Here is a 117,750-nt window from a genome sequence, read left to right as displayed (position 1 = left end):
GGAGCTCCGGCGCTTCCCCTCCGGGTCGCAGAACCGGCCTTTGAAAATTCCCCCGGCCCCGGTCCTCTCCGAGATCTCCGGCAATCCCTAGTCCCACGGGGCGGGCAACGGCAGCTGGGAGATCTCCGTGCCCTCCGTGTCTCTCTCTGGGACCCTCCGGGCGCCCCGAGCACCAGGCTGGGCTTCCCCGCCAATGGCGGGGAGAGACTCTCCCCGCGGGCTCAGGTGTGCAACTCCCAAGTTTCCCTCTGCGTCTAGAAGTAATTGCAGGGGGTTTAGGTAGGGTTCTGGTCACCTGTTTCCACCGTCGCTCCTCTGTTGTGTTCTCGCTCCTGCCCTAGATGTGTGTGGATCCTCTGGGGGCGTCCGTTGGAAGAAAGCCGCCTGCGGGTACCAGGCTGCCCGTCGGGGTCGGAGAGTTTTCACCTATTTCCACATCCTCCCGGAGGAAAGTCCATCCGCCTTCCGATGTATAGTCGCGTGGGTGTCCCAGACGTCCTGAGATGCTGTCTGGATATCCTTTGTCAAGCGATAAGTGTCCAAATAATTGTAGACTCGAAGGGCGAGAGACAAAGAGGACCACTCACGGCGCCATCTTGGCTCTTCCCCCTATGTGCTTATTTTTTGAGGAAGATTATCCCTGAGCTCACATCCGTGCCCGTCCTCCTCTGCTTTATATGTGGGACGCCTGCCACAGCATGGCTTCATAAGCAGTATGCAGGTCTGTGCCAAGCAATCCAAACCTGCGAACCCCGGGCTGCAGAAGGGGAGAATGTCAACTTAACCGCTATGCCAACGGGCTGGCCCCGGCCTATTTGCTTTCGAAATGGGATCTTATTCCACCAGTCCAGACACTTTCTCCCTTCTTTTCTGTTTTCTGGGCGAGTCTGGAGGCAGGCTAGGTGGTCCCACCTCTTTATTCTGCCCCTCCTGGGTGCCTTGCCCACCCTAGCTCCTTGGGTCTAGGTTTCCAACTGAAAAAACTGGAGTGGAGGTAGCCCAGAGTGGAGCTCACAGGCCAGAAAGTTCTACTGGGGAGACGGGCTCAGTGCAGCTGAGGAGGATCTTGCCTCTTGCTCGCAGTGGCCAACTCACACCCCTCCTCCCAGAGCCTGGCCTGGCCTGTGTTCTAGGCACAAAGCCAATGTTTACTGAACCAAGGAAGCATGCCGTCAGAAGCCTCAGGGTGAAGAAGGCCGATGTCCTGCTTAGCTGGCCAGGGCTGGTGGCTTTGTCCCTCTTATACTCTGGACTTTGCTTCCAGACACACTGTGGGGCTCAGTCACACTCTGGATACACCCCTTGGTACCTCTCCCATCTGTGGGCAGATCCTGGGAAGGGGGACCCTACATGGTCCAGTTTCTGGAGCCCCCGTGTCCCTTCCCAGATGCTCCCCCTCAGGCTGGGTCCAGATGGATAACAGGTTAGCAGTGGCTGCGTATGGCTGTCTCTGCTCTTTGTTCCTGAGTTGTTACTTTCTGCCCAACCTGAGCTATGAGCTAAGTTCCGGAGGCCTTGCTCACAGATCCCACTGTTCAGATGGGCTCATAAGACTCATCCTCCAGTGTGCCCTGGTGTGCAGAAAACAGTACACACAGCAGGCTTGAGACTGCTATTCGTAGAAACGCCTGCCTGCAGGTTGAGCCTTGGTTGGCATTAAGGAATTTGAATTCCAGGAAGGTTCCCACCATCCCCAGAATTGACAGGAGTGGATCTCTGGCCTAAACTGTTTGTATGAGCAACATGGTTTATGCTGAACACCTGGGAGCCTGTGATTTTGGTATGTGCTATGCAGCAGGTACCTATGATAAAAACCCTGGAATCTTAGGCTCAGGCGAGCTTCCCTGGTAGACAGCATTTCACCACCCCTCGCCGGAGGAATTTAGTGCATCCCATGTGACCCCACTGGGAGACGACCCTTGGCAGCTTGCACCTGGTTTTCTCTGGACCTCATGTATGCGCCTTTTCTCTGGCCTGATTTTGCTGTCTCCTTTTGCTGTAACACATCTTAGCCATGAGAATGACTCTATGCTGCGTCCAGTGAGTGCTCCGAGCACATCATCAAACCTGGGGGTGGGCTTGGGAAGCCCTGACACAGGGGGCACAGCATGGAGATTTGCTCAGTGGACCCTGACTCATCGAAGGTGGTAGAAGGGTTGTTTTCGAAAAGGAAGGATGAAGGGGCAGGGAATGTCCTTCCTAAGACATGAGATTCCTAGCTGTATAAACACTGGCCGTCTTCTTCCTTATGACCATGACCAAGGTGGCCTTGGCCCTGAGCTCCTTTCTGAAGACCTTGCTGAGCATCGGGTACCTGCCCAGGGGCCATGGGGCAGTCTGCACGGTCTCCTGGAATGAATGACGAATCTTAGATGCCTGGGTGGCTATGGAGTTGCCTGTGGTGTGAGACAGCAGCTTTAGCTGTAGCTGAATCTCTTGTGAGAGGTCAAAATCATCTCTTGGATTTACCACTGAGGGATGGACACCAGGAGTGATGACTGGCTGGGTCCCTTGGCCTCTTGTAACCGTTGTGGATGAAACGAAGGGAGAAAGCCCAATGTGGGTGGCGCCTTTGGTTTTTGTTCTCTCAAGGTGGGAGGTGAAAGGGTCCAAACATCCCCAAAGGTGAACTTTGGGTGTACCAAAAATGTCAAAAGTTTGTATTGTTCTCTTCTCCAAGTGCAGGAAAAAAGTTTTAAATCAGTTCCCAGGGCCGGAGCAAAGCTGTAGAGAAACCAGAGGGGGGGGGGGGGGTGCTCCGGCTGCTGCCGCAGCCCCCTCACCCTGTAAATGCTGAACTTACTGCAAGGGATTTAAGTAAGTTTGCAATGAAAATAAAGGGGGAAGAATTTTCTTTAATGGCTTTGTATTTTATAGCGATTACATCCGGATGTATGATTAAAATTGGTGTAAAATATCATACGCTACAATTTCATAAGTGCTAGAGGGACCGTCACGATCAGGGTGAGCTGCAGGAAAAAGTGTCATTGGGACACACATTCTTGCCTTGAACGTGGGTGGCTTGAATTTGAATTCTTTGTGCCTCGAAAACAGAACAAGTCTTCCTAACCGAGAATTTTTACTATGATTTTTGCTTATTGGACGCTTCTGGAAAAAAAAGGGAGACAGTCTGAAAAAGAGAGGCAATCTCCAAATGGAGATACACTTTTGAGGTTTGAAAAAGCAGTTTTTGGTTGCTAATGGGCTCCCGTGAAATCGCGTGTCCAGCCTTTAGAGACGATTTTCCAGCTGATGTGCGTACTTTTGTGGGGCTCAACTTGGGCTCGCAGACCAACACGATGAAGAGGGCTCAGGAGAAGCTTGCTCGTCTCTTGAACTTGGGACGCGGCTGTTTGGCTTGGCTGCAGCATCTCAGCTTGGCTGCAGCCAAAGAAAAGCTGCTGGCTCTTTTTTTCCCCCAGCTTTATCAAGGAATAATTGACAAATAAAAATTGTCTATGTTTAAGGCCTACAGGGTGATCTTTTGATATATGTATGATTATGAAATGTTTACTGCAATCAAGCTCATGAACATACCCATCACCTCACATAGTTACCTCTTTTTTTTGCCGCTTCTTTGGGATCCTGAATTCACAAATCCCAAATCTAAGCGGAAACCGGCTGCTGTCTGCTGTGAGCGGTTTCAGGCTCAGCACGAGCTAAAATTGGGCGAAATCGCTCCACTCAGTGAACAGGACTGGGATGTAGGACTGTGGCAGATTTGGGACAGCCCTCTGTGGGACCATATGCTGTGAGAACATCCTGGATGGTGCTGTATCATTTAGGTTCTTATAGAAGTCCACGATGAAGTGTTTGCTTCTTGACAGGAGCATTTAAATCCAGCTGCTGATTGGCTCTCCATTTCTGATGCAGACTGATTGCATTCCTAACCGTGATCCCTGCCCAAAGCAGCAAGTTGGGCGAGGACACGTCACAGAGACTGTGACCTTCCCACCCACTCCTGACAGGTGGGGGATGTGTCACTGCTATTGATCGCTGTATTTGACTTTGCGATTAGTTGCATTTCCATCAATGGACTGATAGCTTACCTCTCACTCCCTCACTTTCTCCTGGTACACGCATCTTAGTGAGGCAGTCCATTCAATGCAACTGTCTCCACAAAAGACATTATCTTTTCTGGGCTGCTCACTAGATCGATGATCAGGATGAAAGGGGCCAGGAATTACATAAATCCATTTTGAACATTTTTGAAAATGCAGGATTTCGCCGTGACCACATTCTGAATCTCACGAGTCTTTCTGGATAAGTTGCCTAAAAATGTTTTTCTGTGACAATGTTTTTGTCCCTCTTGTGTACAACCCTTCCAGACAAAGGTCTGGCAGAGGGGAGGAGATGATTGAAAAAGAATAAAGTTTTACTTACTGAATAGGACACAGTGATTTCTTAACAACGGAGAAAAGCAAAACCCAGGACCTGGGAGGCTCAGGCGAGGGGAGGAGAGTGTGTTACCGATCTTGATTTTTCAGACCTGGTCCGGCAGCTTTCCTCTCTTCCTGAAGGGACACTCCCCTTGCTGCCTTCCCAAGCCAGCTGTGAGCTTGCAGCTCAGATGCTGAGTCTAAGATCTCACCTGACAGCAGCGCACGGCTCAGCTCCAGCACTCTCCATGAAGAACACCCCAAGCTGTCCACACGAGTCACGGATAAGCAAAATGGTTTGGAATTGACTGCCTCAAGCAGTCCTTCTGAAACCAAGGACGCTACGGAATTATTTGAACTGGAGCAAGAATGCTAGGATGGGAAGTCACGTGACAGGGGGCCGTATGGGGACCCTGACACCTTGACCTTCAGATTAATGCATGTCCTGCTTGAGATGCCTTAATGTTGTAAAGTCTGTGTTTCTAGGGGACCCTCGTGCACCCTCTGGGATTGGACTTCTTGTGTGAGTCTGCTCAGTATCATGATCTTCGTTGCCTCTGTCCTGGAAGGCGTTCAGGTCAGCTCTAACTCACTGGCCACAGTTGTGCCGTGCCTGAGTTGATGCCTCGGCTCAGGCAAAGAAAGGCTCATACAAAAACTTAAGGAGGAATCCACCTCTCTTTCTAAGATAAACCTTTCTGATTCTTGGGATTCATTTTGTCTAGCTGAGTCCAGGATCTCCGAAGAGCATAAGTGAGTTCAATGCAACACGCTGGTCTTACCTTGCTATGTGTGTCCTATTGATCATAATTTTTCTGTAAAGATGCCTTGGCCAAGGGCAAAGGGCCAGTACAGAAAAGAGTTGACCTAGCAGTTTGAGAAAGGCATCTTAAAAGCTTGGCTGGCATCTAGAAACGTGGATTTCGGGAGGGTTCCCAGAAGTCTCTGACAAGAGGGGCTCACCATGCCTAAATTGGATAATGTCCCGTATAGTGACCACCTGCTTGCCTCCAGGAGTCTGGGATTTTCGTACATCGTACCAGACAGAGGCTTCACAAGACTTCCAAACGTGTCGTGGCACCAAAAAACCCTGAAAGGTTCAGAACTCCTGCTGGAGATAACAGCCACGTGAATGCCCATCCTCATTTATAAGGTGGTTCATTTGCCTTGGTTCATCTACCATGGTTTATGGTAGAAAATATTGTAAACAGCTTAAATATCCATCAACAGGAGATTGGTTAAATACAAGGAAACATTAAGTAACTATTTAAAAAGAATGAAGAGGGGCCAGCCCAGTGGCATAGTGGTTAAGTTTGCATGCTCCGCTTCTGCGGCCTGGGGTTCACCCATTTGGATCCCGGGTGTGGACCTAGGCACCGCTTGTCAAACCATGCTGTGGCAGGCATCCTACATATAAAGCAAAGGAAGATGGGCACCGATGTCAGCTCAGGGCCAATCTTCCTCAGGAAAAAGGGGAGGATTGGCAGCGGGCGTTAGCTCAGGGATAATTTTCCTCAAAAAAAAAAGAATGAAGAAACTTTCTACATAGTGATGGGGAAAGAGCTCCAAGATAGGTTGTTAAGTTTAAAAAAAGGCAAGGTACAGAACACTGTGTATGAGAAGTTACCGTTTGTATAAAAAACCATTGTTTAGGGATGTTTTTCATTTTGTTCTTACAGTTTACTTGAATTCTCCACAGCGCAAAACGTGCCAGTGATTCTCAGCCACTGGGTGGAGTTTAAATAGAGAGAACCAGTTCAGCCTTGCCATTTGGAAGCTTCCGCTTTTGAGACCGCACCAGGCTTAGTGACCGAAGAATTTATTTCCTTCTCTCCATGTCTAATTGTCTTTCCTGGTTCTACAGCAAATAATATTTACATAATTTACATCATGATTTTGTTACCTCAGGGCGAGTCTTCCTCAGCAAAAAGAGGAGGACTGGCAGATGTTAGCTCAGAGCTAATCTTCCTAAAAAAAAAAAAAATTGTAAATATGGCTTTTTGAGAGTGTGAAACTGAATAAAGGGAACCTCATTTAAAATGGGGTTGAGAGACCAGAAGTGGGAGCTGCTCAAGCAGCCACTCCATGTCAATTACAGGAAGGATCATCAATTACAAGCCCCAACAGAAGGATATGTACATTGTATCCTCAACAAGAAATCAACCACCCCAGCAACTCAGCCACTGAGAAATCATCACCACTCTGAACTCTTGCCTTCCACCAATGGACCTTTGTTTAAAACAACCCCTGTCAACTTCTTCCTTTTTCTCTATAAAATAATGTTCATCTCCTTTGCTTGCTGGGCTTGCCTATGGCTTTTGCTATAACTTGCTTGTTATACTGCAATTCCTCTGCTATTCCTGAATAAACCCATTTTGCTGCTAAGAAATTTTCACATATTGAGGTATATGAGGAAGCTATTCTGGTTTAAACCTGATTCAGCCTGAATTGTATTTGAACTAAAGAGCCTGACTTATGGCCTATCAAACATACACAGTACATCTTTAACCATTAAAGTAAGGATGGGGCGGGCCCGGTGGTGCAGTGGTTAAGTGTGCATGTTCCACTTCTCGGTGGCCTGGCGTTCGCCGGTTCGGATCCCGGGTGCAGACATGGCACTGCTTGGCCAAAGCCGTGCTGTGGTAGGCGTCCCATGTATAAAGTAGAGGAAGATGGGCATGGATGTTAGCTCAGGGCCAGTCTTCCTTAGCAAAAAGAGGAGGATTGGCAGTAGTTAGCTCAGGGCTAATCTTGCTCAAAAAAAAAAAAAAAGTAAGGATGCATTAAACATTATCCCAAAGTGGAGAAGGCACTCTTTGAAGGTGGAGATGCATGCTTCTTTTCCTATGACACCGTTTGGGTACTCCTTTGTAGATAAGTTTCCTTTCCCAAACATTGGACCTGCTTAACTGTGACTAAACATCTTTTTGAAACTTTGAGGAATAGGTGTCCTTGACATGTTTGATGTATGTTCTTTGTTCTAAAAAGGTCTAAAACCGTCCTGAAAATCATGCTTCTCCAGAACGCTCTCTTCCTTTGTGGAGACTGAATTCCTGGGCTAGTCCTCAGCTTGACTCTAGTAAAACTCACCTTATCTTTCCTATTTATAGAATGGATATTGGTTATTTGTGTCGACCTTGGTAAAATACTGGCTGTTTCATTTTTTCTTAGGACGACATCATTTGGCGTCAGAGAAGTGGGATCCAGTGAAGACCTCCGACCCTTCGAGGCTGGTGAGCAAAAATGGGCACTGATCCCACAGAGCCCGTTGAGCTCACTGCTTTCTTGCTGACCCTGGAGTTTGGGTGTGAGTTTTCTCCTGGATTTGACCTCCACTCTCTTTTCGCCTTTTGAGCTCTCCAAGCTTTATTCAGGATCTGGTTTTTTGTTTGTATAAAGGCTTCATCCCTTCTGTTGTAAAAGTTTTGTCATTTAGGCTTTGGCCTGACTCCTTTGGAACCGGCCGGTCCTCTCGGCACTGGGCTGGTGCTTGGCACGCAGGCTGTTGAGGAATTGTTCTCTTGCCCTGGGGAGAACCCTCAGAGAAACGAGATCCCAGTTATCTAAATGCTTTGAGGGCACTCCCCCTTCGGGGACCCCCGGCCGGTTTTACATAAAAAATTTCAGTCCACCCTCATGCACATTTCTAACTTAAATGGACCAACTTAACCAAAAGTAGTTTAGAACACCCATGGCCATTATGGGGAACTTTGGACCTCCCCAAACTTACTTTTCTCAAAACTGAATAGGATAGCCAGGGCTCAGCACTGTCGCAGCTGAGTGGGGTGCCTGTTTTGATTGGTATCTCAAGGCTTCCAAACATTTTCAGGAGTCTAAAATTGCCTCTCTGCAAAGTACAATTTCTGAGGCAAACCAACAGTTAAAGAAAGACAAAATGGCTTCTGAGGCCTCTCTTTCCCCTCCCCTGTTTTCTTTATCTCTGGACACATGGCAGCCACCTTATGCTTAGGCCTGCCTCCGGTGCCATCTTCTTCTTTCCCTTCTGCAACTCCCCCCGCCCCCATATCCTCAGTTTCCCTGCTCTTTTTGTGTGTTTGTTTTGTTTGAGGAAGATTAGCCCTGAGCTAACATCTGCTGCCAATCCTCCTCTTTTTGCTGAGGAAGGCTGGCCCTGAGCTAACATCCATGCCCATCTTCCTCTACTTTATATGTGGGACACCTACCACAGCATGGCTTGACAGGCAGTGCCATGTCCGCACCCGGGATCCGAACCGGTGAACCCTGGGTGGCCGAAGTGGAACATACGCACTTAGCTGCTGCGCCACCGGGCCGGCCCGCCCAGTCCTTATTGACATGAGCTACACTCTTGGTGCTCATCCTCACTGCTATCAAGCAGCCCCTTCCTCGGGGTACTAAAACGATTCATATGGTGGGGGCTCTCATATACCTCAACAGGTTTCTGTCTCAGAAGCTGTTCCCTGTTGTTTAGGCCCTTTGAGAGACACACACCCTTTTCTCATTGGTTCCTCTGCCCCTATTCATTTATTAGGCCGAGACTTCTTAGAAAAGTATCATGCTGGAATTTCTTTCTGTCAAAAGGGGAAAATAATTCTAGAATTTGACAGTAGCAATCAAAATAGCCAACCAGGTGAATTAAATGACGCTTCAACATCTTTTATTTGCTCTGTGTCTACAATATAGCTGAGTCTGGGGACGCTGAGCATTTGTCCCTATTGGATGAACTACCATCCTCTTTATGGGCAAAATCTTCAACTGATGTTGGCAGAATCCACAGTGCACTTCCCATTAGGATTCAAATAGATCCCTCAAAACCTCTCCCCAGAACTAGTCAATACCCTATAAATAAAGAAGCCCTTTATGGCACCAAGCCCATAATAGAAGATTACCAGGCTCGGGGCCTCATTATCCCCTATACTAGTTCCTGTAATACCCTGATTTTACCTCTGAGAAAATCCAATGGTCAGGAATGGAGGTTTGTCCAGGACCTCTGAGCAATAAATAACATTGTCACCCCTTGCCACCCTGTTGTTCCCTAACCCCCATGTGCTACTGCCATCCATTCCCACTGGGAGCATATTTTTCACTGTAATTGATGTATGCAGTGCATTTTTTAGTATTCCATTTGATAAGGCTAGCCAATATCTTTTTGGCTTCACCTGGGAAGAATGGCATCACACCTGGACAGTAACGCCCGGGGTTTCACAGAAAGTCCCTCTTACTTTTCACAAACTTTAAGGGCTGATTTAGATGATAGAGTTTTCTGCAGGCTCTATTTTGTTACAATACGCAGAGATTTCCTTCTCTACTCCCCTTCTCAAACCTCTTCACAGGAAGACAGCATCCATCTCTTAAAACTGTTAGCCTTAAAGGGACATAAAATCTTCAAAGAAAAATTGCAGTTTGCTCAAACTCAGGTTCAGTATTAGGGCACCTGATCTTGGAACAAGGACTATGTTTGAATCCAGGTGAGTCTCATGGCATCTTGAACTTCCTCAAATCGAAAACTAAGCGCCAGTTATAAGGTTTTCCCAGGGTGGTTGGCTACTGTGGAAATTGGATTTCAAATTCTCTCTTATGGCCCAGCCCCTATATGTTTTACTAAAAATCAACAAACTTGATGCTATTATTTGGGGAGATCAAGAGGATATACCTTTGGGGTCTTGAAGAGAAGCTTAATAAAGTCCCTTGCCTGTGGACATCCAAATTATCAGCTCCCCTTTTTCCCTTTGTATGTGAGGAGGAAGGGAATAGCCTTGGAGGACTCACCCCAAAACATGGGCCCATCATCAACCCACGGGGTATTCTAGCCAACAACTCGACCCTGGGGCACAAGGACACCCCCCCTTGTTTCAGGGCCATTCCTGCCACTGCCTTTCTGGTCAAGGCCATGGAAGAAATAGTCCTGGGATCCCCTTCAACCATCGTTGTGCGCCACGAAGCAGAAGTAGAGGCCTTTCCAAATTCCCATTGCGCTCAACATCTTTTAGTCCGTCATCTCACCTCCTATGAAATCCTTTTGCTAACTGCTCCTCACATAACTCCCCACTCTTCTTCTCCCTTCTTTCACTGATGAAATCTCCCATGACTGCTTAATGCTGACAGATCACCTCTTGACTTCCTGTAATAATTTACAAAGAAATTCCTTTAACGGGTGCAGATTCTACATGATTTATGGATAGTTCCTATTTAAAAGATGACAATGGGAGCAGCCCCGGTGGCCTAGCGGTTAAGTTTGGCGCACTCCTCTTTGGCGGCCTGGGTTTGGTTCCCAGGCACAGACCTACACCACTTGTCAGTGGCCATGCTGTGGCAGGGGCTCACATGCAAAAAGAAGGTTATCAACAGATGTTAGCTCAGGGCAAATCTTCCTCAGCAAAAAAAATAATAATAAAAAATAAAAGATTACAGTGGTAAATATTGTGCTGGGTGTGCTGTTACCTCTTGAAGTCATTGAGGCAGCACCTTTACCTTTGGCTACTTTGGTCCAACAGGGCTGAATTATGTGCTCTTACTAGGGGTGGTACTTTAGTCAAGGGTAAAACAGCAAACATTTATACCAATAGTCCATATGCCTTTGGAGTAGCCCGTGACTTTGGGATGCTGTGGACACTGCAGGGTTTCCTTCCCTCTAATGGGGAAAAGGTTAAAAATGTCTCTTACGTCCAAAATCTATTAGATGCCATACTCTTGCCAGCCACCTTGGCTATAAATAAGATCCCTGGGCATTCCAAACTTGACTCTCTAGAGGCTGAAGGAAACCATCTCGCTGATATTGCTGCCAAAAACGCTGCTCTCAAGGAAACCAATAGCCAAGCCTCTGTCATGGTGCAAAAGGATGTTTCCCCAGGTGATAAATTGGAAAAATTAACTAAAGATGCCCAACAGTTGAAAGGAAAAGCAGTATTGGAAATCTAAAAACTGTTGGCTCAATAAAAAAAGAGAATTCTGGTTTGGGCCAAACAACAATATTGTCTTACCAGAAACTTAAAAATTCCCAGTACTTACCACTGTCCATGCATTAAACCATTGGTCTACCAACAAAATGGTAGCATTCATGAACCAAAATGGGTGGAGAAGTATTCATAAGGCTGCAAAAAGTGCCTACCTCGTTTGCCCCACCTGTCCAAAATACGATCCAGGAAAACCTGTTCCCACTGCTCCCGCACACTTTGCCCTGCCCCATGGACCATTCAAGGTTTGACAGATGGATTTCATACAGTTTCCCCATCTCATGGATGTTAACATGTTTTAGTCATGGTTTGTACGTTTTCTCACTGGAGCAAAGCTTTCCCTCATAGACAGGCCACTGCTTCTTCTGTGGCTAAAATTCGGTTAGAAAAGATTAGCCCTACCTGGGGAACTCCTCTCGAACTTTCTAGTTATGGCGGGATCCATTTTACCAGTGAGATACTTCAACAAGTCTGTGCTGTTTGGCCCGCATTATAAGACTTTCACTGTGCTTACCATCCTCAATCCTCAAGATTGATGGAACACACTAATGGCTTTATTAGGACTCAATCAGCAAAATTTGTAGAGACCCTCTGAATACCTTGGCCAAAAGCATTGCTATTGGTTCTTCTAAATCTCAGGTCCACCCCCGCTGGAACTCAAACTCTCACCCTTTGAGATAGTCACAGGATGTCCATGCACCTGGCCCCTGCCTCTTTTGATGCACAGCTAATAAAAGGAGATATTCTTCAGTACTGTAAAGGCCTAATTGCTTGTATTAAAAATAATCATACTTTGGTGGAGCAGTTTTTTCACAGTGTGCTCCCAGGAGACGAAGACCTTAAGCCTTACACCTTGCAACCTAGAGATTTTGTCTCCCGGAAAAGATACCTCCAGAAAGACTCTCTTCAGCCTCGCCGGAAAGGCTCCTCTCAGGTACTGCTCACCAGTCCTCGTGCTGCCAGACTCCAGGGAATAGACTCTTGGACTCATGTGACACATCCAAAGAAAGCACAAACCCTGAGTGGACCTGCACACCATCTGGTGACCTGAAAGTAAAGATTTCCCAGAATTGACGCCAATGACGTCTGACGAGACAGCTTTCCCAAGATGTCCAGACCAGGCCCGTATACCCTTTCTCACTGTTGCTTCTTACTTTAGTCTCTCCCTTTCTTCCTTGGAAGGACAATACTTGAGTGGGTCTTTTCCAGTCCCTTGCAAAAGGGGGAACCTACTTCCGGTTACCGTCTTTCAGAAACAGCCTCGTCATGATCCCCTGACAAATTAATCTTTTCACTTGCTTTTTCACGGGGTTGGAAGGTTCAGAATTCACAGAAATCGTTCTTTCTTCTGGACTTGAATCGTTCTTTCTCTGTGTTCTTATCCAAATTCATGGTCTCTAAATTTGCAGCCTTACAGGCTGTATTATTGGGTAACACATTTGCTGCCCAAACAGTTCTTTTGAGATAACAACACTGTTTGAATACGTGTTTGAAGTTTTGCTATTTTTGCCAAGAATTTATCAGCTGTTGCTTCAGGATCATTCCTGCGCTGGCTCTTCCCAACGCTCTCCATCAGTTCTTTCGGTTTGAATGTGCTCCTGCTCTATTCACTGTGCTGGGATAATAGACTTCAGATGGGAAATGCCTAAGAGTTCTCACTTCTTCCCACCCTTGTTCCTTGATTGTGACCTCAATAAGTTTCCAGTCTATGGACTTTCCCTCTGATGCGGGACACGACACCCAGGAAATGTCCTTCCTGGCACCAGGGGACAACGGCCGCTGAATTCAGAAAATCTAACCGTTGTATGTATACACCACATTTTATTTACCCATTTTCATCCATCAGTTGGTGGGTTATTTTCCACTTTTTCACTATTGTACTACGAATGTTTGTGTACAAGTTTTTGTGTGGACATATGTTCTCATCTTTCTTGGGTCTATACCTAGGAGTGGAATTGCTGGGTCATATGGTAACTGTATATCTAACATTTTGAGAGACTGCCGGACTGTTTCCCACAGGGGTTGCACCATTTTACATTCCCACCAGCAAGTCCCGAGCGTCTTAATTTCTCCATATCCTCGCTAACGTTTGTTTCTGTCTTTTTTATTCTGGCTATCCTGCCTCTTGTTGAAGTGATATCTCATTGTGGTTTTGACTTGCATTTCCCTCATGGCTAGCGATGTTGATTTTCACATGCTTATTGTCGATTTGCATATCTTCCTTGGTGAAAAATCTATTCATATTCTTTGCCTATTTTTAAATTGTATTATTTGTCTTTTTATTATTAAGTCGTAAATGTTCTTTGTAGATTCTGGAATCCAATCCCTTGTTAGATGTATGATTTGCAAGTATTTTTTCCCATTCTGTGGGTTGTCTTTTCACTTTCTTGATGGTTTCATGTGCAGCACAAAAGTTTTTAATTTTGATGAAGTCCAACTTATCTATTTTTTCTTTTGTCACTCGTGCTTTGGGATTAACCTAAAAGATCTTCAGCTGAAAGAGTGTGATCTGTCTCCAGTTGTCACCTCTGGAGGCAGAGCACTTTTTCTACATAATAACGATAGTAGTAACAAGCACTCTCATTTTCTGGTTACGTTGTTTTATGTGCCAGGCACCATGCTAAGCACAGAAGATGCTATGCCCCTTACTCACTAAATCCCCAGACACTCCCTGTGAGATAGGTGCTAGCATCAGCCCCATTTTACAGATTAGAAAACGGAGGCTCAGAGAGGTGTTTGGACACACAGCCAAAAAGTGACAGAACTGAGAATCGAACCCAGGCCTCTCTCCAAAGACTATACGCCACCCAAGTCCAGCCACGCTATTGCTGCTCAGATATTTGGGAAAATGCTTTGTGAATCAACTTTGAGCCCATTTTCAAGCAGCAAGAGAAAACCAGCCTCCTGACGTTACTCACTAAGACCCTGGAGAAGGGTCCTCTTCAATTGGCCTGTGGACAAGCAAAGGGCAAGCTTGGCAGGGGGACTAGAGTGGGCAAAGGAGGGAGGCAGGAGCACAGCAGGCACGCAAGGGAGCTCTGTGGACAGGCTAGAGAGGAGCAGAGCCCTTCTGTAGGCAGTGGTGAGTGCTCCTGGTTCCCTCACTGACTGGCTGAGCAACCCTGAGCAAGTCACTTCACCTCTCTGAGCCTCAGTTTCCTCATCTGTAATGAAATGGGAATTATAATGGTACCTCCCTTGTAGGGTTGTTATGAGGATCATCTGATCTAATGCACGTAGACTGCTTTGCTTGATGCCTGGTAGACTCAATTAACAGTTACTGATTACATTTATTGTTACAAGGAATGTGGAAGGGTCTCGAATGTCAGGTTAGGGAGTTTGAGCTTTATCTTTGAGGCAGTGGGGAGCTATTAAAGATTTTATAGCAAGATTGCAACATCATCAGAACTTTAAAGGCTCCTCTGCTCAAGGCCAGCATAGAGAGGAGAGCTGAGCAGGAAACCCAGCTATCCATGGCTGCTGTGCTTGGACTGGAGTGGCTCAGTGGCCTTTTTGTGATTCTTTATTATATTTGGAGAACATAAATAAACCGAGAGACTTTAGTTACATTTTAAAATTGGACCTAAAAACAGCCAAATAGCCCTGTGCTCTGTTTCTTAGAATCTGCAACTACCGCCCCCAAAACAGACAGAACTAACGAAGATGCAGAGGTGCAAGCCCATGGATGGAACTTCCCTATCCCCCGCCGGGCCCCCCAGCCCTCCTAAGCAAGGGCTGAGATAGTGCTTGGGGCCAGAGGGGATGACGGCTGCCCAGGGTGCCCAGCTGTTATCAAGCCTAGTGTAGCTGGGCAAGGCCAGCTGGGTGTGGCTGGTCCTTATCTTCTGGGGCACAGAGCCCACTTGCCTGAGCTTTGGGGTGACAGGCAGCTGTATCACCAGGCATTGCTGATGGCCTGGATGGTCCAGAGAGTTGATGGCATGGGATATGGGATCCCTGGACTCTGGAGACTGTGTGTTCTTGGGCCACTCCCTGGGTCTCAGTATCCCAGACTGTGAAGCAGTGGGTGCCCTGGATCTGATGTGGTCTAAAGGATGTCCTGTGTGTTTGGCACTGGAAGCATTGAGGAGTGTCCTGGATATTTTCTGTTGTTGCCTCACCAGCATCCATTCCTACTCTGTTGTTACAGCATCTCACTTTTCCTTTGGGAAACCACCCCTTCCCCTTCTCTGTCCATGTGGTTTGGGGGCATGTGAGCCAGGACTGGCCAGTGAGAATCCCTGTGATTGGTTCAGGGATGGACACCTGACCAGAGCTGGCCAATGTGGGTTTGCCTTGAGACTTTAGCTTGAGAAAGAGTGTCTCTCTGAGCTTTGCGTTTGCTGAACTGATTGAATGGCGCTGCAGTGGTCACGTCTGACTCCACGGAGGAAAACGTGCCTGTGTCTGAAGCCAGCACAGAGAAAGCAGGGTCAAGAGAAGGAGACAGGCAGACTCCTGATATCTGAGCAACTTGTTCCAGGCATGCTTCTGGGTGAGCCAAAATTTTCCATCTTTTGCTTAAGCCAGTTTGAGTTGGGTTTCTGGTGTTTATCACCACTAATCCTGACTAACACAAGGAGAATGATAATAATAATTGCAACAACAGCACAATCTATGGGCACTTATTCAGCATCAGGCACTGGGTGGGGGGCAGTGGGAGTTGACTGTTCAGCAACTGGCAGTGACATTGTTTAGATTTGCTGGCACAAAATGATAAAAGTCAACAGACTTTCAGCAGTTTTCATTATCATTTTTAAATTCTCTACCCCTGTGGTAGGCACAGAGCATGCTCTTCCACCTCCCTTCAAGAAAGGACTTGCTGCCCAGGTGCAGGGAGAGTGGCTGGCTGTGGCTCCTATAGGATCTGCTGTAGCTGCAGAGACTTTGACTGAGGCTGTCCCCTCCCAGGGCAGCCCACGTTTGGGGACTGAACATGGCAGGGTAGAAAGGTCAGGCCATTTCAGCCCAATGGGGGAAACTTTGATCAGCAAGTTTGGCTGGTCGGGATAGGGTTGGCCAAGGCCTTACTGGGCCTCTACCACTGACTGCTCCTTTTCCCCAGTCTGGCTCCCCCTTTCCCTTCCCTGATGTGGATCCCTAAAAACATCTTGCACCCTAAACTCTGTCCCAGCCTCTGCTTCTGGAGAACCATCCCGTGACAACTCCTGCTGACCTGCACCCGGGGTGGACAGCACCCCTGCCTCTGTGCCGCTCACAAGCACTGTGCCCACTTTATCCTCTCAACGTACTATTTCCCGCATTTTACAGGGAAGGAAACTGAGACTCAGGAAGATGAAGATTTGCCCAAATAACTTGTCCGCTGTGGTTAGAAAATGCTGAGCCAGAGCTTGGATCCAGACCACATTTATATCACTGTTTTTGCTGCTGTTCAAACATAAAACCAATCCCGTCTTTCAAGGTTTCAAGGAGCTTAGCATCCACTGGGGGAACATGTATCTGAAGTCTGTGATCCGAACTTTATCACTTTTCAAAGTCTACAACAGGTGCTGGCAAACATTTTCGGTAAAGAGATGGCAAATATCTCAGGCTTTGAGGGCCATATGGCCTCTGCTGCAGCTAGTCAGCTGTGCTGTGGTGGGGTGAAAGCAGCCAGGGGCAGTATGTAAATGAATTGGTGTAGCTGTGTGCCAATAAAACTTTATTTATAAAAACAGGTGGTGAGAAAAAAAGAGACAGTTATCCAGATTTGGACCAAGAGCCCGTAATTTGTCCATCCCTGCCCTAGACAATCAATAAAACAATAAATTAAGCCTTGATTTGTAGCACTTGCTGAATTCTGTAGTTTAAATACTCCCTACGGCCAGTTTCAGGCTACTGATGTGAGGTCATTGAACTTGGAGTTGAGACAGGCACGTGCAGTAACATATCACACAGATGTAAGAGATAAAAGCATGGGCAATACTAAAATGTAGTACAATAATTAAGAAGTGATGAGGTTTGAGCACTTATTACCTTCATTTTTAACACAGTGTATTTAGTTGTAAGTTTATATTATTTAACCTTTTGCTGCTTTTTAATTTAATTTTTACTATAATTTAATTTTAAGCAATGCTGTGGTTTTAAAAAAAAAAAACTGGTTTGCAAACTTCCTGAAGAATCAGCAGTGGGTTCTTCTGAGCCCGTAGGAGCTGCTCCGCGGCTCTGGATGCCTGGGGTTTGGGGGATGGGAGGCTCCCGTGACTGGGGAATGGGCAGAGGAGAGCAGTGACGGTGGAGGCTGAGCAGCCGCTATGGCATCGAGGCCCAGGGCACATCAAAAGGGTTTTCTCTTTCCTCTCAGGCCAAACTACCATGACGTCAGTAGATCCATCGCTTTCATAAGCCGAGGGTGAAATTAAATTACTCAAGATCAACCATTGATCCCTTCCAGACTGAATCTGTGTCCTCACCATCCAAAGTCCCCAAGGTTTTGAACATCTCCCACCCTTCAGTTCAGAACACTGACTTTCATCCTTTACAGAGTAATAGGGGAGGCTTCCAATTTGCTGAGCTGCCTTCAAGACGTTGTTTAACCTCTCTGAACCTCCTTTTCCCGTTTCTCAATATTGGGGAGAGCAGTTATGAGTCTCTTTTGCCCACGGGGATGGGAGTAACTGTGTGTCCAATGCTTTGCATTTAACATAACACCCCTGTGAGGAGGCTGTTATTATAATGCCCATTTTACAGTGCAGGTAACTGAGGCTCGGAAAAGCTGAGTGGTTCATACCAGTAAGTGGTGAAGTCGAGATTCATTCCCCCTTGTTCTCAGTCCAAGTTTCTCATTTTTTTCTGGTGTGTCCCACTGCCTCTGGAGATCTTCATGATTTTTACAAATGAAAAGGATCTGAGAAATCATTCATCCAGGGACTTGAATCCCAAATGCCCAGGAGCCAGGAGTGTGACAGAAGAGAGAAGAGCTGGGTGGGATTATGGGGGTTGTATGCTCATGTTTTGTCAACAAGGGCAATGATGACTCAGCTTCAGCCAGTTGTCACCTGTGGGGATGTGGGCCTAGTTTGGCCAGATTTTGTTCCAAAGAAGGTGGAAATTTGAATTTTTATGTGAAATCCACTGATTTGAAAACTCTGTGGTTTTTAATTATATTTATGTGAAATATCCAGAATAAGGAAATCCACAGAGACAGAACACAGATTGGTGGGTGCCAGGGGTGAGAGGAGAGAGGAATGAGGAGTGACCACCTAATGGATACAGGGTTTCTTTTAGGGGGATGAAAATGTTTTGGGACTAAAGGTGGTGGTTGCACCACACTGTGAATGTGCTAAATGCCACTAAATCATTTACTTTAAAATGGTTAATTTTATGTTATGTGAATCTCATCTCAATAAAAAAATTGGGGCCGGCCCTGTGGCCAAGTGGTTAAAGTTCCACACACTCCACTTCGGCAGCCCAGGTTCATGGGTTCAAATCCCGAGCGTGGACCTACTCCACTCATTAGCAGCCACGCTGTGGCAGCATCCCACATACAAAGTAGAAGAAGACTGGCACAGATGTTAGTTCAGGGCTAATCTTCCTCGGGCAAAAAAAGAGCAAGACTGGCAACAAATGTCAGCTCAGAGTGAATCGTTCTCACACAAAAATAAAAATAATAATAATTGTACTGGTTCTAAAATTTTCTTTATGATTTTAGGCATTTTTTGATATTGGGAAATAGTATTTTCATTGAAGATTAATATACTTGGAAAAGTGAAAAAAAGTATACAGTTCTCTGAATTTTCACAAACTAAATATACCTGTTTAACCAGCTTAGATATGTATTTTATTTTATTCTTTATAACAGAAGTAATACAAATTAATTTAGGGAAAAAAAGAGAAAATACAGGTAATTAAAAGTAAAAAAAAAAAAAGGAAAAAGAAAATACAGAAAACAGACCCACCCATAATCCTTCATCTACAACCACCATGGACGATTTGGTCATATTAACCCAAGCTACCTTCTAAAAATGTATAAACATACCTAGATATGATATTTTTCTGTACCATAATTTTTTTCCTTATGTTTTGTAAATATTTTTCATGGTAATAAAAACCTATGTTCATCATATGTGTGTTGGTACGTATGTGTTTCATTGAAAGGCTATATCATAGTTACTTTAACTGACCTCTAGAACCAGACAAAATCTTACCATTAGAAACAGCATCTACAATGATCTGTCTCCATTGAATGTACAATTTCATGGTGGGTTTTTTGTTGTTGTTGTTGTTTGTTTGTTTTCGTTGAGGAAGATTGTCCCTGAGCTAACATCTGTGCCAATCTCCCTCTATTTTGTATGTGAGATGCTGCCCCGGTGTGGCTTTACAAGCATTGGGTAGGTCCACACCTGGATGTGAACCCACAAAACCTGGGCCACTGAAGGGGAGCAGGTGAACTTAGCTACTGTGCCACAGGGCTGGCCCCTGTCTCACATTCTTTGACGGTTATTTTCTTTGTTCGATTATTCTGGATTGATAATTAATTATTAATGAATAAATAGCCTATTTTTTTCAATCGCTTTCCCCTCTGCCCCACACTCCGCCCAGATGCTACATATTGACAATCTCACGGGTGTAATCCCCCACCTTTCTCCATTTTCCTGCCATCATATACAAGCATACTATAGGCACATACATGGTGGAGTTGACTTTGTTGTGGAAAAATAGGATTCTATACTTTGTGGATCTCTGCATCTGCTTTCCCAAATGTTTACATATCGGCAACTGTGCTGGATATTCTTTTTGCCCCTCCAAAATCTCTTCTCTCCCTGCCCTACTCTACGCCCTAGGCCCCTTAGCTCTCACCAATCAGAGGCTCCAGCAGGAGATGGGAGGGGAGGGAGAAGGGGTATTTACCCCCCAGCTCCCTCTCTGCCAGATGTTGTTTCAGCCACAGCTGCGTTCCTCAACTGAAGGCTACACTCCTGTTGGGTGGCTACACCCTCTCTAGGTTCTGAAACTCTCCCCCCGCATGCCGTTTAGGTCTGGGGGTGGTCACCAATCCCAGACAACTTTATCCTCCCTTATTTGCTTGCCCATGACTCTGAAAATAGCCCTTTCATTAAATACCCTTTAAATCTCTTTCTGAGTGTGCCAGCTATTTCGTGATGGGGCCCCGAACTGATTCAGCAACTAATTTAAAATTCTTAAAAACTCTTAGTGAGCCAATTCACACAAACCTGCCATCAATTTGGACCTTGGAGTTCAGCTCCTTGGTTTATAGATGCAGGAACTGAGGGTAACTAACTTGCCTGTTTGCCTGGACTCTAGGCCAGGGCAGAGGGAAAATACAGAAAGTTTGCTGAGCCCTGAAGGCAGGCGGTACGAATTATGACCCCCCAGGTCTTGCTGGGCAGCTCTAGCTTCCTGGCTCTATTTCCCAGTTCTGTATTTCTCAGCCTCCCTCTCGTTCTGAAATGAAAACGAGAAAGACAGATGTCTGGAACAGGCAAACAATTTAAGTTCTCCTACATCTTGGCAGTTTTCTAAAACAAAGGCATTGTTGGCTGTCTGTGGCCCCTACAGGTAAGAAGAGCCAGAACAAGTGGAATGGGGAAGGAGCAAAGATCTCTCAGGCTGTCCCTTCATAATCTTCTATGAAACAGTCAAATATTGAAAGATAAACGAGCCTCAGTCCACATCCTCTGATCTCAGCGTGTGGGACGCACAGGTCAACATGCATTACCATACAAGGTGGAAGGTGCAGTAAACAGCCCAGCTTTGGGGTGGGTCAGAGAACGATTCTCAGAGCAGGTAATGTTTGAGCTGGATTTTTTTTTTTTTTTTTTTCAGGAAGATCAGCCCTGAGCTAACCACTGCCAATCCTCCTCTTTTTGCTGGGGAAGACCGGCCCTGAGCTAACATCCATGCCCGTCTTCCTCTACTTTATACATGGGACGCCTACCACAGCATGGTGTTTTGCCAAGCGGTGCCATGTCTGCACTCAGGATGCAAACCAGCGAACCCCAGGCAGCCGAGAAGCAGAACGTGTAACGGCTGCGCCACTAGGCCGGCCCCATGAGCTGGATCTTGAAGGAGGAGCTGAAGTCCCCCTAGCCTGAGATGGTGTTCTAGAAAAGGGATGAGCTGGTACAAAGACCCAGTGCTAAGAAAGACTGAGCAATAAATGTGCCAGAAACTGCTAGAAGTTCCATGTGGCTGGAACACAAGTTGTGTGTGTGTTTTGGGGGACGTGCGTGGGCAGGGGTCAAAAGGCAAGCAGGCATCAGAAGGGTTGTGAAAGATAAGAGAGGAGCATTGGAAAGCCATTGAAAGCTTTTAAGCAGCCGAGTGACAATGTTACCCTTTGGGTACGTTATTCTGGCTGCTGAGTGGAGAATGGATGAAACGGGCAACCTAGAAGCTAAGACAAATACAGAGGGGCTGCATTCTGGAAAAAGATTGGAGTGGTGGAATGGGAGTAGAGGAGGAGGTAACAGACGGCTTTGAAAGCTATGAAGGCAGTAGAAGGGAGAGGATCTGGGTTTTATAATAATAAAAATACTGACAATAATAACATAACATAGTGACTCAAACAATAGCTCTGGTTGCAGACTGTGTAAGTGAGAATCTTCTCCCCGCCCTTTTTACTTGGAAAAATTTCAGACCTCAGAAGAATTGCAAGATGGTTTCCATGAACATCAATACATCCTTCACCAAGACTTACCTATTGTTACATTTTACCTCTCTCTCTCTCTCCCCCATCCCCTCTCTCTCTCTGTCTCCCTTCATATATGCGTGTGCGCATATGTATAGCTTTTTTCCTGAACCATTTGCAAATTTGTTGCAGAAATCATGGCACCACACCTCTAATACTCCAGCATTGATCTCTTTTGAATAAGGAGATTCTCTTATATAATCACAATACCATTATCTTACTGACAAAATTTAACATCGATACTCTATAATCTAATATAAAATTCATATTCAAATTTTACCAATTGTCCCAATAATGTCTTATAAAGCGGGTGCTTTTTATTTAAAAAAATCTAAAATCCAATCAAGGACTGTGCGTTGCATTTAGTTATCACGTCTCTCTTTTTTCTTTTCCATTTTTGGGGACAATGTTAGAAATGTCAGTTTATTTACAAGATAATTGAACAAAATATAGGAGGTCTAACACAATAGGTTCTAGGATTTCCTGTATGAAGATTATTTTTTTAACTTTTTATTTTGAAATAATTTCAAACTGACAGAAAAGCTGCAAAGATAGTACAAAGAATGCTCGCATGTGTTTCACCCAGAGTCACCAGTTGTTTATACTTCGCCACATTCCCTCTATCCTTCTCTGGTCTACAAATACACATTCGTATTTTTTTTATGAATCATTTGAAAGTAAGCTGCCTCGCGTGCTCCTAAATACTACAGGGTACTTTTACTCTTATATAAGTATCAAAATCAGGAAATGTAACATCGATACTATACAATCCATATTCAAATTTCCCCAAATGTCTCAAGAATGTCCTTTACAGCTTTTTTTTTTTGGAGGGGAACCAGGATCCAATCAAGGAGCACACGTTGTATTTAATTGTTGCATCTCTTTAGTCTTCTTTAATCTAGGCAATTACCTACCTTGTGTATATGTGTGTGTGTGTTTATTTCACAACGCTGACCTTTTTGAAGAGTTTAGGCCCGTTGTTTTTTGGGGTTTTTTTGAGGAAGATTAGCCCTGAGCTAACATCTACTGCCAATCCTCCTCTTTTTGCTGAGGAAGATTGGCCCTCAGCTAACATCCATGCCCATCTTGCTCTACTTTATATGTGGGATGTCTGCCACAGCATGGCTTGCCAAGCGGTGCCATGTCCGCACTCGGGATTCAAACTGGTGAACCCCGGGCTGCCCAAGCGGAACGTACAAACTTAACTGCTGAGCCACTGGGCCAGACCCAAGGCCAGCTGTTTTGAAGAATGTCCCTCAGTTTGGATTTGTCTGTTTGTTTTCTGTGATTGGATTCAGGGCAACATGTTTGAATACTGTATAGGTGATGGTGTGTCCTTTTCAGTTCAAAATATTAGGGGGCACATGTTAGGACGTTAAGTTTCATAGTTTGGTTAAGCTAGGTTGAAATCTGGGCTGCTTATTCTGCTAGTTGGGCAAGTTGGTTATTGAGATGCTTTTCTCAGCTGTCAAATGAGGGTAATAATAATCCTGGTCTCATGAAAACACTTAGAACAGTGTCTGGCACATTGTAAGTACCCAATAAATTATTACTATTATTGTTATCATTAATACTATTTTTACCAAAATTTATGGAGAACTTAGTATGTGGCAGGCACTGAGTCTTTACCCCTGCAGCACCTAGGATAGTGTATGCCACAAAAGAGGTAATCAATAAATACTTGTTGGCAAAATGTCAGCTTTGTGATTGCTAGCGATATCCAACCAATTTACAGACAAGGAAACTGAGGCTCAGAGAAGTGAAATAATTTCCCTAAGGGAACTACACTGCACTAAGTGGCAAGAGCTGGGATTCGAACCCAGGCTTGTGGGGTTTGTAAAATGAGGGATAACGAAGCTGAAAGTGTTCTGTAAACTCGCACAGGCTGTGTAGACATAAAGAGCTGAATCGGAGCGCCGCGCAAAGTGCTCTCGCACGTACATACAGTAGGCGCTCAATAAATGTTAGCTGAATGAATGAGTTAAGAAAACGAGTCATCTAGGGAGAGATCATCCTGCCCTGCTTGGGGACAGCGCCTGGTGGGGAACCGGAACCCGTTTCCCCACACGCTACCCCACGCCGAGTCACCGCAAGACCGCGTGTTCCAGCAGGGTGGGGCTTCCGGTGGCCCCGCCCCACCGACCGAGCCCCGCCCCTCGCGCCTGCGTATGGCCGTGGTGTTTTGGCCCGCGGGCGGAGCCGTAGCCACGGTCTTCTTGGGCGTCCGCAGCCGGGAACCCGGGTGTCCGGGATCCGGAGCCGAGGTCCATGATGTCGGAGAAGGAAGCTGGGCAGAGCGGAGGCTCCCCGCAGGTCGGCGGGGCGACTGTCAGCGACATCCAGGAGCTAATACGGCGCAAGGAGGAGATCGAGGCGCAGATCAAGGCCAATTATGAAGTGCTGGAGAGCGTGAGTGTGGGCTCGGGGCTCGGGGCTCGGGCGGGGGTGGGGCCCTGAGGCCTCCGCTTGAGCTCGCCGCTGTGGATCTCCCCCTCCCTGGGAGGCCCGCGGCGCCGCAGCTGCGGCCTCTGTCGGCAGCCGGCAGTGAGGCAAATAACGTTAATAAAGAACAATTCGAGTTGACATTCTAGCAAGCGTTTATGGAGTGCTTGCTGTGGGCTGGCGCGGTTTTCAGTGCTTTACGTTAGTTAGCTCATTTAATTCTCGCAGCGACCTTTGAGGTGAGTTCTGATACTTGCCCCATTTTGGGGATGGGGAAAGAGAGGCATCACTTAACTTTAAACCTGCTTCAGGTGACAGCTGATTTTGCGGTGCCAGGGGGAGAATCACCACCATCTTCACTCCTTGTTGAATGTTGATCAGATGGTCTGTGCTTTGCTACCCACTTTATGTCGGAGTTTCTTAAACTTTAATGTGTACGCGAGTCACCTGGGGATCTTGTTAGAATTCAGATTCTGATGGGAGGCGGGGCGTGCGGGAGCAGATGCTGCCTTGCTAGCAAATTCCCAACGATGCTGATGCTACTGGTCTAAGGATCGAGCTTTGAGTGACAAGTCACGCTCGTTATCCTTATTGTATAGGGAGCAAACCGAGGCCCAGAGTGGCACAAACCCTTGCCTAGGGTCGTGTAGGTAGGAGATGGCAGTCGTCAGGCTGGTTCCCAGGTCTGTCTGGCTCCAAAAGTGATACACTTTTTCTTAAGCCACCTAGTGTAAAACCGCAAATCAATTTGCAGAGGAAAAGCAAGTTAATTACATCCTATATAGGGCGGATGGAATGCAGTTTAGGTGATGGGAGTAGGATGAGTATCATGGAGGCCAGGGTACCATTTTACTAGGTGCTGACCGTATGCCTGAGGGGTGCTGGTTTATGTGTGTTGTATCCTGACAAGCTCACCACTACCCTGTGAAATTGCTGTGTCACCCTGAAGCCCAGAAAGGGAAGTCACAAAGTGGGATTCACATCTCAGGCCTGTTGAATCCAGAACCTGTGCTGTCAAGCATTGTGCCAGCAGTTCATCAAACTGTAGTTGTTTTCTACCACAAGCAGGGTGCTGTCTCCATATACCTCCTGTACTGTTATTCCCTTGATAGTTTTCTTTAAGTTGACCCATTTTTTTACTTAAGTAAATTTGTTTTGAAGGGAAATTTTATTCCACAGCATGTGAAAAAGTGAGAATCTCTTCCCTTAAATATAAGGTCAAAATGCCTGTCAAAGTGATCCATCCAAATTTCCATCAACTGCTGAATGGCTAAATACAATGTGGTTTATCCATCCAGTGGAATATTATTCAATAAAAAGGAATGAAGTACTGACGTGCTACAATGTGCATGAACCTTGAAAGCACGGTGCTAAGTGAAAGAAATTAATCACAAAAGACCACGTATTTTATGATTCCATTTATATGAAATGTCCAGAATAGGCAAATCCATAAACAGAAAGTAGATTAAGGTTCCTAGGGCCTGAGGGAGGGGGAATGAGAGTGACTGCAAGTGGCTCCGGGGTTTCTTTCGGGAGGGTGGTGAAAATGTTCTAAAGTCAATTGTGGTTGCACAACTCTGAGGATTTTCTAAAAACCATTAAATTGTACACTTTAAATGGCTGGATTATATAGTATGTGCATTATGTTTCCAATCTGTTAAAAACAAAATGGGAGGGGTCGGACTTGTGGCTGAGTGGTTAAGTTCCTGTGCTTTGCCTCGGCGGCCCTGGGTTTCACTGGTTTGGATCCTGGGCGCAGACATGGCACCACTCATCACGCCATGTTAAGGTGGTGTCCCACATAGCACAACCAGAAGGACCTACAACCAGAATATACAACTGTGTTCTGGGGGGCTTTGAGGAGAAGAAGAAGGAAAAAGAAGATAGGCAACAGATGTTAGCTCAGGTCCCAATCTTTAAAGAGAACAAAATGGGAGGACCCAGAGATAGCAGGTGATCTGGAGGTGTGATATAAAGACTAGCACCAGATAGACTTTCTCCTTGGTTATTGAAGGATTGAAGATAGGTAGAAATGGAAGAAGTATTTTAGATTCACGGTGGTTTGATGCCCTGTGTGTGAGCTGCCAGCGGTGTGGGTCCTAACTTGGGAAAGCAGTGTCTTAGGTGGTATTGATTCGAAAAGGCCACTTAACTCTTCGTGCTTGTGGAGAGGCAGGAGGCAGATACAGATGTTTAGCCCCTGGCACATTTGTGCAGTATATGCAGCGAGTCCTGTGTTAAGGGAGTATATGCGACCCTTTCCCGCTAGCAAGAAACAGTAGTATAACCCAGAGGCTTCCGGAGAGAAAGGGAGAGAAGTGAATGGAATCGTTCCTCCCGATGCCTGTGTACACTAGGCACCTTGTCTCTGTGCTGACTTATAATTACAACCATCATTTATGACTTTCTCTGTGTGTTAATTTCTGGGGCTGCTGGAACAGATTGCTGCAAACCAGGTAGCTTAAAACAGCAGAACTTTCTTCTCACAGTTGTGGAGGGAACAAGTCCGAAATCCAGGAGTTGGCAGGATTGCTTCCTTCTGGAGGCTCTGAAGGAGAATCCCTTCCCTGCCTTTCTCCTAGTTTCTGGTGGCTGCCAGCCATCCTTGGCTTCAGCTCCATAACTCCAGACTCTGTCTCTGTCTTCACATGGCCGCCTTCTCTCTGTCCCAAAGCTCCCTCTCCCTTCTGGTATAAGGATATCGGTCATTGGATTTAGGACTCAGCTTAAATCCAGAATGATCTCATCTTCAGATCCTTAACTTAATTACATCTGCAAAGAGCCTTTTTCCAAATAAGGTCACATTCACAGGTTCTGGGGGTTAGGACTTGGACATATCTTTTGCGGCCCACTGTTTGCTCCCCTGTGAATCTGCCTGGCACTGTGCTAGGCACTCTACATGGGTCAACTCATTAATGCTTGAAATAGGTGTGAAGGGAGCTGAGTGCCATTATTCCCATGTTGTAATTGAGGAAGTTGAGGCGGAGAGGTGAAGGTCTTAACCAAGGGCGCCCAGAACGTGCACGGCAGAACTGAGGTTCACGTCCTAGTCTGACTGCAGAATCCCTCCTCTGCGTCGTATGACGTGTTTTGTGCACCGTGCCCTGACTTATGTGGGAGAAGACTTCAAAATGTTACAACAAATGTACTGTTTTGAACAGGGAATACATTCCCGTGGTCAAGAGTCAAAGTCTGCAGAAGGATATAAAATGGAAAGGCTCTCTCCCTCCCCTGTCCCCTAGCCACCCCACTCCTCTCCCTGGAAGCAACTGATGATATGAGTGTATCCTGCCTGGGAGGAAAAGCTTCTTTGAAAGCCCTTAGAGATCTCCTTTTATTTTCAGAAGAACCACAGTCCTGCCACAGCTGGCTGCTCTTTGCGGCTTTCACTCCCCTCCAGCTTCCAAGGCCACCAGCTAGGTGTCAGCTGCCTGTAGGAAGGAGAGTTTGGAGGAGTCGAGGAAGAGGCTGGCCTTGGGGTTGACCCTCAAAGGAGTTCTTAGGTTTATCTGCATTGTTCTAACTTCAAAAAAGAAGAATGATTCATGTTGGGGCTGGCCTGGTGGCATAGTGGTTAAGTTCGCGCACTGTACTTCAGCAGCCCAGGGTTTGCAGGTTTGGATCCTGGGCGTGGACTTACACACTGCTCATCAGGCCATGCTGTGGTGGCATCCCACAAGCAAAAAATAAAGGGAGATTGACACAGCTGTTAACTCAGGGTGAATTTTCCTCAAGCAAAAAGAGGGAGATTGGCAACAGATTTTAGCTCAGGGCCAATCTTCCTCAACAAAAAAAAAGAAAGATGAATGAATCATGTATTACTTGTGTTATTAAAAATTAGTTAAAAAAATAATGCCCACCTCAGAAGGTAGTTGTGAGAGGATGTGGGTAAAGTACCTGGTCTATGCTAAGTGGTGAACATGCAGTAGTTTTCCTTACTTTCGCCTTTATTAGGACTGTGAAGAAAGATAGTCTGAGGAAAAAGGTCTTGAGGACTTCACACCTGTGGAAGCTTTTTAACCATGTTTCTCCCCTCCAGCAAAAAGGCATTGGGATGAACGAGCCGCTGGTGGACTGCGAGGGCTACCCCCGGTCAGACGTGGACCTGTACCAAGTCCGAACTGCAAGGCACAACATTGTCTGTGAGTGACCTCGTTGGGAACGTTCCCTGCCTTATAGCAGGAGATAGTAAAGGCACGCAGATGAAATCGCCAATACTCTGTATTATCTGCTTCCCTCTCTGCTGCCTTGCTGGGAGTATCTCATTGTCCCCATTGGTGGACAGAGAATGAAGGGAATGTGTTAGACTCTAGGGTTCTATATGTATGGTTTCATTTTGTTTTTAAGAACTTTACTTCACTGTAGAAACTTTATTGTGATAACAACAGAAACCCAAATAAAATATTGCTTAAATCCTAATCAAATCAGTTATGTGTTAGGAAATTTATTTAGCTGTTAATGATAGTGACCTGACTATGGTCACTCAAACATAAAAGAGCTCAGTCCCTCAGGAAAGACATTTCAGGAAGGCAGTGCGGGGCTGGCCATCAGAAACCCAGGCTCTGCCATCCTTAGGACATGTCATCCATCTTCAGGGTCCCCACGTCCATGTGCCAGGCAGGAAGAAAGAAGGAAGAAGACAGGAAGGACAAGAGATCTTATGCCACCAGCACCCCTGCATTTGAGGATCTGTCCTTCAAGTCCCACCCCCGCCCCCTGCATCAATTTCTGCTTCCCCCTCATAGGCTCTTCTGCCTTTAAGAAACATTGGGAATGTCTTCCATGATGGGGTGATGGACATGTTACTATCCTAACTAAAATCTCTTATTTGTGTCTGTACATATGTATGTATTTATTAATCATCAAGGAACAGAGAGAGAGCAAAGGTTGAGGAGTGTATTAGTTTTCTGTTTCTCCTGTAACCAGTCACCACATACTTAGTGGCTTAAAACATCACAAATTTATTTACAGTTCTGGAGATGACATGTCCAAGTGGGTCTCACTGGGCTAAGATCAAGGTGTCAGCAGGGTGGTGTTCCTTCTGGAGGCTCTGGGGAAGAACCCATTTCCTTGTTTTTTCCAGTTTCTAGAGGCTGCCCACATTCCTTAGCTTGTGGCCCCTTCCATCTTCAAAGCCAGCAGTTGTGTCTCTCCAACTTCTGATTCTGTCCTCCTACCTCTTTCTCTCCTGCCTCCCTCTTTCACTTATAAGCACCCTTGTGATTACATTGGGCCCACCATTTGGATAATTCAGGATAATCTCCCCGTCTCAGGGTCCTTAATTTAATCACGTCTGCAAACTCCCTTTTGCCATGTAAAGTCACATATTCACAGGTTCTGGGTATTAGGACATGAACATCTTTGGGGACCATTATTCACCCTGCCACAGGTGTGCAACAAGCGCTCTCTACCCAAAATCATATTAGAAGGGAATTTATCGGCCCATTGTTCACTGAACGACTTCTGTTTTGCCTATTTGAATCTTGAGTCCACCTGCAGCGTGTTTTGGGTTAAGCCCCTGTTTCTCAGTGGAGGTACAAGTAACCCTCGGGTGGGATACAGCTTCAGATGCCAAAGGTTCCTCAGAGCCACAATATGATCATAGAACTTCTTAGAGCATCATTTTTCCCGGGGGGTTTTGGGGAAAGAAGCATGCCATTTTTATGTTAATAGGAAGATCAGGGGTAGGGAAAAACCATGTTAAGATGATCAGACTGGAGGGAAATTTGGGGCTTTTGGCTAAACTCTTCAACTCCCCAGGGATGTAGCCCACTTGCTTCCCCAGTTAAGAGAATTCTGGGGGAAATTTGAGGAGCCCTAACCCACAGTGTGAGGGAAGGCATTGACTTTATTTTTTTCAAGTGGTTAGCCCGATGTTCTAACAACATTTATTAAATAGTCTATTCTTTCTCCGTTAATTCGAAATGCTAGCAGTATTACATATTAAATCTGGAGACATGCTTAAGTCTCTTTCTGGGCCTTTTGCCCTGTTCTGTTGGTCTGTCCCTGTGGGTGCTAATATCATACTGTCTTAATGACCGTAATGTACTTAAGAATCTGGTTGACCAGTTCCTTCTTATTGGTCTTCTTTTGAAAAACTATTCTTGCAAGTTTATTTTATTATTGAAAACTAATTGGGACCGGCCCAGTAGCACAGCAGTTAAGTTCGCACGTTCTACTTCAGTGGCCCAGGGTTTGCCGGTTTGGATCCCCGGTACAGACGTAAGCACTGCTCATCAAGCCATGCTGTGGTAGGCGTCCCACATATAAAGTAGAGGAAGATGGGCACAGATGTTAGCTCAGGGCCGGTCTTCCTCAGCAAAAAGTGGAGGATTGGTGGCAGATGTTGGCTTAGGGCCAATCTTCCTCAAAAAAACCCCCAAAAACCTGACTTTATTTTTTAGAACAGTTTTACATTAACAGAAAAATTGGGAAACTAACACTAGTGGTCCCACATACTCTGTACCCAGTTTCCCCTGTTAGTAACACCTTACGTTAGTGTGGTGTATTTGTTACAATTGCAAGTTTGTTTTTTGGGCTGTACTTTGGAAATGTTTTGTCAAGGAAAAAAAATTTTAAATTCTGATTAGAATTGCAATATATTGTAAATAAAGTCATTCATTCATTTACTCAACAGCTGTAGCTAGAGAACTTACTGGGTGCCACGCGTCACCGAAGGTTCTGGATCCTCTGGGAGCGTTTCGCCTGGGGCTCTTTTCTAGTCAGAGGGCGGCAGTATGTTATACGCTGCCGTCATTTTAAGTCTTCCTGCCCAGCTGTCCGTCTCCACGTATTCAAATCTGGGTTCTTTTCTCTTGTCTGCTCCCTGGGTTGAGTACTGGCTGCCGGAATGCCTGAGGGCCTCGCCTTCGCTCCAAATGGGCGGGGCGGAGGATCCAAGTCAGAAAGCCGTGCGCGCCCATAGTCCCACGGCCAGAGGCCCCTGGGAAGTCTGAAAGTCTGTGACCCGCAGACGCTAGATGTGGGCTGGCTGGCAGTGCTGGTCTGCTCAGGCCTCAGGAACTCCTCAAAGGGAGCTGTGTGTTAGTGACCTGGCTTGAATAAGGTGCGGAATCCAGGGCAGTACAGGAGGTGGTTTTTAGGTTAAAAAAAGTCTCAAAATGCTAGCCACTATGCTGGACTGGCCTGCGGTGGTGACTTATTGGACTGGCACAGTGCATCACAACAGTTTGAAGTAGCCATCAGTACTGAAAACATCAGAGGGTTTCATCCCGAAACTCCTCATTTCCAGCTTTTCTCCCTGTTACCTCTCCCACACTGAACATCCCCAGCTCATTTGTTCTGGAGGCAGTGAGGGAAAAGTGACACCGTCCTCAAACCCAGCCCGCCTCACTGATCTGCATGGACGCCACGCTTGCTCCTTCTGTGCATTTGAGTTTGTGGCTGTGGATTCAGCGGGACGATTCCTTACTTGTGCTCACCTTTCGGGTCTCAGCTGAAACCGTGCTGCCTTTGGGAAGCCTTCCCTGATCGCCTAGACTAGCAAGGTCAGGGCCCCTGGCTGGGCAGGCCTTCATCGCAGTCATCAGATGTTATGGGACCTGCTTGTTCTGTAGCTGTTTTCCTTGCTAGACTGTCAGCTTCAGGAGGCTCGCTTCTCCCTCTTGTTCGCAGATTAGTCCTCGGCCTCTAGCTCAATGTCTGGAATGTAATAAGTGCTCATTAAATACTTGTGAATGAATGTGGGAGGCTTGTGTCCTCAGCTGTCTTCCTTCTCCCCTGATATGGTGTTTTCCCCCTAGGCTTGCAGAATGATCACAAGGCGGTGATGAAGCAGGTGGAGGAGGCCCTGCATCAGCTACACGCTCGCGACAAGGAGAAGCAGGCCCGGGACATGGCTGAGGCCCAAAAAGAGGCCATGAACTGCAGCCTGGGCCAGAATGAGGGCCTCAGCCCCCTTCAGGCCTTTGCCAAAGTGAACAGCATCAGCCCTGGCTCCCCTGCCAGCATTGCAGTAAGCCAGGGCCCAGCCACCTAGATCCGCACCCAGATGGCGCCGTGGGTCTGGTAGCCTTGTGGGGCGTAGGTGGAGGGGGACTGTGCAAAGACAGACCCGCTCTGTCTCTGGGCTGCAGGTTGATTTCACTTACTCGTTCCTCAAACACTGATTGAAGCCTGCAGGGGGCCCAGCCTGTGCTGGGGCCGAGGCTTCGGAGAGCAGTCAGCCCCTGCTGCCCTCTGAACTGGTTGAGGAGAGACCTGGGACACGAGGTAGAAGGTGATCAATGTCCCAGGAGAGCAGAAGAGGATTCCTTGTTGGGGCTCATTTAGCTGGGCACTGAATAATAGACATGAGAGTGACAGCAGTAGCTGCCACTTATGAGCCCTTGCTTTGCACCAGGTATGTTGCCCAGTGAGTAATGTATCTTCCCTGGTGTGTTTTAAAAAGCTTTAAACAGCTTTATTGAGAGAGAATTCACATAACATAAAATTTACCCTTTTAAGGTGTCTTAATTCCATGGCTTTTAGTGTATTTACAGAGTCATGTGTTCATCACCACAATCGATTTTAGAATCTTTTCATTATGCTAAAAAGAAACCCTATATGGCTTAGCCTATACCCCCTAACCCCCCCATCTCCCCCAGCCCCTGGCAACCACCAATCTGCTTTCTGTCTCCCTGAATTTGCTTATTTTGGACATTTCATATAAATGGAATAATACAATATGTGGTCATTTATGACCAGCTTCTTCCACTTAGTATCATGTTTTCAAGGTTCATCCATGTTGGAGCATGTATCTTTAGTTCATTCCTTTTTATGGCTGAGTAGTACTCCATTGCATGGATGTACCACATTCATTTTATCCCTTCATCAGTCAGTGGACATCTTGGTTTCCATTTTTTGGCTGTTATGAGTAATGCTACTCTGAACATCATGTACAAGTTTTTAGGTGGTCATGTATTTAATATTTAATCACACAGCCACCTTCTGGGGTAGGTACTAATCTTTATCCCATTTCACCCGTGGGGAAAAGCCTCAAAGACCTGAAGGAACTTGTGCCAGGACACGTAGCTCCTAAGCTATGGAACTGGGTCCTGAATCCAGATCTTACCAGTTGTCTGTAATAATCACAGGACTGTAAGTTACACATAAGCTCCGTTTTATTCACCACTGTACCCACGGCAGCTGGCCCAGTGCTGTATGTGGCATGACGAATATTTGTTGAAGGAATGAATGAATCATGGTCTGTGTTCTTAGAATGAAAGGGTCACACCAGTCCTGGGTCAGCCTTATGCCTGTGGCTGCTTGTTTGGGGGCTTCTAAGGCAAACTTGTCTTCTGACCCCTAAACGAAGCTGGCCCAGCCTGCTCTGCCTCTTGCCCCTGAACCTGGGTCAGGACTACCCCGAGAGCAGCGTTTGGCTTTTCCCTGGATTCCTCAAGGCCTCTACAACCACCTATTTTTATCAGACATCAGGCAGACTTGACAACCTTCTACTAGATCTACCCTAGAAGGAACCCCCAAAGGGAAATGGCCCAGTTGTCCACCATGCCTTCCTGCATGAGGTTATCTAAACCCCTGACCTCTTTGCTTTGTGCCTGCCACTCCCCCCTGTAGAAAACAAACTCTTGGCCTTGACGTGAAATTGGGTATGGAAGGGTAAGGAACACCAGAAGCAAATTTAACCTCTAGCCTGGTTTTCCATTTTCTTTTCTCTCTTTAGGGTCTGCAAGTGGATGACGAAATTGTGGAGTTTGGCTCTGTAAACACCCAAAACTTCCAGTCACTGCAAAACATTGGCAGCGTGGTGCAGCACAGTGAGGGGGTGAGTTGAAGGTCACGTGGCATCTGGCCAGGAAATGTTGCTGGGGCCTTTGACTTTCTGCCTTCAGAGTGCTATTACTCAGGCCTCGTCCCGGCTCAGGGCCTTTGCGCTTGCTGTTCACTCTGCCTGGAATGTTTTTCCTTCCTTTTTTCCCTCTTCTTCCCTCCTTACCTCATACAGATGACACCTTCTCAAGGAGGCCCTTCCAGCCACCCTATCTAAAATACCCTCTCTTACTTCCTGTCCCTGTTTTCATTTAACACTGTTTCTTGGAGATCTTTTCATTTTGGCACACACCTTGCTCTTTTTTACTGCTGCAGAGTACTCCAGTGGATGAATGGACTGCAGTTTGTCCATCCACAGATATCCGTAGACATTTTGCTTATTTCTGGTTTTATGCCAGCATGAATAGTCGCGTGGACTTGTTTGCAACTGTGCTCTACTTGAGGTAGATACCAGAAAGTAGAATTACGTGCTCTTAGTGTATGCACACTTAAAATTTTAATAGCTAATTTGAAAAAGTTTTACTAATTTATACCCTGGCCAACAGTTCGTGAGTATACCATATTATTGATGGTACCCTGTATTATTACTATTATCATTATTATTTATTCTTCTCCCTAAAACCCCCCAGAACATAGTTGTACATTCCAGTTGTGAGTGCCCCTGGCTGTGCTATGTGGGATGCTGCCCCAACATGGCCCAATGAGTGGAGCCATGTCTGTGCCCAGGATCCCAACCAGCGAAACCCCGGATTGCAGAAGTGGAGTGCTCAAACCCAACCACTGGGCCACGGGGTCGGCCCCTACTCTGTATTATTGATCTTTCAACTTTTTTGCTAAAATGGCATTTTGTTTTTATTTGTATTTTTTTGATTACCAGTGAGATTATCTTTTTTTGTGTGTTCATTAATGTTTGTATTTTCGTTTCTCTGAGTTGATTGTTAGTATTTTTTCCCAGTTTTTTTTCCTGTAAGGAAGATTGTCACTGAGCTAACATCTGTGCCAATCTTCCTCTATTTTATGTGGGATGCCGCCACAGCATGGCTTGATGAGTGGTACTAGGTCCATGCCTGGGATCCGAACCTTCGAACCCCAGGCCAGCCCCTTAGAAAGTTTTTTTAAATTCACTTAGATATTTATTGAATTTTTTTTTTCTCTGAGGAAGGTTTGCCCTGAGCTAACATCCACTGCCAGAATTTCTCTTTTTTGTATGTGAGCCACCACCACAGCATAGTCACTAACAGACAAGTGGTGTAGGTCTGTGCCTGGGAAGCGAACCCAGGCTGCTGAAGTAGGGCACACTGAACTTAACTATTAAGGCCTCCAGGGCTGCCCCTATTGAATTTATTGATATTACAGGGCTCTTCACTGCCAAAACCAAACCTGAGAATTTCAATAAAGAAATATGGTGCAATGCACAGTAGTGTAGTACTATTCAAACAGTAGTATATTAGAACTTGATTCTTTTTGCATTTTGATAATTTCAGTTGTTAAAAATATAGGAGTTGAGATTCAAAATCAGCTGCAGTCGTCCGGCTTCTGGTATAGTACATCATTAAATGACATTTCCACCTAATCAACTCAGCTCATTTCTTTTTTTTTTTCCTTTTTTTTTCCTTTTTCCTTCCCAAAGCCCCCCCGAGTACATAGTTGTGTATTTTTAGTTGTGGGTCCTTCTAGTTGTGGCATGTGGGATGCTGCCTCAGCATGGCCTGATGAGCAGTGCCATGTCCGCGCCCAGGATTCGAACCAGCGAAACCCTGGGCTGCCGAAGTGGAGCACACGAACTTAACCACTCGGCCACGGGGCCAGCCCCCGTCAGCTCATTTCTCAATAATGTAACCCCAACAAAAGAGTTCCTTTTTTGGCAAAAGTCCATACTTTGCAAGGGAAATATGGGGCTCAAAATTCAGAGAAATTATTTACTAAAGTTTTGGTTCCCAAATGAAATCTTCAGGTTAACCCACAATTCTTGGTTTGTCTTGTGTCCATTCAACTCCTGCTTGTCTGTGCTGCTCATCCATGTGTAACTCATCAGAAGACAGGCATTGAGCCAAAAGACAGTTGGCCAGTGCCCATGTCCCTGCTAGAGGGCAGGCCTTCGTTTCTGCACTGACGCCTCATCAAATCTGTGCTTGGATGGAAGTTTAAAATTTTGGTTTTGTCACATTCATCAGTTTCTTGCCTTGTGGCTTTTGCATTTTGTGTCTGCTTAAAGAAGTTCTTCTAGTGCTTTTATTGTTTTGTTTTTAGTTTTTCTTTAATCCATCTGCAATTTATCTTTATTATTATTTTTAGAACAGTTTTATTGAGGTATAATTCACATACCATATAGTTCACCCATTTAAAGTACATACATAATTCAGTGGGTTTTAGTATATTCGTAGAGTTGTGCATCCATCACCACAGTCAATTTTAGAACATTCTCATCACCTCTAAAAGAAACCTTGTACCCATTAGCAATCACTCCCCGTCCCCCCCACATCCACCAACCTCTGGCAACCACTAACTTACTTTCTGTCTCTATGGAATGGCTTATTCTGGACATTTTGTATAAACGGGATCATGAATATGTGAAATTTTGTGACTTGTTTTACTTGGCGTAATATTTTCAAGGTCCATCCATGTTACAGCATGTGTCAGTGCTTCATTCCTTTGTTGTGGCCCAATAATATCCCATTGTATGGCTATGCCACATTTTATCGATCCATTCATCAGTTCATGAATATTTGGGTTGTGTACACGTTTTGGCTATTATGAATATTACTTCTATGAACATTTATCTACAAGTGTTTGGATATTTGTTTTCATTTCTCTTGAGTATATACCTCATCTGGAATTAAGTTTTGTGGATAGTGTGAAGTAGGGCACCAAACTTTTTTTCCCCCAGTTAGATAGTAGTTGTCCCAGTACCATTTGGTGACGTTAATGCTTTACCCACTCATTATATTGCCACCTCTGTTATATAATTCTTATTTGTGAGATTCTTTATTCTGTTACATTGGTCTGTTTGTTCTGAGCCTTTCTGAGGTTCCCTGGAACAAATCCATTTGTTCTTGGTCAGCTTCCTTTTAACCTCTTGCCATAAAGAGTGTATTAGTTGTCTGTTGGTGAGTAAAATACCCCCAAAACTTAGGAGCTTGAAACAACAAACAGTATTTCTCAAAATTTCTGAGGGTTGGGCCTCCAGGCTGGGTGTTTCTGGCTTAGGGTCTCTCATGAGGTTGTACTCAGGATGTTGGCAGAGGGTACAGTCATGTGAGGGACTTGACAGAGGTTATAAAATCTGCTTCCGAGACGCCCCGCTCACATGTGTGTTGGCAGGAAGCTTCAGTTCCTCATCATGTGGGCGCTTGAGTGCCCTCACAGCATGGCGGCTGGCCTTCCCCAGAGTCAGCCATCTGAGAGAGCAGAGAGGAGGCAGCAGCGCCTTCCTTGACCCAGTCCCTGAAGATGCATACTGTCACTTCTACTTTATTCTGTTCCTTAGAAGTGATTCACTAAGTCCATCCCACGCTCAGAGGGAAGGGAATTAGGCTTTACTTCTTTTTTTTTTAAATTTTTTATTGAGTTAATGATAGGTTACAATCTTGCGAAATTTCAGTTGTACATTGTTGTCTGTCAGTCGTGTTGTAGGTGCAACCCTTCCCCCCTTTGTGCCCCCCCCCCACCCCCCCCTTTCCCCTCGTAGCCACTAATCTGTTCTCTTGTCCACATGTTTAAATTCCTCATATGAGTGGAGTCATACAGAGATTGTCCTTCTCTATCTGGCTTATTTCACTTAGCATAATTCCTTCAAGGTCCATCCATGTTGTTACAAATGGAATGATTTTGTTCTTTTTTATGGCTGAGTAGTATTACATTGTGTATATATACCACATCTTTATCCACTCATCTGTTGATGGGCACTTAGGTTGCTTCCACGTCTTGGCTATTGTAAATAATGCTGCAATGAACATTGGGGTGCATAGGACTTTTGGGATTGCTGACCTCAAGCTCTTTGGATAGATACCCAGTAGTGGGATGGCTGGATCGTATGGTAGTTCTATTTTTAGTTTTTTGAGGAATCTCCATGCTGTTTTCCATAGTGGCTGCACCAGTTTGCATTCCCACCAGCAGTATATGAGGGTTCCTTTTTCTCCACAACCTCTCCAACATTTGTTACTATTTGTTTTAGTTATTTTTGTCATTCTAATGGGTGTAAGGTGATATCTTAGTGTAGTTTTGATTTGCATTTCCCTGTTGATCAGCGATGATGAACATCTTTTCGTGTGCCTATTGGCCATCCATATATCTTCTTTGGAGAAATGTCTGTTCATGTCTCCTGCCCATTTTTTTTTTTTTTAAAGATTTTATTTTTTTCCTTCTTCTCCCCAAAGCCCCCCGGTATATAGTTGTATATTCTTCGTTGTGGGTCCTTCTAGTTGTGGCATGTGGGACGCTGCCTCAGCGTGGTTTGATGAGCAGTGCCACGTCCGTGCCCAGGATTTGAACCAACGAAACACTGGGCCGCCTGCAGCGGAGCAAGCAAACTTAACCACTCGGCCACGGGGCCAGCCCCCTCTCCTGCCCATTTTTTGATCAAGTTGTTTAATTTTTTGTTGTTGAGTTGTGTGAGTTCTTTATATATTATGGATATTAAGCCTTTGTCAGATGTATTACTCGCAAATATTTTTTCCCAGTTAGTGGGTTGTTCTTTTGTTTCAATCCTGTTTTCCCTTGCCTTGAAGAAGCTCTTTAGTCTGATGAAGTCCCATTTGTTTATTCTTTCTATTGTTTCCCTTGTCTGAGAAGACATGGTGTCCGAAAAGATCCTTTTAATACTGATGTCAGAGTGTACTTAGGCTTTACCTCTTGAAGGAAGGAATATCAAAGAATTTATGGACATATTCTAAAACCACCACACAGAGTTTCTATTTTCTCTGCTTCAGTTTCTTTAAGCTTTTCGTTTTGCTTATCTCTCATTGCTCATCTGCAGTCTCCTTTCCCATTTTATTTCTTTGTCCTTGGGTGTTGTACCTTTGTTATCACTTTACTGTTCCAACATCATTTTCTTGAGTCTTCTAAAGGTGGTGCAGATGTAGCTTCATTCTCTTCTGTTTATCCAAAGTCTGTTTTCACTCCTTCCCGCCCACCCCCCCCCAGCTTTCTAGTGTATTATGGTTTACTCATGTCTCTTGTGTACCTTGATGCATGTACTTTTAAATATTATAATTGTCTGGGCTCATTGTTAGTGGTTTGTTTTGTAAATGTATCTTTTTTCTCCTGGAAGAGGTAAAACATACACATGGTAAAAACAGAACCAGAGAACATATAATGACACCTCCCTCTCCTCTCCTTCAAGTCTATTTCCTCTCCTCCAGAGGCAGCCGCTTTCCAGCCGTGTGTCTTTCCAGGGACAGTCTGTTCAAATACCAGCATACTACATAGCTACTGGTTGTTTTATTAAGGTGTAATTTACCCACATCGAAATTCACCCGTTTCAGTGTACACTCCTGTGAATTTTGACAAATGTATATATAGTCAGGTAACCAGCCCCATAACGAAGATACAGAGCAGTTCCATCATCCCCCCCCAAAATGGCCTCATATCATTTTGTAGTTAACCTCTTCTCCCACCCCCACCCCCACCCCAGACAGCCTCTGATCTGTGCTCCATCACTATAGTCTTACGTTTGCCAGAATGTCGTACAAATGGAACCGCCCAGTACATAGCCCTTTAAGTCTGGCTTCTTTCACTGAGCATCATACATCTGAGGTTCCTCTGTGTGCCGGAGTTCATTCCTTTTATTGCTGAGTAGTGCTCCACTGGGTAGACGAACCCCAGATTCTTTATCCATTTGCCAGGGAGGGACATTTAGGTTATTTCCAGTTTTTGGTGATTACTGATAATAACTACTGGGTTTTAATCTGCCTTTTCTAGTTTAATATATTTGTAGGCTCTTTATAGGTCTATAAATCCTTCTTTACAAAAATAGTTGTTCAACATTTTTTAGCAACAGAACCTTTTCTTCAAATGAAATTTCATGGGGAGTTCCAATATATCAGATACCAGCTGAGCTGGGAGCGGGCTGGAGGGTGTGGGAGGACTCACCCCTCAGGGCCCTGGGTCCTTCTGGAACCAGAGCCCAGCGTGAGAATTAAGGATCCAGGTTTCCATTGTTCTGTGAATTTAAAAAACCCCACAGCATTCTGTTGTTAGATATTTAGGTAGTTTCCAATTTTATGGAAACCTGGAGATTAGCACTCTTGTAAATAAGTATTTTTTTAAATAACTTTTTAAAGGTGAGTTTCTGAATCAAATGCTTATACTTTCAAAGGAAAAAAACCCTAAATTTTAAAAAACTGTCTTTATTATAAAAATAATGCATAGTTTATTCAGCCATAAAAAGGAATGGTGTACTGATATGCTGTAACATGGACAGACCTTGAAAGGATTTGTGCTAAGTGAAAGAAGTCAGACACAAAGGGCCACATATTTTAGAATTCCTTTTATGTGAGATGTCCAGATAGGCAGATCCATAAAGGTAGAAAGAAGATGGGTGGGTGCTGGGTGCTAGGGGGAGGAGGGAATGGGGAGTGACTCCTAATGGATATGGGATTTCTTTTGGGGTGATGAAATGTTCTGGAATTAGGGGTGATGGTTGTAAAAATCTTTGAATATACTAAAACCCACTGAATTGTATACTTTGGTGAATTTTATCGTATGTGAATTCTATCTCAGTAATGCAAACAATGCATGTTTAGTGTAAAAAAATCATACAGTGCAAAAGTATTTAAGAATAAAAGTCCTGGGTCTCTCCCTCCCTTAGGACCCTCCCTGCTGTGTTTGAGTGTGGGGCTGGATGCTGGCACTGTAGTGCGCAGCAAGACAGAGGGAAGGCCCTTGCCTTGGGAGCACTTTGGGGAGGAAGTCAAGCATTAATCAAATAATCAGAGATACGTAATTATACACTCTGAGGAACTCTGAGGAATGTTCTGAAGGAAAAGTTCAAGGAGGCTAGGAGAGCAAATCATGGGGTCCTGATTTAGTTTGGGGTTGAAGGAGAATGTTCCTGAGGGCACAACCCAACCCGTAAGTGTATAGAAGTTTATCAAGGCGGGGGAGACTGGCAGGGAGTGGAGCCATCCAGCACGGTCATGGCCCTGAGATGGGAGGACCGGAGAAGGCTGGTTGGAGCCCAGAGCAAGGAAGAGTGGGGAGAGGGGAGGAGGCTAGGCCGAGAGCTTGGCATGGGCGAGACCACCCAAGGCCTTGTGGTCCCTAGTGAGGATTTTGTTCTTTTTTCCTGAGGAGCAGTAGGGAGCCATGTCCACTTTCAAGCCTGAGAGTAACAGATGTAAGCAGCTTTGTGTCTTGAAAAGATTTCTCTGGATGCTAGGTAGAGAACTATTTGGAGGGCTGACAGAGTTTTAGCAGCCTGGTCAAGAGATGATAGTGGATTTGACGAATGGGCAAATCAGAGAGACATATAGGACGTAAAATAGACAGGCTTTAATATGACGGACTGTGTCAAAGATGGCCCCTGGGTTTCTAGCTTGCCCAGAGGTATCATTTCCAGAACTGGAAACACATCAGTGTATCCCTCATATGTTTCCTCGGTGTGGGTGTGTGTGTCTATAGTAGTTGCTTTTTGAAAAAGAAGACCTACTCTATATACTGTTCTGGATTTTTCCCCTTTTGAAGGGATTTTTTTTTTTTAAGATTTTTAAAATTTTTCCTTTTTCTCCCCAACACCCCCCCATATATAGTTGCATACTTTTTAGTTGTGGGTCCTTCTAGTTGTGGCATGTGGGATGCCGTCTCAGCATGGCTTGATGAGCAGTGCCATGTCTGTGCCCAGGATCCAAACTGGCAAAACCCTGGGCCGCCGAAGCCGAGCGTGTGAACTTAACCACTTGGCCATGAGGCCGGCCCTCCCGTTCGAAGAGATTTTGATGTCAGGACACATATATTGTCATCATGTCCATGCTTGGTTTGTCCTCTTTTACTTAACCAGCCCCCCACTCTGGACATGTAGGCCGTTTCCAGTCTTTGGCCATCACAAACAATGGTGTAGTGAATACTTTTGTCTTGTGTGAGGGTTTCTGTCCGAGGGATATCTAGAAGTGGAATTACTGGCTCAAAGTCATTGCACACGGACAGATTTAATAGATGTCGTCAAGGTGTCCTCCAAAAAGCTTGCATCAGTTCACATTCTCTCAAGTAGTGTATGTGAGTGCTGATTTCTTGACTCCTCCCCGACTGTGTTATTGTCCATCTTTTATTCTTTGACAGTCTAGGTGAAAAATGGCATCTTCTTTGTTTTTTCTTCAAGTTTTATTTTATTTTTTCAGATTCAGAGATTACATTGATAATCTGCCATAATTTTTTTTAATTGTGGTAAATATACATAAAATTGACTGTTTTAACCATTTTTAAGTGTACAATTTTGTGGCATTAAGTACATTCACATTGTTCTGTCAGCTTCCCCACCATCCATCTCCAGAACTTTTTCATCTTCTCGAACTGAAAGTCTTTACCCACTAAACACTAACCCATTCCCATTCTCCTAAGCCTCTGGCAAGCACTGCTCTACTTTGTGTTTCTATGAATTTGACTGCTCTAGATAGCCCTTATAAGTGGAATAATACAATGTTTGTCTTTTTGTGACTGGTGCATTTCGCTTAGCACAAGGTCTTCGTGGTCCTTCCATGTTATCACGTGTGTTAGAATATCCTTCCTTGTTAAGGCTGAATAATATTCCAGTGTATTTATATACCATATTTTGTTTATCTGTGAATCCGTTGATGGCCACTTGGGTTGCTTCCACCTTTTGGCTATCGTGAATAATGCTGTTGTGAACATGGGTGTGCAAATATCTGTTCGAGTCCCTACTTTCAATTCTTGGGGTATGTGCCCAGATGCTTAATCCAGGTTTATGTGGTAGTTCTATTTTCAGTTTTTTGAGGAATAGCCATATGGTTTGGCACAGCAGCTGCACCATTTTACAATGCCACCAGCAGTGCACATAGGTTACAATTTCTCCACATCCTCACCAACTCGTTATTTTTTGTTTTTTGATAGTAGCCATCCTAATGGGTGTGAGGTGATATCTAATTGTGGTTTTGATTTGTATTTCTCTAGTGATTAGTGATGTGGAGCATCTTTTCATGTGCTTTTTGGCCATTTGTTTATCTTTTTTTGAGAAACGTCTATTCATGTTCTTTGCTCATTTCTCAATCAGGTTGGTTTTTTGTTGTTGAGTTGTAGGAGTTCTTTATATATTCTGGATATTAGTCCCTTATCAGATACATGATTTGCAGATATTTTCTCCCATTTTGTGGGTTGCTTTTTCACTGTGTTGATAGTGCCCTTTGATGCACAAAAGTTTTAAACTTTGATGCATGTTGTTTTAATTTGTAATTTTCTTTGGTATGTATTCTACCTACTTTAATTTTTTTAAAGTAATACATACACTTAGTAAAAAAAAATTAATAGTACAGAAAGATATAAAAGTTAATGTCTTCTTCTCTTCCCCAAACTACTAGTGCCTCTCTCTAGAAGTAATCACTCACTGTTAACAGTTTTTTTGTATATCTTCCAGAAAACTTTGTAGGCACCAAGCAACACATATGTCCTTTTAGAACATATATTCAAATAGGTTCATACTTTGCTGTTTTTTTTTTTTTTTTTTACTAAAACTGCTTCATGCACTAGATTATATTTGAACAATACTTTATTCAGGGATATTTTGGGTGTTTTCAGTTTTTGAATTTATAAACACTCCTTGAATGAACACTTTGTTTGTATATCACCTTGTACTTTTGAATAATGTATCTTGTATGCACCTATTAAAGATTTTTTTCTTGGGGGTGGGAGACAGATGTGTTTCTCCACATATGGTACTGATTTGCAGCCCCAGTCGCTGCCCCGAGTGCCATGTCCCCCACACTCTCACCAACTGCAGGATTATGCTTAAGATAAGCATCCTAAGGGGCTGGCCCCATAGCCGAGTGGTTAAGTTCATGCACTCCGCCTTGGCAGCCCAGGGTTTCACTGGTTCAGATCCTGGGTGAGGACATGACACCACTCATCAGGCCGTGCTGAGGTAGCATCCCACATGCCACAACTAGAAGGACCCACAACGAAAAATACACAACTATGTACTGGGGGCTTTGGGAGAAAATAAATAAATAAGCATCCTTACCAATCTGTTGGGCAAAAAACAGTATCTCAGCATTTTAGCCTGAATCTCTGAGTACTAAGGGGGTTGAAGATATGAGCTTATTTTCCTTTCAGAAGCCCCTGACTGTGACAGTGATCCGCAGAGGAGAGAAACACCAGCTTAGACTTGTCCCCACACGCTGGGCGGGAAAAGGACTGCTCGGGTAAAGTATCTGTTTCATTCACACGGCAATGGTACTTGAGTGTTCGTTAGTCATAAGCTGCGGGGATGAGGGGAACGAGGAGGTGGATCATTGGGAAATGATGGGAATCCCCAGATTGCCTGTAGAAACTCACGATAAATACTCGTGGTGGGAATGAGGTTGCAGGGATGGAGGTGGATGGAGCCCTCACTTCTCTGGTTCTTTCATTAACTGGGCATTTGCTTTAAAAGCATTAAAGAATGTAGAAGAAAAGCTTGGAAGGGCTCACCTGATCTTCCTGAAAGAAGCCACCAAACTTACACTTTCCCATTTCTTTTTTTCTTCCAGCTGCAACATTATTCCTTTGCAAAGATGATTGTCCCTGGGGAACAGTAACAGGAAAGCATCTTCTCTTGCCCTGGACTTGGGTCTGGAGGGATTTCCTCCTCTTCTCTCCCTGAAGCTTAAGGATCTGGAAGAGGCTGGAAGCCTGAACTTCTAGGTGGTGGAAACACTGTGGCCTCCCAGTGTAATCTCTTGGGATTAAGGCATTGTTAAAAACTTGATTTGTGCTCAGCATCTTTTGCAAATTTGGCCGTGGCCCCAAATGGGAATCCTCTGGCCTAAATGTGGGCAGTGGGCTGGAGTTATTCTGGCAGGTGCTGATACGACTTTCTTCTTTTAGGAATTTTTTTTCCCAAATAAACACAGTTTTAAAGTACCAATATGACCATGTTATCACTCCAGCTGAATTTCTTATGAACCTTTCAAATCAAAGCTCAGATTGGAGTTAGAACATCCTCATAGAAAGTTGGGCAAAACAAACCAACAATTGTGCTGAAGTCAAGATTTGACCAACAATATCTCAGAAACGCCATCCCGTAGTAAATGGGATTTCCATACACTCAGGCTACACTATATGCATTGCTGCCCTGGAGACGGAAATTGTTAAACAGTTCCAGGCATCCTCAGCTGTGGAACCGCCAGGGCCACAATTGCTCTCTTTAGGAATAGGGAAAGCCAGTAGATTCCCCAGGTAGCCCAGAGCTGCATCGGCTTCCTCTGCCATAACCCACTAGAGGGCAGCACACTCCTTCACTTCTGGAGTAAAAAAGCCTGCTAATTAGCTTCTAATTTGACTTTTTATCATTGAACCTCCTGGCCATGCCTTCACGTCAACACTGTTCTGTAAATTGCTAAGATGTGCTTGACACGGCTGATGGGAACAAGCAGTGTGTGCAGATCGACCTCTTGAGAATGCTGATTCCTTTTTCCTTCCTTTTATTTTCTCTTTAACATGGCAAAATGGGTCTCAGTGATTCCTGGTGACTCTGTGTGTGTCTTACGTTCTGCCGAGGCGTGCCCCGTCTTCCTTGGGACTGGATTTGCTTGAGTTGGATACAGGTATCAGCTACCCTGATGGGAGTCAGCATTGGGGTGTGCTTCCAGCCACGGGTTCTCATGCGCAACAGGAAAGCCTTCCTGTTGAACATCTTCCCCTAGAGATGTGTACTCCAGCCGTACATCCACAGGCGTTCCCCCTTGTAGCCACTGATATGCTGCATTTACCAGTGTATGCTGTTTAAATTGTGTTCCAATTCCAAGTGTTTTCCAATCTCTTTTTATAAGCCCTAGACTATAATAAACACAGCTTGTCCCATCCAGTTTACTCTTCCCCACTTTTTTTTGAGATGTATGCTTATCAACCAACCTGCATTGGGGCATGGGCGTCGGGGGTAGGGAGAATCATCTACATTTTTTTAAAATGATAGCTGCAGAGACTTCTGCATCAGCGCCTTTGGCTGGTTTCCTGCAGGTCTCCCTTGTGAAACCTGAGAATGGCCACATGTGAGATTTTAGCCCAGAGTCATTTTGAGGTGGAATGATCTTAAGAGGTTTAACCAAACTGGTTTTGCGATAAACATTTTGTGATAAGAACTGCGAGATAATGTAACTTATATAATGTTTAATCCCAGCTAGCTAAAATTCTCTACAGACATGTAGTGCCCCGCTGCGAAAGTGTGGAGGACAGATGAGTGCAGTATCTGTGAGACCAGGAAATTCAGTTTGCTTTTGGCAAACAGAATTTTATCAAACGTTTCGTACTTCACTTAATCTTGTCAAGCCTTTAGAAAGTCAAAATTACTAGTACTGGCTGCTGCAGCGTTCAAAGGATGGCGCCGTGGGAAAAGCAGGGGCGAGTCGAGAGGAAGGTGAAACGAGGAACGCCAACTTCGCAGCTCGAGTCGCGGCGGCGCCTCTCCCTCGGGACCGGCAGGGGGCGTGTCGTCCCCGCTCCTGGGCGCGTGACCACCGTCCACCCCTCTCGCTTTACGGCCCGTCGCCCGCGGCGGCGGTTACCATGGGGATGGGGCTTGGGTGGCAACCGTAACTAGGGAGCCGGTGGAGGTGAAAGCGGCGGCCGACTGCTGGAGGCTCGGAGGTGGCGGAGGGGTCCAGGAGGCGGAACGACCCCGGCCTTTGAGGACGGGGTGGGCACGCTCTGTGAGTCAGGGGTGGGGCCGGCATGGCGGGACCTTGGTGCCACGCGGGGCCGCTCCCCGCTCCCCGTTCCCCGCTCCCCGCTGGCGGGCCGGGCCTGGGCTGCCCCAGGGAGACCGGAGCTGGAGGGAGGCGCAGCGCCCCGGCTCCTGCCGCCCTCCGCTAACCCCCCGCATCCAGGTTGCCTGGCCCAGTCTGGCGGTCGCAAGAGGCTCTGCGCTAAGCCCTGGGCTTGAAATCATAGCCATCGTTTTCCAGGTGGAGGAACTGAGCGTCAGAGAGGTCTGCTTCTGAACTAGCCGTGTGATCTTGAATAAGTCACTTCAACTCTCAGAGCCTCAAACTCGTAGGTTAGTCGTAAGGAATAAATGAGAGAATGTTAGAAGGCCTTTAAACTTTTTAAACAATTGTTACCATTTCTCAGGCGCTCTGGGCTTCAACTGTGTTGAGCATTCTACATATGTCATCTCATCTAATCTTCATAACCACCCCAGAGTTTAAGGTTATCGTTTTTATTTTTCCTGTCAGCAAATTTAGACTCTGAGGAGTCAGTGACTTGCCCAGGGTCACAGAGCGAGTTCATGGTGGAGCTGGGATGCAATGCTAGGAGGGGCTGACTGCAAAACCTGTGCTTTTAACCACCAAGCTACACTGCTTCTTCCCTTATTCACGTTATTACAATTGTAGCAAATGCCTGTGGGAATATGAATATATTTAAAGTGAGTTAGAGATTTCTGAAGTTATTCCTAGAAAGATGAGAGGTCCCAGGATCAATATTTTTAAGATTTGGGACAGGTTTTCCCAGGAGTATGACATTCCTTTTATTCTTGTGGAAAGGAACTAGAGCTGGTATTGCACATTTCATTGATAGGTTAGTGCACCAGGCAATCAAAATGGGAAACAGAGGGCCCTGCTGATTATTATGGTCAAAATTTCTCTAGAGGAAACTCCACAGAGAAGAATGTCAGATGCAGAGGAAAACCCACTAGAAGAAACAGAAGATGGAGAAACAGAAATGGAAGAAGAAGAAGAAGAAGCAGAAGGAGAAGAAGAGAAGCCAAATTATAAAGAAGTAGAAAATATGCAACAGGAATCAAAAGAAGATGACACATTAGCATGGAGAGAGTCTCAGGAGGAGGTGGGGGAGGAGGAGGAGGAAGGGATTGAGGAGGAGGGGGAGGAGGAGGAGGAAGAAGGAGAGGAGGAAGGAGAGGAGGAAGGGGAGGAGGAAGGGGAGGAGGAGGAGGAAGAAGTGGAGGAAGATGAGGAAGAAGGGGAGGAAGGAGTGGAGGAGGAGAAAGAAGTGGAGGAGAAAGAGGAGGAAGAATGGGAGGAGGAAGAGGAGGAGGAGGAAGAGGAGGAGGAGGAGGAGGCTGTCAGAGAAGAAACGGAGGAAAAGGCTGGAGCAGCACAGGAGGAGGTGGCTGCAGGAGTAGAGGAAGAAACCACAGTGAAGCCCCAGGAAATCGCCAAGTCCGTGATCAGTTTGGAGAGACTTAGACCGACTGCTTCCCAGTCAGTCCTGTCAGGAACTTTCTCAGTAAGTAGTAATTGTAATTCATTCATCTGTTCATTCATTCATTCATTCAGAACCATTAATTGAATACTTACTATATGCCAGGCTATGGGGATACCAAACCAAATAAGACACAATCCATTCTCTTAAGGAGCTCTGGGGTGTGTAGGGAGGCAGATTCATAATGGAACATTATGAAACAATATGCTAATTGAGAGATGCAAAGGAAAAAAAAGGACAACTTAACCCAGCTTGGAGGATGGTCAGGGAATGCTTCCTGGAGGAGGTGTGTACCAGAGCTGACTTAAAGGGCTGATGGGGGATAACTGGAGTATGCTTGTCTTAGAACAGAGTCAGTGTGATAATAGGAACATAGGCTTCCCGCAAACTCTCCCTGTAGGGGAACTCGGCTCTGGTCCAAGGAGAAGTGACCCTCTGTAACTAGTCAGGCTTTTGGAGACCACCAGTGCCACTTAGAAGAATGATTTTGCTGTTGTGGGTCTGCCAATAGGCCAAGAATAAACCTGACACACCCATGATTCATGTTATTTAAGTACAAAATGTCCCAGGCTCCTTTTTGTGACACTTTGTAATTCCAGTGTGAGGCTAACAATCAGACTGGCTGATTAGGAATAGAAAAGGAAAATATGTGAAGGAATGTAGCTGCATGGACTGCATTTGGAATCACAATCTCCTTTTTTTTCTTTTTTAAGAAAACCCATAGTGGTAGCGAGTCAAAGCATTCTTTACAAGCAGAGCGTTCGGAAACAAATGAGCTTTCAGGCATCACAAGCTCACAATTAAAATTTCTTGATTTGGATCAAATCAGTTCAGAGGAACAACTCATCAGTTACCCTGAAGGGCAGCCCTCAAGCGAACTTGGGGAGAAGACCGACCAGATACCCCAAGTTGAATGGGGACAAGAAAGGAGAGACTCGCAACCGGAAATGGGAGACTTGGAGGTGGAAAAGGGAGGAAAGATACAAGAAGAAAGAGTATCGCACGCAAATGAAGGAAAAGAAGAAAAGTCCCCTCCCAAAGCAGGGAGCCCAAAGGATTCACTGGTGGCCACCACCACCGAGGACATCTTGTTTCAACAGGGTGACAGTGCCAATGTGTATCCCTTGGTAAGTGTAACATGCTTTTTAATTTCCCCCAGTGCTTTCAGATATTGTGAAATAGGAGAATTTTATGCATATGGGAAAAAATACCACCAGCAAGATCCTTTTTAAACTAATAATAGACTTGTGTCTTTTCCAGTTCAGTTCAGAGCTCTGGCTGGACATGTGTGGCAGAATATGGACGCGAACGCTGCATCTGGGTTGAATAGTGTTGCTCAGCAGGCAGGAAATTCCAGGCGTAGTTTGTTGTGTTAGGATGCTGTTTTTTGTGGGAGACTCAAAGTCTCCCCTCTCTCCTCTCCCCCTCTGTTCTCCTCTTCTCTTTCCCTCCCCTCCCCTCCGCTCTGCTCTCCTTTCTCTCTCTCACGTTGCAATACTTCTCCATCCTACCAATTCCTTCCCTTTCCCTCCTCTCCTCACCTCTTCACACCTGTACAAGCTCCTACAACCATTACAGGCTCCTAAAACTATCCATTCCAAGATGGACCAGAGAGTGAAAGATAGGGAGAAGGGAAAAGCACTGCGAAAAGCACCAGGCAGTCCAAAGGAACACGCCTTTGCTGCCGCTGACGACGTTCCCGGGAGGCTCCATCTGCAAGGAGTAAAAATATTATCATTTACGAAGAGAAGGAAGAGGAGGGTTTTTTTTCTTTCTTTCTCCATCTGCTGCTTTCTGAAGTCTGTTTCCTAAGATTCGTCTCCTTTGTAAAAAATTTTTCCCCGTAGATTCAGGCCTCTGGAAGATTTGTAAGTGATTGAGTGCATATAAAGTGTTTAATGTCCTTCCTAACACACTGTGAGCACTTGACAAGTGTTAACAACTACATGATGATGATGATGATGGTGGTGGTGGTGGAAAAATGCCTAGCAGGGAGTGCAGACAACCGACAGCCTCCTTTCTGTAGATCTGGCTCACTTTGAGCAGTGGCGTTAAAGGTTAAAGCTTGCAGTTGCTCAGTCTGGAAGAAAGGATAACTGAGTTTCAGAGTCCAGGAAGACTTCTATCTTGTTCAGCTAGCTAATAGGAGACCAGGTAACCTCACTGATGAGAGCAGGTGGTCTTTGTGTCCGGGCCCCCGCTCTCGGGACTCAACAAAAGCCACTGCCCAGGTTTGGGTCCCTCGCTAGCCTTGGGCTTTCCTGGAGAACCAGACTTCCCTGGGCCGTCTGTCTCCCTCTGCAGATGTGTTTAGCTCTTTGGGTACACCTCCTTTCTTTTCCCTTTCCTTTCACCTTTATTGTTTTTTTCTTTTTGTTAAAGTTAATAGGTGCTCTTTATAAGAAAATTGAAGACAAAGATTCTTCTTCTCGCACATACTCCCACCCCGATCCCTTTTCCCTGAGGTGACTGCTGTTACAGTTTGGTATAACTGCCTATCTTTCCAGGATTTTTTCTGTGCGTATATAAACATGTTATCTGTGTGCTCATATATGGGGGTGCACACACACAGATACAGGACACACATTTAGTTTTGGGTTTTTTTTTGTTTTTGTTTTCTAACCGTTGAGATATTCTGCATTTCTGCAAAATGTTTTTCCACTTAATATGTCTTAGAGGGCTTTTTATGTCAGTGCATGTAGGTCCACTTCCTCGTTTTAAATTCAACTGTTGCGCAACTGATGGCCATTTATGTTGCTTCTCATTTCTTGCTCTTACCAAAAGTGCCTCAGAGAGCATGCTCCTCCGTCTCTCTTTGTGCCTACAGCATCCTCTTTTTCCTTTGGGGTCCCCTGCTTTATCCTAAAGGCCTGTAATAATTCACAATGCTCATGGTAAATAGGCATAACCATGGGTACCATCTCCAGCCAAGAAACAAGGTATCTTACATTTATGAGAAGGAATCTTATGACTATCAAGTGTAGTGAAATTTTGTTTTTGACAATAGAGTTTTGTTTTCTAGATCACCATGTTTTGGAAAAAGATTGATGTGAGAGGTGGCTATCTCCATGATCATTCACCTTGAATGTTAAAACTGGTGCAAAATGCAAAGATTAATACTGTGTGACTTCAGTCAATTGAGTGCTGCTTGAGTAAGGAAGTTCTGTTACTACTGAGTGAAGTCAGCCTAGTTTTGACCTTGGAAGAGTTGTTTTACCTGGAGACAGGAGTCTAGTTAGGGCTGTTTTCTTTTTATAACTAATTTGTTAAATAGCAAAAGAAATTTACAGGATGAATAAAATGCCGTCTGGGATTAGCCAGTTTCCAAAAGAACAATCTCATTTGAAGAAGTTGGCTTTTAAGAACAAGCCAAATATTAAATTGTTCTCTTCCTAGAAGTTGCAACTTGAGGCACTTATGATTCCGTAATTCTACCACTCACACCCACACAATAAAAGACCTAAATATATATAAGTTACAGGGAATGAGCAGATGGAAACAGGAGAGGATGGGGAATGAACAATGTGGGAGAGAGAAATTGGCCATATTGCCCACTAGGTCTGTCTTGGGAGAAATATATGTACCTCAATTTAACCTAATAAGTATTGTTCAAAGATAAGAAAGGAGACTCAGCAGATTGCATTTCTATACTCCAATATAATTCACTAATTTTTAATAACTAATCACTTAGCCATCATTTTAAACATTCTGCCACATTTGATAAATTGGCCTTAGTTAATTTTTTAAATAGACTTAATTTTTTTGAGCAGTTTTAGCTTTATAGACGAATTGAGGGAAGAGTACAGAGAGCTCCTGTATACTCCTTTATACCTCCTCTACCCCTAGTTTCTCCTTTTATTAATATCTTGCGTTAGTGTGGTGCATTTGTTACAATTGATGAGCCAATGTTGATACATTGTTACTAACTGAAGTCCATTGTTTACCTTAGGGTTTGCTCTTGGTGCTGTATATTCTCTGGGCTTTGAGACCTGTATAATGACATGTACTCACTACGCTGGTAGTAGTTTCACTGCCCTAAAAATCCCCTGTGCCCCACCTATTCATCCCTCAATTCCCCCTCCCCTCAGCCCCTGGCAACCCCTATCTTTTTATTGTCTCCATAATTTTGACTTTTCCAGACTGTCATGTAGTTGGAATCATACAGTATGTAACCTTTTCAGGCTGGCTTCTTTCACTTAGCAATATGCATTTAAGGTTTCTCCATGTCTTTTCATGGCTTGCTAGCTCATTTCTTTTTAGTGCTGTATTATATTCCATTGTATGAATGTACCACAGTTTGTTTATCCTTAATTTTGTAAAAGACTTTGAATGCAAAAAAATACATCAATAAACTACTATTGAATTAAAAGCATTAGTCAGATTTATAGTATCTATGATTTTTCATTTAATAAAATTTTTCTTTTGGATTTATTCTTGGCAGTATGGAACTTTTAATCCTGCTCAAGGGATTTTGTCTCTTTATAATTTATCCTTCCAGGGAAAATGGTGTATAAGGACCAAATACCCAGGCTGAATAATTGTCTTTCTTATGAAGTTACGTAGTGGCTTTATTACACTTTGTCCATTCTACATATTTCTTGAAGTAAATTGAATTTCACAACATTAAGTGCTAACTGTGTGTCTGGTGCTAAGCTGGCTCTAGGTCCTGGGGAGTGGGAAAATAAGAGTTTGTTTCTATTTACTGTTAAAGACTTTCTTTTCTGTTTTAACGGAGAGAGAATTCACATACCATAGAATTCACCCTCTTAGATTTTTTTCAATTGTAGTAAAATACACATAAAATAAAATTTAGCGTCTTAACCATTTTTAAGTGTACAGTTCAGTGCTCGTAAGTCTGTTCCCATCGTCATGCAACAAACCCCCAGAACTCACCTTGCAAAACTGAAACTCTGTCCCCATTAAACAACAAATCGCCGTTTCCTCCACCCCAGCCCCTGGCGTCCACCGTGCTGCTTTCTGTCTCTATGAATTTAACTCCTCTAGGTACCTCAGATATGTGCATCATATAGTGTTTGTCTTTTTCTGACTGGTGTATTTCACTTACATCCATGTTGTAGCATGTTTCAAAAATTCTTCCTTTTGAAGGCTGAATAATGTTTCCATTTTGTCTACTCATTCATCCACTGATGGACACTTGGGTTGCGTCTACCTTTTGGCTATTGTGAAATATGCTGCTGTGAACATGGGTGTGCAAACATCTCTTTGAGAGCCTGCTTTGAGTTCTTTTGAGTGTATACCCTGAAGTGCAATTGCTCAAATATATGGTAGTTCTATTTCCAATTTTTTGAGGAACCACCATACTGTTTTCCATAGCAGCTGCATCATTTCACATTCCTACCAAGAGTGCACAAGGGTTCCATTTTCTCCTCATCCTCGTAAAATTTACCTGTTTAAAGTATACAGTTCATTGGTTTTTATTACATTCACAAAGTTGTGCAACCATTGCCACGATCTAATTCCACAACATTTTCATGACCTCAAAGAGAAACTAGTACCGTTATAAGCAGTCACTCCCCATTCTCTCCCCCCAGCCCCTGGAAACCACCCATCTGCCTTCTGTCCTTGTGGATTTGCCTCTTCTGGATATTTCGTGTAGATGGGATCATACAACATGTGGTCCTTTGTGTCTGGCTCCGTTCACTTAGCATTGTGTTTTCAAGGGTCATTCACACTGCAGCATGCCGTTGAGGACTTTCTTAAAGTGATTTCTCTTCATTGGATTGATAGTATGAAATCCTTCTTCAAGAACTTGTGCCCCAAGCTTCTGGCGTCACCGCTCTGGGCTTGGCACACCGTCATGTCTTGCTGGGTTTACCTTTGTCTTCCAGACCATGACTTGGTCATTTGGATGGAACAGTTCTCTTCCTGTTTACTATATTCGAGATGAAAACCAGAGAGTTCTTCTGTATGTCTGTGCTCACACTGCGATCATCTACAACGTTTCCAAGAATGATCAGCACCACCTTCAGGTATGAGGTTTTTCTGACTACAAGTGGAAGAGCTTGCCTCTAACTTGAGTACAGTGTTTTGTTTGTTATTTCAAGGGCTGGCTTCATTCCATCACTGTCATATTTTCCTATCTCTTTTCTGAACTATAGCAATTCCCGTCTTTAGAAACACATTTTATTGTTCATTATCCCTCTGATTCTAATCAGAATCAATTTACAAACAGCAGTTGATTTCTATTTTATAGTAACAAGGATTTAAAACGTCTATATTTTTTACATTTTTGTAAAAATGTGGTCAGGATTGATCATGTCGCCTCCACAGAGCTGTGGTGAAACATGAAGGGCAGTGTGCATCAGGGATTCGGACCTAATTCACGCTCAGACTCCTTCCCAGGTTTCAAAGGGCTTTGATCCTCATCATCGTACTGAGAAGTGGGTGTTAATATCCTCATTTTACAGAAGAAGAAACTGAGGCTCAGAGCGATTTAACTGAACGTGCCCGAGACGGCAGTAGTAAATGGTGAAGCCAGGTCTTAAACCCAGGGCTCCTGACTTGAAAGTATTAAGTAGGTCAGTTGTCTTCCCCTCCCTCCCGCCCTTCAGCACCTTTCTTCATCTGCACCTCCCTCAGTATCCTACTTGCCTGCCCTCCCTACACCACTCTGCTTCCTCCATTCCTGACATTTTTGATACCTTTCATTTCCATCATTTAACTATTCAAATGTCGTGGTTTTTTTTGGTGTCTGACTTTCCACGAGTTAACTTGGTGAATAGTTCCATGTTACCTTTTTCAATTATCGTACATTTTAGTAAGGACCTTCCTTAGTCAATGTCTAAATCAAAAACATCACAAAGTATTTTCCAAGAGCTCAGTCAATACTCAGCATTGTGCCAGGGATCCGAGACGTGTGGGTGCAACTTAAGGAATTTGCTTTCTAGAAGTCCAGAAATACACAAACACAATCAGCAAGCAGCCCCTCTCAGAACTTGTTGATTGTGCAGCACTGAGCACAGGGCAAGGGAGGGTTGTGTAGGCAGGTCAGAGAGTCAGGGAGTGGGCAGGTGGGCTGAGAAGTAGGGAGCAAGCCAGGCAGGAGTTCAGCCCCCAGAGTCAGGGGGCTGGGAATGGCCTTGATTGTTCATTCATTCATTCCACAAATATTTATCATAACCACTGTGTTTCAGATTTTGGGTCTGTCGTCATGAACAAAACAGGTCTCATTCCCCCATCATGGAGCTCATAGTCTAGTGGACAGACGCTAAACAAGTGAACACATAAATATATAATCATAAATTATAACAGATGCTCAAAAAGAAATGTGAAAATGCTGTAAGAGAATGAGACTCTTAGAGGGTGAGAGGAGACGTACTCAAGGGTAAGGGTCTTGAGTAAGGGTGAGAGGGGACTGACTTTAGGCTGGGTGGGGAGAGAACGAAAAAGGGCTGTTTGTGCTGAGACCTGAAAGATAAGAATGAGCCAACCAGGGATGGTTTAGGGAAGAGCATTCCAGACAGACAGAGCTCCAAGTGTCCCGCCTCATGTGTAAGGCCCAGAAAGGAGGCCAGTGTGCTGGTGCGGAGTCAGTGAGGTGAGACAAGGAAGGAGGGAAACGGGCTACTTCCTGGCCAGGAGTGCTACCATCTTGTTTGTGTTTCCAGAAGATTCCCCTGTTACGTGGGGAAAGGATGGTAGCAGGATAAGAGTGAAAGCAGACCAGCCAGATGCTCCTGGAGAGGGAGCTCAGTTCTCTCGTTGGCGCCCAGGCTGGGCCACACCATTGATGTTTTGGAGCATTTTCTCTCCGTTTCTGTAGGGCCACCCTAACGTGATCTCCTGCCTCTGCATCAGCGAAGACAGGCGGTGGATCGCCACAGCGGACAAAGGGCCCGAATGCCTGGTAATCATCTGGGACTCCTTCACAGGGTAGGCTTGGTGCTCTGTTTTCCTAATTTTTGTAGAGTATCTACCACTATGACCAGCAAAAAATGATAATGCCAGTCAGGGGATGCAGAAGCCGGTGATGGGCTGCAGGTGAGGGGTGAGGTTGCCAGGGAAGGCTGGTTGTCTGGTTGCCTTGTGGCCTGATGGCCTGACGTTATGGCTCTTGGCTCTTTAGGCCCAGAAACCTGGTTTGTCGGTGTCCCAGACTAGCCTGGGCTGAGGGAGGCCAGCTCACACGAACCCAGCTCGGAGGCCCAGAGAAGTGAAGTGACTTTCCCATCTGTGAAGAAAAGAGGCTAATCACACCCACTGTTTAGTTTCCTAGGATTGCCATAAGAAATTACCACAGACTGGGTGGCTTAAAATAATAAAATTTATTCTCTCAGTTCATGAGGCCAGAAGTCTGAATGTCTGCAGGGTTGGTTCCTTCTGGGGCTCTGAGAGAGAATCTGTTCCATGCTCCTCTCCTGGCTTCTGGGAGTTGCTGGCCATCCTTGGTGTTCCTTGACTAGTAGACTAGTCACTCCAGTCTCTGCTTCCATCTTCACATGGCATGTTTTTCCATATGTGCCTCTCTGTGTCTTCTCTTCTATAAGGATACCAGTCATTGGATTTAAGGTCCATCCTAATCCAGTATGACCTCGTCTTAACTAACTACGTACGCAAAGACCCTATTTCTATATAAGGTCACATTCTGAGGTTCTGGGTGGACGTGAATTTTGAGGGGGCACTATTCAACCTTACAGGATTGTTATGAAGATCAGTAGAGCACACCACCTGGCCTGTGACAGATGCTCATAGATGAGTTTTCTTTCTTAATTCCTGGTCCTAGGGGCAGAGAGCAGTGCTGGGATTCATTGACAAGACTGTAAGTCTCTGGTTGGGTATGTGTGGAGGTGGAGGGTGGACAAGTTTGGTTGGACAAGAAGATCAGGAAGAAGTTATGTTTAATGTTCTTGAGTGTTCTAGATAGTTATGTTTATCTGGGACACAGGAACTATTCTCCCCCAGGTGACTGGTGACCTCTGTAGAATTATGTTACCTAATCTTGGTCCTCATCTTACTTGACCTCTCAGTGGCATTTGACATTCTTTTCGCTTGGCTTCTCTAATACCATGGCCGCCTGGTTCTCATCCTGCTTCCTATCTGTTCCTTCTCAGACTCTTCTCAGACTCATCTTCCTCTGGCCATTCCTTAACTGGCCTAAAATGATGAGGATGCTCTTGGTATTGTTCTCCAGCCAGGAAGGAGCAGATCCAGGATTTGAAACCACACCATCTTAATATCAGTAACAATCTGAATGTTTCCTCTTTTTATAGATGAGGAAGTTGCTGGAGGACATTCCACCTGTATGTCCTACGGCCATCTCCTACTAAAATGTCCAGAAGTCCTGTTGCATCTCCCTCCCAAGTGGCTTCTGAACTCATCCCCACTGCCTCTGTCTATCCTCTCAGGCCTGGGCCATTGCAACAGCGTCCTAACCGATCTCGCTCCCTGCACTTTCGCTCTTCTACCAGCCTCCATGACAGTGAACCATTTTTAAATGTACAATTCAGTGGCATTAATTACATTCACAGTGTTGTACAACCATCACCACTATTTCCAGAACGTTTTCGCCACCCCAGACAGAATCTCTGTACTGATAAACTCCCATTCTCCCTCCCCTCAGCCCTCGGTAGCTCTAATCTACTTTCTCTCTCTGTCAGTTTGGCTATTCTGGACGTTTCATGTCAATGAAATCATACAATATGTGCCTTCTTTTGTCTGGTTTCTTTCACTTAGCATAATATTTACAAAGTTCTTCCATGTTGTAGCATGAATCGATACTTCATTCCTTTTTTATAGCTGTTTAAGATTCCATTGCACGGATATAGCAATTTTATTTATCCATTCATCTTGTTGATTTTTAAAAATCATTTTAATACGTTTTAACTGAAAGCTGAAGTCTCCTTTGGCTGCCATCTCCAATCCTAGTCCTCTTCCTAGAGGTAGGCACTTTGGTGTGTTTCCTTCCCGAACATTTGCTGTTGTTTTAAATACATCTATATGGTCATTGTCATGTATCATCATCTGATTTTTCTCCACAACATTTTGAGCGTGACCTTTTCCCAAACACAAAATCCATTTGTGTTGCTCCCCTGGTTAAAGCCCTTCAGAGACTGCCCTTGCCAACCCCTCCTGTGTTACAGGGAATATGCGCCTTGTGTCTTAGCCATGCGAACACTTCCCCCAGAAAGGGAAATTCCCTGTCTGCATGCCGAGCCGTCATCGGTCACCACTACATACTTTCAGCTGCAAGCAGGGGAATGTTCGACTTACATGAGGGAAAGTTATTATCTCCGGCAACAGGAAGGCAGGAAGGATGGGTCCCTCAGGTGTGTCTCTTCTCTGAAGCTGTCGCTGACAGCTCCCCGTCCGCAGGCAGAGCTGGCTGCCTCACAAAGTGTTTATTCTTTGCTTTTTTCTTGTTTGTAAAGCTGTCTCCCCCACTAGACTGGGGGTGACTCTGGCAGTGATTTTTTTCTTATTACAAAGTAATTTTACAAAGTAAAGCATATCTGTGGTTAACAATTCAAACAACATGTTAATATGAGTTTTATGATATCACAAATGACAACTTTGGGACCCAGAAAAGATTGTTCGGTTTTAGAATTAATATTCACTTTATTAAAGTGACAAACTAAAAACCATAGTTCTTCCTTAAGCTTTTTGTTCGACTTATAAATTTTGCTCTATTTATAAATCCAGCATATTTCTGCAATCACTTTTAAGAGGTTTGACTGTTGTTTGGCCGCACTTACAAATTTGATCATTAACCCCTTTCGAACATTTTAAGCTGCATTTAGAAATTGAATATACTCAGTTTTATCTTTAAGTTTTTTAGTATTCTGATTAACAAATAAATTCTTCACCAGTACTTAAGTAATTCTTGTAAATCTAATAAATTAGACATAAATATGGTAAATCTTAAGTTCTCCTAAGTGTTCTGATATTATTTATCAACCGAATAGGATTTGAATTTAAAATCACAAGTCTAAATCAAGCACAGACTTTAAATTAGGATCACAGATCTAATCTGTTAGAGACTCTGATATGTTAAATTCTCTTCAACATCACCCATTCCTAAAAACATGAACAAATTATCTTTTCACAAATATGTTAATAGAACAGGTCCAACTGACTTCATCTTCTCTATATTTAGTCCTAAATATCCCCAGGGATAGGATACATTTTCCCACTGAGGACGTCATTATGTCATTTCCAACAATTTTAGGACTGCCTTCCCAAGTGAATTTTTGGGATTACTTCTCGGTGGGACAAAGTTTCTCAAGTGACAGAGAACAAGACAGGCCCTCAGCTGGGGGACAGACTTGGTTCCAGCCAGTTGGGACACTGATGTGACATACTGAGACCGGTTTATATTTGCTGTCACAATGGCTCCATAATGAAAAAGAGACTAAAGGGGAGCTAATAGCCTACGCTTCCGGGTTGTCTTCCTACCACCCTCTCTTCACTTCTAGTGGAACTAAGGGGCCACCCAACATTACATTGACTTCCATCGTTGCTGTGTGGTTTCTTGCATTTCTGTGGCTCTCTTAGATATTTAAATATCATCTAATTAAATTCTGCATGTGTCGAGGCTTTGTCTGCTTCTTACAGTTCTAAAGTCTTGCCAGTGACACAGTATAGAAGGGTATAAGTAAAAAAAAAAAAAAAGTCCCTCCTCACCCAAAGCATCTCCAGAGTCACCGTTGTTACTTTGAAGTCTTCCTGCAGACTTTTTCTATACATATAAATACACATGCACATGCACACTCCCACAAACTCACTCAGAATCCTACTTTGTATACTGTTTTGCAATTTGTTTTTTCCGCAAAATTTTGGTCACTTTCCCAAATCTACCCCATTCTTTTTGAAGGCGGCATAGTTTTTCATTGTATGGTTATGTCATAATATTTTTTAACGATTCCTATATCAGTGGATATTTGTGTTGTTTCTAGATTTTTCGCCATTAAAGCAGTGCCTCAATGAACATGACTTTACATTTCTCTCTGTCTCCCTTTGCTATTATTCATCTGGGTGGATGTTGTAGAAGTGGAACTCTGGTGCTGTAGGGTATGTGCAATTCAAATTTTGATAGATACAGCAAAGTGGCTGCCTGGGCGGCTTGTGCTCATTTACCTCCGCACTTATGGAGGAGAATGCCCATCTTCCTGAGAGAGAGGATGTTGTCCTCGGCATCTTTTCTCACACTTTCATCCTTCACACCTGCCCAGAATCGGCCCTTGGTAACACAGGAGAGACCAGGGTTTACGAGAGCAAATAGCACGTTTGCATGCTGCCCTGAGTTAGGTTGGTTTTTAAATTATTGAGATAAAATTCACCTAACTTAAAATTAACCATTTTAAAGTGGACAATTCACTGGACTTTGGTCCAATCACAATGTTGTGCAACCACCACCTCTATCTGGTTCCAAAACATTTCCATCAGCCCAACCAAAGCAGTCACTTGCCACTGCCTCTCCCCAGCCCCCGGAAAGCACCAGTCTACTTTCTGTCTCCACGGATGTACCTGTCCTGGACATTTCCTATCAATGGAATCATGCAATGTGTGGCCTTTTGAGACTGGCTTCTTTCACTTAGCATGATATTTTGAGGGTCCATCCACGTTGTAGCACGTGTCAGTGCTTCATTCCTCTTTATGGCCGAGTCATATTCTGTTGTGTGGATGGACCACGTTTGTTTATTCGTAGTTGGTTTTTGAAGCAGTCCCCTCTGGGAAGCAAGTTAGACCTCAGCTAATGCTTTTGCCCCATCCTGTTTTGCAGTATTCCTGTGCACACGATATTTGACAGCTGCCCAGAAGGTAACGGGATCAGGGCCATAGCCATCACCCCCGATGCCAAGTATCTGGCAACCATCTCAGATGCTGAAATCCAGGTATTTGGGGCGGCCTCAGCGGGATGGCCAGCCTGTCACGCGTGTCCCCGTGAGCAGCTTGCTCAGGCCACATGGCATCTGTGATGCTCTCAGGGGATGAGCAGACTCCGCAGCATGTTGTCGGGGCTCCCTGCTGTGGCTTCGCTCACAGTGCTGTGCAGGGTTAACCGAAGTTACAGGGTTGCCGCAGAGGCACAGGTTACTTCAGCAGCTTTCGAAACCTCTTCATCCTCCTCCGTCTGCTGTCGCTTACAGAAAGTTTGCATCTGGAGGTGGACTTTGGCAGCGGAAACGCCGGCGTGTAGTCTCGATCTTCCCAAAGAGTATGGTTTTCAGGTGAGTTCAGTCTGAACCTGTAGAGATCAACCTAAACTTACACTGAGGCCAGGTCATAACTACTTTTTGTTTTAATAAAGTTTTGTTGTAGTACAGTAGAGCTTTTTAAAAACACATTCGTATCCACGATCTCATTTTATTTTTGGTAATAATTGCTAATTTTTTGAGCAGTTATTAGTTGCCAGATTCTGTTAAGTTCTTTACATGGAGTATCTCACGTAATTCATGCAAACATGCTGGAAGGAGATATTTCTAAATAGTAATATCTGTGGAATAGTGCTATTAATTATTAAATAATTTCCCCAGCTAGCAGCCTTTCTTATTCTAGAAACATGTTCTTAACTTCCCTTAATAGAGGGAAGTTGTTATTATTCTCCATTTGCATGACATGCCTTGCCAAGGACACCCAGAAAGTTTGCTCTGCTGTTCTACATTGTCTCATTCATGCTTGCATCCTTCACTCATCATACACTTATTGAGTACCTACTATGTGCCAGACACTGTGGTAAGTCCATACGTGGCGTTCAGGAACTAGAGTCCAAACAGGGGGTCTGGGAGACTAGACTCAGCAAGACACAGATCACTATGCAGCTTCATGCCCATACTCTCTCCTTCTCCCTGCCCATATTCCTCCTGTTTCCTGAAAAAAATTTCCTTACTTCTTAAAGCTGCTCTGATACAGTGGCCACTAGTCTAAACATCCCGCCGCTAGACACAGGATGTCTTTCCATTTATTTATGTCTTCTTTAATTTCCTTCAGCAGTGTTTTGTAGTTTTCAGTATATAAGTGTTTCACCTTCTTGGTTAAATTTATTCCTAAGTATTTTGGGTTTTTTGATGCTGTTATAAGTGGAGCTGTTTTCTTAATTTCCTTCTCAGATTGTTCTTTGCTAGTTTATTAGAAATTAAGCTGACTTTTGTGTGCTGATTTTGTATCAACTTTGCTAAATACATGTGGCTATTTAAATTTAAATTTATTAAAATTCAATGAAACTAGAAATTCATTTCCTGAGTTTCACCAGCCACATTTCAAGTACTCATCAGCCACATGTGGCTAGTGGCTACCGTATTTGACAACACAGATTATAGACGTCTCCGTCATCACAGAAAGCTCTTGGATGGCAGTGCAGAAGCACCCCAACTCTGGATGAACTCCACCACCATCCCTCTCTGTAGCCGCACCTGAGCAGGCGGGATGTGGCTGGGGAGAACCACCCGAGCTGAGTCATTTTACTTGAATCCAGCACAGATTTTGAGAGAGCTCCCAGCCCTGCCTGGCTGATCTAGTGGGCTGGCTAGAGACAACAGTTTCACACCTTCTCCTCACACTTCCCACAGCCCTTCCTCTCACTCTCTGCTGATGACCTCCCTCATATTTCATTGAGAAAGTGGAAGCCATCAGATACAAACACCAGCCTAGCCTCGCTCTCAAGCCTACGACCTACTGTCAACATCACCATCTTCTCTTTCGCCCTCTAAACAAAAGGAAGGGCCAGATCCCTTCCCTCTTCCTCCAAGCCCCCTCCTGCTGCTCTCAACTCTCCCTCTACCAGACGATTATCCCCATCAGCGAATAAACATGCTTCCCTGTCACCCATCCATAAAGAACCCCTTTGACCCACGTCTCCTTCCAGCTAGGGCCCTCTGCTCCTCTTCACAGTAAACTTCCTAGAAGAGCTGTCTACACGTGCTTTCTCTGCTGCCCATCTGTCATTTACTTTTTTTTTTTTTGCAAGAAATATTGGATCACTTTATATTTCTATTGTTAAGTAAGTCATATATGCAAAATGTGTACATTTTAAAGAAGAAAACAAATGTGCCTGTGTGCTGACCACTGATCAGGAAATGGGACGTTCCCCAAGCCTGGAAGCCCCCTTGTTCCCCTTCCCCACCTCACCCCCAGCCTTGCTCCCTACAGCTAACCACTGTGGCAAATTTTGTGTTATACTTTCTCTTACTTTTCTTTATACTTTTTCCTGTGATGTATGTATCCCTCAATACTATCTTATTTTGTTTTACCTGTTTTTGAACTTTATATATTTGGAATCAGCCTATTATTGCCTCATTTGCTCCACATTCTTTCTGAGATTCATCCATGTTGATTCTTGAGCTATAATTCATTCACTTTCACTGCTGTATAGTTTTTCATTCTTTGAGTATAACACAACTTACTTATCTATCCTACTGGGTTTTTTTTTTTAATTTTTTTTAAAGATTTTATTTTTCCTTTTTCTCCCCAAAGCCCCCCGGTACATAGCTGTGCATTTCTAGTTGTGGATCCTTCCAGTTATGGCACTGGGGACGCTGCCCCAGCCTGGCTTGATGAGCAGTGCCAGGTCTACACCCAGGATCTGAAGCAGCAAAACCCAGGGACGCCAGAGCAGAGTGTGTGAACTTAAGCACTCAGCCATGGGGCCAGCCCCAGTTTATTTATTTTTTATTGCTGAATAGCAGTGCCTTGAATGTATGTGTCACAATTTGTTTATCTGTTCATTTTTCATGGAAATTCGGGTTGTTTCCTGTTTGTGGCTATTGAAAATAAAGCTGTATGAATGTTCAGGTACAAGTCTTTGTAGGGATGTATGCTTTCCTTTCTCTTGATAATTGTCTTTATTTTTGAAGGGTATTTTCCCTAAGTGCAGAATTCTAGGTTGGTCGTCATCTTCCTTCAGTAACCTGATGCTATTATTCCATTGTTTTATGACATACATAATTTCTGTTGAGAAGTCAACCATCAATCTTATTGTTCCCTCTTTTGAAAGTTTTGTGTCTTTTTTTCCACTCTGGCTGCTTTTAAGATTTTCTCTTGTTTTTCAGCAGTTTTTTCAATTATGTATCCATGCATTTATGGGTATGTTGTTGATTTAAAAAGAAAACCAAAAACTTATCCTTTGGGGTTTTTTGAACCTGGGATGTCGTGTTTTTCCTCAGCTTTAGAAAATTTTCAGCCATTGTCTCCTTAAACATTGTTTCTGCAAAATTCTTTCTTTTCTCTCCTTCTGGGACTCCCATTACATTAAGTTAGGCCTTTTCATTTTTTCTTCTCTTCATTTTATATTCTTTTGTCTATGCTATAGTCTGGATATTTTCTCCTATAATTTATCTTCCTTTTCTACTGACTAGTCATTTCTTTGGCTATATCTAATCTTCTGTTAAACCTTATTTGGAGTTTTTAAAATCTTTTTTTCAGGTCTAGAATTTCCATTTGATTCTTTTTTTATTTTTTATTTTGTTATTTATTTATTTGTTTTTGAGGAAGATTAGCCCTGAGCTAACATCTGCTGCCAATCCTCCTCTTTTCTGCTGAGGAAGACTGGCCCTGAGCTAACATCCGTGCCCATCTTCCTCTACTTTATATGTGGGACGCCTGCCACAGCATGGCTTGACAAGCAGTGCATATGTCCACACCTGGGATCCAAACTGGCAAACCCCAGGCTGCCAAAGCGGAATATGCAAACATAACAGCTGTGCCACCAGGCCGGCCCCTGATTCTTTTTTTAAATAGAGTTATCTGCTGAGATTGTCCATCTTGTCCTCTACTTTCTTACACATATTAATCAGTTATTGTTGAACCTGTGTGTAAGAACTCCGATACCTGGATCTCCTGGGGGTCTCTTTCTATTGATTGCTTTTTCCCCTTGTTTTTCAGTCATTTGGATTTGTCTCTTTCATTTGCTGTTTATTTTTCATTGAATGCCCGTTATGCTTTAAAACGCATTGGAATAATTTGAGGCTCAGAATAACTTCCTCCAAGGAAGACTTACTCTCCATTCTTACAGGCATCTGACAAAGCGGTCACCTTTATCTCAACAGAGACTGGTGATTTGAGGCTGATTTTCAGCCCTTCTGAGGTCTCATCCATGCACCTGTCTTCATCACTTCTTCACTCCACCAGGCTTTTGTGCTGTCCTGATGGTGATTCTCAGACATTGGCCTTGGTAGTTTACATTCCTGAAGTGGAGCAGCAAGCAGGAGGCACGGAATAGGAGATGGGGTGGAGCAGCAGGAATGGAACTTAAAAATCATTTCTCGAACCTCTTTCTCAATGCTGCCGCCTGCAGCCCTTCATGTCAGGCTGCATCCTCCCACCCCCGATACACGTACCATTTCCAGACATATGTCTTAAGTCGTCCCAGAGATTTCTCGCTTTTTGTTGTTGTTGTTTAGTTTCTGCATTTCATGTTTCCCTCACTCCTGCAGTTTCTGCAGGGTCGATTTTTGGGAAGCGAGCCAGGCAACTCATTTATTTATTCACCATCTTGGCAGGAATCAGAATCTCCTTCCAATATTTTGCATTTGTTCCAAATCGCCTTGTGGCCCTGTCAAATTCAGAAATGTGTACGTAGCAGTTTTTGTCCAAAGGGACACAGAATAAAGGTTATTGGTGAATACAGGTTTACTTTTGCTTGTTCCAATTTATGTAATAAATTATAATGACTAAATAAGAAAGGGAACACATTTAAGACCATTAATTTTAACACTCAGTATTTAAATTATATTCCTATTGTTTACAAAATGCCATGTCTTTTCTGTTTTATATTCCTACTCAGTTATTTATTTTAACAAAAAAAATACTATTTACTTTTAACATTCAGCTTAACCAGAGAGAAACAGAAAATTTATTATAATGTAATATATTTCTATGCTTTATATTTCAGAACTACCTTACTTTTAATCCAACAAATAATAGAGAATTGGTGAGCAATAGTAAAACACAGGTGATATATTATTTGTGGGTAAGTAGAAATATTTTTGTTTGTTTTAAATGTTCAGACAAGTATCTGTTCATTCTTTGAGTACAGATGTTTTGGTAATGTAACAATATAGCATCTAGTTAGGAAGTAATAAATATCTATTAAAATGTTTTGATTTAATTATAGTAGTTGTTTTAGTCGCATTGGAAATTAGCATATTAAATCAAAAGCAGATAGCTTAAATTTCATCTAAGTTCTTTAAAGTAATGAGGCAAATATTTATTTGAATGTATTTAACACGTCTAAAATATAGGGTTTTTCAAGATCTTGGACTTTTTCCCCTTTTAGAAAGGAATTCGCAAACAGATCAGAGATACGTATACTGACACAGGGCGAAATCATGAGATTAAAAAATATCAAAAGTCAAACACAAAATTACTTTATGACTCAGCAGTTCCTAGATATATACCCAAAAGAATTGAAAACAGGCATTCAAACAAATATTTATACACAAATGTTCATAAGAGCAGCCTCATTTGCAATAACCAAAAGGTAGAAACAAACCAAATGTCCACCAACAGATGAATGGATAAACAAAATGTGGTCCATGCACACAATGGAATATTATTCTGCCATTTGAAGGACTGAAGTACTGACACGTGCTACAATGAGGATGAATCTTGAAAACTTCCTGCTAAATGAAAGAAGCCAGGCACAAAAGCCACATATTGTATGATTCCATTGATATGAAATGTCCAGAATAGGTACATCCATAGAGACAGAATACAGAATAGTGGTTGTCAGGAGCTGTAGGAGGGAGAATGGGGCGTGACAGCTTAATGGATAAGGGGCTTCTTTTTGGGGGTGATGAAAGTGTCCTGGATCTAGACAGAATGATACTTGCACAGCATTGGTAATGTACTGAATGCCACTGAACTGTGCACTTTAAAATGCTTAATTCTACGTTATGTGAATTTTGCCTTAAGAAAAAATGCCAAACAAAAACAGAATCGCTTGAAACAGAAACTTGAATGGCTGATTTTCAGTGATAGTCATTACTTCAGGTATTTATTATAGCTTTAAAGTGTTATAAATGTAGAATTCAAATTTCCAAAAACTGCCATTTAAAGTCACAATCATTTGTGGCATTTTTTATGTATTTGCTTTTCTTCCAGAATGTTTTTACATGTTCCTGGAGGCAGCAGGTCCTCTAACCTGTAGAAAGTGCAAAGCTCTCACCCAGTTTGGATGCATTTGTTTTGATTTTTGAGTAACAACTATTTTTTCTGTATTTATCAGTATGAAGAGAGACATATACTTGCTCACAGTGCCCCACTTTTAACAGAAAAAGTGAGTATGCCTGTTGTGTTTTTATACATCTGATTTTGTGGAGAACAAATATGGATATGTAAGCTTCGTCACTTTGGGCCACTCTTTGTATATCTTGATATTAAGCCATCGGGAAATAATTTGAAAATTTTACTTGAGTCCTTTACCATATTGAATTGTCGGTTGAAAATAATGGGAGTATTATTAAAAATAAAATGTTATGGAAAAGAAAGTTTCCTACCATGAGAAAATATCCAAAAAAGCAATAGCTTTTATAGGGTGTTTGTGCATATGACAAAGGATGAAAGCTAAGTGGAGTGATGTAAGTGGAGTAGTTGCACATGAGTGGATCCCTTTTAAGCTGCTCAGTTTTCAGAGTAATAAAGAATGATATGGGAGGGTCTGGCCTGGTGGCATAGTGCTTACGTTTTTGCACTCCACTTTGGTGGCCCGGGGTTCACTGATTCGGAACCTGGGCGTGGACCTATGCATCGCTCATCTAGCCATGCTGTGGTGGCGTCCCACAGAGAAGAAATAGAAGGACTTACAACTAGGATATACAACTATGTACTGGGGCTTTGGGGAGAAAAAAAATAAAAACAGGAAGATTGGCAACAGATGTTAGCTCAGGGCCAATCTTCCTCACCAAAAAAATGTATGTTAGATATTTAGATGTTTAAGAGCCAACAGAAAGGTAGTGAACCAGGTGTTGGAGGAAACACTTTATCTTGCCTGCTTACCTCCAGCTATTGCATCTGAGGTGTACCTTGAGTCCTGTCTCTTGCAGTGAAAACACTATGATGATTTTTCTGCTTCCTTCCTTTGCTCTTGATGTGACTTAGAATTTTATTTTTTAAGAGGACAAGAGAAAGAAAAAGAAAAAAAAAGTTGAGACAAATGGACGCAAAGAAGATCATTCTGTCTGCAAATTCTGTTTTTCATAAATCAAAGTATCAAAAAATAAAGGCAATCACTTCTCATTATTTGTGGCAGTTGCGTTCTTTAAAGTCTCTGCAGACCATAATTAGTGAATACCGAATCATTGTTCCTAGCAGAAATACAAGAATAGGTGCCTGCCAGCCTATGGTCACAGCATTTCCATCAACTGGCAGATGCATAGCCTTGTTTTATGTATGTTTCTGTTGAAAGATGCCACATTTAGTATATAATGTTGATTCGTTAATATTGAACTCACGGCCAGCAGCATCAGAACTCGTGCCTGAACGTCGCTTATCTAACACAGGTGTATTCTCTGTAAGGCACATCACAGCCTTCTGGTGCTTAGGAACACTAGACAGCATTTCAGTACCATGTTTGGGGGCCAATTTAAATACTAAAATCACCAACAAAAAGCATAAAAAAAAATGCGACCAATACAGCACCAAACAGACCATGAAAAGGATGCGTCTTTCCAGAATGAGCTGATACAAGAAGGCAGAGTTTTGCCTTGTTTGGCCTGAGCTGGGAACATCAAATTTTTCATCACTCTGCACATGTACACGTCTGCAAATGATTGTGGAAATGCCACGAGGATGATTTTGGGGTTACAAATAAACCTTAGCGAGTGGTTAAATTCACAAACACAGAATCCACAAATAACGAGGATTGAAATGATAAAAATGGAAACCGTGCTGCTCTTAGAACTTGGTGCTCTCGCTTGACCGTTGTTATTTTACTGACCCTCTTGTGTTCAAGTCGGAAGAAGTAAACCCCAGCATCTTCTCCGCCTAGGTAGAGAATTGGGCAGTAGGCTTGCCGTATCATAAGACAGATTGCTGTTTCATTTACTCATCTGCTAAACATTCACTGAGGGCTTCACTCACTGCTCTGGGTTCTTGCTATACTTCACCTGAAAGGCATTCTCTAAGAAAGATGGCCTAATGCCTCATTTTATGTAGCACAAATTTAATAGTCTTGGGGGCATTTCTATGTACAGTACTTAATTTCTACTGATGGGAAAATAATTTATGGTCAAAAGGAGACTGGGAGGGCCGGCCCGGTGGCGCAGCGGTTAAGCTTGCGCGTTCTGCTTCTCGGCGGCCCGGGGCTCGCTGGTTCGGATCCCAGATGCGGACGTGGCACCGCTTGGCATGCCATGCTGTGGTAGGCGTCCCACATATAGAGTAGAGGAAGATGGGCACGGATGTTAGCTCAGGGCCAGGCTTCCTCAGCAAAAAAGAGGAGGACTGGCAGTAGTTAGCTCAGGGCTAATCTTCCTCAAACAAAACAAAACAAAAAAGGAGACTGGGAGAATTATGATATTTTACAACTGGAACATACTTTTGCTTACTATGGGCATTAGTTTCTTTATCGGCTTCTGAAAGCTCAATAAGAGAAGTTGAACAGGTAGAAACAGTGATTACCCACTCTTTCATTTGTTTTAAGCAAACAGTTTAATTAACAGTAAACACATAACCCTTCACTTGCTCTCAGCAAACCTTGAGAGGTTCAGAACTGCCTGGACCATGACAATCCATGGGGGAGGATTTTTTTTTTTGCTTTATGTTTTTCTACTATATTTCAGTGTAATATTATAAAATGCTGTGTTGATAAATGCTATGTTTTATATTTATTACCTATGGTAACTCATAACCTGTCTTTTGAAATGCAGACATTCAACAAGCTTGTGGGAAAATTTAGCCAGTCCATCTTTCATTTGAATTTAACACAAATACTGTCAGCAACAATGGAAGGGAAGCTGGTTGTCTGGGACATATACCGCCCGCCATCATCCGCCTCCACCTCTTCGGACTTAGCCTATATCAAACCTTGTAAACTGGTTCATTTGCAGAGAGAGGGCATCACTGTGCTTACTACAGTGGATAGGTAATTATCTTAATTACAAAGTAGCTGTAGATGGTTATCAAAGTATTCTAAAACACTTTTGGATGTATACATGTGTTATGCATATGCATAGAATATTTCTGGGGAGAGTCGCAACTAACTGGCAATGTTGGTTGCCTCTGAGGAAAGAAACTAAGAACGAGGTTCAAGGATGGGGGTGGATTTATTTCTTTTTTAGTCTCATTTGTACTAATTGGTTTACTTTTTACAAAAATCATGGGCATGTATTGCTTTAAAAAAATCTCTTTGTGTTGGTGAAACAAAAAGTAATGATTTTTTTTCTTCTCAGCTAATTAGACTTATTTCGCACCCTAAATTTTACATACTTTTGTGTGTGTGTGTGAGGAAGATTCACCCTGAGCTCATATCCTTTGCCAATCCTCCTCTTTTTTTGCCTGAGGAAGATTATCCCTGAGCTAACATTTGGGCCAGTCTTCCTCTACTTTGTGTGTGGGGTGCCTCCACAGCCTGGCTGATGAATAGAGCAGGTCCACACTCGGGATCCGAACCCACGGACCCCAGGCTGCTGAAGTGGAACGTGCAGAACTTTAACCACTCGGCCATGGGGCCGCCTCCTTTACATACTTTAAATTTAAGAAAAGAATGTGACTAGCTATATTGTTTTTTCTAACTACAATATAACATTTACCCGTTATGAAAAGATGAAATACAACAGAACTTTATCAAGTTCACTAGCTCTTTGATTTTGAGAGGCTGTGGGGGCTCCTGGATGATCATTAAAAGCCTTAGCCTCAGATAGAAAGGGGGTCACATTCCAGATGCATCCTTTCCTTGCTGAATGACCTTGGGCAAGGGAGTTAACTTTGCGGAGCCTCCATTTTTCCACCTGTAAAATGGGTATAACAATACTATCTCTCTCAGAGTGCCTTTATGAGCGTTTAGTGAGACAAGGCACATAAAACTCTTAGCACACTGTCTGTCTCAGGGGATCTCGAGGTCTAACGGTCATTACTAGCAGGCTGGAGAAGTTCCCAAAAGTGATAGAGAAAACTGCCTAATGACAAGGGCCTGCCCATTTGACTGGAGTCACTGTGCTGTCTGCTTTCCAGAAGCTCGTTTGCTTTCCTCTTCCTTTCTTTTAATACAGGGGAACAGTGAGGTCCTGGCATGGCTTTACAAAGAGAAATGCAAATTGTCATCCCCACTCCGTGTTGCAAAAAGACAGTAATAGAATTGCAATTGCCAATGCAATCAACTCTTAACTAGTTGGGGGTTGGGACCCAGTGAAGACTGGGCCTGGGTTCCCCTCTCCATGTTAAGTAAAACCCAGCCAGGACCCTGGAGCCCCTGCAGGAAAAGGTCTCTGAAAACCCTTGGCCTGTTTTGCCGTTTCTGTCCAGCAGAGGGCAGTGAAAGATGTTCTAGCCAATTACTCTGCCCACCTGCCTTGCTTTTTAATCAGAAACCTCATTTAATCACTTTGCATATACTCCCTCTACTCCCCCCATGATTAGAATTATGTCAGAGGCTTAAAAAAAAAAACGCCCGTTTGGGATGGATCTGAGGACTGGAAATGAAAGCCATTTTGTCACGCGGCATTGCCTTTGGCTGTGATGACTGGACGCGGTTTTACAATGGCTCTAACAGCAGCGCCTTCCTATAAAGTGGCTTATATCCCCTTGCCAGCCAGTGTGATTTCAGAGGGCTGGTAGATGGACCCTGTTGTCATCTGTGGTCTTATGGCGCAGAATGTAAATCACTGCCCACCGCCGTGGCACGTGGCTGATCTTGGAGGGCAGGGAAGAGTAGAGCAGAGAGCAGGGACTTTGCATTGGACACACCTGGATCCCTGTACAGTCTAGCCACGTGGCCCTAATAGGGTTGCCAGGTATAAGTATGTCCCATGCAATATTTGGGACACACTTATGCTAAAAAAATTACTCATTGTTTATCTGAAATTCAAAATTAAGCGGGTATCCTGCGTTTTTACTTGCTAAATCTGGCAACCTCAGGCCTTGAGCAAATCTCCTAACTTCTCTGAGCCTTAATTTCCTAAAGTGAGATAACAATAAAATCAGTCCCATAGGGCAGTATTAAGTGAAATTTTTACAACACCCAGAGTCCAGAGCCTGACACATAATTGGGTGTTGAGTAGATGGAGGTTATTACTATTATTTAACAAACTGATGTTATTCTCCATTTCAGCTACATCGTCACAGGTGACATTAAGGGTAACATTAAGTTCTATGATCAAACCCTGTCCATTGTTAACTGGTACAGCCACTTCAAGTTGAGCTCCATAAGAACCCTGTCCTTTTCAAAGACCCCAGCAACTCCTCCCACAGAAAAATCAAGCTATCTTCCAGACTGCACTTTAAAAGGTGACCTTTTTGTTGTGAGGTAAGTTGTTAATGACTCTAGTCGTTTGAGTGGTCAAAGGTGATTGATGTCTGCTTTCAGTTCGTGTGCAGTGGAAACCTGATCTTGTTCCCGGGATATGAAATAGAGGGAACTGGCCTTCCTGCTCATTCCTCTACCTGGCTTGCAGGTGGATCTCCTTGGCTGATTATAATCACTATGTAATAATTTCTTAAATGAAACATTATCTTCGCTTTTAGAATTTTTAGTGTCTGGAGGCTGGAAAGGGCTCATCCCTGAGCTCTGGGGTCCTTCGCTGTAGGTTGGTCTCCTTCGCCAAGCTGAGTTTGTCCTAGCACTGCAGTTAAAGGCATTTGATAATTAATAGCCATAACATTTCAAGACTGAATTATCTGTGAGTCTGCTTAATTACCCTTGCAGTATTTGCAGGCACATCTGTATGTGTGCACCAAACTCCATATTTGCATACACAAATGAATATTTGCATGTGCAGATTAGCTAATTGTGCAACTGACTGTCCATCTGCATACTTAATGACTCAATTTACATGTGGAAATGTGGGCTTTTTCACTTGCAAATGGAGGCTGTTGGGTATTGGTGGTATATTTTTGGAGATGTTGGGTTAATCATGTCACTAAATTACAGACGACAGAGGCGTTTCATGTGCAATTAGAAGCAGAAAGCTGGCGTGCCCCATTCCCTGCAAACATTGATACTGTTTGGTCTCTCCTTGGCAAACAGGAATTTTATCATTGCAACATCTGATGCGACAGTGTACCACTTAACAACAGATGGGACCAAACTTGAGACGTTATTTGTAGAGCCCAAGAACGCCATTTGTGCCATCTCCTGCCACCCGTATCAACCCCTCATCGCCATTGGAAGCTTCTGTGGGATGATCAAAGTGTGGGATTATGAAAAGAAAAAATACCTTTTCAGCAGGGTCTTTGGGAAGAGACTTGGAGTCCAGAGTCTGACCTACAACCCCGAAGGTATTTTCACCTTATCAGCCTATTTTAGGTTCTAAATTGAAAACAGACCCAAATGACTACACCCTTGGCTGTAACAGCTCCAGGAAGTTTGACCCCTCTCTCCCCACCAGGTTAAATGAGACCCCTTCCCTCTGGGCCCTGCAGCCCTCTGTGCTTAGTCCTCTCTGAGCGCTTGTCCCAGGGTGTCATGCCTTTTAGTTGATTTCTCCTTCTGGGGACTCTGTCTGTCATGTTTATTGCTGTCTCCTTGGCGCCCAGAACAAGGCCTGGCACAGAGTCTGTGTTTCCTAAATGAATGAAGTCCTTTTTGAGCCTTGTTCTCTGCCTTGTGATTTCAGGGGTCCTTCTTGGAGCTGGCTTCACGGAGGGGACAGTTTACATTCTCGATGCCATGTCCTTAGAAAACGAAATCCCAGAGCCTTTCAAATATTCCAGAAACAGCGTGACTCATATCAGCTTCTCCCATGACTCCCAGTATATGGCAACTGCTGTAAGGATTTTCACTGAGCACTATCCAGGGGTTCAGCGACCTTATTTAAAACCAAAAGGGAGAGGAGACTGGGGGACAAATTGGTAGTGACCGCTAGTGGGTACGGGGTTTCTTTTTGGGGTGATGAACTACCACCCTAAAATTGTGATGATGGACACACAACTCTGTGAATATACCAAAACCCATTGAACTGTACACTTTAAATGGGTGCATTGTGTGGTATGTGAATTACATCTCAATAAAGCTGTCATAAAAAGAGAAAGGGGTGAGGGAGGTGGGAGGACTTTTGCTTGAAAACAAGAGCAGGGCCTCAGAACTTCCAGACTTGGATTCTGCTGCTCTGACAGCTCATTTTGGTTTGTTAGTTTTTTGGAACCCTTTATCTGCATCCAGTCTTTCATCTTTCCCTTTGATTTTTGACAAGATGACATTCTCGTTTATCTCAAAGCAAAATCTTCCACCGGTATTTCAGGTTCTGCTCCTTCCCTCTGTGAACAGGGCTCGTACTCTCAGGGAAGATTTCCCTAGACTTCCAGCCTCCCCTTCCTGCCAGTTCTCCTGGTCTGCAGTGCGCTCGCCGTGCCTTGATGTTGGGTGGCTGGGGACGCCGCCGTCTTCACTTAAACCGCTGTCCCTTCTGGTCTGCGTTCACAATGCTTTTAAAGGCCCTAAGCTGTCCCTCGTGCTTCCCATGAGCAGACTGACTCAGGCATCCTATGTCCCTTCAGGCTGGTCTCACCCACTCTCTGACCCCTTCCACTCTCAGCCACCACACTTTTTTTTTTTTCCAAGGAAGACCAGCCCTGAGCTAACATCCACTGCCAATCCTCCTCTTTTTGCTGAGGAAGACTGGCCCGGAGCTAACATCCTTGCCCATCTTCCTCTACTTTCTATGTGGGACACCTGCCACAGCATGGCTTGCCAAGCGGTGTGTAGTCCCTCACCCGGGATCTGACCTGGCGAACCCCAGGCTGCCAAAGTAGAGTGCACGAACTTAACTGCTGTGCCACTGGGTGGGCCCCATCACACTATTTTTTTCTTAAGCATACCTTTTTAATTTTGTGTAGCTAGATAAAGAGAAGGGAGAACAAACGCAGAAGGAGTCAGGGTTTCAGTTTCCAACAGAGAATGAGGCAGGGGCTAGAAAGGAGAGTAAGACCATAGTGTCAAATAAATACTGCCTCCACCACCGCCTTTGTGAGTTGTCTACTTTTAACCTAAGTTTTCTCATCTGTAAAATGGGCGTTATTTTACTACTTGCTCTGGTAGACTAAGATTTCTTTTGGATAAAATACCCTAAGAGCAAAATTAGTATGAAAAACATAATGATGATTCCTAAGTCACAAAATTTTAAAAGGAATAACTTCTGCTCTTCTGCTCCTATTCAGGATGTAAATTTTACTGTGGCCGTTTACAGGGTGGTAGTCAGACACGGCCAAAGGGTCTGGGAATATCTGGCTAGACTTCGTTCTCATCGCAAAAGCATCCAGAGCCTCCTGTTCGGGCTTCACCTGGACATCAACGAGCCTCGACTGCTGAGCCTCGGCAAAGACAGGCTCCTGGTGAGCTGTTCAGTGTTCAGTGTTCGTCCACCTCATCACCGGACTGTGTTTGTCTCCTCCTTGTCACATCCCTGGCATCTGTCATAGAACTGGGCCCACAGTCTGTGTGTTCATTTGAGAAGATAAATGTGCAGCGAAGTAGCATCGACCTCTCCAAGGAGGCATTTTGCCATAACAGGGCTGTGAAGCCCCGTGGGGCCTCATTTCCCGAGTGGGGAGGCTGCTAGGGAGCGTCTCATCGGGCGGCAGGGTGGTTGTGTTCCCCACAGCACGCAAGACTTAGTCACCCTTGCCTCTCAGTGCACAGTTGGAAAGCCGACACTCTCTGACACTTTCTTTGCGTCCAAGGGTTGCGGCCAGGCTGTTCCCTAAATTGACAGTAATAGAGGATGTGCGATAAGAGGGCAAGGTAGGGACCCTGGCAAAGATGATGCTCATGAGCAAGCCAGAAGGATTCAAAGTAAATCAGTCAATCTATATATCTATCCTTCTATCTTAACTTCCTTCATCCCCTTCCCTTCCTTCTTTTATTCCATCCATCCTTCTACCCATCCACCCACCCACCCACCCATCTGTCCGTGCATCCATCCATCCTAGTGATGGCCACCAAAACCTACTTATGGGTGAAATTCAGCAGCCTGCTAATTTATAACTCTCAGGTGCTGAGATTTAGATATGAGTTGGTTCCTACCCTCAAAGAGTTCCCAAGATAATGGTAAGAGAAGCAGTGTAACGTAACTGTAAGAGTTCAGGTTTCGGAGTCAGTTGGACCTAAATTTAATTCTTACCTACCACATCTTAGCTATGTGGCCTTGGGCAAAACACTGAACCTCTCTGAACATCTGTTTTCTCATCTGTAAAGTGGGCACAATAGTACTACTTTGCAGGGGGGTCATGAGCATTAAATGGCATGGTGTTTTTGGAGCACTTAGCTCATCATCTTGCTCATAACGAATACTCCATAATGGTAGCTTATTAGGTGTAAGGGTCTAGGCATGTCTTCTTTTAGGAGGCCTGATCCTGTCTCCCCCCAGAATAACACTGTGGGCTGATTTCATTTGGCTCAGTCCTCATGTGTGTCCATCTGGGCTCCACTTCAGATCGAGTATAATCTTGTCAAGAGCTACAAAGACCACCTGGAAGTCCTGGACATTCACCGAACCGACCAGGGCGACTACCCCACCTGCATGGTCTGGTACCCACCACTCACCAAGGAACTCTTCCTACTCATTTGCAACAGTGGCTACAAAGTGAAGCTTTTTAATTCTTCCACAAAAATGTGCAGGTAAACACCAGGAGCTTCCCACTAACATGGTGCAGAAATCAATCTCTCAGCCCCAGTTTATTTCAAGTCCCAACTTAAGGACCAGCTTGGCTACCGTTACTGTCTTCCTCACTTTGCAGAGGAGGAAACTGAGGCACAGATAAGGTAAGTAATCCTCACCCAAGGTCACATGGCTAGGAAGGCCAGAGGCAGGCTTCAAACCCAGAGCCCTCGCTTCTGAGTCCAGCACTGCACAGAGATAAGGTACGTAGAGCTTAGTACCTGAGACTCAGGGAAGGAACCAGAAAAGTTGCTGATGCTCTGTAAAATCTTCTATCCTTCCCTTGTGGGTGAAAACAGATATTTCCACCTGAATACTACCAATTGTTTGATTTTGCTTACTTTTGGTTCTTAAAGGAGTTTTTAAGTTCACCTGATAGCATGCATTTGTTCACTCACTAAGTGTTGACTGAGTTCCTGTACCAGCCAGGTGCTGTTCCAGGTGCTGAAGGCAGGGATAAAAACAGAGCAATGTTTCTGTCATTACAGAGTTGGCATTTTAGTAGGGGAGTGGAGTTCATGGGGGAGGCAGGGCTCGAGATCCACATTTGAGGTCAAGAGCACACAATGGTTTAAAGCCATGAGACAAGAGAAGATTCCAGAGAGGCAGGGTAAATAGAGAAGAGATCAAAGGCCCAGGCCATCCAAAGCTTGGCATCTTAGAGCAGTAGCTCCTCCATCCTGAAATAGGTTCGCATCTGTGGTTGGCCCCTTGTGCTGTTAGGCCTGTGGGTCTCAGGGTCTGCTCGTCAGGATAAATACTAATTATGGTGCACCATCCCTGCACCAGGGCCCTGCACTCCCTTCATCCCATTTCATCTTCAACAACCCCACTAAGGTTCAGAGAGGTGATGAAACTTGCCAAAGGCCAAGCAGTTGGTCGTGGCAGGGCAGGACTTCACCCGAACGCAGCTCTAACTCTGTCCCCTACTTGGCACTACTGGCCCCTTATGCAACCCTGGCTTTGGGATCCTACTAGTCAGCCCATAGAGGGCATCCTCCTTCCACCTGCAGGTTGGCTGCCTTGTGGGTATGGCTGAAAGGAGCAGACACACCGAGGCAGGAGAAACAGGAGATGGGAATACTTTGGTGACCACACTCAGGAGAGGGACATTAGAAAACTGACCAATGGCAGCTGGCCCCGTGCTTGAGGAAGGTCATTTTCTTGAAATGTGTCTCAGAAAAGATAGGTTCTGAAAGGCCAGGATCACCCAGGATCTTTTTTTTTTTTAACAATTCTTTCCTGAAGGGCACAAGGAAGATGGACTGAGAAATGCCATGTCATGTGGCAGAAAGAGGAAAGAAATCCAGCACAATTTTTTTAAAAACACTGGGAAGGAGACATTTGAAATACGTAAAAAGGAATTTTAGGAAGATTTCAGAATCTTCCTGCTTCATCTTAGTGGACACAAACTTTTTGGACAAAGACTGTCCCATGGGTATATCCAGTCCTGAGAAAGTCTGTTTGCTGAGCAAGTAGATGGGGATGGAGCGACCCAGGCTCGAAGCTCCTCCTGACAGTTAGTAACCAGGGGCTCAGAGCCACACAATTAGGAGTTTCTGTCATTGAAGATCAATTAAAAATTAGCATAAAGCATCTTTTAAAAAAATAATTTATTGGGGTGAAATCCACATAACAAAACTAACCATTTTAAAGTGAGCAATTCAGTGGCAGTTAGTCCGTTCACAATGTCGTGCAACCACCACCTCTATCCAGTTCCCAAACATTTCCATCACCCCCAAATAAAACCCGTTGCATAAAGCTCTTGTAGTTGCAGGAATAACAAAGCCTCGTAACCACAGCTTAATTGGGAAGGAATGGCCTTTTTATAATAAATCCGAAAGAATTTAAAAATGCACTTAAAAATATTTAAAAGAACATGAAAAGGCAGTTCACAGAAAAAGGGCAATAAACCTATGAGCAGATGCTCACTAGTATATCAAAGACGCACATGAAAACAAGACAGCATTTCTCACAAATCAGATTAGCAAAGATAAAAATGATCGATAGTGCATAGTGTTGGCAAGGGTCGACGGGAACGGGCGCTCTCCCTGGCTGCTGGGGGTGTGTAAATCGGGGCGGCCTTTTGGGAGAGCAGTTTGTTATCCTCTATTAAATTTTCTCATATCTCTGACTTCTAGGAATGTAGCCCACAGAAGTACTCACACAGTATGCCAAGACATAAGTAAAAGGATGTCTTGCTCAAAAATATTTTTAAAAATGGAAACAATCCAGATGTCCATTAATAGGGGATTAGTTAAATGATGACTTGTCAGTACACTGAAACCCGATGCTGCTTTTAGAAAAGGAAAAGATAAGATAGGGCTCTGCACAGTAACATGGAAATATCTCCAAGACATGAGATAAAGCAACTTGCCAAATAAGCCTGAATATATGTTCATATAAAATTTTATTTATATAGCTTACATATTTTCATGTAAAATTATAATTATGTAGATTAGAATATATATAAAAGAAATTCTTGAATCATATACACCGACTATTCCCCATGATTATCTTGGGATGAAGGGTGTGGCAATGTCGAGTTATGGGAAAGATTTCTATTTTATGTATGTCAAAATGTTTGAAATTTTTCACAATGAATATGTAATACTTTTTTAGTCAGAAGAAAGAGGTATTAATTTTATGAACTTGTTAGATATTTTAACAATACTAGGTAACAGTTATATCCGTCCTACCATGTGCTGGGAACTATTCTAAGCACTTTCTACATATTAACGTGTTAACGCTCACCACAGTCTTCTGGGGGAAGTGCTGTCATTACCCCTGTTTCCCCAGTGAGGAAACTGAGGCACAGAGAGGTTGAATAACTTGACCTTTTCTTTTTGCTTATTTATAATTTAAGATATAATTCCCATACCATAAAATTTGCCCTTTTTCAATGATTTTTACAATGTTCATAAAATTGTGCAGCCATCACCACTACATAATCCAAGAACATTTTCATCACTCCAAAAAGAAATCCCGTACCCATTAGCAGTCACTCCCCATTCCCTCCCTCCCCAACGTCGTGCCCCTGCCCCTGCCAAATACCGGTCTACTCTCTGTCTCCATGGATTTGCCTGTCTGGACGTTTCACAGAAATGGAATCATATAATAAGTGACTTTTTGTGTCTGACTTCTTTCACTTATGTATAATGTTTTCAGGGTACCTCCAGTTTGTAGCAGGTGTCATTCCTTTTTATGGCTGAATCATATTCCATTGTATAGATACACCCCATTTTGTTTATCCATTCATCAGTTGTTGGATATTTGGTCGTCTCTACGTTTTTGCTATTATGAACATTCACATATAGGTTTCTATGGAGACATGTTTCGTTTGTCTTGGTTATAGACCTAGGAGTGGAATTGCTGCTGGGTCATGGGGTAGCTGTTTAACCATTTGAGGAACTGCCAGACTGTTTTCCCAAACAACCCCACCATTTTACATTGCCACCAGCAGTGTATGAAGGTTCTAATTTCTCCACAACTTGCCCCTAACTTTTCAGGGTCAGAGCTGGGATTCAGACCAGAGTCTGTGCTCTTAACTGTGCTCTACTCTGCCTTTATCTACTCAGTGATATTTGGGGAAGGTCCTTAAACATTTCTACTTGAATGATTAGATAAGGGAGACATAACTAGCTGGTGCTTTATCTACCAGTTGGTCATTTTAGTATTTTTAACATTTCACCTAATTCTCCGTGCATATAAACCCGATCATGGATCATCCCAGCCTGATACCCTCCTACAGGATCCTGCAGCCTGGTGATAAGTGCCTTCAGAACTTGCCCCTGCTCACTTCCTCAGTTTCACCTCCCTCCACCTTCCACTCCTTCTCCCTTACATTTTCTGTTTCTGCAATTTTCAAACAATATTCCACGTCCCTTGTGTGTACATCTTGTTTCCGCTGTCTGTTCTTTCCGTTTCCTCTATGTTCTCTACTTTTCCGATTCACCATTCCAGGCTCAGCTCGGATGTCTCCTGAGAGCTCATCATTCCTTCCTCAGTGCAGTCTCTGTATCACACCTCTCCCCTCCTAGGGTTCCTATGTCTGTTGTCCCTACTAGGCTGTGAGCTCAGGGCCAGCAACCAAATCTCACTTGTGTCTGTGACCCAAGCACCTAACGCAGAGCCTGGCACAGGGAGTTTGCTCAAGAAAGGCTGTTTAATGGATTTGCTGTCCGTGTACTCAGCACACATACATGGAGTATCTACTGTCCCCACCAGACCTGGGCTGGGTGCAGGGGTACACAGGGAGAAAACACATCTAAACAATGAGGGGCTTATAATGTAATAAGATGAAATAGCTACTGGCCTTACACAGGGGCAGATCCAGGTTTTGTGGGGTGTGAAGTGTATTTGATTTTGTAGGCCCTCTTAGGGAAAAAAAGATGTATAATTAAGAATAAAAAATGGTTAGGACCCCTTCCAGAGCCTCCGAAGGTGCCTGTGCGAGTGAGGGGTCTTGAAGTTCAAGTTTTTCTAGCTTCAGGGAAAATCCAGCTCTGGGCTTAAGGTAATGTCGGGTCCCTCATCTCAGGTCAGACTCCTCATTAACGTAACAGAGTCTGAATTAAAAAAGTTTGACCATTGTGGGATGGAATTCATTACAATTTGATTCAAAGATAGTTTTTTGGAAATCTGTATGTTGCCCCTAGACCTGTATGTCAGATGTTGGAACGACGGACAGCATCTCTTTCTAATCTCTTGGCCTTCCCCTGGGGAAGGGGGTGTTTTCTTGCATCCTGCCAATCCGTGTCATTTCCTTGCACCGTTTTTCTCATCCCTTGTTCGTGTACACATTCTCAAGGCATCGTGTTCCCTTCACTCAGCTGTCAAGGAGGAAAGACAGAGCCTCGACTGCAAAAAGCATTCTTCACAGAGTTTCCCTGGAGCATTTGCTGCTTGGAGCTGTTTCCCCTTATTTACGGCAGCTGTTAGCAGCGGTTGAGAGAGAGGTTCTTACGGACGGGCTCAGCTGAGTGACAAGACAGGAAGCTCAGGATTTAAAATGTATAGGGTATCATGAAAGGTGCTAGTCATAAAACCTGCGTTCCGATTTGTGGAATTAAAGAAATGTTCCTTTTTTTCTCCTACAGAAAGACACTTCTTGGGCCAGTTTACGGTTCTCCCATTGAGCAGACACAGGTCCTCCCAGTGAAAACCACTATGGATCTGCAGAAACGCTACCTCGTGTTTATTAATAGAGACAAGGTATTAGCCTTTGCTTTCTGCCTCGTAAGGTGACTCTGATGTGAGCAGCAGTCAGTCCCAAGCCTTATAAGACTCAGGGATGCTTGGTTTCATAGCCAAGCCCAGCTACTTCCATCCTGGTCAACAATGAGACTGAAAATTGCCATGAATGAGTGAGAATGACTCAGGAGGCATTTCCAAGCAGAGTTACCATATTTTCTGTACCCTCAGTGAGGACATATGGTCTCCCAAAGGATTTGTTCTTTCTGATTTATTTACGTGGAAATATCTTATAAAGACATACAAATTCGTTATACTTAGTTGTACATTTAATGAATAATCTATACTGAAAAGCATAAAATCATAGAGTGCCAGAATTATTCTGGAAAGCCCTGGACATCTGGCTATGAAAACAGGAAGAAAGCTTCCTTTCTGTGTCCCTGCTGGACCCTGTGTCTCTCTCCTAAGGGACCATGCTGCAGGCGTCAGTGTGTGTGAACCCCCAGCCGCATGAAATACAGCTCTCACCTGCTGAGATGGTTCCAGACATGCAGGTCCTTCCAGTAAACAGATCCGGAGGTAACATGTGAATGTGCCAGGCCTAGCCTGGGGCCCGGTTATCCGAGTCTGAATATCCAATTACATATTCCTTTCTAGGTTGGACTTCAGATCTTACCAGTTGATGGCAATCCACATAAGACATCTGCTATTATATGCCACCCAAGCGGGGTGGCTGGAATGGCCCTTTCCTGTGACGGCCGCTATGCCTTCACTTCAGGAGGACAGGACCGATCGGTGGTACAGTGGGAAATCAACTTAAGGTACATGATGCGGGGAGAAACTTGGCCCCATGAGGACGGTGTCAAGTGTAGACCCCTTCTTTTTACTCAGCAGCAGCAGACAGGTATGAAACCCTTTCTATGTGCTGGGCACCGTACTGGGCCTGTGGGTACAAAGATTACCGCCACTCAAGCCTTGCCTTCGGGATGCTTCCTGTGACATCCGTTCTTATTAATATGCAGAGGGAAGCTTACTGTTCCGTCTCAGGGACCCATGGTGTTCGCAGTTGAGGCAGTGTGACTCCACTGTTCCCGTGCTCCCTGAAATACTTTTCGCTCTGTCCTCTGCAAATCCACACCACCTAGAAAGGTCTGGCCCGAAGCTCTGAAATGTGTGTTACAGAAACAGTAGGAGTGTTATTTGAAGTATGTATTTTCAGTTTACCCTTCTCGCTCCCTGCCCCGAATGGAGGCTCTCTGCCTAGGACGAGGCTGGATGATTCCATGACCGAGCATCAGAGAGTATGCAGACTTTGGGATCAAAGAGACATGGGTTTGAATCTGGAGCCTAATCTCTGCTGGCTGTGGGACCTAGGGCAGATTTCTTAACGTCTCTGATCTTGAGATTCCTTGTCTGTGAAATGGGAGCAACAATAGGGACCTTTAGAGGATCTTTGTAAGGACCAGGCAATTAATATATGTAAAGCAGCCAGCACAGAGCTAAGGACTCAGTAAATTAATGATTTCCTTTCTTCTCTCTACCTTATCAAGGCATTTACTTAGGAGCTCAAGATCTTTCTTACTAAAAGAGGGGGCAAGCACTAGCATCCTGTCATCTCCCCGAGTTCAGAGAGCTGCCACAGGGCAGCGCTGGTTCCTGTCCCTGACTGCCTTCTCCAGTGAAAGCAAACCCCTTACCATCTGCCGAGTGCACACCTTCCTTTTACGGCAGACATGAAAGCTTCTCCTCGGAACCTGAATGTGAGCAAAAATAGCCAGGTTGACCCGCTTTGGAGCCGCGGTGGTTTCAGATTGCATTTGCGGCTCTGACCTTCACCTGAGAGAGCAGGTCTTGGAAATTTGGGGATTTAGAAGATGGAGGTGAGCTGTCCCACCAAAAGCACTTGCCCGTGGTGTCCTCAGAGTGAGCCTCTCGATTCCTTGACGCCTAGCCTGTTAACTGGAACCGTGGGGCAGGCGACACCCTGGAGGGAGAGCACAGCCTTCCCTTTTTCATTTTTGTCCTCTTCTCCATCATCTTGGGATCTAGAATGGTAGAGATTAAAAAAGGGAAAAAAGGTACCGGCTTTCCAATAGCTTTCCTCTGCCTGGCCAGAGTCCAGGCTTCCGAGATTTCAATTTAATCTGTTGTGGGGACAAAGGATCATTATAAACTAATTAGCACTTCATTGCTGCTTCTGGTGTCTTAATATATTCAGCACTTCACTAATGGGAAGAAATGTAAAAACCTGAACAAGTAAACAAAGTTTGCTGCTAGATCTACGGATGGCGAGTTGTAGGGTGAAATAAAGACAGTAAACCCTCGCGTGTTCCGAGGACCTTAATCCGTGCACTTCTCGGCCCAGATCCCGTCCTGGCAGCATGTGGGCCTTTTCCCTGGGAGACTGTTTTCTTTCCTCTTTTCCCTGGAGCTCGTTCCTCACATACGCTCCTTTCTCCCCATGTTTGCTTGCACGCCACCCATTCTTTCTCCTTGTCCTGCCCACCTGATCCTGCTGCCTGACTCAGACAAGAGCAGAAAGACCTAGATTCAAATCCCATCCTCCCTCCCTACTTGCTGATGACCTCAGGCAAGTCCCTTAACTTCTCTCAGTTTCTCCATCTGCTAAATGGGAATATTATCATGGAGTTCAGAGTTGTTTGAGGGTAATGATTTCGAGCATTGCTATTACTCCTCCTGCTCTTCTTCCCCTGGGGAGCAGTCACTGAGCACTTTCTAGTGCTAGTTACAGTGCCTCTCCAGCTTTAGCTCATTTCCTAGAAATACTGTATGTATCTCCAGGCACATAGTAGGTTTTCAATAAATGTACTTCCCTTTTGTGCCCCAGTGACCTCTTTTTTTGTTGCAAGTGTTGGAAGCCCAACTTAGGCAAAAAGGGGAATTTATGAGACTGTTGCCAGGATCTCAGTAACCACAGTGCAGGAAGAGCAGGGTGGTGCACTTACACGCCCTCGGCATTCGCCCTCTGCTTGCCCCTGCTATTGGCTTCATTCTCTGCAGAGCTGGATTTTGTCAATCAGCGGGAACATGGTCACTGACAGCCCCCAAATTTCGCAAACTGTAGCTCTCACCACAGAGCGAGTGAGTCGCTTGTCCCCACTCTGCTTGGACAACCCCAGTGCTGTCTGTCTGACTCTCTCCGGTCAGTTGAGGAGTGGCCAGGAACCAGGGGACGTAGTATAGCCCTGATCACCAGCGGGCTGTTCCCAGAGAATCTGAGGCTCTTGTGAGCCTGTCCCCTCAGGCATTCCTGGTGGTGACAGGCTCCTCCATGTCACTTCTGGCCTTTACCTGGCCCTGCTCCAGAACCACATGGCTAAAAGTGGCCTCACTACCCACAGAGCCTGGTAGCATTGGGCCTGGCCTGGATGTCACAGAGAGGGAGCCCTCTCAGCTGGACACCTGCCTTGATGGCTAATATCAGAGCCAAGAGCTGGGTGAAGACTGGGCCCTGCTGAAGATAGGCCTCAGGACCACCTGGACCCCAGGCCTACCTGGAGAATACATCAGCTCCCACAGGCTGTGAGTAAGAGGACCAAGGACAGTTTTGTGGCTGATTCTTTTAAGAGAGTTATAGATGCGGGGCCAGCCCTGTTGCCTAGTGGTTAAAGTTCCATGTGCTCTGCTTCGGCAGCCTGGGTTTGTGGGTTTGGATCCTGGGCACAGACCTACACCACTTGTCAGCCATGCTGTGATAGCGACCCACATACAAAATAGAGGAAGGTTGGCACAGATGTTAGCTGAGGGCGAATCTTCCTCAGCAAAAAAAAAAAAAAAAGAGAGAGAGAGAGGTATAGGTGCATATCAATGCACAGTTCAATGGTAATAATAATCCTAACTGCCTTGGACTGAGCCTTCTCTGTGCCAGGCCCTGTCTAAGTGCTTCCAATGTGTCGTCTGATTTCTCCCTCACAGCCATCCTGTGAGGAGGGACCATTGGTATCCCCATTGTACAGATCTGGAAACTAGTTCCGAGGGGTTAAATAACCTGCCCAAGCAATGGAGTAAGTGCTGGGGCTGGGACTCACATCTGGGTCTTTCTGCTTCAACCCCACACCTCAACACACGTTCATCACAGGAGAAGAATAAAGGTCTTCGTGTCAGTTCTTTTCTGTGCATTCACTTATTTCATTCTCACAACAACCCTGTGAGGCAGACCCTGTAATGATTTCCATTTTACAGATGAGGAAACTGAGGCCCAAGCAGGCTAAGTTATTTGCCCCGATCATACGCTTGCAAGTGGCAGAGCCAGGACTCACACACGTGTCCCTTTGACTCTAGATCCTGGATACTTAACCACTTCCCTGCTGTGGTCTACACAGAAGTGTGTTTTAATAACCCCACAAAGAGACTAATGGCCTGATTAGCAGATCCGGTTAGTGGATTATTATAATGATTTCATATTATTAGCATTTTGTATGAGGCAAAGTCAGTCTCACACAAAAAGTAGGTTTTCTTACCATTTACAGGGCCTATTTTTGGAAAATCTGACCTGGTGTTAGAGAGCAGAGGATTATTTTTGTCTAACTGGCGTGAGTCCCTGGCGGCCTCCCGAGTTTTTATGGAAGCAATTAGTGTGGGCAGGCCACCTGCACCATATCCCCTTCTTCTGGCTGCGGTCATGTGCGGATCTGAAATGACCGGCGGAGCCACTCTGCTGGGGAGGGTTGTGGTTTCAGCGCACAGGAACCCCCCGCCCTCCCCAGGAGAGACACGTTCCCCGAAGATTGCAGACAGATTGCCAAGCACCTGCCCCGTCGTCAGCGAGAGAATGTCACCATCAATAAGGTGGGTGCCCTGTACCACCTGGTTCCACACTTGAAACTGAAATTTCCATTTTCAGCTTCATTTGGAGAGAATTTTCTTAACAAGCTTACAGAGAGCCTAACTGTGTCTGCATGGTAACACCCTTCAGAGGTCCACAGTGCCAGGCACACTCCCCGCTGAGCGTGTTCGCACACAAGCGCCTTCTAACAGTGATGTTTCTGTTGTTCCAGTGCCCTGGAGGCGGCAGTTTCTCTTGGGGGCGAAAACTTGACCCCGTTCTATGGTCTGGTGTCTGGTGGCAGGGAAGGAAAATTCTACCGGGTAATTGTCCTCAGAGTTAAACACTTCCTGGTGATATCTCGTGAAGTTTGTAAAACAAACTTGCCTGGGGTTAACCCTCTTGGTTTTTTCCAAAGCTCTTTTCCCCACTGAGCTCAAAAATGTACTTTCTAGAAAATATCCTTGAAGTCTTAAAGGATGCTTCAGACTTAAGCCAAAATGTGTGTTGTGTTTCCATTTATTTCCACGTAGGAGCTGGAAGACTATTTTTACTATTCCCAGCTTCGTAGTCAAGGTATCGATACAATGGAGACCAGAAAGGTGTCGGAACACATCTGCCTGTCGGAGCTTCCTTTTGTCATGAGAGCAATTGGCTTTTACCCATCGGAAGAGAAGGTAGGTAGAAGTGAAACAAGAAGAGCAGTGGGATGTGTCATTTGTAAAAGCGACCTCTGGGAACAATAATTATAGGTCAAAGTAAAAGTTTAACATTCTTTTACGTAAATGGAACAGAAAGAAGGTTTGGGGCATAGCAGCTGCCCTCCTGAGAGACAGACTCCTGTTGGTGTTAGGGCCCTCGAGCCAATTCCAACTCCTAGCGCCCCTGCGGACGGCGGAGTGGAACCCTGTCTGGTCTTTTTGCACCATCCTCTCCCCTTCTGGTGCTGTATCAGACAATGTTCTGCTGCTATTCGCAGGGTTTTCGTGGCCAATTTTTTCAGAAGTGGGTGGCCAGGTCCTTCTTCCTAGTCTGTCTTAGTCTGGAAACTCTGCTGAAGCCTGTCCACCATCGATGACTCTGCTGGTATTTGAAATACCAGTGGCATAGCTTTCCACATCACAGCAACAGGCAGCCACCACTGTATGACAACCCACAGACGGTGGTGTGGCTCCCTGACCTGGAAATGAACCTGGGACGTGGTGGTTGGCGTGCCAAGTCGTAACCACTAGACCACCAGTGCTGGCTAGAAACAGACTTACCATAAAGATATTCCTAAAAGACGCATTCCTTACCAAAGTTTGATGTTGGTCAGAGGATAGGTTTTGGAATTAGACAGACTGCCCCTCGCTGAGTGAAGACCAGCCTCATAGGATTCAAGGAGGTGATGCCCATGAAGCACTTGGCGCAGCACCGGGCGCATAGGAAGAGCTCAGTGCTTGCTTGCTATGATGATTATTTTCCCCTATAGTCACTGTTAGCCTGGCCTGTGTGAGTGGGGCGCCTCTGGGAGGTGGGTGCTCATCCTGGGCCGTGGGGCTCGGAAGATGCAGTCACTCCTCTTGACCTCACAAAACCACCCCAGTGTCAAGGGGTCCAAGCAGGGGCCAGCGGTGCTCCAGGGAAACTGGTCCTCATAGACACTGTGGTTTAAAACGCAGGTGGCTGGGTTTTCTTTCTGGTTTGAAATGTTAACACTTTCTCCTTGTAGACAATTTGGAAAAGATATACAAGTGGGATGAAGAAAAATACTTGTAATCTCACTATACAGACTTAACAGTTATTAGACTCTTCCTGGATTGTGTGTGTGTATATATATGTGATTTTTAAAAACTAATTGGTACCATATTGAATATATATTTTTATCTATATTTTCACTTGATATTATAAGCGTTTTCCATTTTATTAACAATTCTCTGAAAGCATGATTTTTAAAAGATATATCTTAATTGTTTAACTTTTTATGATTTAGAAAATAGAACTCTAAAGAAGGAAATAGAAATTGCTCAAAGATAACTTTAACATTTTGGTGGACTTCCTTCTATTGGTTTACATATGGATATAGATATATCTATATTTTTAAACAAAGAATTGGCATTATATAGTACATACAGTATAGGTATATATATCAACATTTTCCAGAGTATGTGTGTATATATGTGTATATGTACATATGTGTGTTTCTATATATGTATGTATGTATGTATATCAGGATTCTCAGTAACTGTTGTTTTGTGAGTGTGTGGTGAAAATTCCTTGACAATATGCTTTTTTCCAGCTTTGTTGAGATGTAATTGACATATAACATTGTGTAAATTTAAGGTAAATTAAGGTGTAAATGCAATGTAGAGATTTTTTTAAAAATTTTTATTTATTTATTTTTTTGAGGAAGATTAGCCCTGAGCTAACATCTGCTGCCAATCCTCCTCTTTTTGCTGAGGAAGACTGGCCCTGAGCTAACATCCTTGCCCATCTTCCTCTACTTTATATGTGGAATGCCTGCCACAACATGGCTTGCCAAGCGGTACCATGTCCGCACCCGGGATCCGAACTGGCGAACCCCGGGCCGCCGAAGCGGAACATGTGCACTTAACCGCTGTGCCACCAGGCCGGCCCCTGTAGTGATTTTATGTATGTATACATTGCAAAATGGTTACCACAGTAAGATTAATTAACACATCTGTTACCTCAGATAGTTGTAATTCTAGTGTATGTGGTGAAAACTTTAAAAATGTACTCTCTTAGGGCCAGGCCAGTGGCATAGCGGTTAAGTTCGCATGTTCCGCTTCAGCGGCCAAGGTTGGCTGGTTCAGGTCACGGGTGTGGACCTACACATCACTTGTCAAGCCATGCTGTGGCAAGTGTCCCACATATAAAATAGAGGAAGTTGGGCATGGATTTTAGCTCAGGGCCAGCCTTCCTCAGCATAAAAGAGGAGAACTGGCAGCAGATGTTAGCTCAGGGCTAACCTTCCTCAGAAAAAAAAATAGTAATAATAAATAAATAAATAAAAATCTACTATCTTAGCAACTTCCGAATACGCAGTACTGTACTGTTAACTGTAGTCCCCGACCTGTACGCTATATCCCCAGGACTTGCTTTTCTTCTAACTGGAAGTTTGTACCCTATGACCACTTTCACCCATTTCTCCCACTCCCCACCCCGACCCCTGGCAACCACCAATCTGTTTTCTGTTTCTATGAGTTTAGTTTTTTAAGATTCCACATATAAGTGAGATCATATAGTATTTGTCTTTCTTTGTGTGACTTATTTCCCTTAGTATAATGTTCTCTGGGTTCATCTATGTTGTCACAAATGGCAAGATTTCCTTCTCTTTTATGGCTAAATAATATTCCAATAATATTCCACGCACAAACACCACATTTTCGTTGTGCATTCCCACCAGCAGTGCACAGGGTTCCATTTTCTCTGCATCCTCACCAGCGCTTGTTTTTGCTTCTCTTTTTGATAATAGCCATTCTAACAGGTGTGAGGTGATAGCTCATTGTGGCTTTGATTTGCATTTCCCTGATGATTAGTGATGTTGAGCACCTTTTCATGAACTTGTTGGCCATTTGAATATCTTCTTGAGAAAAATGTCTATTCAGGTCTTTTTCCCATTTTTTAAATGAGGTGTTTTTTTGCTGTTGAGTTGTATGTGTTCCTTATACATTTTGGATATTAAGCCCTTATCAGATATGTGGTTTGCAAATATTTTCTCCCATTCCGTAGGTTGCTTTTTCATTTTACTGATCATTTCCTTCGCTGTGCAGAGCTTTTTAGTTTGATATAGACAACATGCTTTGCATAGGCCGTATACGTAACTGAACTATTCCCCAGTTGAAGACACATATATTGTCTGAAGCATTTTGGCTGTTAGAGACGTGGCTGTGATGAGCATCTCTGCATATGGTTTTTGCACACTTCTCTGATTATTTTCCTAGGTCAGAGTCCTAGAAATAGAATTACTGGATCAGAGAATATGAACTTTAAGGCCCTGTTGCCAAACAGCTTTCCAAAATGTAGCATTTACAGCCCGCCATCAAGCATACATAACTCCTGAAACCCAGCTAAGACTTGATGTGCACATTAGGTGACTGAGCACATTTTAGTGATATAAGCTGTGGTCCCAGTCATTTCTCTTGGCTTCAGTGGCCTACCAGAATCACTTGTTTTTGTGTAATCCAGGTATGACTGGAAGATGATCTTTATCCTCCAAATAGCATCTGGAGAAATGAGCTATCAGAGCTCATAAACCCATGCTGAGTCTTGCATGAGTATCTTCAAAACACCAGGGATTCTTTTAAGCTCCTCAAAAGGTCTTCTGACCCATGTGCATTTTGTAAAAGTACGTGACCGGAAATGGAAGCACCTACCAAGAAAGTCTGTGCAACCCCCGTAGAAGTGTTCCTTAGAGCATGTTCCTTAGAACACTGCTTCCCACACTGGCAAGCTGTTTCAGAATTACCTGGAGCATTTACCAAAAAATCAGATTCCTGGGCCCTACCACAGGTCTAGCCACTTAGAATCTCCGAGTGTGGGGCCTGGGAATCTGCCTTTTTCCCCTCTCCCAGGGTAGTTCTGATGTGCAGGTAGCTGGTGAGCCCCTGCCTTTAGAACACTGGCCCCACGGGGTGTTTACTGGGGCCACTCACCTTCGAGCAACGGGACTCAACAAAGATAAATAGGGCTCTAAATCAGGACTCTTCTTTGGTTACAAGTTACAGAAACCTAAGTCAACCAGTTTTTGGTTCACGGAATTCCAAGTCCAGAGGTAGAGCTGATATCCTCTATAACCTAATCCAGGCCCTCAAACTGTGTCACCAAGAGGCATCCTCCTCCCTGGGCCTCACATTCCTCTGTGTTGCCTTCCTTCTCAGTGAGTCTCCCAGCTTCTGCCAGCGCACACAACCCCAGAGGCAGGAGCTGCCTTCTCCCCAGAGCCCCGGCCACTGCCCCCAACCTCCTCATCACTGCCGTGGGGGCATGCTTGCTCAGGTTGGCCAGGGCTGGACCCTCCCTCCACCTGGAGTCTGATGCAGATCGGCCACCTTGACCATGAGTACTCTGAGCCAGGAGGAGTGGCCTCCAGATGGAATTCTGCATAGGAAAAACACGAGTCCACTATTCAGAGGCTTTAAAAGCTTCCTGGACATTAGGGATCTCAAAGTGAGGGTTATGACACACAGTAGAGCATTTCCAAACTGGGTTGATTATGGAAACCTTTTTCTCATTTCATTCAGAAATGTAGCCTTGGACCTCTTACTTGGTTTCCACTTCCACTGCATATCGTCTTCATTATTGTCATCTTCTCCTATTTTTTAGCCATTTATCTTAAACTAATATCTATCTTCTCAGGCTGGCTAGCATAATGCCTGGCACTTCCACATCAAGGAGGGGGAAGAAAGCGTATGTTGGTGGGAAGTGCAGGGACTCGGGATCTGGCTGACCCGGGTGCGATTCCTAGCCGCTCACTCAGCAAGTCATTTCAACTATAGTCTGAGTTCCGGTGTGCTCATCTTAAGCTGAGGCTGGAAACGGCTCTGACCTCAGAGTTGTCACAAGGACTAAAGGACAGCAGTTGGTCCATCGAGTGCCCTGCCCAGCATCACACAGAGTAGGTACTTACTCAATGGAGCTCTTCTTCTAACTTTAGTATTTCCTGTCAAAATGGCGTGTTCTTTTTAAGAGATTAGCCCTTCTTTTACTTATTTCTAACTTTTTATCTTGGAAAATTCCAAACATGCACAAAAGTAGAAAACATAGCATAATGAACTTTGTATACCCATCAGTCAATTTCAACAATGATCAACTCCTGTTATATCCAGACCGCCCAACTTTCTCCCCACTCCACGGGTTATTTTGAAGCAAGTCCCAGGCACGCTCACTTCCTGGGGAGGCCCTTGGGACTGAGATGCCCTTTCTCAGTAATCCAGCCAGGGAGAGGGGCCCTCCTCCACAATGCCACAGAGATCCGTTGCTACCTGCAGATGTCTGAGGTTCACATGCACATGAGAGTCACCCAGATGCCATCATGGGCCATACATCTCACATTTCCTGTGAGTATTCAGGCGCCTCTCTGATGGCCGCAGATCCAAGCCAGTCTGCTAGAGAGGCAGAGCCGTGCCACGTGTAGCGGCTGAGCACAGGCTCCCGGGTCAGGTGGCTCTGGGTTTGAATCCTGACTGTAAACACTTGCCAGCTGTGGGACTTGGTCAAGTTTCTGAACCTCTCCAAGTCTCAGTTCCCTCATCTATAAAATGGGGAAAATAGTATTACCCACCTCCTGGAATTATTGCGAAGATTAAATGAGTATCTATTTAGTATGGGATGTGGCACATGTAAACGTTTGAAAAATATCATCCAATATTATCATCTCTGGATGTGTGATTATAAAAGGCCTTTAGGTGGATGTTTCTCTGACCTCATGGTTCTTTGTTCACAATTCTCTTTCTAAAAATCAGTTTATTTTCTGGATTCATCTATTAAAAGTGATTTAGGTAAATGACCGAAAATCATCAAACTGCTGTCAGTCTTCTCCTTCGGGATTCTTGATGTTAAACCCTGGGCTCATATACACGTGTCCTTCTCTGCAGTCTCACTTTGTTGATAGGGGATTCTGGGAGTTTAGCCTTTGTGACATCACCCACCTGCCATACAAAGTGCTAAAGAAAGGGAGGGACCAGTCTCGTTCTGCTTCCTGCAGAGGTAAGGAAGTGTAATCGCTGGAGGCTCATTCCGTTATCCTCTCACCGGCGAGAAATGACAAAGCTTAACAGCCTATCAAATGAGCAAAAGGTACGCCGAGAAAATGTTAGTCTGCAACAAATGTTATAAGGTGACGGTGAGCGTTGTTTACAAATATAAACACAAAAATAAATAAAAATGATTATTGTAAGGTTTTTTCTGGCTGTTGTACGTCTCCCCCCACTGCTGAGAAAGGGGGTTTCAGTGCCCCACTCAATGTCGTCTTAAATCCTTAGACTCGAGGGTTTTTAATCCACTTAGAAAAATATGTTTGCTCTCTGGAGATGTTTTCTGAAAGCCCCTGGTCCAGATGTGGCCACATCAGCGTGCAAACACTGTTATTGGTGAGTTCGTTTATATCTGAAGCTGCACAGGGAGAACTTTTGATCTCTTGTTTTCATGTCAGATTTATAGCGATTTTAATAAAAGTGTTTCCAGGGCTTTGAAACTTTTAAACCCAGGCTTTGTCGTGGTTAATGAAACATTTCCTATTAAGATGCAGCTGTTCCCGTCCCCCAAGAAGTTGCATGAAGAAGCGTGCCTAGCTAATAGAGTATTTTAACACTTGGTTACGTAAAAGCCTCAGACACAGATTCAAACCAGCCCCCCAAAGGCTGTATGTTATTTGTATTTTTCTTTCGTCATTGTAACTGCCTTGGGGATTTGAATCTACTCAGTGTGGTAAATTGAAGCCAAATGATATAGGATTTAACCCTCCCGAAAGAACCCCTAACAGCTCCCATCCTCCGTCGTTTGCAGAGCGCTGTACTTGGGCAGAGCACAGCCGAAGTGTGGTCGGGATAGGCTGCTCTAACAAACCTTCATTTTTTTTAAGTGAAAGATTTGTAATGTTTATAATTTTATAGAAGGAACCAAAACTTAAGTGTCCCAGTTTCTATAGCTGATTGTCCTCTATCTTCATAAATGGTTTTTCCTCTGGGACTTTGGAATATCATGTTGGGGTGGGGCCCACGTGTCACACGTGTTCCCTGGTCACTGGTGGTTCCATTTCTGTTTAGCCTGCAGAGCATTTATAACCTTGACAGGTTTTTGCCATGAATTAGCAGTGGTGCAACCACTTAGTTCTGTAAATGTGAGGCTAATCTTGGCGGAGAGGTCTGTGCCTGGTTAGTGCCCACATCGTGGACACTCAGCAAATGCTGGTCAAATGAGAGACTGAGTGAATGCTTCGCATTGATTATATTTGACTTCACAGTGAGGAAAATGAAATCCTTGATGTTATTATTTGATCTCAGAGTAACTTACAGTAGCCCTAAAGTGTTTAGTAATTTTAGGAGCTTTGGCATTGTTTAGGAGTATTTAAATGTGCCTGTCTTTGGACCCAGCAAATCTGCTTTTAGGAGTGTATCCTCCAGGAAAGCTCACACAAGTATACACAGTGATGTACATATGGAAGAGACAATTACTACAGCATGGTTTATAATGGTGGAAAAATACAGCAACTCTAATGTCCATTGAAAGGAGATGGGGTCAATAAAATGAGGCACACCTGTACCTAGGAGGCATTAAAGTGAAATTGACCTGTTTTTTGACTCAGAAAGAATGTGCAGAATTTGTCGCTAAATGCCAAAAGGCGAGTTGGAAAACAGTGTGTAAAGCATGGTCTCATTTCTGTAATAATACTATATATAAATGTGTGTGTGCCTCGCTAAACTCTGAAAGGACATGTTCTAAACCCTTAATGCCATTGATTTCTGAGGGATGGGATTTGGAGAACTTATACTTTCCACACATAATCCCATAGTGGCTTGGGCCTCTGGTACCAGCTGGAACCTGGCCCTGGTCCCTGCCAGTCAGTTTGGGGGCAGCGCTGGGGGCTTGTGCTGTCCTGACCTGGGGGCTCCCACGTGTGCATGTGTAGACTCTGTCCACCCCACGTCATCCCAGACCTGACACTCAGCCCCCTTCTCAGTTTCCACAAAAACAGAAGGCCCATTCACACAAGACAGCTTTGCTGAAAATTTGGGAGTCACCAGAAAAGGTCACAGATAACCGCACTTCACAGCAGTTTACCTAAAACTGCTTATTGAACCTTGTTCTCATTCCTGATGACCCCTCCCTGGGGGCTTCCTTGCCTGCATTCACCCCACACAGCACTTGGCCCTCTGCTCCCTCCTTTCTCCTGGAGTGCCCCAGGACGCCATGTTCTTCTCCCTCTGCTAGCCAGGCAGCTCTTCTTAGCTTGATTTCCAAACCTGCAAGACAAGCCCATGTAGAGGGTCTGTTAATAAGGAAACTCCCCACTTAGTGACATCCACCTCCCTAGAAGACGGTTGTGGTTATATATTGAGGAGGGGGCTTCGTACATACGTTTCTGTAGTATTTAATTTTTCTTAACTACAAGCATGTAGCTTGTGTTGCTTTTGTATTCAGAACAAAACCCAGAAAGATAAACAAACAAATCCTCCCAAAGCCCTGTGTGCTAATCTCTGTGGCTAAATCATGGTCCCAGCTGGGTTGGAGGGACCGTGGCCAAGTGGTTGAGCCTCCCCCATATGGGGAGGAGAAATCTGAGCCAAGGATCATGGGCACAGTTTCTGCTCTGATAAAGACCTCATGGGAATTTGGAAATTTGCACTTTGAAGAGAGGCCCTCAGTACGTTGCATTTGCTCTGGAACATAAATATCGGGAGGTATTTCCATCCTGATGGGAAGAGAAATGGCCCACTGTTCCAGGAGGCCTTCCTGGTCACCTGAGAGCCCGCAGGCAGGGCCTCCCTGCAGAGAGATCAGGGCACCACAAGGCGACTTCTGTTTTTCACGCTTAACGCATTTAAAGAAATAAATCCCAAATTGCCATGCGGACACTAACAAAGAATGCCGGTGGTGACAATGCTGTCACACCACCACCACCACCAGCACCAAAGCATGGCCCTTCTCTCCTGGGCTCCCTCTGCTGCCTGAGTCCCGAGTCCCGTGCTAACCCCCTGTCCTGTCTCCTCACGACAAGGCCATGCTTCCATCCCTTCTGTTTTACAGACGGGCAAAAGGAGGCTTGGCGAGATGAAGCTTGCACAGTCACTCAGCCGCCGAGGGCAGAGCCGGGGTCTGTACCCCCACTGGCTGACCCCAGACCCCTAGTTCTGTTTCTGCGTGGGCATCTTAGCACAAACAAGGGAGAAACTCTAAAAGTCGGGACATTAAACAGTGGGTATTGCTGAGGGATGGCGAGTTACAGGGCATTTTATTCTTCTTCTCTGTATCTCTATTGTTTGAATTTTTATGACAAGCATGTATTAATCTTTACTGGTTTTATGAATATGAAAGGATAGATCATGGTGATGGTGGGAAATATATTTTTTAAAGTACTGTTATTTGCTTTGTTCCTTGCCTTTGCTGTGGCTTCACCTCCATATTATTTTTCTTTCTTTTTAACTTTATTGATATATATATATCACATACCATACATTTCACCCATTTAAAGTATACAGCTCAATGGCTTTTAGTATATTCACAGAGTTGTGCAGCCGTCACCACTGTCTAATCCCAGAGCATGTTCATTACCCTAAAAAGAAGCCCCATACGCATTAGCAGGCACTCCCCATTCCCCTCCCCCAGCCCCTGGCAACCACCAATCTACTTCCTGTCTCTATGAATTTGCCTATTCTGGACATTTCACATAAATGGAATCATGCAATCTGTGGTCTTTTGTGTCTGGCTTCTTCAGTGTTTTCAAGGTGCATCCGTGTTGTAGCATGAATCAGTGCTTCATTCCTTTTTATAGCTGAATAATATTCTATTTGTTCATGTGGATATGCCACATTTTATTTTTCCGTTCATCAACTGATGGACATTTGGGTTGTTTCCACATTTTAACTGTTATGAATAATACTGCTATGAATATTCGTGTACACGTTTTTGTGTAGAGGTTTGTTTTAATTTCTCTTGTGTATATACCTAGGAGTAGAATTGCTGTGTCAAATGGTAACTCCATGTTTAACCATTTGAGGAACTGTCAAATTGTTTGCCATCCACACTATTTCTTTCTTTCTTTTTTGCTGAGGAAGATTCACCTGAACTAGCATCTGTGCCGATCTTCGTCTGTTTTGTATGTGGGTCACTGTCACAGCATGACTGACGAGTAGTGTAGGTCTGCGCCTGGGAACTGAACCAGGGCCGCTGAAGCAAAGTGCGCCAAACTCAACCACTTGGCCAGGGGGCTGGCCCCCATCCATACTATTTCTTGACTTAAACCAGGACCCATCTGGTGCTTCTGGGTGCAGCCGTAAGGCAGGATCAGGATTTCAGAGAGCTGTGGGCACTTAACTAACAAACCCTCGATTGTGGTTTTGGGACAAAGTGAAGGACTTGTCATTCAGATTTCAAAACCTTTAAAAACATTCGCTCTGGCGGAGAAGAGTCCCTGCAGGTGTCTGAGGCCTGGGCTCTGATGACGGCTGTGTGAGGGTCACCGTTAAGGGCCCTGTGACTGGGTGGTGGTATCGTTTCCGAGTCACCCGCCACAGACAGCAGGAAGAGAGCACTGGGGCTGAGCACTAAGGGCTGGCCTTCCCCTGTGCCGGCGCCAGCAGGCGGGACCTGACCGTGGCGTGTCCTGCTCCTGGAGAAGGAGGCAGCTCCGTCCAGATATAGATGCCGGAGGAGGCGGGGGGCTGCTGCGAGTCAGGGAGCGATGCACAAATAGCAGAGGGGTCCCCAGATGTGACCAGGCGGCAAGGAGAGGGTGTGAGGCGAAGACGAGGCACTGTGACAAACGACTGTCTCCTCATTTGTTGAGGAGATTCGAGAGAGTGCTGTGCTTTGGGAGGGAGCGTAAGATGGAGGGAGAGTCCTCCAGTCTGCGAGTCTGTGAAACTATCACAAAAAATCATAGCCCACACCGGGAACCTGTTTATAAAAAAGAGGAATGGCCTCAGTTCAAATGTATCATGTTCCTCTCCTTTGAACAGGGAGGTTATAAAACTTAATTATAAAACATAATTCTATGGCCATCAATGGCTTCCTGAGGCTGACAGCAGTATCACAAGCCCAAAGGTCTGTGGGGTGAATAATATAGAGGCTAAAGTCAAGTCATCCTGGGCAAGGGGAGTCAGCCCACCAGGAACAGGCCACCCTCATGTCTCGGGGCCTGGACAATAGTGCCAGCACAGGCCCAGGTGGCCTTTTGTCTAAATGTTTAAAAGTGATAAATCAAGTGACAGGCTGTTGAGTAAACACCCTACCTTGACAGTTCTACTTTAACACAAGCTGGTGCAAACGTAGAATTCGGGGATTCCTCTGAGTTTTGCATTTGGCGGGCAGCATGGGGAGAGCCAAGCCAGCAACTACCTACTTGTCTTCCTGCCCCTGGCTCCATCCTTGGCCACCCTTCAGGCCTCTGGGGGCACACTAGGGGCACAGCTTACTCTCAGAGACGACTTCAGGAGGACACCCCACCCCAGAGGTGGGCCTGGGTGATTTGGAAGAGAGGATCCTGGGGTTCAGGGCACCCAGAGTGTGATGTAGGCGCGGGGGAGCACATATCTCTAAAGGGGACACTTTCTTCTCAGCTCCACCTGACTCTTACCATGTGGACATGCAGGCCTACCATCACCAGACTTCTCTGATTTTTCAAGAGAGGTTTGAAATCCAGGTTTCCATATGAAATCTCCTAATTTTTAAAGCACCAAATGAACCAAACAAAGCACATCTGCAGATTTAGCCCTGGGACCACCAGTTTGTATCCTCTGACCTGCAGATAGCATGCAGGTCCAAGGCCCTTGATGCCTTAACCAAGCCTTAACCCTCCAGCTGTCCTTCTTAAGACTTCTCAACACAAATGGAAGGTGTGGCATGCAGAATTTTTGTTGTTAGTGCTGTTGAGTCAATTCTGACTCCTAGCGACCCTGTGAACAGCAGAGCAGGACCCTGCCGGGTCTTTTTGCACCATCCTCTCACCCTCTGTCGCCATGTCAGACAATGCTCTGCTCTGTTCATAGTTTTTTCATGGCCAGTATTTTCGGAAGTGGGTGGCCAGGTCCTTCTTCCTAGTCTGTCTGAGTCTGGAGGCTCTGCTGAAACCTGTCCACCGTGGGTGACCATGATGGTATTTGAAATACTGGTACCCTAGCTTTCAGTATCATGCAGCTACCACAGTATGACAAGTGACAGACCAAGTGGTGTGGTTCCCTGACTGGGAAACAAACCTGGCCTGGGGCAGTGAGAGTGCTGGATCTTAAGCACTAGACCACCAGGGCTGGCTGGCATGCAGAATAATGGTCCCCAAAACATCTCTGTCCCAATCCCTGAAACTTGTGAATACATTACCTTACACGGCAAAAAGGCTTTTGCAAGTATAATTAAATTAAGGATCTTGAGGTGAGATTATCCTGGATTATCTGGGAGAGCCAATGTCATCACAAAGGTCTTTATAAGAGGGAGACAAGAGGGTCAGAGTCAGAGGAAGAGATATGATAAGGGAAGAAAAGGTCAAAGAGAATGGTGAGATGGCTGGCTTTATACAGGAAAGGGGCCACGAGCCAAGGAGTGATGGCAGCCTCTAGAAGCTGGAAGGGGAAAGGAAATGGCTTCTCCACGAGAGCTCCCAGAAGAGGAATGCAGCCCTACTGACAGCTTGACTTTGGCCCTTAAAGCCCATTTCGGACCTCTGACCTTGAGAACTGGAAGACAGTTTGTGTGCTTAAGCCACTGAGTGTGTATTCATTGTTACAGCACAGACATTAGGAGACTAATACAGAAGGGGCCTGGGGGAGAGTGTCGCAGGCCCCCTCCCTTGTGCCCCTCCTCACACTTGTTTCCCAGCCTGCAGTGCCTTCCCCTCACCTCCTTCTGGCTGGGTTCTTGGTGGCTGTCCTCCAGGGCTACCTAGCTGAGTGTTCCTGCAGCCCTTGATGTTGATCTGCACTTTGACACGGACTCTCTTAGAGCCATGGCATCCAATTGGGTTAAAATCACTTTGAGAGCACTTAAAAAATATTAATATCTGGGCCCACCCCCAATCAGTTGAACCTAGGGGTGGAGCCTGGGCATGGACAGGCTTTAAAAGCCTCCGGGTGTTTCTCATGGACAGTCAGAGCTGAGAACCTCAGTAATGGAGCCTTCATATTCTCTCATTCTCTTGTGTGTGTATGCTGTCTCTTGGATGTCTTTTCACAGGGCCCAGACCAGTGCCTGGCACTGAGTAGGCCTTTAATAAATGTTTGCTGACTGACTAACTGAGACTGTGCGTAGAGCACAGGGCTCTTCTAGTAATAATTAAGTGACTTGCGTTTCATTCACTTAGCACTAAACCAAATGCTCAGTAACTACTAGTATATTGAACCAAATTACCTACGGCAGTAAGTGGTTATTCTAAATAAGCCTTCTATGAGTTTTCAGAGAAATTCTTCCATGGTCTCACTTGTGCCTGCATTGTTTGTTTCATTCATTCCATCACTCATTCATTCAGTAAACACTTCTGTGGGCACCTACGACGTGCCAGGCTGTGAACGAAGCTGTGAGGAAATGGAGATGAACACTATTGCTGCAACTTGATGGAGGAGACAGGTGTGGGCCCAAAGAATTATTGCGTGTACCACAGCTGCCACCCACCGTTACTCTCTAGTGACAATCATAAGCCTGGTGCTGATTCTTTTGGGCACGAGTATCACCTTCGTGAACACTGTAGTCTAAGAGCAGGGGTTCTCAAAGCTGTGGCCCCAAGACCAGCAGCATTGGCCTCACCTGGGGACTTGTAAGAAATACAGATTCCCAGCCCCCATCCCACACTCACTGAGTCAGAAACATCCGTCTGTGCTTTAACAAGCCTTCCTGGTCATTTTGAGGCCTGACAAAGTTCGAGAACTCCTGCCTTAAAGCAACGCTTTTCAACCTTGGCCACACATTCAGATCCCCTGGGGAGCTTTTAAAAAATATGACTGCTCATACTCCACCCCAGACCAATTAAGTCAGGATCTCCGGGAATGGGGCCTGGGCCTCAGAATGTTCAAAGCTCCCCGGGTGAATCAGATGAACCACCGCCTTGGCAGGCGACAGGCCAGTGTGAGGAGGCCAATAAACGGCCCCGCTGAAGCCAACCGGCGTGCCCTGGGCAGGGCGGCAGGGGCTCCCACTGCCCCCGAGTCGGCTTCGCAGGGGGCCCTGGGAATGCTCTCCACGTCTGCACCTCCATCTCCGATGGTTCCTCTCCCAAGCATGAACTTTGTTTAGACGTGTAGCAGAACCTGCCTTTTCAGCTAACACTTGCAAAGTAGGCTCAGAAAAGAAGTGTCAGTGATGCTGAAGCTGCCAACTCTGTGCTTGTTGAGCAGTCATTCTTGATCAGTCATTCTGGAAAAGAGAGGAAGAGGTGAATCACCTACAGAGTGGTTTGTGCTGAGAATGTTCCCTGAGATCCTTGGAACGCTCTGGGTATGAGTAACTCCAGGCACTTGTGGATTCCTTCCTGTCATCTTTGGTTTAGTGTTCTATTTCTGAAGTGAGTTATACCATACGTTACATTTATAATTTACATATATCAGTTATGTGATAATTTATGTAATTATAAATTTATAATAATATATATGGTAATTAGCAAGGGCATAGAAAGTCTAATAATCACCAGACCAGTATGCCTGTTGAGTGCTTACTGTGTATGAGGCACTACACTGAGCACTTTACACAGATTGTCACAACAAGCTTCAGCACAGTTCAGTGCTATGTTTTATCATGTTACTGCCTTTTTCAAGATGAGGAAACTGAGGATAAGGAATGTGAAGTTACTCACCCGAGGTCACGCAGAAAATGGCAGAGCCAGGATTTGAACCCAGGTTTATCATCAAAGGTCATAGTTTTAGCCCCAGTCTCCACTGGCTCATAGTGAGTAGTAGCACATGTATATACTACTATTAAAATTATATAGTACAACATGTAAATAAAGGGCTACTGGACAGTGTTTTCTTTATACATATAATTATACGTAACATGCAATTGTATATAATATAAACTCAATGAATGCTAAACATGAAAATGTTACCATTTAAAGCTACTTATATAGTATCAAGTACAGTTCATTTGCATCTGTCACCAATGATATTGTGTCTAAAGACCATTTCTGGAATGTTTCATTGGGAATATATGGCTTCTTTGAAAATACTAGGTGATTACTGAGATACAATACTAGAGGAAAAAAGCAGAGTACAAAAGTGTTTATATGTATGATACCAATTTTGCAAAAAAAAACCCACATATATTTTATATGCATGGGGAAAAATGGAAAGAAAGTGCGCCAGATCTTTCACAGAAATTATGATTGGATGTTTGGACTACAAGAGGTTTTTAGTTTCTTCTTGATACTCAGGGCCAGACCAAGACACTAGAGTGCCCCAAACAAGCTGATAGTTGGCATTGCTTCAAACTGTCCTCGTTCAATTTTTGTTCTATGTTTATTTAGTGGACAGGGAGGCACTGGTTACCTATTGACACATATTGTGTACGAATATAGATTCATTTCCTGATTTAGTCCTGCAGACCAAGGTAGAATTCATGTTCTGGGGAAAAAATTATTTCACATTTTTCTGTGGCTTTTGTTCTCTCTATTTGTAAAATTCCAAACCCCACAATCACTGGGAGACACATTAGTTTAAAGTGTAGATACTAAAATAAACTAGTCATTTCCAACCCTTTGCCAGGCATAATTCAGGTTTCTGAATTTCAGCTGACTGCAACATGCATGGTAAAAAAGCACTGCACAGACAGGCTGATGGCATCAAGGAGTGGTTTTGTTTGTTTTTATATTGTATTTCTCTCTTCCTTGCGTTTTGCCAGTAACATAAGGAGCCTCATGTGAAGACCTGCCTTAACTCGCACCACATTAACATTTGCATCCATAGACATGTCAGCACTCTTTGCTCACTCTAGAAAATTTGGAAAATACACAAAGAATGACTTTCCAAATCAGGAAGCAGTCTCACAGAATGAATTGAGACTTGTTCCTTTTTCTTCTGTTTTTTGGAAAATTTGTGGAGAATTGGTAGTCTTCCGTAAATATTTGGTAGAATTCACCAGTGAAGCCATCTGGTCCTTGGCTTTTCCTTGTGGAAGTTTTAAAATTACTAATTCAATCTCTTTCCTCGTTACAGATTAATTCAGATTTTCTATTTCTTCTTGAGTCAGTTTTGGTCATTTGCATCTTTCCAGGAATTTGTCCATTTCATCTGAGTTATCTGATTGGTTGGCATACGGTTGTTCATACTCTTTTATTTCTGTAAGTTCAGTCTTGGTGTCCCCTCTTTCATTGCTGATTTTAGTAATTTGAGTCTTTTTCTCATTTTTTCTTGGTTAGTCTAGTAAAGATTTGTCAATTTTGTTGATCTTTTCAATGAATGATGGCTTGTTAGGTGTTCATTTTTTAAATTATACCACATAAGTTATGTATATTTTACATATAATGATTTGTATTTATAAAATATTGCAGAATAAAAATGGAAAAGAAAGAAAGGAAAGAAGAATCATGGTGCAGTTAATTGTCTTAAGAAAGCTACTAGGGCCACAGATCCTATCTTTGAGTTTCACACTGAATTGTTTTCTTATTCATATAAACTAATTTCTAAATTCTTGAGAATTCTATCTTTTGAATGAAACTAGTATCTGCTCCAGAAGGCGAGGAAGTAGTTGATTCACTGTGAGATATTTAGGTGAAAAGTGATAAAATGAAACAGTGTTCGTGCTAGAGCTGACAGTACTGACAGTTGGACAATATATGAGAGTTGCCGTAAAAAGTACCACAAACTGGGCTGCTTAAAACAGCAGAAATTCACTCTCTCACAGCAGTCTGAAGTCAAGGTGTCCGCAGGGCCATGCTCTCTGTGAAACCCATAGGGAAGAATCCTTCCTTGCCTCCTCTAGCTTCTGGTGGTTGCCAGCACTCCTTGGCGTTCCTTGGCTTAAGCTGTATCACTCCAATCTCGGCCTCCATCAGCACTCGGCCGTCTTCTCCCTGTGTGTTCTCTCCTCTTTATAAGGACACCAGGACGTCATACTGGATTAAAGGCCTACCCTATTCCAGTATGACCTCATCTTAACTAGTTACGTCTGCCGCGACTCTATTTCTAAATAAGGTCACATTCTGAGGTACTAGGGGTTAGGACTTCAATGTATCTTTCCTGGGGATACAATCAACTCGTCACAGCCATGTTCTAAGCTAATGTGAACATTCATCTCTCCAATTTTTTTTCTGCTTCTTCTCCCCAAATCCCCCCTGTACATAGTTGTCTATTTTAGTTGTGGGTCCTTCTAGTTGTGGCATGTGGGGTGCCGCCTCAGCATGGTCCAATGAACGGAGCCATGTCCGTGCCAGGATCCGAACCGGCAAAACCTGGGCCGCCAAAGCGGAGCAGGTGAATTTAACCACTCGGCCACAGGGCTGGCCCCTGTCTCTCCAATTTTTAAAAGTAAAAATTGTTACTCTCCAATTTTTAAAAGTATACCAAAGTGTCTTTTCTGCTTACCATGGTCCTTTTTTTTAACCTCTTCCCTAGATTGAAGATATGTTTAACGAAATCAAATTTGGTGAATATGTGGACACTGGAAAGCTAATTGACAAAATCAACTTACCAGATTTCCTCAAAGTTTACCTTAATCACAGGCCACCTTTCGGTAACACTATGAGTGGCATCCAACGGAGCTTTAACATTCTGGGTTTTACCAATTCAAATGGAAAAAAGGCTATTCGAAGAGAGGATTTCCTGAAACTGCTTCTAACTAAAGGTAAATACATAAATAGGAATATCGTGTACCATCCTTGGGCCATTCCCGTTGGAGAGACCCGAGTTTGGGGAGACAGACCCCCTGACATCCTGAAGTTGACAGGGCTTCAGCCGTGAGGGATGTCACTTACTGACTCGCACAGCTGGCAAGGGTGGCATAATGGCAAAGGATGCTGACCTGGGAACCGGAAGAATGCGACTTATGTCTCAATTCCTGAAACTGCAAGATTCAGTGTCCTCACTTGTAAACTGGGAATAAAAGGGCCAGCCATCCATCTCACAGGGCTGTTATGAGAGTGGGATGTGTTTGTGAAATAAAACCACACCAAAGTAAGATTTTTCATTTTTATCTACTATTTTCCTCATTATTTTGTGTGAGGAAGTCAAGTAGGCTTTCTCTCTAGGTGATCATTTTATCTTAGTCAAACTGGTGGTTCTAATGTGAGGGAGTTTGAAATGAAGACAAACGCTGTCATTATCAGAAAGTTGTCCTGTTTCTCCATACAAACCCCCATATATTTCCCCTGTTTGGAGTACTATTTTTAACACCATATAAGGAACTGTATATGTTTGACAGTAATATGGGACTCTCTAGATTGTTTTTGTGTCTCAAGCAAAGGAAAGAGTGGAATAATTCTCTTGAAGACCTCAGAATGGTGACACTAAGCTCTGACATTGTGCTTAGTGCCAGGAGCTGAACGGCCACCTCTTTGCTTTCCGACACCCAGGTGAGCACATGACGGAAGAGGAGATGTCCGATTGCTTTGCTTCGCTGTTTGGACTGAACCCTGAGGGGTGGAAATCCGAGCCTGCAGCCTCCTCTGTCACAGGTACCGTGGCCGGCTCTGTCTGGGCATGCAGCCGTGGCTCGCTAATTTGTTGTAGACTTAAGTGCATTTATTTCTTCTGACTGGTGCAAGCCACTCTCCTTAATACCGTGCGCACAACAAAGCGAGTCTGTTGGGAACCCAACATGAATAAGTTATGAAAAGACCAGTGAGCGGTGGTTCTGTCTGAGAGATGAAAGCGTTTGTTCCCGTGCTCTGTCCGTCCTTTGTGTCTTCTGGCCTTGTTTTTCCCTTTATTCCACTGACTTGGTCTTCATCTTCCCGGCTTGGCTGGGTGAATATTGGCCACTGGGAGAGGATACAGTTCAGAAGCTGTTTCAGAAGAAGAGGTATTATCGAGAGAGACTTGAATAAGGAGAGGGCAGTGACTTGGTAAGCTGCACAAGCCTGACTTCAAGCTGCCAGAACTTTAAAGTTTTTAAAGATCATCCACCTCTCCTTTCCTGCCTGAGGAGTTCCCACCTCCTTCTTTCAGTTCACTAGAGGGAGGAAAATGGATCTGAAGTTAGGGTTGTGAATTTAAGCTCAGGAGGAACCAATCCAAACAGCTCTCCTGGGTCTGCTTGTGTGGAATGTCTCCACTGACGAGCCCGGGATGCTGCCCCACTGCCCCTATGGTGGGCGAGTCACCACCATTACGGAGACTGGAGTCAGGAGCGGAGATTCCTCACCAGGCTTTCTTCTCCCTCTCCTTTCATTGTCCATTTTCAATTTCAAATTAAACAAACTTCCTAAACTCGGACAATTCTAGACTCCAGTGTCTGATGGGTCATTTCCAATAAGCAAGCTCCCCTACCTCACTCCTTGTGCTCCTGGGCTCTCAGGATGTAACTTTCCCAATTGTTACATGTTTATGTGTGTTCTTAGGCATCTCGAAACAGTGGCATCAACGATACCCTGCAGTTGGGGCTTTCCAGTGAAGTTGCAGAGATCTGGGGAACCGTGCTCCAAACCATAAAGGATTTTAAACCGTTTCCACCCAGGGGTTTTCAGGGAATCAAAGCCAAACCACAGCACAGAGCACCTCTCACTTTTTAGTATCGCTTCCATGTATTTTTGGAAAACACTTCTGAGTTAGAAACCTAATCATTATGAAGGCATTTGTTTTCTTTTTTTGTTTGGCTAGGTTCAGAAATCTGCTTTGAAGAAGAACTTCCAGACGAAATCACTGCAGAAATATTCACGACTGAAATTCTTGGCTTAACTGTCTCAGAAGATTTCAGACAAGATCCCGTGGTCGGTACAGTCATAAGGAATGTTTGACGCGCACAGGACTCTGTGTGTGTGTGTTTTTTCCCCAAGAGGCACTGCTTTTCCCACATTTTCCTGTCCCCACTCTAATCTTGAGAACATTTAGACATTAAAAGCAAATTTCTATTAAGCCATGGAATTCACAAAGTTGGCCATTCTACTGTTTCTCAAATAGAAAAGTGGGTGGAGGCAAGAAGAACGCTGGCAGCTGGGTGTCAGTGGTGGCTAGGTACCCTGGCCTGTCTTCACTCCCGGTCTCAGGCAGCGCCACCCGGGGGGGTTGAACAGGACATGGGGGTCACATGGTCCTTCGGGGCAGAGAGAGCCTCAGCCAGCAGCAGGCCTTCCTCATGACACGTGTGGCCTTATTCCCTTCCCCTGAAGTGCCACCTGAACCCTTAGCCTAATGTGGGTCCCCCCTGCCTACTGTTGGGCTGCGGTGGGGGTGCTGGGCGCTCTGGGCTTGTTAGAGTCCCTAATTGCACCTTCTTATCAGCAAAACACCCAAGCAGTTGTGTGTGGCCGTTATGAAGAGCATCGCTGGCCATGCTTAACCCCGGTGGCAACTGCCAGAGAGAATGCAAAAAGCACCCCCAGAGCCCGTGGGTGCTGCACCTGGACCAGAAACCACACAGCCAGCCCCACGGGGCAGAACTCAGCAGCTAAAGTCTGTGAGCCCCCCTCCCGCGCGCGCACACACACACAGACACACGTGCTTGATCCACCGCCTCCGCTCCGCTGGCCTTCAAAACACGTAGTAGGCAAAAACAGCCAGTTCCCCAGCTGAGGGGGTGTTTGGGGAACATCCTTAACTTTTCAGCAGTGTTTGACCTTGAAAATAGAGGACCATCATTGTGCAAACAGATGAAAGTTGTGGTCTGATTTTAGAGTTTGGTCGTCAGTTAGGAGGGCTCATTCGGGCAAATGTGCCACATGTTGTTCTCCACGCTTACTCAGTCCAACACACCCTCCCACCCAAACCAGGTCCTTCCCCAGGGAAACCAGCATTTGAGGTGACATTTCTGATCCCTGTAAAGGTACGTTCTCTGCAGAAGCAGAGATCTGTGTGAGAGAAATGGAAAGGCAGCGCCCTCTTCCTCCACGCACAGAGCCCTCCCCACTGCGTGGCGTCCACTCGGAAGCCTGAACACCCTGGAACACGGAATGGAACCGTGTGCCTCAAACCAGGCTGTGTCACCATGACCTTGGGAGAGATGGCGTGGGCCGAGGTTCTGCAGCGCCTGCTCATCACAGTGCGTCACCAGGGCTTTGCAACCTGGTTTACATTTTGTTCTTTTTGAAAAACACAAAAAGAAAAACAAGCTCTATGAATCAATTTGGCAGCTGCTAAGGGCCTAGGAGATATATTACCAACCCAGTTAAAAAGTTCCTGGGGGGCCGGCCCCATGGCTGAGTGGTTGAAGTTCCACTTGCACTGCGTTGGTGGCCCAGGTTTGCAGGTTTGGATCCTGGGTGTGGACCTACCCCACTCACTAGCCAGGCTGTGGTGGTGTCCCGCATACAAAGTGGAGGAAGATTGGCACAGATGTTAGCTCAGGGCTAATCTTCCTCAAGCAAAAAAAAAAAGTTCCTGGGGACATTTTAGGGAACAGGAAACTCTCAAATGACTTGTTGTTCTCTCCAAAAAAAAAACCCCTCAGAATTAGATGCAGTCTGGACACCAACCAGAGACTTCTCTCATTAAATCCAGCATGCTCTAATTTTGTTCTTATTGGGATAATTGTCTTGACCAGAACTGGCCAGCAACCAGTTGGACCCACTATGGCTGGACCAGTGAGCTGGAACCACCGTCAGACCCAGGCTGAGGTGCTCCCTCTATGCTGAGCCAGCTTCCTACATCTCTCTTTAAGCCAGGATGGGGGGTGGGGGGGGCCTGGTTATAACACTCATCCAGGAAGGCCAAAACAGCAAGGACAGCGGGATCAGTGTTGGTGGCATTCCCACCCCGCTCCCAGCCTGGCCTGGCCAGTGGGGCCCTTCTCACCTCCAGGAACCCTTTCTGAAGATCTCTCAACCTGTTTGACCAAGGCGGAGAGTGGCACCTGTGCACATTCCAGCCCCAGGCAGGCCTCTTCGCCCCCTGCCCCAGGCAGGCCCACCTGCTGGCCACACAGGTAGTGAAGAGGCAGGGTGTTGGCACCCCGTGCAGGGGAGGAGGCAGACGGCGGCCTTCCTGCCAAGTGAGCAGAGAATTCAGACTCCAGCAGTGTGGGTGGCTGAGCAGCGATGACAGAAAAGGAGGAAGGAGAGAACGAAGATAGTATCGCTGGGCTTGCACATCAAGACTTAGGGACAGAAAAAGCACATTGTGATGTTCCTTTGGGAAAAGAATACCACTTCAGATGGAGCCTCTGGCTACTGACCTTGACCTCCTGGTTTGTTGCTTCTAGAGTTCAGGAACATGTAAAATAGCAGTGGTCTTCCAGGAGCCACCAAAGCCTCCCCCAATCTCCACTCTCTACTCCAGAGCCCCCCAGACCCCTGCTGAGCATGGTGAGTGTCTTATCTGCACAGTGACTGCTCTGGAAGCCACAGGCTGGGCAGGGCTCGTCTCTGCTTCTGCCATTGAGTGGCTCCGTGTGCCCTTGGGTGTGGCTAATCTCTTAAACCTCAGTTTCCTCCTGGAACAACCCCTGGGGTGGTTGTGAGGATTAAAAGAGATACTGCAAGTAAGGCGTTACTGGCAGAAGGTGGTGCTCAAAATAGGACGCAGCTATTGTCGTTCTGGGCAGAAACCGTGCCTGGGCCTGGGAAGACGTTTGCTGAGAATTAACGTCTCCCAACTCCCGAGTTTCAGCATCAGTAACACTTGTTCTGACAGGAGCCTCTGCTAGTTCTGACAACGGGCCCTCAAAAAATATTTGTGGAAAGATCAAATGAATGAATTTGGAGCATCAGTGCTTTTGAATAAAAGTGACTGCTGGTCCTCACAGGCCCTCTGCATCAGGGTCGGCAAACTGTCTCTGTAAAGGGCCAGAGAGTAAATATCGAGCCTCTACCGGCCAAGTGGGCTCCCTTGCAACTCCTCAGCTCGGCTGCTGGAGCTAAAAAGCAGCCACAGACAATCCAGAAAAGAATGATGTGGCTGCGTTCCAATCACGTTTATTTATGGACACTGGAATTTGGATTTCATGATAGTTTCCACCTATCATGAAATCTTCTTTTGATTCTTTTCAACCGTTTGAAAATGTGAAAACCGTTCTCAGCTTGTGGACCACACAAAAACAGCAGCCCTGGTTTGTCCCGCAGGCTGGGGTTGGCTCCACCTCAAGGGCCAGGATTACTCATTCCAACAGATGTGTGCAAGTAGAATGAATCTGTACAAAATACCTGATTAGTACTCTCCAAAAATGTCAAGGTCATGACAAACAGAAAAGGACTGAGAAACTGTTACAGATGGGAGGAGGATAAGGAGACACAATGCCTAAATGCAAAGTGGGACCCTGGATTTCTGGAACAGAAAAAGGACGTTAGGAAAAATTGGTGAAACCCAGATAAAGTCTGCAATTTAGTTACTAGTGTTGCACCAATGTTGATTTCTCATCAGTGTGTCGTGATAATCAATGATCAATGGTATCAGTGATTGATGCCTCATGGTTCCATAAGCTGTGCGCACCAGGGAAGCTGGTGAAGTGTCCATGGGAACCCGTGGTTCTACCTTTGCAATTCTCCCATGAATCTAAAATTATTTCAAAATTAAAACTTTTTAGAAAATGAAATCCGTGCCACCTTTCTGACTCAGCCGCCCCTAAATTGTTTTCATGATCTGCCCTGTGCCTCTTAGTTCTAAAGCAAATGCTCCTGAGGCCGGTGAGGACCCACTGCTCCTGGGTCACCGCCCTTGCTGTCTGTCCTCTGCGAACACGACCCTCGGCTGTGCTTCGAGGCAATGCAGACAAAAAGGGTCTTTTTTAAAAAGATTCGTGTCCTTGAGCCGCGGCTGCCCTGGACACTGGTGTTTTCGGCCTGAGCGTGTTCTTGAGGGATTTGGCCAGCATTTCCCCTACAGGCCTCTGCTTCAAAATCGCTTGTCATAAATAGATGCAGGGCACTGGGAATCCACGGCAAGTTGCCGCCACCCTCTCATGTGTCGTATAACTACCCTCTGCTAGCTTAACTTAAAGGAATATTTAAAAAAAAAAAAAAAGCCCAAGTTGATGCAACATTCTTCAATGGCAGTGCAATACTGCATGTAGGACCGACCTCAGGGGATAGTTAATAGCGGGGTCCCTGTGCCCCTTAGCTGGTGTTTTCCTGAGCTGCTGATGCCTAAGGCAGGCCTCTTGCCTTTCTAGGTAACAGTGGGTGTGTATCAGTGCCCAGGAGAGGCATCAGGCCTGGGAAGGTGGCTTTCCACTGCTGGCACCGCTGTCGTTCTTGACAGTCTGAAATCACTGGCAGCATGGCAGAGGAGTTCAGTGCCAAAGCTGCCCCCAAGGAAAGAGACCGAGCCCTTGTGTTCCATCCGCACCCCTCACATTCTCTTGTTGATTGGAAGTCACCAACCACATGGATGTAAACATGGTATTTATTTTTGTATCTCTTACTGTTCAAAGCGAGTGGGGAGGGGGACGAGTTTAGTTACAATAACTAGTACACGCTCCTTGACAGCGCTTCAGACAATACAGGAGCAGGGGCTGTAAGAGTGAGTCCCTCCAGCCCACCGCCAGCGGGTCTGCCCTGGGGAGAGGAGCAGGGCACGAGGACCACGGGTCTGAAGCCGAGAGAGCGCCTCAAGAGCAGGCTGGGATTGCGGGGGACGTGAGGCGTGGCAGACCCAGAGCACACAGTCCCCTCCAGGGGGCTGGCCGCTGCCCCGCTTGTCCTCTGCGCGTGTCTGATTTCTTCATAGATGGGCTTTGTTCATTTATCCATTCATGAATTCAGCAAATATTTACTGCGTGCTAGACTGTGTTAGGGCTGGGTATGCAGTGGTGAACAAGACAGGCATGGCCCTTGTCTTTAGGGAGCTAATGTTAACCAAACACATAAATATGTCGTTGCAAACTGTGCTCAGAGTCGTGAAGGAAAAGCTGGGCCCTGTGAGAGAGCACACTAGGAGGGGAATGTGTTCTAGTTAAGGTGGTGAGGGAGGGCTCTCCGAAGATAAGATACTGAAGTTGAGAGCCAGTGATTGTGGGGGGCGGGGGGGCGGGGTGCGGAGAACACTCCAGATAGAGGGGACAGTGTGCACCAAAGGTTTGTGCGGTCCGGCCGTAAAGACGAGGTCTGCAGGGGTCCAGAAGGATCTCGAGTGTTCCTTCAGCGCCCCCATTGTGTGGTTCTGCCTCACAAGTCTGAATAGGAATGTTTTCATGTGGGAAATCAGCAGGAGGAGTGGAGGCCAGCCAAGTCTTCCAAGTGGAAGATTGGGCCATTCTCATTTCTTTATATCCAAAGAGTCTTGATGTGAGATAGTCACTCAGAGGACCCCGGGAAAGAGCACGAGTCATGTGTGGAGCCAGCCCTGAAGTTGGTGCGTTCTTTCACATGACACTTGCCAAAGCTGAAAAAGCTCACAGTGGGTTTCAGCCCCTTAAACCGTAAGTCCTGAGTCAGCATCTCTTCATCATTCTTAGGTTTCCAGGGATTTCAACATTTTTAAAAACGTAACCATGATTTTCTCAGAGATCTTGTTGTGCCTTCATGCACATTCCCCTGAGTTGGTGGCGATCGCCAGAAGATAGTGAAGCTTCAACAGATGCTTGCCACTTATGACAGAATGGCAGTAACTTGTGGCCCACAGATCCGCTAACTAATAGTGACCCCTGAGTCAACTCAGCTTGCTAAACCCTGAGATACAATGTGGCATGAAGCATGATCCTTGCCCGTAAGAAGGTTACATTGTAGTGAAGGAAACAGATATGTCAATAATAATTACAGTATCTTGTGATATGAAAGAGGGGCATCCAGAGCAGATGGGGTGAAAAGGAGCAGGGAAGGTGGAGGAGCAGTTACATAAATGAGGCACTCTAAGCCAATATGAGGGGTGCCTGGGAGTGGGAGCAGGAGAGCTACCCAGAGGAGGCAGAGGTCACATTATGGATGGCTTTGTGTGCTAAATCAAGGAGGTTAAACTTGATGATGAAAGTGAAGGGAAAGTGGATCGAATTTGTACCTTAGAGGCATAGGACTGGGTGATGGGCGGGGGGGCAGGGTGGCTGGGGAAAGGGAAAACAGTAACAAGATTATTACGGTAGTTTGGGGAGAAGTGAAGGATTGCAACAAGGGAAGAGGCCTTCAGGAATTATGGATAAGTATAAAAATTAAGAGGCAGCTTAAAGACGGTATCAATCCTGATCATCTGTTTGCAGCAATAGAAATTGGCTCTGGTTAGCTTTAGTGGAAAGGGACTTTATTTGAAGACTATTTGGTAACTTACAGAATAAATGGAGAGACTGGAGAAGCAAGTTCTGAACATGAGCAGGAACCAAAGAAGGCCAGGCTGCCAATGGTATTGCCACCCCTGGGAGCTCAGGGCCTCCAGTCCTCTTAGGCTCTCCAATGGCCACTCCTCCTGTCAGTCATTTCTCCACTGCCCCGACCCTGACTCAAAAATCAAAGTCAAAGTCAAAGTCCAACAATGAGATGCCACTTCACCTCCGTGAGGATGGCTAAGACGGAAAAGACAGACAATAACAAGTCTTAGTGAGGATGTGGAGAAATTGGAACCCTCATATGCTGCTGGCGAGAATGTAAAATGGTGCAACTGCTTTGGAAAACACTTTGGCAGTTCCTCAAAATGTTAAACATAGACGTATGACCCAGCAATTCTACTACTAAATATATTGGCAAGAGGAATGAAAATACACATCTGCACAAAAACCTGTATACTAACGTTCATAGCAACATTATTCATAATAGCCAAAAAGTGGAAACAACCCAGTGTCCATCAGTGAATGAGTGGATAAACAAAATATGGTAAATTCATGCAATGGAATATATTATTCAGCCCTAAAAAGGAATGAAGGACTGACACATGCTACAACATAGATGAACTTCTGAAAATACGCCAAGTGAAAGAAGCAGACACAAAAGGACACATATTACATGATTCCATTTACCGAAATGTCCAGAATAAGCAAATCCATGGAGCCAGGACTTCGATTTGTGGTTGCCCAGGGCTGGGGCTGGGGGGGAGGGGGAGAGTGACTGCTAATGGGTAAAGGTTTCTTTTTTGGATGACAAAAATGTTCTACAATTGATTGCGGTGATGGTTTCACAACTGACTCTGAATATACTAAAAACCACTTGAAAAGGGTGAATTTTATGGTATGTTGATTATATTTCAGCAAAGCTATTATTGAAAAAAATCAGCAGCTAGACCCTCCACCAATTGGCTAAGTTACGTCCACACCCGGGATCTAAGTCTCCTGGGGTGAAGAGAGAGATGGGCCCCCTTCAGCTTCTGTGGTCATGGGGCAGCCTCCACCCCAAAGGCTCACCCCAAACTAGGAAGGCTATCCAGATGCTGGGCAGCCAAAATGACCGCACAGTGGCAGTGAGGGAGAAGACACTGGGCAGCCTTCTAGATTCCTGCCCTAAGGATGCAGCAAGCCTGTGTGTGGATGGATTCCAACTTTGCTCCAAGTCACTGGGTCATGACCAGACAGTCTGCATTTCATCATCCATTGTTAAAGGAGCGTCTGGATTACATTGTCTCACCTTTGAACACATTAGTCTTTCAAAACACTTTATATCTACTATCTTTTTATTTTCAAGTAGCCCAACTCTTAGGCAAACCAATGGCTGCATGGATGGATATGCAAATTGTCAATCCACTAGTATCTGAGCTAGTGACAATTTTATAGTTGTGGTTATAGGCAAGAAAAGTACGCAGAGAGGCAGATTGCCCTGTTTGGTTTATAAAAAAAAAACATTTTGTTTTCCAGGTCTCCCCAGTCTATCTGAAACTCATCATAAGGCCCACACTGCGGGGAAGGCCTTCCCCACGATAACTTGGGATCCCAGTGGGCTCCATCAGTGGTATGCTAGTAAACGTTTACCAACCAGCTCTGGGTGGGGGAGGGACAGGAGGATCCTGATATACAGACAGCACTTGTCGATTTCCATAGTGTCAATACTCCCACCATGGCTGATGTCCAACTATCAACATTGTGATGAATGTGGAGTGAGGAAGCCCAGAGACTGCCATCAGGACAGTGGAGTTCTGGCCAGAACTCTGCTAACTGGCTATGTGACTACTGGATTTTAGCATCCTTTTCTGTGAAAGGGGGCAGATTTCATCCTCTGCAGCACACTCTCTCTCTCACTCTCTTTTTTTTTGCTGAGGAAGATTGGCCCTGAGCTAACATCTGTTGCCAATCTTCCTCTTTTTGTATATGGGCTGCTGCCACAGCATGGCCGCTGACGAGTGGTGTAGGTCCGTGCCAGGGAACCAAAGCTGGGCCACTGAAGGGGAGCACGCCAAACTTACCCATTAGGCCTCCAGGGCTGGCCCAGCACACCTTTTCTGCTCCTGTCCCCGAGGAAGGGACTATAGTTCGTTCTGTGGTTGGAGCGTTCTCTTCAAAGCGTTCCCCTTTTGCTGGGCCTTGCTGATGGCCTGCTCCCCAAACACCAAAGCACCTGTCTATGAAAACAGCATGCTGCTGCCACTGCTGCAAGTTGCTAGGTGAGGACCAAGGCTCCGAGAGGTGCTGGAGCCGGGCCTGCATTTTCCTCACAATTACACATCTCGGTTCCAGAGACAGAAACCGCCCCCATGCACCCCATCCCCCAACCCAGTGGTGAATGAGCCTTCACCCTGGAGGAGCGTGTAACAGGAGCAGTGGATTAAGGCTTGAATTTAGCAACCCAGGAAAGAGGAGCGGTTTGACTTCAGTCCCTGGGGGGAGCCTAATGATGAAAGGATCATACAGGTCCTTTATGTAACAAATCCTTTCCAGTATCCAGCATTCGCCTTGTGCCAGGCACTGTTCTAAGAGCTCGACGAGTATTTAATTCTCATAACAACTCTGAGGCAGGTGTTCTGTTATCCCCATTTCACAGATGAGGCACAGAGAGGTTAAGCCACAAGCACAACTGAGTAACTCCCTTCTGTAACCCTGGGATCACTCTTTTAACACATCTAGAGTAACCACCAACATTCAGAGAGAGCTTGACTTCCAGTTTCTGGTAATTAGTTATTCAGATGAACTCTCAAGCTGAAAGCAACTAAAAATGCTAGAAAAAGTAATTAAAAACATCCTAAAAGCCACTACATGCTGATAAGATAATAAGGAATAGCCGAAACTGAAGCAAAGAGAGAACCCTGAAAGATAACCCGGCAAGGAAGCCACTTGAACCCTGCAGATAATTGCCAAGCCTAGCATATTTGAACTTCAGTGTGAATGGTTTTTTTCGAGGGAAAAGGCCAGAAATCAAACTCCAGGGGCCATACTCGGTGGGACATGAGACCTTGCACACAATTATTTGGGACCCTATCAGGTTCCACCTGTGGTATGCTGGTACATGCTTACCAACCAGCTCTGGGTGGGGTTGGGGGAAGGGTCCTGATGTATAGATGGCATTTTCCAATTTCCATAGTATCAATACTCTCACCATGGCTGCTTTCAGACGTGAGGTCACTGAACACAGAGTTGGGAAGTGCAGGCCTGTCAGCCAGCTGCCCCACACACTGACCCCACCCTCAGGACACAATAAGCAAACCAGTCTTGCCCACTTGGGCAGCCCATATTTGCATCAGCTGGGTGGTTCCGGGAACCATGAGCCCTGAACTTGGATGCAGGTCGTCCTGGGCCAGCAGTGGCCTCGGGAGCTGGCAGAAGCAGATGTACAGCATCTCTAAAGGAAGGTAACTTCATCCCAGGCCTCAAATCATCCCTATAAATA

General features: G+C 44.9%; 2 protein-coding genes across 2 annotated transcripts; both read left to right on the top strand.

The window, feature by feature from the left end:
• The first annotated feature begins 24,168 nt into the window (after window positions 1–24,168).
• On the top strand, window positions 24,169–45,272 carry PSMD9 (proteasome 26S subunit, non-ATPase 9). The gene is made up of 6 exons (XM_046641394.1): window positions 24,169–24,371; window positions 28,444–28,546; window positions 32,168–32,379; window positions 34,090–34,191; window positions 44,475–44,563; window positions 44,891–45,272. Exons 1-6 carry the CDS (start codon window positions 24,231–24,233, stop codon window positions 44,916–44,918), a joined length of 675 nt encoding a protein of 224 aa, XP_046497350.1. The 5' UTR covers window positions 24,169–24,230; the 3' UTR covers window positions 44,919–45,272.
• Window positions 45,273–46,908: 1,636 nt separating this feature from the next.
• On the top strand, window positions 46,909–108,004 carry CFAP251 (cilia and flagella associated protein 251). Its single transcript, XM_046638704.1, has 23 exons — window positions 46,909–47,047; window positions 47,986–48,182; window positions 48,354–48,584; window positions 49,274–49,687; window positions 54,410–54,550; window positions 56,344–56,453; window positions 61,300–61,411; window positions 61,667–61,747; window positions 66,406–66,483; window positions 67,741–67,791; window positions 70,382–70,596; window positions 72,781–72,975; window positions 73,696–73,946; window positions 74,285–74,436; window positions 75,825–75,998; window positions 77,099–77,283; window positions 82,423–82,537; window positions 83,174–83,337; window positions 87,535–87,625; window positions 87,836–87,979; window positions 105,548–105,776; window positions 106,504–106,605; window positions 107,750–108,004. Exons 2-23 carry the CDS (start codon window positions 48,006–48,008, stop codon window positions 107,884–107,886), a joined length of 3,549 nt encoding a protein of 1,182 aa, XP_046494660.1. The 5' UTR covers window positions 46,909–47,047; window positions 47,986–48,005; the 3' UTR covers window positions 107,887–108,004.
• Window positions 108,005–117,750: the final 9,746 nt, after the last annotated feature.

Source organism: Equus quagga, chromosome 15 (genome assembly GCF_021613505.1).
Source record: "Equus quagga isolate Etosha38 chromosome 15, UCLA_HA_Equagga_1.0, whole genome shotgun sequence".
In the NCBI taxonomy this organism is placed as follows: Eukaryota; Metazoa; Chordata; class Mammalia; order Perissodactyla; family Equidae; genus Equus; species Equus quagga.
Note: the sequence above shows the minus strand (reverse complement) of the source record. Positions and strands in the feature narration are given on the sequence as shown.

What these genes read in the sequence shown, in the direction of transcription:
- PSMD9 (XM_046641394.1), top strand. Translation starts at nt 24,231, where the DNA reads ATGATGTCGGAGAAGGAAGCTGGGCAGAGCGGAGGCTCCCCGCAGGTC. An exon ending in TGCAAGGCACAACATTGTCT is followed by an intron (nt 28,547 to 32,167) that starts GTGAGTGACCTC and finishes TTTTCCCCCTAG; the next exon opens with GCTTGCAGAATGATCACAAG. An exon ending in GCGGGAAAAGGACTGCTCGG is followed by an intron (nt 44,564 to 44,890) that starts GTAAAGTATCTG and finishes TTTTTCTTCCAG; the next exon opens with CTGCAACATTATTCCTTTGC.
- CFAP251 (XM_046638704.1), top strand. Translation starts at nt 48,006, where the DNA reads ATGTCAGATGCAGAGGAAAACCCACTAGAAGAAACAGAAGATGGAGAA. An exon ending in GTGCCAATGTGTATCCCTTG is followed by an intron (nt 49,688 to 54,409) that starts GTAAGTGTAACA and finishes TTTGTCTTCCAG; the next exon opens with ACCATGACTTGGTCATTTGG. An exon ending in TCGGCAAAGACAGGCTCCTG is followed by an intron (nt 75,999 to 77,098) that starts GTGAGCTGTTCA and finishes GCTCCACTTCAG; the next exon opens with ATCGAGTATAATCTTGTCAA.